At 45.6% G+C, this 144,179-nt stretch overlaps 1 protein-coding gene across 8 annotated transcripts; it reads right to left on the bottom strand.

Moving 5' to 3' along the window:
- Nucleotides 1-375: 375 nt before the first annotated feature.
- Nucleotides 376-84,463, bottom strand: TRAF3 (TNF receptor associated factor 3). Of its 8 annotated transcripts, XM_053368688.1 has the most exons (14): nt 84,075-84,463; nt 83,068-83,284; nt 82,443-82,502; nt 46,413-46,532; nt 39,216-39,474; nt 33,482-33,533; nt 27,936-28,040; nt 26,041-26,208; nt 24,393-24,473; nt 18,781-18,855; nt 12,537-12,629; nt 7,391-7,531; nt 6,840-7,014; nt 376-3,801 (listed from the first exon to the last, which is right to left on the bottom strand). In XM_053368688.1, exons 5-14 carry the CDS (start codon nt 39,452-39,454, stop codon nt 3,230-3,232), a joined length of 1,701 nt encoding a protein of 566 aa, XP_053224663.1. In that variant the 5' UTR covers nt 39,455-39,474; nt 46,413-46,532; nt 82,443-82,502; nt 83,068-83,284; nt 84,075-84,463; the 3' UTR covers nt 376-3,229. The 8 variants fall into 8 exon arrangements, with proteins under 8 accessions (XP_053224663.1, XP_053224829.1, XP_053224580.1 ...); XM_053368854.1 differs by lacking the exon at nt 83,068-83,284; XM_053368605.1 differs by lacking the exon at nt 84,075-84,463 and having other exon boundaries at nt 83,068-83,490.
- Nucleotides 84,464-144,179: the final 59,716 nt, after the last annotated feature.

Below are 144,179 nucleotides of genomic sequence, written 5' to 3' on the forward strand. Positions count from 1 at the left end.
CTTTTCTTGCAAGGTTGCGGGAGGGATTGCTTTTTAACAATGGAGAGAATCTGCACTATGAGTTATATGAGGAGCATTTGATATAATGAGGATGGCAGAAAGAAAGTAAAAAATCCATGTCACGATGGAGGGAAAATAATTATAGCAACCAGTGTCATAGCTGGTGCTGTATTTACTCTGATGTTCGGCCTTCTTTAAATGTAGTAACATTTAAATGCCGAGGTCCCAATCAGGATACGGCCCAACGAGATTTAAGCTTTGGGAAGCTGTTGACTTAATTTAAACACCATAAAGCGAAAACATAGAACTGTAAGCACGTCAGAGAGTTGACTTCAGAGAGCGAAAACATAGAACTGTAAGCACGTCAGAGAGTTTACAAGCTGAAAATTAGACTTCTGTGGACTCGGGAAAAAGAGAGACTGCACTGACTTCTACTCTGTTCACATTTTCTAGGGTTTCAAAAAGAAAGAGATGTTTTGAAAGGAATTCTGCACTGCATGGGGTCTGGGTCGTCCTCTAGCAGTATCATATTCAAACAGGACATAAACTGTTCGTAGAAGACCGCGCTCGTAAAATGCCCATGACGTAATAGCAATGAGGAGGGTGAGCCCTTTGGACATTTCCACTAGGGAATCCTGTTTTCAGTAAAATTCTGTAATGCATATACAAAAGCTCAGCTGCCTACATTCATGACTATTAAAATAGTACCACAAGCCAACTTAACACTTTCCTCTAAAGCAGAAGGTTATGGGTTTACACCGGCCTGCGTAAAACTGCGCCAGGTTGTCTCTTCGGCAGGAGAAGTCTTCCTTTTGTGTCAGAGCTAGGATTTTAACGCTTGCCTTTCTCACGTCAGTTTGCACCAGCGGACACAGCTAAGTTAGTACCATAAGAGAAAAATACAGTACTTTGAACCATGGAAGGCAAGAAGAGGAAGACAGGTTGCTACTGAATGCTTTGGCTGCCAGGCAGCAGGCAGTACTTAAGCAGGTGCCTGGGAAAAAATAAAAATAAAAATAAAATAGCCCCACGAGGATCACTCTGCATGCACGGTACGTATATATTTGTTAACAGAACGAAAAGGGGGCGGGGAGCCTTTGGCAGGCACTGAGTGAAAAGGCACAGCCATAAAAGACAATGGCAAGAGCAAGGAACTTAACTACGATGACGTGAGGTTTCAACTGAGCCCTAGACATGGAACTCTGGCTATAACACCCGACCGAAGCGGAAAGGTTGAGTGGGTACAACAATTGACTGGTTAGGAAAACGGGGGTCACAATCCCTCTGCCCACGTGCACGTCAGCTCTGTCCAGGGGGAGCACTCTTAAGTGTTACACAGCCACCCATGCAATTAAAAAGCAGCACCCACATGGTTGGTGTAGTACAGGTCAAGCGATGCCATTAGACTTACTAGTCGCACAAGGGACTATTAAAAACAGAAGTCGGTAAGTTCTGTGGGTTGCAATCAGCATGATTCGAAGGCTGGGAAAGATGTTTCCTAGTAAAGGCTCAGGTAGTAGTTTATAAGAGCAGGGTCCTGTGGGTTTTCCCTGCAGGGATGCATGTTGCACCCGGCAGAAAACCAACCCCCCTGAAGACATCCCCTTGCAAATTCTGAAACCGAGCCAGTTTGAAATGATGTTAGCTCTGCTACCTAGGAGCATGGCATCATTGAACAGCAGCTCTCCTTGGAAACAGGGGCGCTGTCAGAAGTCCTGGCTCCATAGGAGCACCGTGCACCAAATATATATATATAGCACCTGAAGAAGTAGTATTCCACAACACTGAATGGATGGAATATCTGGTTAAGTCAGAAGCGCAGCTGTTGGGCTTCTGTTTCCGTATCTCGCGAAAAATATTGGCGTGGGTTTTTACAGACCAGTCAGCACATTATGCCTAAAGTCCAGTTAAAAAAAAATGACCATTTCAGGAATCTGAACTTAAAATCTGAATACAAAGCTATGAGCTATAAAGCAGCACGTTACAGCTAAGGCACATGAATTGCATGCAAGCCACCGTTTCTCCATTTAAGACACTGCTTTCTCCTAACGGACTGTCCTCTGCACGATGCGGTGAATTCCTAAGCAGAGGACCAATTAGCAGGTTTCCTATATAGGTATTACTCAGCACTATGCCCCCTTCTCAAACACCAAAAATATGTTGCACATATATGCTTTAGCAAAAAAATAGATTATATATAGATATATAGATATATTTTTATAGAGCTTGGTCTGAGCGCATGAGGCAGAACTTTAAAAACATACAGGATTCCGTTTAGAACTCCAAAGTTCAACAAATGCCCTATTTTAGGGTGAAAATTATAAATCTGATAATGATGCACAGCATCCATGAGTGATTATTTTTTCTTAATTTTGAAATAGTGTCATTAACTACGACATATATTGTTAGGTTTACATTTCTAAAGAGAAATAACAGCTGTAGTTGAATAGTTTCTTTTCATATCACAAGTGATAACCTGCATTTGATCTTTTTTTTCTTCCAAGAAATATCAGTCTATCAACAGTTTTAAAATAAAATGCTTTTTTTTCTGTAGCAATTAATAGAACTCTAAACAAAAATATGACTCTGATTTAGACACTTTCGAGAAGATCTGGACATTCTGTCGAGGTCTTCTGGCAAAGTAATTATTTTAAAACAGAGACCAGGAGAGGCCTTAAAAATAAACAATATACTGTATTTCAGACAGGATTGCACTTATCGATTTTCAAAGTAATAATATCTTTTAACTGCAATGTTACTTCATAATTTCTTCTTCTTCTTTTTTAACTTAACATGCTGACAGTTTCTAGCTAACCCACATGTGAACTTTTACTTTTGTTTTCTAGTTAAAAAGGAATAAAAGTTTCATGTCTTTTCCAGCACAGGATATTTTGTCTTTCCCCCCCCTTCCAACCGATTAGAGATTACCAATAAATTACGAAAAGGTTTTCTGACTGTAATCGTTTGTCCTCGTGAGGATTAAGTGACTTGTCAGAACTCGAAGTGTTCCTATTAGTTTTAATTAGAAAATATACCATGGTATGACTTCTTAATGGGTTGCTACGTTTGCCATTGGACCCCTATGCAAATTTATGCCTCCAAACGCTTCCCTCTGATAACACAAGATGGTCCCCTCTGAGCTTTAGGGACCTCTTATTGAAGACAGGTAGATATAAAAAAGAGCCCCAAATGGAGTTGTCTTCTGTTGAATCTGCCTCTCTGCTATACGTCAGGGGTCTGGTAGGTCCGATGTATCCACTATGACTTTAATAAAAATAGTATCATCTTTAATATATGTTCCGTTTTCTAGAACAGTCTGTGCAACAAAGACTGGGCAGCCAGAAGCAATATTCATTTCTCCGGTGGGCTTCTTGAAACTACTGCTGTTGGGGTCTGGTTTGAAAGCATCCCCTAAATGGCGCCTGGAAGGTCCTTGATCCATCAACATAAGGGTGACTTTTTGCTTGAAGGGCCACGGAAGCAATGCGTCGTATTCTCCCCGCATGATGACAAAGAACAAGGACAAGTGCGTCCCTTTCCCCATGCCGTCTCCGTTGAGATAAACTCTGGCACACATCTTATAGCCGAAGTACCCCGTATAAAAAGGTTGACTGTATAAGGACAACGTCTTCCCCATCACTGCCTCTTGCTTCCGACGTTTATAATCTCGGATTTTCCAGATCAATATTCCATTGTAGCTGGCCGTTTCCAAAACTTGAAAGCGGAGATCCATATCAGCCAATCGGATGTCGTGGACGCTCAGCATCTGATCATGCCTAGATAGTTGGGATTCTAGCAGACCTGGAAGGAAAAGAGAGAAAACCCAAACATTGTCAAGGAAAAACGTTTATTCGGGGGGTTTTCAGGTCAGTTTTTAAAAACGGTATTGGGCTTCTTTTCCTTGTGACCTGAAAACACAACGTGAACAATGTAATACGATGGATCTCAGCAGTTAACACACACACACACACACACACACACACACACACACACAGTGGTACCTCAGGTTACATACGCTTCAGGTTACATTCGCTTCAGGTTACAGACTCCGCTAACCCAGAAATAGTGCTTCAGGTTAAGAACTTTGCTTCAGGATGAGAACAGAAATTGTGCTCTGGTGGAGCGGCAGCAGCAGGAGGCCCCATTAGCTAAAGTGGTACCTCAGGTTAAGAACAGTTTCAGGTTAAGAACGGACCTCCGGAACGAATTAAGTACTTAATCCGAGGTACCACTGTGTGTGTGTGTGTATTACTGCTCGTGCAGACAGATGTATTCCAAGTGCAAAAAAGATGTAAAAAGCTCAATATGAAATGTTATCAGCAACAAAAATGCAAAGAAAGAAAGCAATACTTTGACAACATGACCCAAAACACAGCCTTAAGACAAGGCACACCTCACTGCCAGTTTCTAATTAATGCTTAGTCCACAGCACTTTCACTGTGACATTTTGCTCTGTGAAAGTTGCAAAAAAAGAAGAAAAACCTTGCAATTTTGACTAAGTGTTAAAGAAAGGTGCACAGTAGCATTCCACAGCAGGCAAAATTGGGTGTGGTGGGATGACTTACCTGGCTTCCCAACCCAGAGGTGGCTGCTGGGAACCAAGGAAAGAGGGGCAAGGCAGTGGAGAGGTCAGCAAAGTGTGGACACAGCAGCAGCAGTAACGGCTCATCCCCTTCCCTGCTGCACCTGCCCCAACCTCTCCACTGCCTTGCCCGTCTTGGTTACTAGCAGCGACCTGGGCATTAGGAAGCCAGGTAAGCAACATCCCACCCCACTTGCCACTACTAGTACTTGTTAGTAATAATATAATAATTTATTATTTATACCCCACCCATCTGGCTGAGTTTCCCCAGCCACTCTGAGCGGCTCCCAGTCGAGTGTTAAAAATAATACAGCATTAAATATTAAAAACTTCCCTAAACAGGGCTGCCTTCAGATGTCTTTTACAGATAGGATAGCTGCTTATTTCCTTCACATCTGGTGGGAGGGCGTTCCACAGGGCGGGCGCCACTACCGAGAAGGCCCTCTGTCTGGTTCCCTGTAACCTCACTTCTCGCAGCAAGGAACCGTCAGAAGGCCCTCGGCGCTGGATCTCAGTGTCCGGGCAGAATGATGGGGGTGGAGATGCTCCTTCAGGTATACTGGACTGAGGCCATTTAGGGCTTTAAAGGTCAGCACCAACACTTTGAATTGTGCTCGGAAACGTACTGGAAGCCAATGCAGATCTCTCAGGACCGGTGTTATGTGGTCCCGGCAGCCACTCCCAGTCTAGCTGCCGCATTCTGCATTAACTGCAGTTTCCAGGTCACCTTCAAAGGTAGCCCCACGTAGAGCGCATTGCAGTAGTCCAAGCAGGAGATAACTAGAGCATGCACCACTCTGGCAAGACAGTCTGTGTGCAGGTAGGGTCTTAGCCTGCGTACCAGGTGGAGCTGGTAGACAGCTGGTAGACTTGTAGGTATTTTAACAATGTAGGAACATAAAAAGGGGCTTACTGGTTCAGACCGAAGGCTTACATATCATCCTGCTACGACAGCAGCCAACCAGATGCCTATGGGAAGCCCACAAGCAAAAGAGGAGCACAAAAGCACTTCATTGCTCGCAACATACAGCAACTGTGGTTCAAAGGCACACCAGAGGTACTATAGCAATCAACTCAGAGAAGGAGAAGTTATATGCTTAATGCCTGTATATATTCTCTGTGATCTCAACTGAATAACAGGCCTGCTCTATGGGACTCCAGAATCAATTTTCAAAATTCATGGTCTCCAGCAACATAAGTCTAAATGGCTGTGCCCCATTGTGCCCCCCCCCCTTTCAGGTGGCAAGGGGAAAAGCGCCCTGTGCGCTGGTGAAATTCCACCTGTCGCCATCAGGCACAACACCCCAACCTGAGCACTGAGTTACAGATCGATATACTACTGTTCAGCAATGAATGGACTGCATATTTACACAACAGTCCAAGCAAGGTGCATTAACAGATGGCTTATTCTTCATAAAAGTTATTTTTTTTCTTGCTGATTCGCGTTTGAAACAAACCGTATCGGGTAAGCCGCTAAGAAAGGCCTGCGTCATATTGCTAATTTGTGGTTTTTATTACTTTGTTCACAGAATAAGGCAACGGCCTCCTTTGTTTTATCATGGTGATGCTCAGATGAAACATCCCTCTGAACTACACATAAAAGACTGTAAGCCCTACAGTAAAAGCAGCCACAGATTATAAATGGGGAGACTATTAAGGATTGGGGGGGGGGGGGAACGATGACATTTTTGAAAACCGATTATGCTTTTGAATACTGATTATGCTTTTTCCATCAGTGGCTGAAAAAGCATACCAGCAACTTGTTTGAGAGGTACTAATGTCTGCATGAGGAGCATCTAAAAGTTGTTATTTACCATCAAATTCAAGATTAAAGAGAGTTAAAGCGGGTTACAACCACAGGAATAAGGTGGGCCCTGGAAACACAAAATTTCAGGTGTCAAAGGCAAGGTATAAAGAGGACTCATAATGTTCGTTATTAAGGGGTTGGGCCACACAACAAAACTGCATAGCCTGGTTTTCTCTGACAGCCACATGGTTTGGCAAGCGAATCGCATAGGCTAAGGCCCTCAATTGGTGCTGTAGCACAGATACAATGGGGATGAACTTCTGAGATGGCTATTAAGCAGACAGCTCTCAAGAAGCTACAAGGTTTGCAGTTATTGCTTGTCTTCAGAGGGAAACATCCCCAGCAGGAGTTCCACTTCAGAATGCACCTTATTAGTTATTTTGACAGGATCTGCCAGGCAAGTTCCTTGCTGGCTTTGTGCTCAGATTTTTTTTTTTAATTATTTTTTACCTGCATTCCTATTTCCTTGCCCGGCATTCTTATCGACGCTTTCCAGCTCAGTCACTCTGTTCTGGAGAGACTCGACGCTGCTCTTCATGCTGTCCGCTTCCTCCCAGTTCTGTCGGAAGGGACGGATCTCTTTGTCCAATTCTTTCAGCTTCTCAGCTTGGCTGTCTATCACTCGCTTTGAATGAAAAGAATAAATAGTTTTTTTTAAAAAAAATAATATTTAAAAGGAAACCTCCAAAGGAAACAAGAGACGAGGGAATACAGGAAGACTCGCTATTACTGAAGGAGGATGCGGGAACTGCTATGATGCAAGCATTTAAAGTAAATAAACGTGCATGGATTGTATTGAACTCTAGTACAACCCACCCCAATAAGCCTTCGTAGCAGCAAAGTAAATGGCAAGAGACGTGTTCGACTGGACTTTATTCCTAGGAAAGTGTATATAGGAGTATGGCCTGAATTGTCATACTTTGCTCTGCAAACAGGAAGGCAAAGAGGAGAAAAATGCTCACCATGCTCTGCTCAAGCACGGGAAGAAATCAATAACTTACCTGTAAGTGATGTATTTTGGACTCATTACTCCGCAGCATTTCCTTCTGTCTCTCAATTTCTATTTCAAAGCTACAAATCTGATTATGTAAAGTTTGTATACTCTTGTTCTTTTCCAAACTTTCATTTTGGAGCATGGCCACCTGGAGGGGGGGAGAATAATCTACAATTACTCCCACCAGACGTACACAAAAAGAATCAGCCATGTCTCACAAGCAAGGAGGAGCATTCCAAATAAAATATATCTTCACTGTGTTTAGTGTATTTTCTAGCCCTTCCTGAAAGCAGATTTCTTCTTCTTCCTCCTTCCCCTGGATTAAAAGGAGGAGTACAACACTGGTCATAACTCTTAACTTCTAAGCAAGTTTCACTTATTTAGTTGGTCGTTCCCAAGGCTTAGATTTCTGGAGATAAGGAAACTGCATTATTTGAGGGCAATCCATACTGGGCATCCAAGTCCTTTACAATAGACAGGCCAGTAGAAAGACTTACAGAAGAAAACAATGACCGAAAAGGAAAATAGAAAAGAGGATGATTAAAATTGCTTCACCCCACTTGGTGTCTAAAAAGAAATAGGCTGTGGCTGCTTTAAGAATTGTATCTGAATGGTTCTTCAGTAAAGGACACAAGTCAAAACCAGCCTGTAATGATTTCCATGAATGCAAGATACATACTTAGGGAGCAATATGAAAGAAGAGGGGTGTGCACTGATGATATCATCTAAAAGAAATCAGCCTGTGCTTTGTTGTCGGAAAATACTTAGCGCACCTACTGGACTGTGCTGGAACCACAAAGAACAGCTGACTATCATTTTTCAGTCACTGTGAGGATCTTTGCTCTATTCATCAGTGCTTTTCTTCCCTTCAACCATCTCACACCTGGAACCCTGCCCTCTCGTCCTGGCAAAACGTGAAGATTGCATTCAGCATTCATCAGCAAAACAGCCAAAAAAGGAAACAGCTAGAGAGGGTATTTATGTACCTGAAATACCACCACAGACTGCCTAGGACCACCACTTGTGACCCATCTTAAAAAAGTAGGGAAGGTTTATCAAATGTTTCCGACACAATGCTGCCTATCAATAACAGTAAAAGCACACCTGGGCCAGTATTGATAAGGATGAAAGCATCCGGGTTTTCTACTGCAAGAGGGGTCAAACTCTTTATAAAACTGGTTGCCCTTCATTTTGCAATAAAGCCACACTTCCTTGCCAAAAAAAAATAAAATTGCTTCTTTCTCCCTACCCCCAAAATGAAATTGTGTATGAGCAGGAAGCAGGTGCTTTTAAGATGCAGAAATACTAAGGGGGTGGGGGATTTGACAGGCAGACTAGTCGGCCCACTGAGATGGCATAACTCAAGGATAGTTTGTCAACCCTGGGATTTCAGCCCTCAATCTGCTCTTGGCTTTCCTGCTGGTTCCTGGATCTATGAGTAATTTGAGCATTCAGCCCAGATTCCTCTGAGACATCGCAGTTAAGAGCACTCACCATGCCAACACATATACCCAAGCCTAGGGGTTAAAAAACCAAAACCAAAACTAGAGCCAGATTTGTTAAAAGTAGTGGGAGAGTATGAGGGCATAATACATGCTGGTTTTCTTTTGACATCTGAGAGGGGAACAGACCGTTGCCATCCTCAAAGGCATGGGTGGGCAAACTAAGGCCCGGGGGCAGGATCTGGCCCAATCGCCTTCTAAATCTGGCCCACGGATGGTCCGGGAATCAGCGTGTTTTTACATAAGTAGAATGTGTCCTTTTATTTAAAATGCACCTCTGGGTTATGTGTGGGGCATAGGAATTCGTTCATTCCCCCTCCCCAAAAAAATAAGTCTGGCCCCCCACAAGGTCTGAGGGACAGTGGACCGGCCCCCTGCTGAAAAAGTTTGCTGACCCCTGCTCAAAGGGCTGACAAGGGGGTTTTCTTGGTAAACATCTGAAGAAAAACATCGTTTTTCAGGTTCCCCTTCTGCACCAAAACAAAACAAATCAAAAACCCAAACCCAAAAATCTTGTGGCATTTGCCAGTTACATTCCAGCTATTTCGCACTGGACAAGCTGTCTAATACATTAGCGCACTAAATTCCCTGATTATTTCAGAAGGCTATTTTTAGAAACCCAACCACAAATGAGCAAACTTCTCAGCTTGTACCAGATTTGATAAAATGCTTATCGCTATTGCCTCGGGCTAAAAGAATAAAATCTCTTTCATCAGCTAATAGGTTTTATTAGAGAGGGGGCGAGGGGTTCAAAATTTGAATTTGGATTGCTAGTTGCGAGATCCTTTTTGAAAGAAGTTTCCGTCTTGTAAAACTGGGGAGGGGTGGCCATCCTACTTTGGAAAATTTTCTAAGTGAGGATTAATCCAGCAACTCTCCTCCAGCCATGCGAAGACAACTTCAACCAAACAAAATGGTAAAAACAGTGCCAATCTGAAGTACCAACTGTATAACTGCATCTGCAGATTATAGATACTACTCAGAGGTAGTGCTGGGTCTTTTGAGAAAGCCTTTTTGAGTGAAAATGGTGCCCCCCCCCAATCTTTTCTACTGTGCTACTCAGGGTATAGCTATGTAAGATGGCAGTTTGCTATCAGTTTAACAATTGTGGCTTCCTCCGAAAAATCATGGGAATTGTAGTTTAGTAAGGAGAGCTGGACCATAAAGAAGGCTGATCGACGAAGAATTGATGCTTTTGAATTATGGTGCTGGAGGAGACTCTTGAGAGTCCCATGGACTGCAAGAAGATCAAACCTATCCATTCTGAAGGAAATCAGCCCTGAGTGCTCACTGGAAGGACAGATCCTGAAGCTGAGGCTCCAATACTTTGGCCACCTCATGAGAAGAGAAGACTCCCTAGAAAAGACCCTGATGTTGGGAAAGATGGAGGGCACAAGAGAAGGGGACAACAGAGGACGAGATGGGTGGACAGTGTTCTTGAAGCTACCAGCATGAGTTTGACCAAACTGCGGGAGGCAGTGGAAGACAGGTGTGCCTGGCGTGCTCTGGTCCATGGGGTCACAAAGAGTTGGACATGACTAAACAACTAAACAACAACAAGGACATTGAGACCTATTTAAAATATTTTTAGCCATGCTCACAGAACTACAGTTCCCATGGTTCCCCAGGGAAAGGAGATGGCTTCTAAAGTCTGCTGCACAGATTACAGCTCAGTAGAGCAAAAATAAGAGCAAAAAGAAATGATTCTTTGATAAGGGGACTGCTGAGGATGGCTGTTTTCTTTTTTAATCTGTCAAACCTGCCTTTTATGTAGGCAGGATAGAAATCTCACAAATAAACAAACGAGACATGAAACAACCCTACAGAACAATCGTACGTAATTTTATTCCAGTAAGTGTGCGTTTTCTCCTTTGATTGCTAACAATTTATAATTGTTCAACTTACTTTATGCTGATTTGGAAGAAAAAATAAGTTTTAAATTTTAACTTACTAGTCCCGCCAACCAAACCTCTCACATCTTAAACCACATATGGGACTTCCGTTTTCTGAATACCTGATCAGTTTGCATTGAATTAGGTCAGGAGTCCATTTCCCCACCCAACTCCACTCCAGAGCTTTGTTTGTACCATGGACACAGTGACATGCTAAAAGGGAGCAGGCCAATCAGGGGTTGTTGTTTTTTTCCTTTTGCTCTTGGGGGCTTTGGAGATGGCAGCAATAAATGTGAACTATAACTACATATTAGTCCCCAAGTAGAAAAATGAATCAACTTAGAGCAACACCCATGGCTATTTCAAACCTAGATCTAGGCATCCAGGGAATTCTCCATTTTATTATTTAACCAAATTAAGAAAAACCAACACACACAGAGACATGTATATTAAACTATCTAGTGGGGGAGGGAGTTATTAGTTTGTTTTGTTCTTATAAAGGTAAAGGGACCCCTGACCATTAGGTCCAATCGTGGCCGACTCTGGGGTTGCGGTGCTCATCTCGCTTTATTGGCCGAGGGAGCCGGCATACAGCTTCTGGGTCATATGGCCAGCATGACTAAGCTGCTTCTGGCGAAGCAGCACAGTCCATGGAAACGCCGTTTACCTTCCCGCCAGAGCGGTACCAGTTTATCTACTTGCACTTTAATGTGCTTTCGAACTGCTAGGTTGGCAGGAGCAGGGACTGAGCAACGGGAGCTCACCCCGTCGCAGGGATTTGAACCGCTGACCTTCTGATCGGCAAGTCCTAGGCTCAGTGGTTTAACCCACAGCGCCACCTGCGTCCCCTGTTTTGTTCTTATTCTTATTCTTGTTCTTATTATGCATTTTGTGTTTTTATCTTGTCTTTTTATGCTGTGAATCGCCCAGAGATCTACAGATGAAGGGTGGTGAAGAAGAAGAAGAAGAAGAAGAAGAAGAAGAAGAAGAAGAGGAAGAGGAAGAGGAAGAAGAAGAAGAAGAAGAAGAAGAAGAAGAAGAAGACGAAGAAGAAGAAGGGGTTCTTATGCCAAGAAGGGGGAAAAAACATTTTCTGCAATGAAAGAGAGACACGGGTGCACTGATTCAAGTGTAGCCCTTCGTGGTACTCTCCAGATGTTGTGAGACTACAACTCCCATCATCCTTGAAGATTGAGCATGCTGGCTAGGGATGATAGGAGTCGTAGTTCAACAACATCTCGAAGGCACAACATTGGCTACGCCTGCCAAGTCTTCCCAAGCAAGACCCTTTAAAACTGAGACGCCAGAGAATGGAAGTTGACACCTTGTGCCTGTAAAGTACGAGGGGTCTAATCCTGAGTTATGGCCTCTTGCTCTACACCGAGCTGTTGGAAATTCCCACATTAAAAACATCCTTAAAATCAAGCAGCAATGCAGGTTTTAATAGCGTAGGTTTTTCTTACTTGCCTGTCTTTGTAAGGCAGCCCAATTGGGGGGGGGGGGGAATTATAATTAACCAGTTGGGAGTGAAAGACAAGTTTACCTATCTATATTATGCACATTCTACCAGTTAATGAAAACCTCTTTAGAAGACTTCTTGTTTTTCAAACCTTAAGAACAAAAATCTTGCAGCTACACAATTCATTGCTTTTGGAAACAGAGAAGTATTTCAGCGGCCGTTCCAAACTCCCACAATGGTATCCCTGCTAGACGCATAAAACATAAAAAGTAATGCAGATAAGGTGAGGAGGAGATGTACCTTATTTTCTAGACAATTACTCCACTCTTTCAATAAGTCTACATGCTGCACTGCTGAGGTGGCTTCATGTGCTTTAACTTGCTGGTTTGTTCCCTGTGACAAAGAACATGATTTAGCCAACTTCATTTCTTAGCCAACCCTGCATTCAATGTAGCACCAACCCACCCACCATAGGTTTGACCCATGATACATTTCTCAGGCATATTATTGCAACAAACCTGCTTTAATAATAATAAAGACACACAACACAGAGACCGCATTTGCACATCCTGCTAAACCATAGGTTGGTGCAAGGTGCACAAGCAAACAATGTGCCACAGGGAGCCTTGAGCTTGTGTGCTCCAGTCTTCCATTTCCTCCACCTGTGCAGCTGGGAGGAGGAGTTTCATGGCCCAGGTGTTGAAGCTAGATTGTTGTAAGGCAGCCTTCCCCAACCTGATGCCCTCTGGGTGCTCCTGGACTACAACTCCCATCATCCTTGCCCATTGGTCATACTGCCAGGGCTGATGGGTTTTGTAGTCCATCAACGTCTGGAGAGTACCACGGCCATGAGGGGCAGCTACTTTGACCTAACCATAGGGTGTTTTTTTAAATTAATATTTTATGGAGAGAATTTCTTTTATTAAAAAAAAGGGTAAGGAAAAAAGTGAGAATGAAAAAATAAAGACAAATACTGTTACACTACCACACATTAATATACAGATGAGAATATCCTTATCCTAATACACATATAACTGTCAATAACCTAATATATTCTGTGTAAACGCATTCCAAATATCACTATATCTATCCAAAGAAAGTCTGCGTCTATAAGCTGCCTGTCCATATGTTGCCAATCTCACGTTGTCAATCATTGATTAAGGGGAAGAAGAAGAAGAAGAAGAGTTTGGATTTGATATCCCGCCTTTCACTCCCTTTAAGGAGTCTCAAAGCCGCTAACATTCTCCTTTCCCTTCCTCCCCCACAACAAACACTCTGTGAGGTGAGTGGGGCTGAGAGACTTCAAAGAAGTATGACTGGCCCAAGGTCACCCAGCAGCTGCACGTGGAGGAGCGGAGACGTGAACCCGGTTCCCCAGATTACGAGACTACCGCTCTTAACCACTACACCACACTGGCTCTCGAGTGGAATTGTATCTCCACTCTTCCAATTTATCAGTATCAGTCTCTTGGCCATGGTTAATGGTATTTGCAGTTTGCCTGCCATGGCCAACTGCAGAAGCAAAAGCTTCTGAACTCCTCCTGGCATGGGGAGTGCATGACCCCAAGCCTTGCTGCAGCTCATTCCTGCTCATGCGCTTCACTGTAATCTGTGGCTTAGCATGATGTGCAAACACAGCCTGAATTCACCTTACATTCAGGGATGCTGGAGCCCCACCCCAAACCCCTCCTGCGTGGCTATAAAACTACCATGCAAAAAGAGGTTTTTGTTTTAAAATGCATTTCAGAACCATTTGTGTAACCACCAAAACAAACACACACACACACACAACAGCCTTCAAAAAGTAAAGGCTCAATCCACCAAACCTTGCCCGTGGGAAAAAATATCCCTATTTATTTCATTTAAACAGTATGTTGAGGAGATGAACAAAGGGGCAGGAACCCTATTTTTCTACAGTGTATTGTTAAGGTGAGACCTGAATCACTCAACTGCTTCCTCTACTAACCTGCCCTTAATTGCTGGCCATATAAGCAAGAGTTCTTCCACCAAGGGTCCCCGGAGGTAGAGGTGCATCCACACAACCTGCTTATTAAGCATTCAACCAGCTTGCACGGTGGCTGTTACGGCATCTGCCAATTAGGAAGTGTCCAGCCCAATTAGATTTGCACGGAGGTTGTACAACTACCCATCAATTGCTTTTTCTCATAGAATCGTAGAGTTGGAAGGGACCCCAAGAGTCACCTAGTCCAGCCCCCTGGGGCTCAACTAAAGCATCCCTGACATACGGCCATCCAACCTCTGCTTAAAAACCTACAAGGAAGGAGAGTCCACAACCTCCAGAGAGAGACCGTTCCACTGCGGAACAGCTCTTACTGTCAGAAAGTTTTTCCTGAGGTTTAGTTAGAATCCCATTTCTTGTAACTTGAAGCCGTTGGTTGGAATCCTACCCTCCAGAGCGGGAGAAAACACTCGTCCCACAATAGCTAAAGCAAGCATGTCCAACTCCCAAGAGACTGTGATCTACTCCCAGTATAAAAAAACTGGCAGTGATCTACCCATTGTTATTGTAGGGAGGAAGAGCATGCGTGAGGTGGGTGGATTGCCCAGAGTTGTTGAGTTTTTTGGGGGGAGGATTGCACAGAGTTTTTTTAGCTTTTCCCATGAAACCTGTACACGATCTACCAGGATCAGCCAGGGATCTACCAGTAGATCGTGATCTACTGGTTGGACACCCCTGACCTATAGCATGTTTCCCCATCCCTTTCCACTTATCACATTTTTTTTTTTTTTTTGCTGTGCAAGACTGCTTTAACCCATTTAACAATGCACACCTAAATTTGGCAGCCTGCAAATTCAACTGAACCCCTCCCACAAAACAGCGAGCCTGGAAGTGACCTGCAATTCACATCATCCCTGAACGTTGGGCTAAGTTGACTGGAGATAATGGGAAATGTGGTACAGTGACATCTGAGGACCCAAGGGTAAAGAAGCTCTTGTAAAACCTACATCTTCCCTGAAGACTCAGAACCCTAGAGATGTGGGGGCCATTCTCCAAAGGGCACAGACCCTGGGTTGCTGGGCTCTCTCTTCCACCGTTAAGCATGGTGTGGTCTGGAGAGAGTGCTTCTAACACTGGAACCCAAAGTCATCCAGTGCGGGTGAGTGGCAGGAGATCCAGGTCAAAACAGTTTCTTCTCGCATAGCATTCTTGGGATTTGCTGCTGCGAGATGCTTATGATGCTGCTTTTACAAGGGGGATTAGTCAAGTACACAGAAGACGAGGCTGCCAAAGGCTGTGTGATACGTCCTGGATCAGAAACAGCATGTTTCTGTATGGCAGCCCTAGGGAAAAGGCTGCTCCCTTCATGTCCTACTTCCCAGATGTGTCTAGCTAGCCACCATGAAAAACAGGATGCTGAACTGACAGGCCTTTGGCCTGTTCTCTCTTCAAACCTTTAAGGTTGGAAGCGAATCACAGATGTCCACAGAGTCTGGCTTCACTGTGTCTGGGGGGCACAACAACGTAAGAATAGCTTGCCAGGGGGCAATTTTTACTTGCTCCCCAGCAAGTGGTTATTTGCAACCTGTCTTCCCAAGCAGCAGTTTAGCACAATGCCAAATTTAAGCAACAAATTAGCCAACAAATACCTTTCAAATCTACGTGCTCTATTTTATTTTACTTGCTTTTCTACTCTATGGTTATCACGTTCCCAGGAAAAGGAAGGAAGTGTGAGGCAGAGAGAGGGAGAATGGTGGAAAAACTGTGAAAAGCAATATGCCTTCTGCTCTCTCCTGTGGCCAACGGGACACAGGTCTAGTTCTGCTGCTGCAAACCATTGCTCACAACCTGTTCTGAAGCCCCTGAACATCTTCACTCATTGGCCTAAAGGGTTAATTCCACAGGAGCAGAACTTGGTGGATTGTCTACCCAGGAAACTAGAGAAAGTAAACCAACAGGATTTGATGCTTTTATATATGGAAATGCTCATTGGCTGCATTTGGATATAATGCTAAACCATGGTTTAGTGTTACAAGGACAAGCTTCAGTGAGTCCTGCCCTTCCCCTTTCCCTCCTCTAATGCAGGTGCAAGGAGTCTGGAAGCTACCACTTCTGTTCTATATTAACAGCAGCTTTAAAAAGAAAAACTTATCTAGACCACTTTTTTTAAAAAAGAAAAAGAAAAATGTGTGTTGTAGCTTAGTGTTTTTTCAACTCTAAACTTTGGTTAATTTTAACTATGATTAAACCATAGTTAAAACCATAAACTATGGTTTGAAGTTGGTTTGTTTCCACTAACAACAGTTAAGATTAACTGCAAGGTTCAGATGACACACTAAACTATAGTAAAATAGAAAGCAGACACAGAAGCTCCGGGTTCACTGAGGCTTATTCTCATAATGCTTAGCTATGATTTAGCATGACGCCCAAGCCAGTTCACTGAGTGAAAAGAGAACAAGATGTTTGTGGGGTGTGGGTGGGGAGCAGATTGAAAGATTAAAATTTAATTCATCAACCCTAGAAATGGCAGTACTGCTTCAACAGAATGAAATTTCCCATTTTAGACAGTTTCCAAAATGCTCTGCTTAACGCTTTTAGGTGATCAGAAAATATGTGATCCTTACAAACACACACATCAGTATGAATAACTACTACATACAATTACACAGAAAACAAGTAATATGCAGAGTATGTACATCTGCTTGTTTCAGTCCCTTTAGGGGATGAGACACCGTGCAAAAAAGGTTTGTGTAAATTAACCTTTTAAATGTGCGTAAATTAAGATGCAAGTTTAATATTTCTGCGATTTCCAATGTACATGTTCTGTATAATAGGTATTCCAGTAAAATATATATCTACATACGCACAGAAACACGGAACATAAAAATAGTGATTGGTGATAAGGGAACAGAAAGCAGTGCCAACAAGACAAACTATTTCTACCACTGAGAGCAATTGTGTTTGTGTGCAAACTGTTGAATGCTTTGTTTCCCAGGTGTTAAGAACCCCTTGGAGGTTTCTTCACAGTGTAATCCTAATCAAGCCTACTCAGGAGTAAGTCGTATTAAATTCAATGCAGCTTGCTCCCAGGTAAGTAAAGATAAGATTACGGTCCCAGCCCTGTTGCTCCTCACTGCTCTTATGGCCTGTCTGTGCTACAGATATATAAAGGAAAAGGTAAAGGGACCCCTGACCATTAGGTCCAGTTGTGACTGACTCTGGGGTTGCGGCGCTCACCTCGCTTTATTGGCCGAGGGAGCCGGTGTACAGCTTCCGGGTCATGTGGCCAGCATGACTAAGCTGCTTCTGGCGAAGCAGAGCAGCGCACGGAAACACCGTTTGCCTTCCCGCTGGAGCGGTACCTATTTATCTACTTGCACTTTGACGTGCTTTCGAACTGCTAGGTTGGCAGCAGTAGGGACCGAGCAACGGGAGCTCACCCCGTCGCGGGGATTTGAACCGCCGACCTTCTGATCAGCAAGTCCTAGGCTCTGTGGTTTAACCCACAGTGCCACCCGCGTCCCTACTACAGATATATAACCCAGTTTAAAAGAATATTGAGAACTGTAGCTCTATATGGGATTAGAACACAGCTACTCACCACCCAAAAACCACCTGCAAATCTCACTAATTTTGGGATACCTGTGAGTTTTGGGGCTCACATTTGGGCTAAAGAGGGTTTAAAATTTTAAACTAAAAAAGCAATAAACTGCAGGTCTGCAGAATGTCTCTTTATATCCTTGTCCCGACACATTTCCTCAAAAGGAACAAGAAACGGGCAATTTATATTAGACTGAGCACTTCCCACTAATGTCCAACCATTGATGGGTTTCACTGGAGAGCTAAGACAAGAGGCATGGCAGGAAAGGAAGAATTGATCTACCTGGCAAAAAGTCTCATTTTGAAGTTCACCGTCTTCCACACTCATTCTTGATGGCTTCGTTTGCGCATGCCAAGGGTTGGACAACGAACCTACTCGTTGTAGGTATGAAGAACCAGGCTCATCCTTCCCCCAGCCCAGATTCCAGCAGATGTTTGGGGGCCACTGGCCACACTGGGTACCCCGGCCTAGGCTGACACATTTTTAACTCCTTAAAGGACACTCACTAAACCTCCACATATACCCTGTTTAAACGCACAAAGGCAGAAATTGCAGGACAGCAGCTTATAGCAGGTTAAGCCTTCCGTGGATTTTATTGGGCACAAGCAGTATTAAGGGCCAAAAGTTTCATTGCAGAAAAGTAGTAAGTTTTGTGGAAACAACTTAAGTAATTGCAGTCTGCTTTCTTGAGGGGCAAACTGTGCCTTTCGAATTCCAAATGCAATGTATCTATTATGTTAAGCAACAGAGTACTGGAACCCTGACACACTGTGGTTCCTAGAAACACGTTTACACATTTAAATTTCTATGGCAGGTAAACTGATCATCACCCAATACATAACTTCAAAATCACTCAAGCCACTGGGTGCCTTTCTCTTAGCGGATAACGAGAGACGTCAAGCCCAGTCGAGAGAGCTATCAATAAGTATTAAGTTTTCTTATTGTAGACTTTCAATCAAGTATATAAATCATTATATACTGACCTGAAAAATGCAGCCATAACGCTTAAAACTACAGGTGCTTGGGGCATTAATACATTCTGACAAATGTGCATTCAACTGTAACGGGAAAAAAATGTGAGTTTTTTTCTTTCTTTCTTTTTTGAACGGAAAAAAATGTATGCACAATACGGTTCATAAGTATATTGGGCACACAATGCAGGTTTGTGCATTGTGTGGCTTGGTTTTGTTTTTGTTCTCTTGCTTGCTTTAAAAGCATGTGCTCATATATTACCTCCAGTTGTACTTGAGGGGTATACATATACACATGTAATCACAAGAACATTCCAATAAGATATACAAAAGTGACACATTTACAGTGAAACCTCTTCGGGTGGCTACTGCAACCTGATTCAAAAAGGACCTCTGCACGCTTCCCGTGTAATTTTGATTTCTAGTGAGAGACTAATTTCTCAAAGTTATCATGGTCCGCTGAGCAGCCACTCTTGACAGCAGTTTCACTGTATTAATAATGCACACACACCCTCCCTCCTGCCCTCTGCGAAACTGTTTTTAATTCGGAACGGATTTTTTCCTCTTCCCGAAACGTGTCATGGAAAATTCCAGTGATAAGAATAAAGAACAGAGTGACAGAGACTTAGAACAAATATTGCATGAAACGGACATATACATTTTCAATAAAGAAACACGGGTTTTATATTTACAGAAGCAGCAGGTAGAAATAAGAGTTACTTAAAGTAGAGAAAGGATCTTTCACACTCAGCATATATAAGCACCCTGGGATTTCAGCTAGTTTTGGCTGAGAGGGCAGCAGCTAAGATCAAAACAGAAGACAGCAAGGAAATGGATAAATAATAAAGGAAGCAAAGGTCCGTAAGTTTTCACGAAATGTTTTTGGACAGGCGTTGCTAGACTACCACTCCCATAATCCCCAACCACTGACCATGCTGCCTGGGGATGGTGGGAGCTGGAGTCCAAGAACTTCTGGAGAACCATGTTTCCTGTTCCCTACATCTGCTTTAGGACCTTTCGTGGTCCTACTATTGCCTATTCCAGAGCCTAGGGCAGGCTATACCAAACTTGGGTCTCCAGCTGGTTTTGGACTACAACTCCCATCATCCCTAGCTAGCAGGACCAGGGGTCAGGGATGATGGGAACTGGAGTCCAAAAACAGCTGGAGACCCAAGTCTGGCCTATCATGTACAATCTCTCCAGAGCTTCAAACCGCCTCACTCCTCGGCCCATCCTTGCAGCTAATAAGAAGGCCTAAATAGCCAGCTTTTTGTTTGAGGTTTGTAGCACATGGTGTGAGAGAAAAGCAGGAGAAACAGCAGATGATGTGTTCCTATTATCACAGAAATAATCTAGGAATTTACTAAAGGTCTAATCCTGAAAACTCTTTAGGAGATGGAACTGATGGATTCATTCCTCTTACATTTATACCCCACCTTTCTTCCATCATGGAAACCAAGGCATCACAAATATTACTCCCAACAGGCCACTGACCACATCCAGAGCTGGTTAGCTTTGGTTCGTTTTGCCTCTAAAACATCCCTTGGGAGTTGGTGCTGACCACAAATATTGTCTGGCCTCAAAAGTTCAGATCACCTGATCTGGGGCATTACCTCAGGTTGCTTTATTAAATTGCAATTTACCTTTCCAAGTTCACTACATTGTCTGTGCACAGTCTACACAGCCCAAACCAGGACAGCTCGCAGGAAGTTAAATCAGCTCATATAATCTTTGCACCAGACTCGCCTGCGGATGGAAAAGGTGGCTCCACAGCACATTGATAATAATGACCATGCTCCTCACTTTCAGAGATTCCTGTGGGATTGTTCCCCACCATTTTGGGGGGCAGGACTGAAACCTGTCATTTTGTAGTATACTACTCATGAGAGAGCAGGCATTAATTATATGTTCTCTCTCTCTCTCTCTGCTCCCGACCTCTGCTCAGCACACACACTTTGACTTATGACAGGCCTGCTCCCCCAGTCTGACAAATCACCTCTGTCGGTCGTGTTGTTGTGCTAAAATATTGATGTCTATTAGTATGTCCCGATATCAATACTGAGCATTCTTGGGGTGCTCTTGACTCTAGGGTCAGATTCAAATGACTCTGGCACAACAAGACTTCCCTCTCACTTGAAATTTCCCCAAATCAGCTCAGGAGAACCTCAGAACAGCATGCAGGGGAGAAATAGGGGAGATGGTTCCATTTGACAAGTGAAATTCTTGTGTTGACGGAACAATCAGCTTGGCATGAGGCTAAGTTAGCATCTTCTAGGGTCTTAGCTTCAATGCCAGTGGACCATTAGTAAACAGGCTTAAGGATGTTATATCATAAGAAAGTTAACATCATTGATCCATAAAAAGGTAAAGGGACCCCTGACCATTAGGTCCGGTCGTGGCCGACTCTGGGGTTGCGGTGCTCATCTCGCTTTATTGGTCGAGGGAGCCGGTGTATAGCTTCCGGGCCATGTGGCCAGCATGACTAAGCCACTTCTGGCAAACCAGAGCAGCGCATGGAAATGCTGTTTACCTTCCCGCCAGAGTGGTACCTATTTATCTACTTGCACTTTGAGGTGGTTTCGAACTGCTAGGTGGGCAGGAGCAGCGACCGAGCAACGGGAGCTCACCCCATTGTGGGGATTCGAACCACCGACCTTCTGATCGTCAAGTCCTAGGCTCTGTGGTTTAACCCACAGCGCCACCCGTGTCCCTCATTGATCCATACAGACAGCTAAATAGTATGCCTTATTGGACCATCACAAATACTATTTTTCCCCTATTTCATACCAATAAACTAATGTGGAACAATACATGACTCTGGTAGATGTATTTCCATAAATGTGTGTGACAGTTAATGATGTGAGGTGCATTTATGTGCTCGTACGAAAATGTCAAATGAGAACTGAAGGGCTGAATATGGGGTGCTCCCAGAGATTTTCCGCTAGGGCCTTCCTTCCCCGCAGTTTGTTTTCAGTTTTGGACATGGTAGGGCACGGGCAAGGAAAAAATGGCTGGACAGTGTTGCAGGGGAGAAGCAACGGACAACAGGCAATAGCTGCTCTACCTCTTCCACATCTTCCAGTTTTACCCTGCAATCCCATAGGATGTTCATTCTTACTTTCTGCAGCTATAAACGCATGTTTATCCTATGCGTAATGAAGTCACTCTTAACGCTATACTTGAAAATGATGGTTACAGGAGCTGGATCACCTCTTTAAAGTTAAATTACCAGTGCATAAGTTTTGTTCCCAGTGACAAAAAAAATCCACAGGTCAAATTAAGTGTAGCAGGAGATGTCTGTGCATACACAATATCAAATGCAAAGGGTGGTTGTGACGGACGGCCAAGCCAGACCAATCTGGTGGTGCAGTTCCCCTGAAACTCCACCAGAGTACCGGAGCCTCTCTCTGATTGGCTACAGAGTCGGCTAGTCACACAAGGGGGAGGAGCAGCACTTTGAGAGATAGAATAAAAGGAGCGGTTTCGGAGGGAGAGAGTTAGAGAGGGGTAAGGTTCAGGTTATGTGACAGGGCTTGATTTGAGATGTTAGACAGGGTTCAGGTTGAGAGATAGGGCTTGATTTAAGAGGAGAGATAGGGCTGGATTAGAGAAGATGGACAGGGCTTGTTTTGAGATGGGAGTGAGACTGAGGGAGAACTGGTCCTGAGTTCAGTTAGACTATCCATAGCGAGAGGACAGAGACTTGCAGCTTAGATAGGGAGACTGGGTTGAGGGTCTGGGAAAGGTATTCAGACAGGAGTGTCCTGGGAGGGCTGTGACTGAACTGGGAGAGGGAGAACCTGTGGGAATTAAGGCTAGCGGCATCTCTTTCTAGCCAGGAAGGGAGAGTTCTTCTAGCTCCAAAACTCCCAAACCAGTAACAAGGGGTGAGGTGATCCCCTGGGTCTGTTATGCTATTATGAAATACCTCAGGAGTGAGATTGTTAAGTGAGTGAGTAACTGGGGGAAAGTGCCCTTCTCTCATGATCCAGGGTAATAAATCTGTGAAGGAAGCTGTGTTGCAATAAAAGTATTTAATGGAACCGCCTGTCATAGCTAAGTAGCAGAAAGTGATTTAAGCATCTTACCAGCTGATTAATAGCAGCTGAAGTTTAAGAAGAGCTGTGCCTATACTAGTGTATTGAAGCCCGTGACATCTTTTCTGCCCACTTCTAGTAATAAGTTAACTTCTCTTTGTTGAATATACTTTCCTTGTTTGTTTGATCAACTCCTGACTGGGACTCTAAATCATTAAGTTTTCCCTCACACAAGTCCACCCCACCCTCCCGACCCCGTGATAAATTTGCAAAACTCTGTATTAATTGATGTACGGTGAGGTGTGCACGCTATATTTAATAGGGGGCAGTTAGCGGGGTGAGTCCGCCACATTATTAATTGGTAATAAGCGTCTGGATCCGCTACAATGAGGTAGTTCTTGTTGAGGTTCTTTCAATTGCTGTTGAAAATCTGGTGCCCATGTTTCCCTTATCTTGCACCTGCAGGTCTTGTAATTAGTGTTTGAAGGTCAAAGTGACCTGGCAACTGGCCAAGAAGGTCACTGTGACCTGGCAAAAGTGTGGTCGTTCTTGGGTATATTAAGAGGGGGCCATGCATTGCCTTCTTGCTTTGCTGCAAGAAAGATCTGCCAGATTGATACTGAACTCTGTGCTGGATGTATGTGGTGAGTTGCGCTTGCTTTGCATTTGAAGCCTGCACCTTCTACTATGGATCTAGTGGAAGCATATAGAGTATTGAAACTGCCTTAAAGCTTTGGACCTGGTCAGTAAAGGACTGAACTGACTGAAAAGCTGGGAGTCCGACTGAATTTCTTCCAGCACAAACTGGGGAGCTGCACACGTTTGGTACATGCCATACGCCAACAGTCCTACTGGTGCAAAGACTTCTGGTTGCATAAAGGAACTTCCCATCCCCAACCCCCTAAATCCATTTCAGGGTTTCTCCCAACCATCCAGAACAGATATGGGGAGAGCACAGAGGTGCACAGAGAGCGTAGAGAGCAGGGATTTGTACTCACAGAAATCCTTGTGCTAACGGAACTGCTTTGTTGGGTACTACACAAAATATTTTTAAAAACTGGGTCTTTTGTAAAAAAAAACAACCCAAAATCCAGCCTCAACGTTGGAGAAGCAGACTGCAAGACTACATATTATGAACTCTTATTCAAATTATTTTAGGGTGTTTTTTTTTAAAAAAAAAATTAAAGCATTTAAAACTACAACTTAAATTCAGAATACGAACACCACCTAGATGATGCAAAGGTTACACAGTGCCGAGAAATTCTTCTTTGATACCTGCAGTAAGCATTTTGAATTTAGCTCTAACTATGACTGAAGCGATGAGAAAATAGATGGGATCAACGCCAAAAATTTAGGAGAGGGGGAAGCGGAATTTGCATTACAAAATCAGAGAAGTCTATAGAGATTTCTTTATAATAGTACGAAGGTTTGTTTCCTTTTTACAAAAAAAAAAAGGACACTAGAGCTGCTTCTCGCAAATTTCTTGCACGTTATTACTAAGAACAACATTCTAAGCCGAGTAATATATGACAGGCTATTCTTCATTCTTTCATTTTTCATGAATGGCTGTGCAATATGGTCTCTTACCTCTTTTCTCAGGAGCGCTGAAACGCTACATTTATGAGGACACGTGACCATAACGCAAGGGCAGTCTGCATCTTCATGTTTCTAAGCGGAAGAAAGGGAAAATCACACACTTGAAAGTCCATTAATAATTTTCGCAGGAGGACATTAAAGAACCAGCACGTCTCTCCTTCGTAATTTACATCTCAAGACTCTGATCTTCGGAGACATATTGCGGTGTTTATGAAGTCATGCAGCCCTCGTTACTGAAGTCACACTTAGAGCATCAACACACTTATTTCCTTTCTGATATAATTCACAAGGGTGCACATTATTTTAAAATGATTTATTAAAGTAAATAAACTAAAAACCCTTGCTTCCAGCTGTAGCACACTCTTCAACCTCAGGTCCCCAAATGCTATCATCATCACCACCACTATTTATTAGATTTCTTCCCTACAACTTCTCCCCCCGCCAAACTCCATAAAATATTAACTGCATGGATTTCAGACTATATAGCTGCAATTCCGATGTTACAGTTTTAAGCCATTTTAATTTTCATTGCATTGCATTCCTTAGACACAGTTGTGATTAGGTGATATATGAAATCTATAAATAAATAAATATCAGACATGCACAAGGGGGATGGGGGGCTGACACCGTGAATTTACAGTTCTCTGTTTGTGTTGTGAAGTTTATTTATTATTACTATTACTGTTACTATTATTATTATACCCTATACCCTAGGGTCAGTTCACAATATAAAATCACAATATAAAAACACAAAATACATAATGAAAACAAGAACAACAACCCAATAATCCCTAACACATTTTAAAAGGGCACTGGATGTCAAACAACCAAACACCTGGTTAAAGAGGAAACGTATTTTGCCTGGTGCCTAAATGAAGTTAATGTATAATGAAGTTAAACTAACTGATTAATTAGCAGGCTTCTATTACACTGGTCATCAGTGCAGATACCAGGGCATGATACAGAATAAAGCAAAGCATTTGACATATAAGAGACAATAAAACAAGTTGACAAAACGGAAAAATTAGGAACCAGTGCAAAAGTCGCCAGGCTCTGGAAAGCTATGGAAAATCGGTTTGTTAGTTCTTGAGCTACAAAGGGGATTTCCAACTCTGCGAGGCATGCAGAGTCTACGAATCCTTGAGTTCTAGCCAGCAGAACAAAAGATATTTAAAGATCTCGTTTGCATAACTTTGATTCCCTTCCCTCCCCACAAAAAAAAAACCCCTTCCCCCTTCCGAAAGGGCAGAGAGAATTGTTTGCTTTCTTTCATTTTCAGAATGTCACTGGAAGGCTGCCTGATATGATAAAACATGGATGGGTTTATCTTGTGACCAAAAGAGGCGCCTCCAAGGAAGCAGCTGTTAATTAAGAGCAGGTCTTCTTTTGATCAGCTTAAAATGTTTCTCCAGTAAAGAGAAGAGGTGTCTTCCTGCACTGGGCACAGTGTCCCATTTACTGCGGATCACATTAGATTCTAAGCAGAGATCACAGGTTCTATAGTACAGCACCATTTGTGGGTCCAAATGCCTCCCTACTGTTAAAAAAACCAACCTTTTTAAAGTTTCTGCTACATAGAAGTTGAAAAAGCAACGACAACTTTTAGCAACGAACTATTTTAGTGAAAAGCAACACTCACCTGTATCATAATCATTGGGACTTGGTTTTTACAGTATTTACACGTTGTTTCCCGATATTTACAGGTCTTCTCTACGTGGTCTGGCAAGTCTCTTCGCAGTATTTTCTCCTTGCAATCAGCCCGAGGGCATGGAAGCTCTTCAAACAGACAGTCATTTCTCAGGTGGGTCTGAAGCAAACATGTACCAGGCGGTCATGTACACTTTTGGGTTTCACATTTTCTCACTTTAGCCATTAACAGGTGAATCTTACCAAGTTAATTTAAAGAGAGATAGCACCACTCTTTCTCAAAATCAACCCTTTCCCTCGTTTCAGATTAAGTGCAAATATACTGTATTTTTCGCTCTATAAGATGCACCAGACGATAAGACGCACCTAGTTTTTGGAGGAGGAAAACAAGAAAAAAAATATTCTGAATCCCAGAAGCCAGAAGAGCAAGAGAGGTCTGGCTTCTGGGATAGCCTCTTGCTTTTCTGGCTTCTGGGATAGCCGCGCAGCCTGCATTCGCACCATAAGACGCACACACATTTCCCCTTACTTTTTAGGAGGGAAAAAGTGCATCTTATAGAGCGAAAAATACGGTAACTAACCAGCACAAAGCTGGAAAAATCTCAAGACACCTGGCTACCTACACACCTGCGGTTGCCACCCAGAAAAGCTTTAAATATGACTTTTGAAGAAGTGGTGGTTGACACCTTTGAGGCTAACTCCTAAATCTTACCAAAGTAGCACCTAGAAAAGGTAAGGAGGTTTCCCAGCTTTGTTCAAAAAAGCAAAATATTGGTACCTGACATCTTTCGTGACCACACAAATCCTAACGGCACAGTTCCAAACATCTTGCCTCCTCTACCCACCATTCCAAACACTTCCTTTTCACACACATTTAATGAATTAAATGCCCCACCTTTCCTCCCAAGGGAGCTCAGGATGCTAATCATACAAGCGATAAAACAATCAAAAAGTCGAAAAAGCAATTCCAATAGATGCAGATGAAAATGTAGGTTCTGCCAACGATGCTTGGATAACCAGCGCCTTTTCTCACATTGCATTAGGAGCTGGTTTACAACACCCCCTGCCAGATAGTCACTTTATTCTGGTGCTTTGGTTTTGATCTGACAGGTCACAAACAGTGACTGGAGGGTGACCTGACTCAGGGCTGGACCAGGAGAGAAAAAGTAGGGGGAGTAAGTGTTGGGAAAAGCAAGAGAAAGATGCTTGGTCTGTTTTTTTGAGATCTCAAAATCCACCCTTAATGTTTTCAACAGGGAATGATATTCGAGGTTTCGTAGTCTAGAGGTCATTAGCCGCTCTGCTTTCCAACATTCGTTCCCTCGTTTTGGTTAATAGGGTGGACATGTTTGCACATCACAATAAGCCAAGGTTTCTGGCGTGCCGTAGTTTGCTTTGGATGAACGGCACGCTTGCACATGCTGCCCAATCACTCCCTCCCTGTGCATGAGCCAGGAAGCAAAACAAGCAGCTGCAGTTAAAAACTGGCTTCCCGTCGCATCCAAACCCAGGACTGTGGTTGGCTCCTCCCTAACAGGCTAGGATCTGCTAAGCCTATTGACTAACCATGGCTTAAGTCAATATCAAACCACGGCTTAAGGTTGAGTAGCAACCCTGCCTTATTAAGGAGAAATAAACGAGATGTAATGGGAAGCCATTCTTAGACGCAACTTCCTTTTTCATTTCTCCCACTTGCACCAGGGGAGGGGTGACGCAGGAGCATCTGGGCAGCTCGTGGGTATTAAAGTGCATAACTGAGAAACCTTGGCTTACCTTAATGTGCGAACGCAGCTGCTGGGGAACTTTAGTTAGTTGACCACAGAACACAGACCACACCATTCTGTAAACTGGGGGGGAAAGTAATTGCAAGATATTCCAACTACTTACAAGCAACTGTCCCAAGGTCAATTGTTCTCTGCAACCTTTATTTTCATTCCTGCAGAATATCTGAAGGGCAAGAAGCTCCCTCCGACAGCAATTATCTTTAAATATCTAGAATTAAGAGACATTTAACAGATGGTTATAGCAGTGGTCCAAGTCTTCACACTATTGCAGCTCTGCTGCATGATTGTAAGTGGCTGACTAAAAGGCCAGCTTTTTAACAGCTATATAAAGACACACAGAGATTCGCATGAAATGAGGAAAATTGTATCCAGAGCAATTTCTCGAGAACAATATCGGCTAACACCAGTTTTGAGTGCGGGTGCTGCCGTTGTCACCTCGTGCCGACAGGCTATCAATCAGCACAATGAAAACATCCTGATTTCTGCATGCACAGCAAGACAACAGTGTTGCTGCGATGTCCAATGTAGCCTAGGAAAAAGCTCTTTTTAATTTATATCGTGTTCTTCTGCTGTGCTATGAATACAGGTCTGAAGGTTGTCTACACTTTTAGAACACTTGTTTCTCTGCTCAGATAATTTGCCTTTTTTTATTAGCAGGCGTATGAGTACAAAAAGCTAGGACACAAGCAGGTTTGCTCTTGGGTTTGCAAAGCGACGTGAATGAGGAGCTACAAATTTTTTAGCTGGCATCCCAATGAATCAAATGGCAAGACTGGCCATTCTGAATTAAAACTGAATATCCTCTGTAGGTAACCTTTCAGATTTTCAGCTGCTACAGATTTATCCTTTAAAAAGCCCAGCCATGAAGAAGCCTCTTAGACTGAAGACACTGAACAGCCACAACATCACAAAAACTGGGGAAGAAGGTTCTGAAGTGATCTACGTTATTTGACCGTGTTATTCCTCACCTAACCTTTTGCGGGGATAATGAAGTGGCAGACCACAGACCACATCAGCCCAACCCTTCCAAAGGGACTACAATTCCCATCATCCCTGACCAATGGGCCATTGCTGTTGGGGCTGATGGGAGTTGAACATCTGCAGGGCACCAGATTGGGAAGGCTAGACTACATACACCAGTAAACTTGCTTTTATCTTGTATTTTAATATGTGGACCGCCCTGAGATTTTAGAATGAAGGGTGGTATATAATAAATAAACAAAATTAACTGATTTTGAATCACCCAGACAGTTTTCTAGGCCCCATGGAGCCAAGAGAGCCTGAGTGAAGTCAATGAACATTCATTCCTTCTGACCAATATGATGCCCACAGGTTTATTGTGGTGTATGCACAGACAAAGTGAGATCACAGGTCACTGATATGGTCCCCTCTACATATCCTCCCAACATAGGTTGGAGTTGAGGCTTGGGCTGATGACACCTGGAGAGAACCAGCGTCTACCCCCATCACAGGTGGCAGAACACACTATACTTCTTGTGGCCCAGCAAACACCCAACTCTCTTTTCCGCAGACCACACAGACCCAAGTTTAGAACATCTGAAGATAGGACAGATGGCCCGTGGGAAAGGAAATCGGCTTTATGATGAAACAAAAGCCTACACTGGGTTATAGAAATCTGCCATGAGCGACCTGGGAGGAGAGAAACGCAATAGGACAGTGAAGAGTGTGCACCAAAAACGCTCTGTAGCCAAAATGCAACAAGCTCAGCTGCAGTAGCAGCAAAGGAACAGAGAATGAGAGAAGGGATCAGGTGGCCAAACCCATGATGGAGTGAAGAAATATGAAAACAACCACAAAACAACAGGTAAGATTTGTCTTTACTAGGCACTGGAGAAGAGTCAACACTTCTAAGAAGCCTCCAGCTCAACTAGCTTTGGCATGGTGACGCATTATCAATTCCCACCTCCCTTCCCGCCCTCCACTCCAATAAGGAAGTAGGAGGAGTCTTCCTGGATGATGATGTCGTCAACAACTGCTGACCACTGCTCCATGTGGCAAGCCATCTCTCTACAGCTTCTTGAGGAAGGAAATTCCAGACTGGCCTTTGGCTGCTCCTGGGGATGGCAGAGTACAAGAGGGATAGCTGCCTTAGTGGATATTTGCTTGAGCAACAGGGCCTACCTGAGCTGTTGCTCACCTTGTGTTTCGCCATTTTCCTGCATTATGTTGGGATTCACGTTTATGTGCCTCTATGGGCATTAATTGCCCTTGAGCAGGCACCTTCGATTCTCTGGACCAATGCCCAGTCTGACGTCAATGCTATTGTTATATCCTCCCTAAGTGTCCAACATTTGGCCCAGGTGCTTGTATTAACTTGCTTGGGTATGGTTTTGGAACGTGAGGTGTGCCTTGTGCCACCTACCCCTGATCCCACACTGGTCTTGATCACAGATCATTGACCATAAAGCCTTGATCTTGACACTGATTCATAGACCACCTGGTTTTAAGGATTCAGTCCTGTTGGGTTTTCAAATGACCCAATTCTCACAACAATGCAATGGAGGCATGGGGCTGGTATCGACAGCTGTCCTTTCTCCTACCCTGCATGTTTCAAATACAACTACTGCAGTCTTGGTGCCCAGCTCCAGTCTGGATACCAGGATTATCTTCGTATGAACAGTCTCAGTATTCTGCTAAAGCTGTAGTACCTAGAGCATTTCTTGGCCGGCTCCAGTTCAAGCCTAAACACCTGGCATCCCTTGGATCTGGAAGTCTCAGTTGCCAAGCACATGCCTTGGTACCTAGAGTGTTTCTCTAAACTGGCAGTCTTGATGTTTGACTTGTATTCTGGTCCTACGGTTCCTCAGCACCAACTCATGCCTAGTGCTAGTCCCAATATCTAGCCTCTCTCTCTGTCCTGACAGGTTTGAATCCCAGCTCAAGTCTCAGTTATTGGGGTTTTTTAATGCAAAGTTTCTCTGCTTACATTCCAATTTCAGTACCTAACATTTCTCAGCAATGATGGTTTCAGTGGCAAGTCCCATCCTTTGCCCCTGATATCCAACTCTATCCTCGGCATCGCGTGTTCTCTGTACAAAGGGTGTTCAAGCTTCAGTATCTCCTGTCTTCTCATTACTGGTCGCTCTAGGACCCGGACTCAGCCTTGGAACCTCACATCCTCTACATTTTATGGGCTCAATGTGGGCATCTTCTTTGGTACAGGTGGCCTTGACACCTACGATGGTGTCCCTGGGTGGGCATGAACCACCAACCTACTTCAACACCTAGTGGCCACTGGTGGCCTTGACATCTGGCCTATGACTTGGTGCTCATTACAGAGGCAGTCCCAGCCAAAGCCCCTGTGCCCTACACTTGGCAACCCTTGGCGTAAAGCACATACAGTTGAAATGCACTCAACAACATAGGCGCCACATTTTCTGGGTACATAACTGCTTTTCCCCGAATGATCTGGGTTCCCAACAAGTTCTAGCACAAAGTGTATGCTGTAAGGTGAGAGGAACCTTAAAATGTGGCCCTCCTTGCATCTCCATCTGGTCCTTGGGGGTCTCACCCAGGCCTCACCTGTCACCAGCCCTGCTTAGTGCCTTCCTGGAGTGCTCTTGCCTGACTAAAATGTCAACAAAGTTTTTTGCTTGCCATGATGGGAGGCAGGTATGTGTCTCTACAAAACCTCTGGCTTTTGCACAATTGTCAAGAGTTGCATGCAGCTTTAAGTCTGGCCCCACATGCCACTGGCATCTGGTCCCCAGAAGCCTGCCCATGAGCAAAGGCAGCTCTAGGGGCCAAAATTGCTCCCTACCCCTGCTGTGCAGACTTGCTCCAAAAAACCTGTAGCCTTGTAACCTGGCTTCAATCCTGGAGCGTGAGGCCTTTGCAAGGAGCGTTTGGGTCTGTGATCCATACCACAACATCTAGCCTTCTGCTATGAATGCTTTATTTGCACAGCAGGCTTTCTTCTACTCCTTCTGCGCTGTCTGCATGCTCCTCAGCATCCCTCCGATTTGATTTGCCTTCAAGTGAACTTCATCAGCAGCCCACGTCTCCACAGCCCTTTGTTAGCCTCTATCTGCATGACTGCACCTCTCTGGGACTGCGGAATGCAGCATTGTTCTCAGAGACCGCATGCTGTTGACTACCTGGCTGTATATATCGTTAAGGCTCGAGTTCCTACCTGCCTGTCATTCATTAGCCTCATCCCAGTAGCAGCAGAGGAGCTGTCCTTACGAATCAAAGCAGATTACACCACGGCTATGTGTCTCCTGATCAGGGACAATGCGCACCAGCACACTTTCTGCATAGGGCGCATCTAACCTTCTAGGGCTTCTGGGACATGCCCTGCGTGTTTTCCTTCAGCAGATGCACCTGCCTAGCTGTCTTCCAAGCACCTGCCCAGCTTGAGTGTCAACGCAGAGCCACTAACTGGTGCAGCAGGACCAGAAGCAGGGTTTTCATGACAGCCTCAACCATCCCGCCAACTTTTGCCTAGTGACAAATCTCCATCAGATGATCGCTGCCAAGCATCACCTGCTGGCTTTGCTACAAGACGAGTCAATACTTGTACTTGAGAGGAATACCTGCTCTTTCATCGCTGGATGCAACTTCATCTACTTTCCCCCATGGGGACTGGACAAACTCCACACTAGTAAAATGTGAAGAGACAAGTCATTCTAGTTTTTAACCACACTGATGCTGCCATGAGGCAACTATCTGCTTCTCTGGTGAATTGACCATGACTCTATAAACCTTCTACAGCGTCCCTTTCTTGCATAGATCCACATCCATGAGGCTCTATTCAACTGCACAAGCAGAACGATTTCCACTTGTGCCAAGGGACTTCCTCCTCTCCCCCCTCCTCTTTCCCCTACAACACCCAAATCTGCTCCAGAGTGTTGTGGGAACCTCCACAATAGGTTTAGGGAGTGAATGGGGTGAAGAACATTCTGATGCATGAAGAGAAATCATTGCACTGATGAAACATTCCCCATAGCACTCTTGTAAATACAACCCACGATCCTCAGCACTACCAGCTCCTACATTCTTTGGGTGAACTGCAGGGGTAGCCAATGTGGTGAGGTTCTCCAGAAGTTGTGGGACTATAACTGCCATCATCCTTGGCCATCGTCTCCACTGGCTGGGGCTGATGGTAGTTGCAGTCTAACAGCATCTGGAGGGCACCGCGTTAGCTACCCGTGGTGTATTGTTTGCAAACTCCCTACTGCAGAACTATCTTGTCATGCTTGCCTTGTTATAATAGAACTTGTGCAAGATAACTACATCTCTATCCGCCTGTTATGGATGGTTGGCTACACGCACCTCGGCTGATTCCTCAGGGAAGAACTGCTGTTATGTGTGAATGGCGAGCAAGTAAGGAGACAGTTCATCATTAGCTGTCTACTATCAGGAGTTAGAAGATCAGCTATAAGAATCCCGCTCTACCTGCTTTCCTGGGGGTCAGGTGGGCCCTGTTTTTGAAAAGGACAACCCATACAAGAACTGCACTCATGAAAAATTCTGGAGCAAGAGAAAAAGAGCTAGAAATGCATTTACACTGCAGAAAGTAAAGGCCAATTTCTTGTCTGAGATTAGCAAAGCAACCTAGTTTAAGATGCACAATAAGGTGGTTCATTTTTGGTTTTTGGGGGAGGGGGTGGGGAGATGGAACTATACCTTATCTTTCACTATTGTTTCTTGACATGCTGTACATTTTGGAATTGCAGAGCTAGAAAAGAAAAACAACAACAACAACTGATCTTACACCAAAACTTTGCTTGCATACATGTAGCATTTCATATATGTTGACAATAAATTTAAACAGAGGTCAGTACGTTTAAAAGGGAAAAAAAAGAAAACTAGGCAAAGTTTGGGACCGCACTGGTCACAGAGGTTAAATGACACACATACACACAAAAAGCAGGCAGAATACAAACAATCAAATCAAAATGCACCTTATAAGTTGAATCCAAAACTTTCTCCTGTATGAAAGGGCAAAGGAAACATTGATCCAACAGAGGCTCCCCGCTAGTGAAAGGGAGCAGGGTGGCAATTTCTATTGGTTGTCCCTTTCCACTGCAACCCCCAGCACAAGCACCTATCCTGTTCCAGAAAATAGTCTCCCACAAGAGGTGGTGGACTCTCCTTCCTTGGAGGTTTTTAACCAGAGGTTGGATGGCTGTCCATCATGGATGCTTTAGCTGAGATTCCTGCATTGCAGGGGGTTGGACTAGATGACTCTCGGGGTCCCTTCCAACTCCACAGTTCCATGATTCTACGACCCCCTCAACCCTCTGGGCTGAGCATCTCAGGGGGCTACAAGGAAGAAAAGGACTCAGCCTCACATCCCATCCTTCCAGGACAAGCAGAGCTCTGCTCAGCGCAAGTCTGGGCCCAGACCTGTGATGTTCAGAGCACCTTTCCTTCAAGCAGAATTTTATTATTTCCCCTTCCTTTTTTATTGTTTGTTTTGTTTAATCTGCATGAATCTCCTGGTATAAATCTCCTGGTATTAATCTCCTGGTATGCCCCGCAGAGGACCTTAAGGTCCACAAATGACAACATTTTGGAGGTCGCAGGTTGCAAGGTGGTTAGATTGGACTCAACTAGGGCCAGGGCCTTTTCAGTACTGGCCCCGACTTAGTGGAAAGCTCTGTCACAAGAGACTAGGGACCTGCAGGACTTGATATTTTTCCCCAGGGCCTGCAAGACAGAGCTGTTCCACCCAGCCTTTGGTTTGGACTCAGTCTGACCCTTATGTTTCCCTCCCCTTATGGTCTTGATTTATTGGCTACTTTTAAAATGACGCTGCATTTTAAATTGCATTTTAACCTGTATTTTAAATTGGTTTTCTTGTTCCCCCTATTATGTTTTTACTGTGATTTTATTGGTGTTAGCCGCCCTGAGCCCGGCTCTGGCCGGGGAGGGCGGGGTATAAATAATTTTATTATTATTATTATTATTATTATTATTATTATTATTATTATTACTACTACTACTACTACTACTACTACTATTAACAGCTCAGCGAAGACTCCCAAGAGAGGTTGTGCCAGCTTCCCTTAACCAGGTGCTTCTTGGTCAGGGATGATGGGAGTTGCCGTCCTAAACAACTGGAGGACACCAGGTCGGAGGAGGCTGGGTTACACTATTTACGGCTATTATGAAAGTTTATGACATTAAATGCCTGGACAGCTCAGTTGATTAGAGTGTGGTGCCGATAGCGCCAAGGCTGCAGGTTCAATCCAGCTGCATATTCCTGCATTGCAAGGGGTCCCTTCCATCTCTAAAATTCTATATTTTAAAAATGGGAAACCATAACTTTATTAATGATGTAGCAAGCTTACTGTTCTGGGTCAACTTTTAAAAGCATGGCTATAAACAGTTTTTTTAAAAAAAAAAAACCTACTTGCGCCGTAAGACTGTCTACCTGCAACACTGAGCCAAAGCTCTTGCAAAAGCATCATAATGCTATTGCAATGCTCCATTCACAATCACTTGTCGGCTTTGATGCAACAAGAAGATTACCTTAAGAGCATAACAGAGTGAAAGCTTCCTTTCTTACTGACAGCAACAATGCTGGGAGATAAGGTTGCTTCGCAGCTGATGCCTTCATGCACACTGTGTGCACACACCGTTCTTCGTGCATGGAGGGGGGTCCACTCCCGTAGAGCTCACTATGCCCCCCTGACAGCTGGACATGCACAGTGCTAGCACAGCGATAAAGTTGGGGGGTAAACCTTCCTAAGGGTACCTGCTGGCATCTCCCAAAGAGGTCCAACATCTCTGCTCTTCTCCAAAGCTCCAGTGCATAATCTGTATGTGTGCTAAAGTTTCAGCCCAGATTGTCTGCCGCTCAATGGATGAGTAGGATGCTAGCAATTCAGTTGTGCAAAATGCAGTGGCAATTGCTGTTCTTGACGGTGCCCTTGCATCACCTATATTAGCTACTTCAATTGTAGCCCTTGATTAGTCAATTTAATCCTCATCTTTTAAATGCTGCCATGCTAACAGCAACACACTTCCTAACGTCTTAGTAGGCCCACAAGCTTAACATGAGTTAACAGAGTGATGCAGCAGCAAAAACAAAAGAAAGCTAATGCTATTCTAAACGTAAAGGGTCCATTAGGTCCAGTCCAACTCTGACCAACTCTGGGGTTGCGGTGCTCATCTCACTTTATTGGCCGAGGGAGTTGGCGTACAGCTTCCAGGTCATGTGGCCAGCATGACTAAGCCACTTCTGGCGAACCAGAGCAGCACACGGAAACGCCGTTTACCTTTCCGCCGGAGCGGTACCTATTTATCTACTTGCACTTTGACATGCTTTCAAACTGCTAGGTTGGCAGGAGAAGGGACCGAGCAACGGGAGCTCACCCCGTCGCGGGGATTCGAACTGCCGACCTTCTGATCGGCAAGTCCTAGGCTCTGTGGTTTAACCCACAGCGCCACCCGCTATTCTAGGCTACATCAACAGAAGTACAGAGTGGAATAGTCCCACTCTGTTCTGACCTGGTCAGACCACACCTGGTGTCCAGTTCTGGGCACCACAATTTAAGAAGGATGTTGACAAGTTGGAGCGTGTGCAGAGGAGGGCTACCAAGATGATCAAGGGTCTGGAAACCAAGCCTTTATGAGGAACGGTTGAAGGAGGTGGGTATGTTTAACCTGGGTAAGAGGAGACTTAAGATGAGATGAGATAGCCATTTTCAAATAGCTAAAGGGCTGTCAAATGGAAGATGGAGCAAACTTCTTTTCTCCTGCTCTGGAGGATGGGACCTGAACCAATGAACCAAGTTACAAGAAAGCAAATTCCAACTAAACATCTGGAAGCGCTTTCAGATGGTAAGAGCTCTTAAGACAGCAGAATGGACTCCCTTGGAAGGTGGTGGACTCTCCTTCCTTGGAGGTTTCTAAGCAGAGGTTGGATGGCCATCTTTCATGGATGCTTTCGTTGAGATTCCTGTGTTGCAGGGGGTTGGACTAGATGACCCTCAGGGTCCCTTCTACGGTTCTATGATCTCCACTGACTCTCTTCATTTCTTTCATCTCTAATTTCCCGTCCCTTTGAGATGAGGATAATGCAGGAAACTTATGTTCTGCATTAGAACAAATACCATTCATCTGATACTGTGCTATTGTCTCCTAGTCCTTATTGAATGCACTCAAGCATCCTGTTTGCTCTTTTAAACTACTGCTGCATACTGAGCAGTAATCTTCACTGGGCTGTCTTCAGTGGTTCTTGTCTCTCTATCCTCAGATGACCCAGAGAGAGAGAGAGTGCTAAAGGCTCCACGGCATAATCGTTATATTCTAACAAGTACACGAGAACCGAGAATGGAATTGCTTTCCACCCACAGCTCCAAGCCCAATGCGGTGGCACGCTCTCCATTCATTTTAACAGTCGGGAGTTGGAAATGGAAGTGGAGCCCACACAATCACTGCAAACAATGATTCTAGAAGAATTATCTAGAAAGGGGTAATGGTATGCAAACAACAATGCACAAGCAGCAAAACACCACAAAGCCATTTACTCTTTGCAGCTTTCAGGTTATTTGAAATTCATATTATTATTTCATTCACACACACACACACACACACACACACACACTTTCAGAAGGCCATTTGCTTGGTACAACACAGAAAACACAATTAACATTCAATCACATATCTAAACATCTTAGGGAAGTAGACGCCCACCAACTTAGCATCTTGGATTACAAGTCTCATTCTTCCCAAATTGATTTCATCATAACAGGAACATTTCCCCCCCCCCACATCTTTCACTTTACCTCATCTAATTATTATTAATTTTTTTGCCTCCCTCTTATCAGCTGTTAACAGCGTGAGATGACAGCATTCTACTACGGAAATTGTGTGTGTGTGTGTGTGTGTGTGTGTGTGTGTGTAAAGGGACCCCTGACCGTTAAGTCCAGTCGCGAACGACTCTCGGGTTGCGGCACTCATCTCGCTTTACTGGCCAAGGGAGCCGGCGTACAGCTTCCGGGTCATGTGGCCAGCATGACTAAGCCGCTTCTGGTGAACCAGAGTAGCGAACGGAAATGCTGTTTACCTTCCCGCCGGAGCGGTACCTATTTATCCACTTGCACTTTTGATGTGCTTTCGAACTGCTAGGTTGGCAGGAGCAGGGACTGAACAGCGGGAGCTCACCCCGTTGCGGGGATTCGAACCACTGACCTTCTGATCGGCAAGCCCCAGGCTCTGTGGTTTAGACCACAGTGCCACACACCCAATATACACAAACAACTTTCATCTCTAATATATCCTGCATTGCAGGGGGTTGGACTGGATGGGCCTTTGAGTTCCCTTCCAGCCCTATGATTCCATTATACATATATCCAGGAATAACTAGACTTTATCCTTTATTTGCAATAAAACAGCACTTTTGTAGGACTCAGTAAGATTTGTTTCTGATGCCTGCATATTTACAGTGATGGATCAAGAAGGACAAGAAACCTAGGTGCTGCACAATGAGCTTAACAGCAGTAGCGAGCAATTAACAACTGCCTAGAACAATATTGCAGCCCATCATTCCAAAAGCTCAGAGCCACTAGGAAGGCCCTAGGGCTTGCTGTCTTCTTCACTTCCCTGTTTTCTTCTACAGCTATATAATTGTTGACGTGGATGTTTCATATCTATCCGGCAAAATACGAAAATGTCAACTCCTTCGTTTCTCTGGACTATTTCTAAACCAGCAAATAATTTATGGTAATGTTATCAGCATCAACTTACAAGAGATGCAGTTTAAAATTAGCTACTCTCTCAGGTGTTTCAAAACTCTTTCTTTGGTCTTTGGGGAAAATATAATCCCATTCTTTCCAACTATCTGTCTGTCATAAAACCACAGAATTGTAGTGTTGGAAGGGACTGTGGGAGTCATCTAGTCCAACCCCTTGCAATGCAGGATTTTTTTGCCTAATGTGAGACTTGAACCCACAGCCCTGTAATTAAGAGTCTCATGGTCTACCAACTGACCTATCCAGTCTGTCTTCTCTCTCAGTGACATGTATCAAGCACTAACTAAGGAGCAAAGGAGTTTTGGTTGGCCTTCCATGGTCAACCAAAATGTATGGTTCCCCTAAGTGAGGTCTGGGGCAGAATCTCATACCTGGTGTCACATAGAGCACTATCTTCTGGAAGGCCTCTGAAGTCCAGAGTGAGCTCACAGGGGAGCCCACTTTGACCCAATTAAAAAATGACTGGTGAGCTCATTTGTGGATTGCTAGATATGAAACTAGTCCAGGTGTTTGCTCTTTACTTTATGCATACATATTCAACATGCAAAGTTACTTCATGCCTAGAACTTGACCACGAAAGGATTTAGGTTAGAAAAGCCAGCACCTTGCCTTCAGTACCGTTTTACCCCATTGAAACAATACCAAGAAACACTAACCTTAGCAAAGCATTCATACAGGTCTCGCAATACCGATGCCCACATTCTGTCTGCTTTGGATTGCACAAAATGAGGTGGCACTTTTCGCATTTGTATTTGTCCTCCACCGCATTCACAAATTTCTCTTTGTAGCCACCTTGTTCGGGCACATAAATGGATGCCACTGGGCTGCGGTCGGGATTTGCCTTTTGGACCAGTTCCACTGACACCGGGGGATCTGCTTTCTTGCTTGCGTCCATGTTGCAGTTGATAAATATTACTAAAAGAAAACACATATCCACACTTGCATGAAGAGAGTCTTGTACCCACACAATTCAGATGAGAAACAGATGCGTATTTCATGCAAACATTTGTCTGAGGTTCCTCCAACATCATGAGCGTTGGAACATATTGAGTACACAGAAATATGCAAAAGCACTTCCCTCTCCTTCCTTTGAAGAGAAAGTGCACACATGCAGATTCACTACTCAAGAGCTGCAGCAGCAAGTGGTGATTTGCATGCATGGAAAAACAGCTTCAGATAAAATTCCCATATCATCTATCGCCTCAAACACAATGCTTCTCCAATGAGGTTGTTCCAGCATTCAGTTGCAAACGACCAAATGAAAAGTCACCAACTTGTGTCTTTGGTGGGGATCCTGCAGCCCTGACCAGGTCCATCAGAACGCTTACCTGAAGCCACAGTCACCTGCCCTACACCTGACATCAGGTATTATGTTAGGTGTGGTGCAGATAAAGACGCAGTTCCCTGCCGAAAGGAAGGTTTGAAGGCAACTGCAAAGTCATTCCTTTTATTCCAAACTACACTGGCAAAAGAAACGCATCACCTGACTCAAGGTGATGCAAAGGTATTGACAGGTGGGTGGCCAGGATGCAGCCCACCAACCAGATCCAGTGACCCCACCCCAATTTACACTGAAGATGTTGGAATTTGATATAGGTGCCTAGTCTGAAAGTACTAAGAACCGATTAAGCCTGAAATATACTTATTTTATCTAAAATATTTATACGCCACCCTTAGAAGCACACTCGTTCAAGGTGGCTTCCCAAAAAAATGCCAATTAACAATACAGGCCCAATAAAATTAAAATAAAATTAACAGGCCAGCAACTGATATGACTTAGGCCTCAAATATCTGAACAGACAGTTCCTTCCCTACAAACCCTCCTGGGTTGTAAGGTCAACAGAGGGGGTCTTCTGAGTAGTCCCACATCCCTCAGAAGTTTGGGAAGGGTGGCTGTGAAGAGGGAATTCCCTGTGACAGCCCCTGAGTTGTAGAATTCTCTGTGTCTTCAGAGCCCATCCTATTCCTGTGTCTGTACTGCGTTTCAACCGTATTTATAATTCTGAATTTTAAACTCCTGTCATATGCCCCAGGACCTGCTGGCGAAGGGCAGGTAATAATCATCAGCATCATCCCAAAACTACTAAAATATGACCAAAAAACCCCCCAACGATAGCCGAAACCCTAAACTAAAAACACCTTCTGTGGAAAGCCAGCGAGGAAAGATGGATTCTCCGACATTTTCAAAAGGCCTAGAGTGCTGGGTCTGCTGGGGCCCAATTGGCAAGATCCTCAATGAAGCTGGCAACACCAAAAACCACAAGGAGTAGCCAATATTCTCCCTTAAGCTCATTCACAGCCCCAAAGAGTTAGGGTCATTACGAAGACAGCGAAGAACAATAGAAGCAGTAGGCTATCTACTCTGTAGCTTCCATTGCCTCTAGCTTAGCACATTCTGTCCGAGAATACGGTGTTAGGGGACTGAAATATAGTAGCTGTCAACGTACTACTGGAGAAACATCTGACCTGGTTACCTCTTGTTTATCTCTCTCCCTGGCCTTCCCCTTCTGTCCCAGTTCCACACTTCAATCAACTCAGAATGCCTTGCTCTTAGATCAAGGTCGGGCAGTTCCTCAAAGGCAATGTAACAAGATCTTCTTACAACTGACAGCTAGAGGGCATAAATTAAATTTCCTGCCATCGCAGCCTTCCCAACAGTCTGCGCTGTCACCAGAATGCCTTCCCTCCTGACTCCGGCCTACTAAGCATTCCCGGAGGGCGAAGAAAAATCACATTTCGAGCCGAGAAGGGTAAAAGAACCAATGTACATCTCCACTGCACCTCAATGGCTACAACCTTCTTGGAGCCATTTCTATTCCCTCTGTTTAAATTATTGTGAGCCACTCTTGACGCTGGTCCCTAGACATAACTTAGCACGCCCTTGGGGTTAAGCAATGAACAGTAGCAAACAGTTACACACTGCAATAGATCAAAGCTTATATTAAAAGCTGTTATAGAATTCCCTTCCCCTCATGCCAAATCCGAGGGTGCACGGCCATTTTGTTTCCCAAGACGTTTAATGGATGCTAACTTATTTTAATCAGGGCTTTGGCTATGTTAACTGCTTCCCAAAGAGGTTGCTGCTGCTGACTTGAATAGCTACGTTTTCTTTTCTTTGCTTCTTTTCCTTTTTAAAAAATTAATATTATCGCTTCTTTTTAATTCGTTTGCAAATTCAAAGGAAAAAGAAGAGGGAAGAGAACTTTTTAAAGAAAATTTTAAAATAGTATTGTTATTACTTTTGTGTATTTTCATTTGAAAAAAATTATTAAAAAATCAGTATTTGTGGTTTTTAAAGAAATTACAAAGACTTCACAGAATGTAAAATGTTATGGGAACTTTGAACGGAAGGGCAGGATAGAAACTATGCAAAATAAATAAATATAGCTGATAGATTATGGAAACAAACAGCAAACTCTTCATTAGAGGAGCAGGCTTTCTACACCAAAATGAAGTACTCACTATCTATCCAGATATACTCTCTTCAAATCCCCTGCTCTCTCCTTCTTAAAGGTAAAGGTAAAGGTAAAGGACGCCTGACAGTTAAGTCCAGTCGCAAAAGACTCTGGGGTTACGGCGCTCATCTCGCTTTACTGGCCGAGGGAGCCGGCGTTTGTCCACAGACAGTTTTTCCAGGTCATGTGGCCAGCATGACTAAGCCACTTCTGGTGAAACCAGAGCAGCGCACAGAAACGCCGTTTACCTTCTCGCCGGAGAGGTACCTATTTATCTACTTGCACTTTGATGTGCTTTCGAACTGTTAGGTGGGCAGGAGCTGGGACTGAGCAATGTGAGCTCACCCTGTGACGGGGATTCAAACCACCAACCTTCTGATCGGCAAGCCCTAGGCTCAGTGGTTTAGACCACAGCGCCACATTTTGCAAATGCTTGTCAGCCAATATACACCCAAACCCATTTCTGGTAATATAAGAATTCATCAATATGCCATTCATACACAAACTTCCCATGCTTTGCTTGGGTTGCCTTTCAATGGCTAACCTTGTTTAAGATTAATTTTTTTCATCGAATGTGTTTAAGTCAGGACTACTCTGCCGGAGAATAAAAAGCTGGGTTGTTACACAGTGCTTGGATCAAATACTGCATCTGGCTCATGCAGAATCTCATGCAGAATTCATGTGGCGTTTGAAGTGTGGGTATTTCTGCAGGAAACTGGAGAAAACCCAAGCGCTGGTCACTGAGATGGCACCTGTGGTCCGCCGCACGTTCAGCTTATGCCACTCTTTGCCTCTGAGGCTCCCGATTCAGCGCTACCTGTTTTATGGCGGGGCAATTTCATTTTAACATTCTAACACAAGTGCACCCCCCAGAAAACTGCTCATTTGAGTTGAATCCAATTAATAGTCGTATGTTGCCTTAGAGCCAGAGTGGAGAAACAGATCCGATCACAGGGCCGGATCCTTATTTCCTCAAACTCCAACTCTGACAATCCCCTGACTGACACCTGTCAAAAGTTCAGAGGAGGGGGGGTTACAGCAACCTCCTTCCGAGATGCTCCCTGCAATTGCCCACTGGCTGATCAAAACTTGGACTAGAGACAGGGAAAAGCTTATTGAAAACGGAATATTTTCTCCTCTGCTGAGAAAGCGGTTTGTATTTAATGGACTTCCTCCAGTGCCTGGAATACAAACTCCTTCCTCTGGGAAGAAAGAAAAAGATGCTCTGTTTTCCTTTTCCTTCCAAAGGTTGCAGTTTGTATTCAAAGCTCTGAAGGAAGCACCGTGAATGCAAGTCACTTCCTCCAGCCCCCACCCCCGCTATGCTAGGGAGTTTCCAGAGGATTAGAGCAGTTTATCCCAGCTGATTTGGGCAGCTTTGGCTGTGCAGGTCTCTCTTAAAGCTCTGACAGTCAGCAAGGCTCTTCAAGGAGCCTTACAAAGGGGCGTGCAGACTTTCTGGCCCAGCCACGATTTTACCTGCATAGGGCATCAGGTGTAAGGCTTGTGGCCATGTCTACCTGTTGGGCCAAATGGGCAGGGCAGGCCAGCAAGCCAAAAGTACCGCACTCCTCTCTTACAAGTTAACAGGCAGTGTTAACTTACATTTCAAAGAAAATAAAATTATTTATTTCTAGTCCCTTTTTATGGAAGAAGTATTATTATTTATTAAATTTGTATACCGCCCAATGCACGCAGGTCTCAGGGCGGTTCACAGCATACAACTGCAATATAGAAGCATAAAATACGTGATAAGAAATAGCAACCCAATACCTCATGTTACATTTGCTTCATGTTACGTTCTTTCAGGTTACGTCCCACGGTGACCCGGAAGTACCAGAAAGGGTTACTTCTGGGTTCCGCCGCTCGCACGCGCAAATCGCCGAATCACAACCCGCGCTTGCGCAGATGCGCCGCTGCGGGTTGTGCTCTTTTCATGTTGTGAACAGGCCTCTGGAATGGATCCCGTTCGCAACCAGAGGTACCACTGTAATTCCTCCATCCCCAGCACATTTTAAAAGGGCATCAGATGTCAATCAGCCAGAGGCCTGGTTCAAGAGGAAAGTTTTTTGCCAGGCGCCTAAAGTATAATGAAGGTGCCAGGTATGCCTTCCTGGGGAGAGCATTCCACAAATGGGGAGCCACTGCAGAAAAGGCCCCTTCTCATGCTGCCACTCTCCAGACCTCTCATGCTTAAACAGCTGTGCTTAATTGAAGCTGCCTCATAACCTGCCCTCTCAATCACCTATCCCATATATAGCAGGATATTAGCAGACATGAGGCACTTTTACAAGAGCATTTGGTAAAACCAAACCAAAGCAAGAATTTCCATGAAAACTGGAGAAAGCATATATATTCAGTTTCCTCTACTACTGCTGCCACCCCTTGGCTTTGCAACAACTAAAAGGGTAAAGGTAAAAGGACCCCTGACCATTAGGTCCAGTCGTGACCGACTAGGGTTGCGGCGCTCATCTCGCTTTATTGGCCGAGGGAGCCGGCGTACAGCTTCCGGGTCATGTGGCCAGCATGACTAAGCCACTTATGGCGAACCAGAGCAGTGCACAGAAACGCCATTTACCTTCCCGCCGTTTACCTTCCCTATTTCTCTACTTGCACTTTGACGTGCTTTCGAACTGCTAGGTTGGCAGGAGCTGAGACAGAGCAATGGGAGCTCACCCCGTAATGGGGATTCGAACCACCGACCTTCTGATCGGCAAGTCCTAGGCTCTGTGGTTTAACCCACAGTGCCACCCGAGTCCCTTTTGCAACATCTACTTGTCTTTAAAAAATAATAATACCCAAAATTTCAAGAAGAACGGTAGATGGGACAAAAGTTCTCCCACTCCTTCCCATTTTCCACTCCTAACTGCAATCCTTCAAGCTTGCCTTTCATTTAAAAAATAAAATAAAGGAAATTGAGATCAGGAGGAAAGAGATCAGGAACTGTGCATCATGTATGGTTTGGCCCTGAGAAGAGGTGGGCAGGTCAGCGGCTGATTTAGGGACTCATCAGAAAAGGTTGTTAAGAATTCACCTGAGCAGATGAGATCACCAAGAGAAATAAGCGTGGGCTTAACAAGTTTCTCCACTCCTGAATAAAGCATAAATTGGGGAAGAGAAGGTGACTAGAGAAGGCGATGAAGAAATGGTTTTACAATTTGAGGAGAATTACAGAGAGCGCAGGATGTCAGGGGCAGAAAGAGGACAGCCATTCAATGTTTAATAGACATGCAGCAATCAAAAGAAGAAAAAGGAAAATAGCACAGACCCCCCCCCAAAAAAAACCTCCCAAATAGCAGTATTTTGTCATATGGAACTGAACGACTTGATACAAAAAGGAAAGTGGTAAAACACTGCTATTTGGAAGAGTTTTTTTGCTGCCATATTTTTTTTATAAGTGCCTATTCACAGAGGCTCAGAACCAAATTCAGAAAGAGCAGCCTATGAGGGCTTTCTGTAAGCTTTAGGCAGCTTGATTGTCAGCTGGCAAATCATGTTTCCTATCAACTCAAGACATGGCTCCTCAGGGTTCCATTTTATGAAACAGCATATATTGGCTATCGATTTCCAGAAAACAGCCAGAAAAAAATGCACCAGTAAGCTATATCTCAGCAGGAAGTAGTGCTGACACACTAAAGACTTTGACAGGAGGCAGAAAAGTACTGCAAGGTGCCCAGGAGGAAGAGATCTTCACCCAGGTGGCACCCTGGATTCTTGGCTGCGATGGGAAAAGGGTGAGATTGTCCACAAAATTCGGAACCGACTAAAAATATGAATAAACAATTCAGTATAATTTGAACACTACACTTACAAAAAAATTAATCCAGAAAATGAAAATTTTGCACTCATATAAAGCTATGGTTTCCCCAGTAGTGATGTATGGAAGTGAGAGCTAGACCATAAAGAAGGCTGATCACCAAAAAACTGATGCTTTTGAATTATGGTGCTGGAGGAGACTCTGGAGAGTCCCATGGACTGCAAGAAGATCAAACCTCTCCATTCTGAAGGAAATCAGCCCTGAGCGCTCACTGGAAGGACAGGTCCTGAAGCTGAGGCTCCAATACTTTGGCCACCTCATGAGAAGAAAAGGCTCCCTGGAAAAGACCCTATTGTTGGGAAAGATTGAGGGCACAAGGAGAAGGGGACGACAGAGGACGAGATGGTTGGACAATGTTCTCGAAGCTACTAACGTGCGTTTGACCAAACTGCGGGAGGCAGTGGAAGACAGAAGGGCCTGGCATGCTCTGGTCCAGGGGGTCACAAAGAGTCGGACACGACTAAACGACTAAACAACAACAGTATGCCACTATACCACCAATATTCTTGTTTCCCTAGACAAAATTTATTCATTAAATTTGTATACCACCATTTCTCCCAAAAAGGAGCCCAACAGCTTACCTGTATAATGGCAGACGAAAGGGGCAAGGACATCTACGTTCGAACAGAGAAGAAAAGGCAACAAAAAATGAACTGTGAATCCGTTTCCCAGTTGATACCGTCAAATGTTGACTCCTGTAACTTAAGAGACAGAAGAAAACGCAATTTAAGTCCACGTGCAAAATTGAGATTGCATTTAAAATCACAAAAACCTCTGGAGAGTAGTGATAGAAGGACTTTGTGAAATTTGGTTCTCTTAATTTCTCGTTTTTCCACGCTTAAAAATCCAGTTTCCCACATTTCCAAGGCAATCAGCATTTTATTTTTTTAAATCCCCATGAAAACTGCATACACATTTTTAACTAAGGCACGCGTTTTTGCAAGCAATTTCCCCAGAGCTTTGCAGGGCAGGCAAGGCAGCGGGGAGCAAAATGTGCCCCCTAACAAATGCGCCTGGGGCCACCAACCCTCTGGCCCTCCCCACACAATGTCATTGCATAGATTTATTGATGACAAACATCCTAGCAGAACATAAAAGGACAATGTCTTGCAAAAACGAAACAAAACAAAAAAAACCTGATACTTTTCAATCAGATGCCCAAGCGTACTTTGCACTTGGCAAGCAGGAGAACAGATTTTTATTGATCACTAGCAGTGCTACTTCCAGCACAGTTACAGATCTCGATCAAGACTGATAGGTTTAGGTGTGTGCTTTATGAATGTCATTTAGGAAAGCAGGTCACAGGACCAATGAATCATGTAGCCTTGCAGCTTTGCATATCTGGCTCACATTATCCTTCGTGGAGCCCCATGACGAAGACATGCCCGGGCATCCTGAAACACAACGGCAAAATCGACACCTCCTAGTTATAAAACAGAAGAAGCAGCTACACCTTACATAGGAAGAACCAAGGGTTCAAAAGGTCTCACTTGTGAATAACATATTCACAATCTCACCTCCCTTCCCCCCCCCCCACGTTCTGTCAGAGTTGCTTTTCTGCGAGGGGAAGAATTTGAATTGTCACAAGAAATTCATCTTCCCTGCTCCACTCTAATGTATGTGAGTAAATCAGGATAGCATCAGTGCCAGATTTACATATAAACTAAACAAGCTATAACTTAGGGCCCCACTCTCTTGGGGGCCCCAAAAAACTTAAAGGGAAAAAACCCTGGATGTACATTTCCAAAATATAAGATAAAAAAAAAAAAAAAGCCTACGTACAGCAACAGTGTTTTGTGTTGCGTAGGCTCCTATGATGTAAGTCATGGGCCCCGCCTGCTAGCCTGCTCCCTAAAATATCACTGGTTTGCTCATTTCTATATATAGGGTGCCTACACTCTGCATGTGCAAATGGCTTTAGATACCTATTAGTTCCATAAATTACCATATAGCATATATTCAACACAAAAAACAGCAGCAATTTGTTATTGACAAAGGACAGCTGGACATATAAAGGGCCCCATTACCTTCAGTAGCTTAGGGCCTCATCAAACCTAAATCCGGCCCTGGCTAGCATGCAATGTTGCAAGCCTAATCGAAAGGACACTGTTATGTTTGCGGGTGCACGGACACACCTCTGCTTGCCCAGGTAAGGATCAAGCCTTTGCCAGCTTTCAACTGAAATGCAGGTTTAAAAGCCTAAGCTTTCTCAACAAGTCTTGTTTGAATGCTTTCAAAACAGCTTGGAGGGTGCGAGCAAACCACTCTCCACTTTCCCATCTCTTCCTGCTACGAGGTCCCAGAAAACTATATTTGGGGCAGAGAAGAGATGGGTAGGGCAGGTTAGATAGCAGCAGTGAGCACTCCTCAAAACCCTAGCTACCGTACTTTTCTCTCTATAGCACGCAGATTTTTTCTCCTAAAAAGTAAGGGGAAATGTCTGTGCGTGTTATCGAGCGAATGTGTGGTCCCTGGAGCCGACTGGCCTGAGCGCAGGGGCAAAAATCAGGCAAAAATCCAATCGCGCGAGAGAGGAAGCTGTTGTTTCCTGCATTCTGCCTCAGGGTCTTACTGCCCACCCTTTTCTGTTTCGGTTGCTGTTTGCTCAAACGGAACAAAGGGCAGGCAAATCCCCTCCCCTCCAGGCAACCCCTCCCCTCCAGGCAAGCAGAGGGGAAAGGAAAGGATCGCGTCCTTCCTTCTAATTCCACTCCGTGCTCCGGTGCTGCTGCGTCCAGGGAAGCATTTTAGGGACTCGCAGGCAGCCGGAAAACATGCAGGTGGGAGGGGGGGGAGGGCTGGCTTGGTGGGGGAAAACTTTTGCCTTCCTTTCCTCCCTCCCGTTAAACCCCTCTCCTGCATTCTTAGCCAGCTGCTTCTCTACACACCCCTCTTGTGCTCCTTGTCCCTTCTGTGTTTTTCCTTCCCTCCCCACTTAAAACGTGGTTACAAAGCACGGATCCACATGGATCCTCAGGATCTTTGCATTGGGTCACCCCAAATTCACCATCAGATCACATTACATGTCCATGGCTACAGCCTGCACCAAAAAAATCACGCACCCACTGTTGCCTGGGGCTGCAATGGTGCAAAAACGTGGTTACAAAGCATGGATCCACATGGATCCTCAGGATCTTTGCATTGGGTCACCCCAAATTCACCATCAGATCACATAGCATGTCCATGGCTACAGCCTGCACCAAAAAAATCACGCACCCACTGTTGCCTGGGGCTGCAATGGTGCAAAAACATGGTTACAAAGCACAGGTCCACAGGGATTCTCAGGATTTTTGCATTGGGTCACCCCAAATTCACCATCAAATCACATGTCTGTGGCCACAGCATGAGGCACAAAAATGATACATCCACTGTTTCTTCATAATTTCCCCCCCCCCCTTGTTTTCCTCTAAAAACAATGTGCGTGTTATGGTCAGGTGCATGTTATAGAGCGAAAAATACGGTAAGTGGCATTTCCTGCAAGGAATGGGGCCCCCGGTCCCACAAACCCCAACAGAAATGACATAATAGCATAGGCTTTGCAACAGGGATTCTAAATGACCTTTGGAGGATACTTCGAACAAAAAATTGTAGTAGCCGACAGTGCCAAGAGCAAAACAATACTGTAGGTTTCTGTGTGTGTTTAATGGCTACTTCTGAAAGACGCTTAAATCGTGTTACGGGGAGAAGCTAGGCTGCCTCCTTGTACTTAGTCCTGCAATAAGTTTCTCTAGTGCTGCAGATACAGTGGCGACTTTCTAGTAAGTGTAAATTGCCCAGCTTGACATCCTTGCCTTCAACATTTTAGGTTATACTTCATTCCAAGGGATGCAGTAATCTTTCTACCCACCCATCCCAGCAAGATGCCTTTCAATATTTTGGCTGCAACGAACAAAGCTTTTCGGCTGAAAAGAGTGCGTTCTAGTGGGCAAAACATCTGAAATGTTTCAAAGAGAACCTTGATCCCTTCCACTGGTTTAGACTAAACTTGCAGTACTACTATTGAAAAGTGTACTTTAAAACAAATATATATCAGTGACAGCAGCACAGAGGAGATAGCACACGTATATTTCCACTTGCTCTGACAAGAAGAGGTATTTATTTCACTTAACTTAGACCTGGAACGTCTTTACCATAGTTTGCCTAAATGTGGCCTAGAAGCAGTAAGAGTGCCTGGTGATTGATTGGGTCTCGGTAAACCCTAGACAGAATCATAGAAGGATCAGCTACTCCAACCCCCTGCAATGCAGGAGTATATGATCAGCTGCTTCTGCTGCTGAATGGAAAACTACATTCCCATTCACTGAATATTTCCTTTTTTTAAAAAAAAGGGGGGGTTCAGGGAGCATATATATCAACGGCTATTTCTACCTGAAGGAGCACCTCCACCCCCATTGTTCTGCCCGGACACTGAGGTCCAGTGCCGAGGGCCTTCTGGCGGTTCCCTCACTGCGAGAAGCCAAGTTACAGGGAACCAGGCAGAGGACCTTCTCGGTAGTGGCACCCACCCTGTGGAACGTCCCCCCACCAGATGTCAAAGAGATAAACAACTACCAGACTTTTAGAAGACATCTGAAGGCAGCCCTGTTTAGGGAAGCTTTTAATGTTTAATAGACTATTGTCTTTTAATATTCTGTTGGAAGCCGCCCAGAGTGGCTGGTGAAACCCAGCCAGATGGGCGGGGTATTTGTTGTTGTTGTTGTTGTTGTTGTTGTTGTTGTTGTTGTTATACCCAGGAAAGTGTGAAGGAAGGCAACCAAGATGACCAAGGGTCTGGAAACCATGCCTTATGAGGAATGGTTGAAGGGTATGTTTAGCCTGGAGAGGAGGTGACTGAGAAGAGATATGATGGCCATCTTCAAATACCTCTATGGAAGATGGAGCAGGCTTGTTTTCTCTTGCTCTTGAGGGTAGGACTTGAGGCAATGGCTTCGCTACAAGAAAGAAGATTCCCACAAAACATTTGGGAGGAAATTACAGACAGTAAGAGCAGTTCGGAAGCGGAACAGACTGCCGATGAGATGTGGTGGACCCCTGGAGGTTTTAAAGCAGAGGCTGGGTGGTCATTTGTCATGGATGCTTTAGCTGAGATTTGTGCATTGCAGGGGGTTGGACAAGATGCCTTGGGCACCTTCCAACACTATAATTCTATGAAGCCCAACTGAGAAGTATTGTTGCTCTACGAATGCTTCTGCAGAAACGTAAGAACAGACTGCTGGATCAGGCCAATGGCCCATCTAGTCCAACATTCTGTTCTCACAGTGGTCAACCAGATGCCTGCAGGAAACAAGCGAGCAGAACATGAGCACAAGAGAATTCTCCCCTCCTGTGGTTTCCAGCAACGGGTATTCAGAAGCATTGCTGCCTCCAACTGGGGTGGTAGAGTATAACCATTGATAGCCCACTCCTCCTCCATGAATTTGTCCAATCCTCTTTTAATGTCATCCCAAGTTGGTGGCCATCAGTGTCTCCTGAGAGCACATTCCATAGTATGACTATGACTATGAGGAGGTACTTTCTTTCAACTCCCCTTAATCTTCTGATGTTCACCTTCATTGGATGTCCACAAGTTCTACTGCTATGAGGGAGAAAAACCTTTCTCTATTAAATTTTCTTCATGTCATTGTAAGTTTTTATAAACTCTTATCATGTTGCCTCTTACTTGCTTTTTCTTTAAACTAAATAGTCCCAAATGCTGCAACCTTTCTTCATCCTCTTGATTATTCCTGAAGGCACTTTTCTAAACCTTTTCCAGCTCTACAATATCCTGGCTGAGGTGAGGTGGCCAGAACCTACAGCTTGTGTGCTCCACTCTCCTCTTTCATGAATCAGAGAGAGATTGAAAGGTTCTATTTTCAATTTCAAACAGACCACAGTTCCCGGTGACCTCCAAGCTCTGTGAACTGTGGTTTGCTTAAACTAGGATTTAGTGAGAACAAGGCAAGATCTAAATCCAATTTTTACTGACTACACAATAAACACAGTTTGAACAAATGGTGGTTCCCCGACTTCCAAACTCTGTGAACTGTGGTTTGTTTAAACTAGGGTTTATTGAGAACAAGGCAAGATCTAAATCCCTTTTTACTGACTTTTCAATATACATAGTTTAAACAAATGATGGTTCCCAGAGCTCAGACACCACAGGCAACTGTGGTTAGTTCAGAGGTAAAGTGGAACATTTCAATCTTATCAATGAACTCAATGGGACTTACTACTGAGAAGAGGTATACAGGATTGTGCTGTAAGAGTTGTCAGTCTGAATTTAGAACACCTTTGCACTGTAGCACACATAAACCTATGTGTCATGGGGATCAACAAGGGCCATGTATTGTAGAACGAACCCATCCATTACAGAAAATAATTTAAATGTCAAGGAACAAATCTAATTGACCTTATGAAATTTGCAAAACCCCTGTTCCAGAAAAGAAGAACGTCTTGTCTAGGGACACAGAGTGACAAATGTAGAAGCCTTTCAAAGGCAGATACAAGAGGAGATTGTCCCCTATTGCAGCATTCTCCAAACATGTGCCCTCAAGAACCACAGCTCTCATCAGCTCCATCCACCATGGCCAAAGCATCTGAAAGGCACCTTGGAAGGCTGCTCTAATACAGCTTTTCTGCCATAACTTCAAAAACTATCTTTCTATACATTAGATGATTCTTTATTTCAAACCAACATCGAGGTTATTATAAAAGAGAAGTTTCACATCGTAGGGGTGGGGTGGGGGAAAGAGACCTAATTTGCACCTATGAATGAATTATATAGTTGAATTAATTCATCAATCTATCTTGAAATCTGCATTTCACAGTATATTTCACACTTATCAACTAGCAAAATATTAATCAAAAAGGGAATTTCGTATGGAGTTGTTGTCCCGGCTATTGCTCCTCTCTGTAAGTCCCTGTTCATTCTTGGCTCTCAACTTCCATCCCTTCCAAACAATCAAGTATGGCGGTTTCTGCACCTCTTCTTAACATGAAGCGAGTTGGTTGCTAGACATGCAAACAGATTTGAGGTGATGCTGCAGAGCAGCAGCACCCCAGCTATGCAATGCCCTCCCCTCAAAGATATAGGTGGCAACAGCATTAGCTGACACTGGAATGTAAGCAAAGAGCTCAAGTCTTTGCAGGGGGTTAATGCAATGCAGCCAGTTGTAAACCAATAGACTGCCTGTAGTATTACTCATGGTGTTTACAAAATCTGATGTTTTAACTTTTACATTGCAATGCTCTTTGTGGCTGCAATCCTTTGTCTAGGTTCCATGATGCAACCCACTGTAGGATTAACAGTGGACTAGAAATTGAATTATTAAAATTATTTGTTTTTTTGTTTTTTGTTTTTTATAAATTTTTATTGATTTTCCAACATAAATTATAACACATTACAACTTACAATACAAAGACAAACAAAGATATAAACATGTATAATTTCATAACCTTTTTTTCTTAAACCCAATTTCGACGACTTCCCCATGCCTCCCTTTTCTGCATCCCTGTTTTAAACTTTTTCAGCAACCCCTAATCTCAATTACTTATAATTCACTTTCTTTAATCCTTTTTCTCTTACCCAATCATTTACCGCTGCAAATCTGTTTTACCTTACCCATGACATTTTAGCACTCAATAATTTTACAACAGTTCTTAAGGTAAAGTTTAAATTTCTTCCAGTCTTCTTCCACCGTCTCTTTTCCTTGGTCACGGATTCTGCCCGTCATCTCAGCCAGTCCCATATAGTCAATCACCTTCGTCTGCCACTCTTCCAGCGTGGGTAGTTCTTGTGTCTTCCAATACTTTGCTAAAAGGACTCTTGCTGCTGTTGTAGCGTACATAAAAAACGTCCTGTCTTTCCTTGACACCAATTGGCCTACCATGCCCAGGAGAAAAGCCTCTGGTTTCTTATGAAAGGTACACTTAAGAACCTTCTTAATTTCATTATAGATCATCTCCCAGAAGACCTTAATTTAATAATTTTGAATTATTAAAATTATTTGCTCCTGATGGCACCAAGGCATCTATGGCTCCTTTAAGAAGGAGACCACCACGTTCCTCTATGTAGTTTGGGGGGTGTGACCTTTTAGAGGCTCTCTGCCAGATGGAAGAATATGATCTATTATCACCCACCTCTCAGTTATGGTACCTCTTCACACATCCCCCCCAAAAAAGAGAAATAGCAGATTTCGTGAAGTCTTTTGTCTGCTGACTATGCATTGGTCACCTTTTAAGTTGTTGTACCCAAATTTTGCAGAACTGCTCCTGAGATCAAGGAGCAGGTTTTCATTTATGAACACCACTGGGCACCATTTTGAACCAAGATGGCAGACTTTTCATAACTGCCCTGGTTTTTCGGTGTCTCAGAATTCCTGAGCAATGCCAGGTACAAGGCTGCTAGTATAGAATCATAGAGTTGGAATAGACTACAAGGGCCATCGAGTCCAAGCCCCTGCCAAGCAGGAAACACCATCAGAGCACTCCTGACATATGGTTGTCAAGCCTCTGCTTAAAGACCTCCAAAGAAGGAGACTCCACCACACTCCTTGGCAGCAAATTCCACTGTCGAACAGCTCTTACTGTCAGGAAGTTCTTCCTAATGTTTAGGTGGAATCTTCTTTCTTGTAGTTTGGAACCATTGCTCCGTGTCCGCTTCTCTGGAGCAGCAGAAAACAACCTTTTCCCCTCCACTGGCACTGGAGAGCCAGTGTGGTGTAGTGGTTAAGAGCAGTAGACTCGTAATCTGGTGAACCAGGTTCGATTCCCCGCTCCTCCACATGCAGCTGCTGGGTGACCTTGGGCCAGTCACACTTCTTTGAAGTCTCTCAGCCCCACTCACCTCACAGAGTGTTTGTTGTGGGGGAGGAAGGGAAAGGAGAATGTTAGCCGCTTTGAGACTCCTTCGGGTAGTGATAAAGCGGGATATCAAATCCAAATTATTCTTCTTCTTCCTCTATATGACATCCTTTTATATATTTGAACATGGGTATCATATCACCCCTTAACCTCCTCTTCTCCAGGCTAAACATGCCCAGCTCCCTTAGCCGTTCCTCATAAGGCATCGTTTCCAGGCCTTTGACCATTTTGGTTGCGCTCCTCTGGACACGTTCCAGTTTGTCAGTGTCCTTCTTGAACTGTGGTGCCCAGAACTGGTCACAGGACTCCAGGTGAGGTCTGACCAGAGCAGAATACAGTGGCACTATTACTTCCCCATGCTGTAGTTCATGCGAAGAACAGCAAGGAGTGGACAGGTAGGATATTCCAAGAAAACCCAATGGAATTGGGTGGCAAATCCACTGACACACACCCTTCCCTTTCCTGCCCTCAACCTACACGAGCTGTGCCAGGGAACAAGGCTCTAGACATGACAGTAGCTCCACAACAAATCTCCCCTACTCAGGAATTGCTCTGACCATGTCATGAAGTCAGAAAACTTAAGTTTTATTTATAGAAATCCTTTGCCGTCTTCAGATCCAGAAGTCGCTGCTGGCAAACACTAATGGGATAATGGAATCCGTTGCCAACTGGTTTTTGAAGCCAAGGAACTTTAAAATAAAATGCATTAATAGCCGTTTGGCATTTAATAAGTTTTTTTAAAAAAAAGAAAAGAAAGAAATTAAGACATGAAGCCCTACGTAAGCTGCTCTTGCAATATAGTTCGCATCACTGGAGGGTCCACAGGGATTTCTACTGACAGCAATTTGTCTGGTGGTATTACAAGAAGCTGTACAAGGACGCTAAAGATATTTGGGATGCATATAAGTAGCAGCTTCTAACTGGGAAGCTGCCAGATCAAAAGGTACCCAGAGGACACCCGCCATTTTTTATCCTGCAAGTCATTACAGCATAGCAGAGGCTATGGAAATAGATGGTAATAAATGCACTGCCTCAGCAGCTACGTCTATTTTAGCTGGTGGTAATCAGGATTTCTTCAAATAACCAAGATTAATTTTTTTGTATAAGCGAATAAGCAAGGAGGCTGCGTTGGAGATCCAGAACTGGTTAGCCCCAGTTCCATTGCTTGAGAAGTAATCAGTCTTCACCCCATTGCCTAATGATCCAACGTTATCAGGTAACCTCCTCCTCCTTTCCCTGAACCTGCTCTTCAAATCTTAAGAAACGTGTGTGAAGCAATTATTCCCTCGGTAAAACGTTAACAGGCTGAATCTCGCAGAAAATCTGCAGGGCTATTTCACCCATACAAATCAGCAATTTCTGTTAACGTTTCCATAATTACTAAATGAGACAGTGTTAAAAGACAAGCTAATTGGCAAAGGATATGTAGCTGTCGTGAAATAAATTATATTAATATACTTCCTATGTGGATTTCCCTGATACCGTCATGGAGCAAGGGTGGGTAAGCTGTGGCCTTCGGCCTAATTTCTCGCACGTGTGGGTGACTAGAGGAAGAGACGCGGGACAAGAGGAGGACAAAATGTGGGAGAGGGAGGAACAAAACGTGCAATGGAAGGGGAGAACTCCTTGGTAAGAAATCAGAGGGCAAACCTCTGCAAGAGAGACTTGTATGTCCCTTGGCAGCCCACTCAGTGAGGAGATAAGGAGAGAAAAGTGTCTGGTACGCAGAGAGAGATAAATGGGTGGTAGTAAGTTGCTTCCCAACAGATTATCCTAAATTAATTTATTATTACAGTGGTACCTCGGGTTAAGGGACGCGGATGGCGCTGTGGGTTAAAACCACAAAGCCTAGGGCTTGCCGATCAGAAGGTCGGCGGTTCGAATCCCCACGACGGGGTGAGCTCCCGTTGCTCGGTCCCAGCCCCTGCCAACCTAGCAGTTCGAAAGCACGTCAAAAGTGCAAGTAGATAAATAAGTACCGCTCTGGCGGGAAGGTAAACGGCGTTTCCGTGCGCTGCTCTGGTTCGCCTGAAGCGGCTTAGTCATGCTGGCCACATGACCCGGAAGCTGTACGCCGGCTCCCTCGGCCAGTAAAGCGAGATGAGCTCCGCAACCCCAGAGTCGGCCACACCTGGACCTAATGGTCAGGGGTCCCTTTACCTTTACCTTTACCTTACCTCGGGTTAAGAACTTAGTTCGTTCTGGAGGTCCGTTCTTAACCTGAAACTGTTCTTAACCTGAGATACCACTTTAGCTAATGGGACCTCCCGCTGCTGCCATGCTGCTGCTGCATGATTTCTGTTCTCATCCTGAGGTAAAGTTTTTACCCCGAGGTACTATTTCTGGGTTAGCGGAGTCTGTAACCTGAAGCGTCTGTAATCTGAAGCGTCTGTAACCTGAAGCGTCTGTAACCCAAGGCACCACTATACTATTAATTAAATTTGTATGCCACCCTATGCCCATAGATCCCAGGGCAGTGGACAACACAGAATGTAGCTCTCAACAGAGAGGGGAAAAACATTTCCCAACCCTGACATAAAGAGGTTGCTGTTTTCCCCAAAGGTTTTTGAGGGAGGAATCAGATTTCTAAATCCAATATAAATAAAACATGCTATGCTTTCGAAAACATTTCAATATGCCCCCTGTACAAATCCTGCTAGAGGCACAGTCTCCACCAGAAGCTGTTGCAGTCAGAGAAGGATAACACAATGGAGAACCCTCCTTCGGTACACTTTGACATTGCCTCCATTTAGACTCAAGATTAAAGAGTGATCTCAGCACCACCACCCAAAATATGAGCTCCAGAGAGTTGGGGGACCCTCCAGAACCAGGTGTGGAGGGTTGTAGCAGAAAGGCGAGTCAGTAAAACTCACTTTTTCCCTTCCTCTTCCTGAGCACAAGGCTGCATACTGTCCAATGAAGTACAAGCATCCCCCCACATATGGACGTGTGAACGGCCGTATAAATGCAGTGCCAGGAAATAAATAATTCAATTCAAACTTGGAAATGCTGGGAGAGGGAGAGTCCTCGTGGCTTGCAAGGAGAACCTCCCCGGAACCCAAAGAGGGTGTTGATGAGGGCAGAGGGATCCCCAAAGAGACCAGAGACGCAGCGGCACTTTGTTGAGGCTGCTCAGCCTCCCCGGCGAACAGCTGGTGTGTGGGGTTGCGCAGCAGCCGCTTCTCACACATGCTCCAGCTAGACCCAGAGCTTCAATGCCAACTGTGGGTATTTTAGATACGGTGCTTTTGTTTGGGATTGGCGAGAGAGCACCAGGGAGGGCATTTGAAGGGTGCTCCCCACTTTACGCGATTTCACTTACACGCGAAGGGGCCCGGGACATAACCCCCGCATAAGTGGGGGGAAGGGGACACGTTTATATAATGCAAAGGCACACACAAAATCAAAGGCAGAGACCCCAGGCATTGGAAACATCTTTATTAATATGCCTAAACACAATCTTCCCAAGGTACTGTTTGCAAGTCATAGCTTCACATTTCCTAGCACAATTAACATAAACTGCACCCAAGTATTTTAAGTTCCGTTTGCACCATTCACATCCATGTGGCCAATTCAGTTTAAATTCAGAATTCTGACCAACTCAAGTTGTGAAACAGGTGTTTGAAAGGTAAGTGATGGGGAAAACAAGCAACAGGTAAAATATGGATCCGCAGTTGCTATATCCCTCCATTTTATAGCTATAGTTCAGAGGTCAGCAAACTTTTTCAGCAGGGGGCCGGTCCACTGTCCCTCAGGCCTTGTGGGGGGCCGGACTATATGGGGGGGGGGTGAAATGAATGAATTCCTATGCCCCACAAATAACCCAGAGATGCATTTTAAATAAAAGGGCACATTCTACTCATGTAAAAACACGCTGATTCCCGGACCGTCCATGGGCCAGATTTAGAAGGCGATTGGGCCGGATCCGGCCCCCGGGCCTTAGTTTGCCTACCCATGCTATAGTTCCTAGCAATAATATCCCAAATCCCAAATCAAGAGGAGCAACACTATCTATAGCGTGAAAATGGTTTGCATTAGTTGGAATCATCTGCAGCTAAGAGAACAAATCTTACCTTAATCCAATAAATGGCCTGAAAAGAAAGCATTACTGTTTAACAGTACCGTTCTGGTACAAAATATGGTGAAGGCCCATACGCTGAACTTAAGTCCAGTGCACTGAAATAGACCCAGAGAGATACACATGTGCAGCCCCTGATATGCAGTAGCAAAACTTCACAGAAAAAAGCATATTTCTAGTTTCTTGCCTAACAGTCAAGCCTCAAAAATTCCCCTGCACATAACACAAGACGCTACCTTTCTGACTCATGAACTGCACACCTGCCTGCCCCTCCTTTGCAAGTGGGAAGGGGCAGGCAGAGGAGTAGAGAAATGTTACCATAGACTTGCACTTTTCACTGTCTAATACTAGCTCACACCAATTACTGCATTGCAGTCTTCCTTGATGGCTATACAATCAAGTCAGCATGGGAAAGAGCTTTAGGAACACAAGTATACAGTAAACTGCTTTTGCAGGAGCCATATAATTAAGCAGATTACCTTCAAGGCATTGCAAATTGAGTCAGGACAGAGGTTACCAAAGTAGGGTGGAATCTTCATGGCCTGGCCTCTCTATATTCCTTCCTCCCAGCCCCTTTTTGCTGCTCCAGGAAGTGTTTCATCACTGAATTGTTCATGGAATACCTATTTCGCATGACCAAAGCAGAATTTGTGAAGAGGAAAAACCAGATTTTTATCGCTACTTAGCTCCAAGCAGATTTTCTTTCTTTCTTTTCACTCTAACACGTTTCTCTCTCTCTCGCACAAAATAGTGCTATATAAGACATTCGTCAGCAAGCAAAGAATTTGACCCGGCATTCCATGTTGCTGCAAAGCAAAAGGTCCATTATCTGGTATTGGCCAATACTTTTAAAACAGGGGTAGTTATGATAATATTCAGCTTTGCGAACGCAGTGACACCCACCACTGTGTTAATGAAATATGGAACACAGCAAAATGTGGGCGTAACCACCTTGAGATCAGCCCGGGCTGAATGGATTTTTAAGACGATTCCACTGAACACAGCAGAACCACCCATTCTGAATTCCATTACACTGCTTTTCCATTACTGGCACGTTCATTTTGCCATAGGAAACATGGGAAGGTACCTTATTCCAAATCCAACGACTAGCTCAGTAAAGCCTGAGAGCCAGTGTGGTGTAGTGGTTAAGAGCGGTAGACTCGTAATCTAGTGAACCACTCACCTCACATAGTGTTTGTTGTGGGGGAGGAAGGGAAAGGAGATTTTTAGCAGCTTGGAGACTCCTTAAAGGTAAAGGGACCCCTGACCATTAGGTCTAGTCGTGACCGACTCTGGGGTTGCGGCGCTCATCTCGCTTTATTGGCCGAGGGAGCCGGCGTACAGCTTCCAGGTCATGTGGCCAGCATGACTAAGCCGCTTCTGGCGAACCAGAGCAGCGCACGGAAACGCCATTTACCTTCCCGCCGGAGAGGTACCTATTTATCTACTTGCACTTTGATGTGCTTTTGAACTGCTAGGTTGGCAGGAGCAGGGACCAAGCAATGGGAGCTCACCCCGTCGCGGGGATTCGAACCGCCGACCTTCTGATCAGCAAGTCCTAGGCTCTGTGGTTTAACCCACAGCGCCACCCGCGTCCCTTTTCGGAGACTCCTTACGGTAGTGATAAAGCGGGATATCAAATCCAAGCTCCTCTTCTTCTTCTTCTATAGCACACTGACTGGCAACAGGATTTCAGGCAGGGGATATTCCCAGCCCTACCTGGAAGATGCCAGGGATTGAACCCGGACCTTCTGCATGCAAAGCAAATGTCCTACACCAAGCGGTGGCGCTTCCCTTCCATATTACGTCCACATCTGTGTAACAGGAACTTCGTGCACATGCTTCTTGAACCCAGAAGCGTTTTGAGAGCACTGTTCACGTGCCACAATCCGAGGTGGATGATCCCTACCACAGTGTGCCCGAAAATCATTTGCAAAGCAGATCATCTGAATTGCTATTGCTTTGCCAAGAGGTAGGGAGGATTTCACCACATTGAAGGCAGGCGTCCATCAGAATTCCCAGGCGTATAACTGTAGAAGCACAAAGCTCATTACCATTTACTTCCAGCAGAGCATGTACTATGCTGCCAACTAGTGCCCAGATCAACACAACACACTACAGTGTAGACACTAATATATCAGTTTCAGTTTCTCATTTTCCCAGCCTTAAATGCGGTTTGCCACAATTCCACACCACTCTGAAGGTCCTCATGAAAATTCGCTTGCATTTTATTGCATGTTCCTCCTATGCATTTTTGCAAGCATTCGAAGTAATGTTTTTGTTATTTGTTATTTTCTTTTCTTTTTTTTAACTTCTTTTTATTCATTTTCTATAATCAGACAACAACAAAACGAAAAGGAGAAAAAAAACAGTAAATAACTCACACATACCAAAGAAAGTTATTTTCACTTACACATGTGCTAATACATGCATACTTTCCCCTAATATGTGCATTCTTTGTATGTCCATTTCGGTTAGAGGCATCACAAAATTTGTACCTGTTTTATACGCTGAACACATGCCCAATTTTAGCAGGGGCAGGAGATTCTGTGGTCAACCAGGGGAGACGGCTGCAAGTACATAGGTGCCTGCTAGCACCATGTTGGCGCTCCTGAACTATAAGGGCAATGAAGAGAAATCCAGCAAACAACTCCCATTATCCAGAACCACCCTAGACAATGGTTATGCATTATGGAAATCGTAGTCCAAAAATATTTGGGAGCCCAAGACTGAGAAAGACTGCTCTTGGCAAATGCTGAATGCCACCTTAAAGGTTTAACCCAGAGCTTTCCAAACTGTGTGTCACAACATGTTAGTGTGTCACCTGCAGTGTGTAGGTGTGTCGTGCGTGCGCTCCTCCCGGGGTGGGAGAGAGGTTTGTGTTTAACCTCTGGTTTACTAGTAAAAGTGAATTACTGTGTCGCGAAATGATGCATGTCTAAAAAGTGTGTCACCAACATGAAAAGCTCTGGTTTAACCTGTTGAAAAACTACACCGACACTTGGTTTTTACAGCCAAATAAATCTCTTTGTATTAGCAGGCAAAATAAAAATAAAAACAGAAATAAATGTTCTGTCTGTGGCAAGCAAACAAAGTATATATTATCAAAATGTCCAAACAAGAGCCTTTGGGCACCTCCTGGCGCAACCAGATGAAACGTGATGCATTTGCTGAATACTTGAAGCCATATAGTGCCTACAGTGAAAATGGGGGATGAGATTGACAGCCTGGGGCAACTATGATTCCAAATGAGAAACCCTCAGCAAGCTTCATTCACCGGGACATAATCAACCTCGTAGGAACATTTTTAATTAGCAGCCAGATGGAATAGTTTACACTACAGTTCTCTCACCAATCACATATTCCACAAAGTTGCTTGGCGAAAAAGAAAAAAGGTGGTTGTTTAAATATATATACATATATATGTGTATCTTTTATTCAAGTATTTACTTGCCAACTTCTCACATGGGACCATGCACAACAGAATAAGATGAATTTTATACTTTAAAATACTTTAAAATGATCCGATCTTAGCACAGCCCGAAGTTTAAGAGAGCAGTTTTTAAGACAGGGCTAGGCTCTCCAACAGGGGTGGCTAATCTCCACACAAACACCCCACCTCCCAGCCAATAGCAAACCTTGGTAACATCTGGTTTGCTGAGTTAGACGACTCGGTAGAGCATGAGATTCTTTATCTCAGGATCGAGGGTTTGAGCCCCATGATGGACAAATATTCCTGCACTGCATGGGCTTGGACTGGATAACGCTACCTCTCTTTTAAATCAGAACCAGTGAACGTCCTGTGTGAGTGTCTGGAGGCGGTTGGAGGATGGATGGTGGCTAACAGATTGGAGATGAATCCTGACAAGACAGAAGTACTGTTTTGGGGGGAACAGGGGGCGGGCGGGTGTAGGGGACTCCCTGGTCCTGAAGGGGGCAACTGTGCCCCTGAAGGACCAGGTGCACAGCCTGGGAGTCATTTTGGACTCACAGCTGTCCATGGAGGCGCAGGTCAATTCTGTGCCCAGGGCAGCTGTCTACCAGCTCCATCTGGTATGCAGGCTGAGACCCTATCTGCCCGCGGCTGTCTCGCCAGAGTGGTGCATGCTCTGGTTATCTCCCGCTTGGGCTACTGCAATGCGCTCTATGTGGGGCTACCTTTGAAGGTGACCCAGAAACTACATCTAATCCAGAATACGGCAGCTAGACTGTTGACTGGGAGCGGTTGCTGAGACCACATAACATCAGTCTTGAAAGACTCCTAGTACATTTCCAAGCACAATTCAAAGTGTTGGTGCTGACCTTTAAAGCCCTAAACGGCCTCGGACCAGTATACCTGAAGGAGCATCTCCACCCCCATCGTTCAGCACACACACTGAGGTCCAGCTCCGAGGGCCTTCTGGCAGTTCCCTCACTGTGAGAAGTGAAGTTACAGGGAACCAGGCAGAGGACCTTCTTGGCAGTGGTGCCCGCCCTGTGGAACGCTGTCCCACCAGATGTCAAGGATGTTATGTACTGAAGTTCTCACCCTGGGCCAGCAGGGGGATACTGTAGATAGTTTTCACTCAGGTCCACGTCAGTTATTTTAGGCGGGAAACCCTGGGTTGTTGTTGCTCCAATGTTGACAGCTGGCTGCCTATAAAAGCAGGCCGGTTGAGCTGTTTGCTGTTCAGTTTTCTGTTCCAGCTTCCAAAATAAAGAGCTGCTTTGGAGAAATCGCTGTGTCGTCTGCCATGTCTACCCACTATTCAACAAAGGATATAAACAACTATCTGACTTTTAGAAGACATCTGAAGGCAGACCTGTTTAGGGGAGTTTTTAATGTCTGATGTTTTATTGTATTTTAATATTTTGTTGGAAGCCGCCCAGAGTGGCTGGGGAAACCCAGCCAGATGGGCCGTTTATTAGTAGTAGTAGTAGTAGTAGTAGTAGTTGTTGTAGTGGTAGTACAAGCCCGGGTTCCAATGTAAACACTAGGCCAAATGACGGCTTAGCTCCCATCTCAAGTTAAGAGTGGGTTAGACCCCCTGTCTGATTCCTTGGAGGGCTGCTGCCAGTCAGAAGCACTGAGCTATACAAATACCTTGGGTTACAGACTCCGCTAACCCGGAAGTAGCACCTCGGGTTAAGAACTTTACCTCAGGATGAGAACAGAAATCGTGCCGCGGCAGCAGCGGGAGGCCCCATTATCTAAAGTGGTACCTCAGGTTAAGAACAGTTTCAGGTTAAGAACGGACCTCATCATCATCATCATTTTTTAATTTGTATAACGTCTTTCTATCTTACAATACTCAAGGTGGTTTACAAGCTGAAGAAACAAAAAATGTACATCCTATAACAATCTAATGCAATACAAAAATGTGATAATAAAACTTTAAAATAGGCAACCTACATCAAAAAAGCAACATTCAACCATCATTAGAATAGTATTAAATAATAACAACATATAAAAGTTAAACAGAAATCCACTCAACAGTTACAATAAATAATTTCTAAACTATTATCAATAAAACAACAGCAAGCCACAGTACATAAAATAATACAATTCAAATTGAGAAGCAGAGACTAGAGGGTGGGGCAAGGCAGGTGGACCTCCGGAACGAATTAAGTTTGTAACCAGAGTTACCACTGTATAGGCCATTCAGCTCCACAAATATAGTAAACTGGGCTTCTTGTTAAATACACATCATTCTCTTTTCATAAGACTGCACCACTGGAAGAGTAAAGTAGCGCTCAGCTGCTACAAAAGGAAGGTAGTTTGCCCGCGCTGAGGTTCCCCGATTGCCATGACATAAACAAACAACGGGCTTGAAAAGGTACTAGGACCTTCCACCCGCACTAGAAGAGGCTATCCATTACTGCAGAGTAGCAAAGCATGATGCAAGGCCCCGCTCCACGTTTCCAAGTGATAAATATATTATGTACTACTGCTGGAGAACTTGGTCCTGTTTCTATTGGAAATTTAAACACCCAGGGGTTTCCTGCTGGGAGACGAACCCGCAAAGCTCGCTTTAACTGCCTGCTATTAATATGCACAAGCTATAAAGCAAGCCTCAAAGGCAGACAATAAATAGAAATTTGGGCATACGCCGCATCTTTCCAAAGTGTGTACACAAATATTGAGACTACATTCCCTATAAACATTTCTCTCTTCTGACTGCTACTACCTACATGGGTCGAATCCAATGAAACGTAGGGGGAAATATCTCACTCCAATACCGAAGCATCTACAGACAATTGACAGCATAGTTTTGAGCTACACATCTGATTTATCACAGAACCATAGAATTGTAGTGTTGGAAAGGGTGCTTAGGGTCATCTAGTCCAACCCCCTGCAATGCAGTAATCTCAACTAAAGCATCCATGGCAGACGGCCATCCAACCTTTGCTTAAAAATCTCCATGAAGGAGAGTCCATTCCACTGTCAAGTATAGGGGGCTTACGCAAATATTACGTTTAGACATAGATATCCAGGAAGCCCAAAAGTGGTGTCAACAGATGGATCTAGTAGGCAAGCAGATACAATTCTACTTTGCCTCCTGATCATTGCCTGTGGTTAGCCTGTGGTCATCCAAACTGAGCGAAAGAAGCTCTTGCAGGAACGTTGAACAATCTGGGCTCTACATTTTGCCAGGACTCTAAATCCGATAAAAATTCAGACCGTCACTTTTTTTTCTCCTTGGCAATCATTAAGTATTTTCATTTTAATAATAGGATAAACTTTACACAGAATTTTTTAAAATAATAAAAATAAAAATTTATTTATATCCCACCCTCTCCAGCCGAAGCCAGGCTCAGAGTTATAAAAACATTGCAGCAATTAGTCATTCTGAAATATTCATTATAACACATTCTGGCCTCCTGGTAGAGAATGCAAACTGATTTTTTTATTAAAAAAAATATAAACTTATAAATGAAATTCTGGCTCCACCACGACCATGTAAGCTGGCATACACAGGTACGGATGGGTCCCCAGTGCCTGAAACCCTGGAGAGCCACTGCCAAAAAGTGTGGACAATATTGAGCCAGACGTGCTAATGGGTCCAATTCAATGTACCTAAGAGACTCCCATTATTTTCTTCCCTTGCAGCTATAAAAACTGAGTGTCAGTCACTTAGCAGCAGCCAGCTACAGTTATTCAATATTATTTTGATATCCTTTGCTTGATCGTAGTGGAGACCTACCAAGAATGTGCATCCTTACTTGCTTCAAGGCCCTCCATCAAACTTCGACAATTGAGATATGGAGCCAACACTGAAAAGGCTCTACCTGTGGGGCTCGTCCAATGGATGGGTGGAGTTGGGCTCCGTCTTTATTAGTTTTATACAAACCTTAAAAGCTTATTTCAATATTTTTTTATTATGAACTCTTTTTTATTATGAACTTATTTATGTGAGCAGGATGCATAGTTTTTTAAGTGCTGCTGTTTTCAGCTTTATCTCTGGATTGTGGAAAAATTAAACAACTGTTTCTTTAAAACATAAATTGCTTATTTTAATTGTTTTAAGTAAGGAAGGGCTTGGTGCCATATAGATATTGGATGGAAGTATTTCATAGGGAGAGAAATCAACTGTCCCACATAATCACCACCACCATCTAGACCTCCATAAACAGAAAAGGCCCAAGATTTCCCTACAATAGTTGTTTAACTTACGCACTTGAGTATCTATTGAAACAATGTGATTGCTGGTGGGGTTTCAGCATTCCTTTAGAGGAATTATATTCTGGATTGCCAATTTGCGTTGTTAATTGCATTATCGTAAAAGATACTATCTTATTCCCAATTTTTTGCAAGGAAACTCAAGGCAGCCAAACTAATCATTAACACACTCTGTGTGCGTGTGTGTGTGTGTGTGTGTGTGTGTGTTTTAATCCCCAAACTGGAGCCAAGTACATAATCAAAAATAATGATAACAAACTCAGAACAAATAGAACAATTCCAGGACAGCCATCAAATCATCACAAAATGTAAGCTGGGACAGGTATAACTATCCATCTGCAAGTGTTTTTGCTTGGCAGGCGATTCCACAGAGTGGACTCCACAGCAGAGAAAGACCCAAAAATGGCTGATACCAACCTAATCTTAAACGACATCAGAGAAAGCAGGCAGGGGCATATCGCTCGCCTCTTGCTGAATTGCACATCCTCTTCCGTTCCTTTTAATAGATTAAAATGGAAACCTACCAGCAAACTATTCAGTCACTTGCCCGATCTGAAGGGTCTGGAGCATCTGTGCGTCGCACAGATGGAGCTTACAAAACGTTTCAAGGGGGCTTCTTCCCAGCTCTGTATTTAGTTCATGCATTCAAGTGACTTAGCTCTTCAAAGGCTTGCCTGTGTTAAGTGTTACAGCGATTCTATCCCGTTGGGATATTGGTACCTCTTGTTTCTAGATTTCCATAAACTGGTGCTTTCCTTTCTTCTTACATGTATCTGTGTCAACCTTGAGGGACCGTAAATGCTAATCGTATCTGAAAACTTCCTGCTTGATTTCCACCCCCCATCCCAACCACCAGAAACACTAATTCCTCATTAGGCATTAATTCCTAATTAGGCGCTGTTATATATTTAGGAAGGTGATGAATGTCAAGGTATAAACTCCTTCAGCTCGTGCTTCAGAACACATATTTGTCCTCAGGTGCAAGCTAAGTGAATCGTCAAGAGGTTCTTCAGAACGAACAAGAAGATTTCAGTTCAGAGACTACAGTGCTTGCTGGTACTCCAGGCTTGAAAAACACCTTCATTATCTTCTCCACGCTGTGGATCTCTCAGCAGCAAGGAATCAGGGATCAAGCTTCAAGAACGGTGCAGACTGTAATGGAGTCAGTTTGCTCTTGTAGCAAAAAGCATTAACACAAAGAATTTCTTCACCCACCACTCTGGTGTTAAAGCAACAACTGATGCAGAACACACCACCTCTGGGACGGTGCCTTTAGGACACAGGTGGAGGGAAAATGTGGTTCTTCATGTCTTGTGGACAATTCTCATTATCCTTGGCCACTGGCCATGTCACCTTGGGCTGATGGGTAGTGTTCGAAATTAGCAAGGCGCCAGGAGTATTTTGCACCTGGCTTTTGACCACTTGCGACCACTTGAAGATGCCTGGACGCCAGGATGGCTCCTGACATCTCCACCATCTGGAGGTGCATGCCTGGGAATCCTTGGACCTGAACTGTTTTCACGGAATTCTACCTGTTATATTTCATCTGCACAATTGGAATCAATTTCTGGAACCAAAATGATTTTTTCTGAGCAGGGGCAATCACACTTAAGAAAAAGAAGTCAGAATAAGCCAAAATATACGTGGACCGTCCCTGGATCAAGGGACTTTTCTTATTTAAGTTCTCAAAGCTCTTAACTTAGCTGAAGGTGGTCATCTGAACTAGTCAGATGTTTATTTGGGGGGGGGGGAATAAGACTTAAGAACCATCTTGCCCCAAAATGGCAACTAGACATTCCATTTTCGCATCTCTAACCTTGGTTTAAGTACACCCCAGGTAGTGTGGTTGCTGACCTTGAGCCAGACATCCTGGAGAGTGAAGTCAAATGGGCCTTAGAAAACACTGCTAATAACAAGGCCAGTGGAAGTGATGACATCCCAGCTGAACTATTTAAAATTTTAAAAGATGATGCTGTTAAGGTGCTACACTCAATATGCCAGCAAGTTGTGAAGAAGCTGGTAAAATGCGGTCTTGACTATGCTACCACTCAGTGGATTTGTAACTGGCTGACTGACCGAACCCAAAGGGTGCTCATCAATGGTTCCTCTTCATCCTGGAGAAGAGTGACTAGTGGGGTGCCAAAGGGCTCTGTCTTGGGCCTGGTCTTATTCAACATCTTTATCAATGACTTGGATGATGGACTCAAGGGCATCCTGATCAAATTTGCAGATGACACCAAACTGGGAGGGGTGGCTAACCCCAGAGGACAGGATCACACTTCAAAACGACCTTGACAGATTAGAGAACTGGGCCAAAACAAACAAGATGAATTTTAACAGGGAGAAATGTAAAGTATTGCACTTGGGCAAAAAAAATGAGAGGCACAAATACAAGATGGGTGACACCTGGCTTGAGAGCAGTACATGTGAAAAGGATCTAGGAGTCTTGGTTGACCACAAACTTGACATGAGCCAACAGTGTGACGCGGCAGCTAAAAAAGCCAATGCAATTCTGGGCTGCATCAATAGGAGTATAGCATCTAGATCAAGGGAAGTAATAGTGCCACTGTATTCTGCTCTGGTCAGACCTCACCTGGAGTACTGTGTCCAGTTCTGGGCACCACAGTTCAAGAAGGACACTGACAAACTGGAACGCGTCCAGAGGAACGCTCTGGTCCATGGGGTCACGAAGAGTCGGACACGACTAAACAACGAAACAAAAACCTTGGTTTAAGGTGCCATTTTGGTACCTAGCTTATATATCTGAGTTTCTAACGCTACTTATGGGAGTTGGAGTCAATCTGCATCTGGAGAGCCACCAGTTCCTCACCCCTGAAGCTAGTTGTTCAGAAACACACACACACCTGCAATTTACATTGGGGTGGCGGAACTCCAATTAAAGCAAATGGGAGCTTTTTTCCTCATACAAGTTGCAGGTGCCGGAGCTTGATTTGGACCAAGGCTCTGGCATGAGCAGGGGAGGGTGGATTAAAGCCACTCTACCTCCACCCACCATGGTTCCAATCCAGATCAGGGACTCGCTGTGTCTGCAGTTTTCAGGTCTGTTTGTTCCTCTTCTGCAATGTGATGAACAATCCGGGGCGGAAAAAGCGGGTGGGATCAAGGAAGAGAGGCCATATGGGCTGAACAAGAACTCTCTAAAAGCACCACCTTAAAGATATAACGTATTTATTGAGAAATGCTCTTCTTGGTTCCTGCAGAAGCCAGTTCTGCAAAGTTAAGGGTTATTTTCCAAGAATTTTGTTGTTGTTGTTGCAAAGTTCAATGGTGGAAACGTATGTTTGAGGAACGCGCTCCCTCCCTCCCAACACCGAATTGTCACTGAGAGTAGAAGCAAGAGAAGCAACTGAACCACTTAATCAAAATCACAGTATGTAAGAGTTTAAGAGGCCGATAGGAAGAAGCACCCTCTGGACTGGTCATTGATCTGGTTCAATTTCAGGGCATTTAAGCACCACCACACCCTTAACTTTCCTTTAAAAAAGGGGGGGAAGAAAAACTTTCGTGGTACCTGCTCATTTGCTTACAAAACCACAGCCTCTCTAGACTGCAGGAAAGGGTGTCTTCTTAAAAGAACCAGCTGAAGATGCTTGGCTGATCAGCTGCCCCCCCAATGATGTCAAGGAAACATCATTCACAAGCACATAAGCTTTGGAAAGCTATGCCCAAGTTAGGCAAATGGAAATATCTTGGGGACCAACAAGTGGCTGAACAACAGGAAGCAAACAGTAGGAAGAAGTACAAAGGGCAAACAAGCAACGAAATCCCCTCAAGGACCTGTGTTAGGAGACTGTGGAAAAACTCCAGGAAGTGTCAGCATCGCCCTTGAGCCAGTGCCACCAACTGGACTCACACACTTCAGCCCGACTGGGCTAGGCAAGCTGGGTAGCACTTCCAGAGACCACCTTCTGCACAGGAACAGGTCAAAGTGCTGTGGACTCACAGCTTAGAGTTGTGAGCACCGGATTCACTCCAACAAGAAGACAGTCGTCGCACAGCAGAGTATAGCAGAGCATAAACGACTCGGAGAGCAGCTCTGTAGAATATCTTCTTTATTCTATCTACAACTATAATACACAAGTATGTACAGAGCTAAATGAGGTCTAAACGAAAATGCTGAACTGCACTGAGTGTCTGCAGCTGCTCTTAGCAGCAACCTTATCTATACACACGATCTCTCTCTAACACTCAGTCTCCCTCTCTCTCTTTGATGTGAGGCTGGAGTGGAGTAAGTAGAGAGCAGAAACTGCCCCCTCCTCTCTCGAGAATCAGCAGAGAACATCAGCAGATTCTTGGATATGGGAGGGGTGAAATCTCCTCAGGAAGACCTATCTAAACTGAGAAAACAGGCAATGAACACATAAATAACAGCCAAAATGAATAATGCGCACTAATACCCAAGCACCCGAGTCTGATACAATCCGAACTGGCCATAATTGCTGAGGAAAAGAATGTGGATTCGTGGTGTAACTGTATGTTACACATAGTTGTATGTTGCATATAGTAGCACTAGTGCAATGGGGCTGTCCTCCCTGCCCCGTATCTGCTCTTAGGGATCAGGAAAGCCCCCCAGAACAGCATACAGGGGAAGGAGAGGTTTCATTCCATCTGACAATCAGAAATGCTTGACCTGACTGAATGGTCTTAATTGTGTAATGTTTAATTCAACACTAGGTTGGGAATTACTAGAAGAGGCAATGTTCAAAATTAGCCAGGTGCCAGGCGCGTTTTGCACCTAGTTTTCAACCACTTGCGACCAAGTGAAGATGCCTGGTCGCCAGGTTAGCACCTGACATCTCCACCATCTGGGGATCATTGGATCTCTAAAACCCCATCCTGCAGAATTCTATCTCTTTTTTATCTGTACAATTGGAATGAATTTCTGGAACCAAACTGATTTTTCTGTGCAGCCCGAGAAGGAATAGTCACCATTAAGAAAAAGAGGTCAGAACAGGCCAATATATATGGATCAAGGGACTTTTCTTCTTTAAGTTCTCAAAGCTCTTAACCTAGCTTCAAGGTGGTCATCTGAACTAGCCAGATGTTTAACTGAGAATCAATCAGTCTGTCCGTTATTTGAAAAATAAGACTTTAGAGCTATCTTGCCCAAAAATTGCAACTAGACATTCTGTTTTGGCAACTGTAACCGTGGTTGTAGGAGCCATTTGCCAGCCAGTTTATACATCTGAGTTTCTAACATTGAGAAAGAGGGATTGGATTGAAGGCACATGACGCCTTCATCCAATCTTGTTGAATCTAAGCAGGCCTAGAAAGAGGTCAGGGCTCCTTTCAGGGACTTTTAAGTTTAGGAAAAATATACACTATAATTTTTATTTTAAAATAAACAGATTCCACCACCCCAGCCAAAAAAAAGCCATAAAGGGGTGTAAAGTAACAGTCACCAACTCAAATGACTTAAAATGGGGTTCAGGCATATTCTTGAAGGGTAAAGCTATTGATGGTCACTAGGTGCATACTATCTAAAGTATTGGGAGGTGTTATGGCTCTGTATACCAGTTTCTGGCAACCACAAGTGGGGAGAGTGTTGTTGTGTTTGTGTCCTGTGGGGGGAGTGTCCCATAGTCATCTGGTTGGCCATGGTGAGAATGGGATGTTGGACTATTCAAGCTTTTGGCCTGATCTAGCAGAGTTATTCTTATGTACACCACTGAAGAACAATGGGTAAACCAAGGTTCAATGAACCCTAAACACTCTATTATATTTATATATTTTTTTAAAAAACAACCTCTGTTGAGCTGGTGCCTATTAAAAGGAATAAGGGAGGAACAAGACTGCATGAGGAGCAAGTTCAATGGCCTTGGTACCAATACTGAGAAGGATTCACCCCGTGTCTCACGACCCTCCACTCTTTCAACAGAGGGGGGCCCATCCACCTATCTTCATTAGAATCTTTGTGATTTTTCTAAATTAAGAATGGTGTACAAATGAGCCTGATAAAGCAAGTACATTCCTCCAGTCCAAATTAAATTTAAAAATATAGTCTTTTATCCCAATCTAGGTCATTAATAACCTTCATGCCATTAGGCTGGTCACATGAACAAACACAAATTTCAAAAAAGGAAATTCCCACCAACACAGCAGAGTCCAAAATCCTGACATAATTTAGACTGACATCTGAACCATCCACCAAGTATAGTTTGTTTGCTTGTTTCTTTCTTACCGTCCTTCCCAAATCATTTTCATTGGTGGCTGGTGTCACACATTTCAGGAGGCACACATTTCAGAGTCCTCCTCTGGCTGCACTGAATAGGCCCCAAGGAGCATTTTGGGCTCCATTATCACAGGTTATTGCCACCCACGTCTGCCTCTGCAGAATTACTTTCAGGGGGGGAAACAAAACCTGAAATTGCTTTTATCTCCTTTGCCAAACGCAAAACTCAGAAGGAAGGTCACATGAGTTGAAGAGAGCATACACTTTTTATACAGAGGTTCCCAAGTTCAGGCACCTCCTGGTTAAAAGGACCAGGTAACAGGTGATGGGGACGAATATCTGCCCAAAATCCTGGAAAAACCACTGCCAGCCAGACAACAACAGGCTAAACTGACAAAAGTCTGATGTGGCACAAAGCAGCTTCTTAAATGCCAAATTTTTTATTAAATTTATATGATCGTCTATCGGTTAAAAAAATCTCTAGGCACGTTACAAAATCAAAACCATTGTATACACAAATTACAATAATGAAAACAACAGAAGTCTCACACCACCACAAGGCTTTCCCTAGTGTGGATGGAATAAAAGAGCTTACAGCTCACCTTAAAGCCACACCAACAGATCTTTTTTTATAATTTTTATTATTACTTATTTCTAGACCACTTCATATTCTAAAGAAATGAATCTCAAAGCGGTTTACAATATAGACATAAGATTTATTTAAAACCATGTTAAAATAACGAAGACCAAGGTTTGTTTTAAAATGAGATGGGGGGGATGTACAGTGGTACCTCGGGTTACATATGCTTCAGCTTACATACGCTTCAGGTTACAGACTCCGCTAACCCAGAAATAGTACCTCAGGTTAAGAACTTTGCTTCAGGATGAGAACAGAAATCGTGCTCCGGCGGCGCAGCAGCAGCTGGAGGTCCCATTAGCTAATGTCGTGCTTCAGGTTAAGAACAGTTTCAGGTTAAGAACGGACCTCCGGAACGAATTAAGTACTTAACCCGAGGTACCACGGTACAGTAAATTCCCCATCAGCAGTTACAAGAAACACAGCCCAAAGATTTACAGACTGCAAGAGAATTAAGCCCCAGTAAATAATAATGATTTATAGGATTAAGTCTTCATGAGAAACGCATGGGTAGCAAGGACAGTGCCAGAACCACAGCTAGCGATTTCTCGTCTTAAGACATGGGTAAGCCCTTCAAGCTGTTGCTGGACTCCAGATCCCATCAGCCCCAGCCAGCATGGGCAACAGTCAGGGATGATGGGAGTTGTGGTCCTACTACATGTGGAAGATAACAGAGTCCTCATCCCAGACCTGGGAAACAATAGAGCTTGGTAGGCATGATGGCCATGTCGAAAACACATAGAAAATTCCAAATCTCACACAGCTTTGGGCTTCATTCACAATACACACTTAAGGCACATAGCTTTTCACTATGTGCCCTGGGAACTGCAGTTTTGGAAGCGTGCTGGGAATTGTAGCTCCCTGAGAGGTTAAGCTACGATGCTTTAGGGGAAGCTGTCGCTGTTAAAGTAGCACAGATATGCTCTAAATGTATTGCGCTCATGTGGTGTTGGTTGAGACTCAAATTTTGGTGGCTCGTGCTAACCAAGTTCTAGGTAGGCTGCTAAGTTAAATAAAGGTGGAGTTTTCACCCGAAATAACTCACATTACTCAAAAAGATTGGACATACGTACGGCAAATACTTGAACTATACTATGCCCCACTTCTACATGGACCCAAGAGAAATTCTGCCACTCTATATCGAAAGTAAATAGCCTTTCAACCCCTATTCTGAGTGCAATGAATCATTCTGAGAAGGTAGAAAGCCCTCATGCAGTAAGCTAACCAAAGTTTTTCACGGCCAGACGTGATCCATCAGGAAAAAAGAAGTGAGAGAAAAGTGGCTGAATTGCTTTCAACGTACTTAAGCCTCTCAACAACTGCTTCCATCGTTTTAAGCAGCACCATGAAAACGGCATTGCAACTACTACCCACGTATAACCAAAGAAAGCAAGAAATCTACTAGTGAATCTCTGGCTGATCTGCAGCGCCCTCCTCTCTCTCCTTTTCTATCATGTCTATTGGGGAGATGTGCAATAAATCAACAAGGGTTTTCATTTATCAGTTGTTGAATAACAGCAACACTGAAAAGGTGTTGTCGTCCCCGACCCCACAAAAAAAATAAAAATAGGCTGCTGACACAAAGAAAGCTTTTGGGGAAAACCTGGAGTGGATTTTTGTATGAAAGGATTGGAAGCTGTGATCTAGTTGGAATGGAACTGAATGGAATCCAATTGGTGCCACTGTGCTCATGCAAGCACTTTAGACCCAGCTCTGCTAATGAGAATGAAGGGGTTTTGGGTGGAGGTTTTTGTTTTTTTTTTTGTTTTTTTTTGCCTATTTTCTGTTCCCTTGCAGCACCCCAGCACCACATTCCACTGTGTTCTGTAGGGTTCCCTGGCAGTCAAGACCTTTCTTGGGTGCAAAAACCGCTTCTTCCTCTTTGATTCTCAAATGTGTCTGCTAGATCAAAAGCCCTTCCATTAAGGGCCCTTAACAAAACCAAAGGCTCAGACACCAGGAAGCTTCAAAACTATTTAAAAATACCACTTTTACATTATTTTTTAAAGAAGACTCTATAGATAGCAATGCATGTCTTCAGCAAGCCTTACATGAGGCACGCCCCAAGGGAGATTATATTTTAATGTCTCCTGGATTTTATGGCAGAACTCTGAAATGTGCAACTCTATTAAATTCATGAAGCCAGAAAGTTTCAGCTGTTGCTCCACAAAGGATGTATTGCCACACAACGGAAGCCTCCTCTTTCGCCTTCAGCATCTGTCAAACTCTTCCCTTCATCTAATTTCTCTCTCCCCTCACCAAGATAGTCTCTGTCCTTTGAATACATCTCTACATTGGCTCCCTCTTCCCTCCTGGATTAAGTTTAAAGCTTCTTTTATTTTGCTTTAGTGCCTTTGTAGTATCAGCTGTTAGAGTTTTCTTCTTCCTCATTTCGGCATTATTCTCACTTCATCATATGATAAAGATGCCTTAAGAGCAGAGGTGTGTGGAGTTTGTAGCCCTACAGATCAGCCTTTCTCAACCCTGGGTCTCCAAGCTGTTGTTGGGACTACAACTCCCATCATCCCTAGCTAGGACCAGTGGTCAGGGATGACAGGTGTTGTAGTCCAACTGTTGTTGGACTGGGCTGACCTAGATGTTGCTCAATGCCTGCTCCCATCAGCACAAGTCAGGGTTCATAGAATCATAGAGCCACGAGGGTCATCTAGCCAAACTCCTTGCAATGCAGGAATCTTTTGCCCAACATGGGGCTTGAACTTGCAACCCTGAAATTAATGGTCTCATGGTGGGAGGGGGGGGATAACATCTGGAAGACTTCAGGATTCCTATTCCCGCCTTATATCATTGCTATACCCAGCTCAGTGTTTCCATCTCCGACAACATTTCCCCAGGGTCTTGAGAATGGATCCTTCCCACTCTCACTGCCTGACCTTTAACTTCTTTCCACTCCAGCACCACAGGAACTAATAAACCATGGTCCATGAAAACAAGACCAGACCAAGGAAGCACCCAGTATCACTAGCATTCAGTGTGACTTGAGGTCACACAATATAGGTCTGCAATGCAGGCAAGCAGGCAATTGTGTGCAAAATTCCAGGGGTTCCAGGCACTTAACCTGGGGTTCACATTTCCATTTGGAAACGAGGCACAGCAGAGACTGGGGTGGTTTATTTACACATACAGTGGTACCTCAGGTTAAGAACTTAATTTGTTCCGGAGGTCCGTTCTTAACCTGAAACTGTTCTTAACCTGAAGCACCACTTTAGCTAATGGGGCCTCCTGCTGCCACACGATTTCTGTTCTCATCCTGAAGCAAAGTTTTTAACCTGAGGTACTATTTCTGGGTTAGCGGAGTCTGTAACCTGAAGCGTATGTAACCCAAGGTACCACTGTATATACAACCTGAGCCTACGGCGGAGCGGTTCACAGCATGAACACCCCAAGGGGGTCTTGTTTCTTCCATAGCATCTGCCTTGGATTCAAACATTAATCAACCATCGTGCTCTGAACCTCACTGCAGCTTGCCGCCTTTACCAGTGTGCAACCTTTTTTGTCCTCTAGAGTACATCACAGCCAACTCTAAAATTCTACTCCAAATTCTGCCTTTGTCTTCTAAGAGCTGGAGGAGGTGCCCTCTGTCACAGAGCCCCCTCACCTTGGCTTTCCTAATGGCTCGTCACCTTTATTTTGTTCTTCTGATGGCCCATCACCACCTCAGGAAAAGGGCCAAGCTTACATTTTAACATTTGTTGAATCCAGGAGTGTGTGCCACCCAGAAACTCTTAACATGGGGGAGTCTGAAACACATAGCACAGGGGAGTCGGGCACCCACAAACTCACAATATATATCTGCCTGTGTCTGCGGAGAGGAAACTATCTCCTTTATGGTACTCACAATAGCACACAATCAATGGTGCTCCAGGATCAACATATAATAACTAACAATCCTTGATTGCCCAGATTTTATCCCAAGCTACCACTGAGCAGGCACATCAGAACCTGTCTCGTATCGCCTAGTATAGGAACCCTGACTTGGTCTCTTTCTGAAAGCAAGTGTTTTTGGGTAGGTCTAATGACACAACACTGGAAACTTCAATGCTTCCTTTGCCACTACATATTCAGAGTTACACCATGGATTCAAGTAAGGCAGGAAACGTGGAGTTTTTTGGGGGAGGGATAGTATTCAAATATGGGTTTTCTCAATTTTGTGTGGTATTAACATTTTACTGGTTAATGCCATTGTTAGCCACAGAACGAAGACTTATAACTGGTGGGTGATTTGAGTCTCTTGTTATTCCTGGCTGAAGGTCTGGTTTTCAAAGTGATAATAAGTTAATGTATTGGAATGGAGGTGTCCTTCTGAAGATCTTGAAGGAAAGGGTTCCTTATGTGTAAGGTAAAATAACCATGACACTAGAATGATGGATGACTACCTCTCACCATCTTCAGAATTGGGTATAAACCATATTTAACAGAGTAACACAGAAAAATAGTTTCAACAAGATCAATGTCTGCTGGTATTTTGAAAGTTATTAATCCAGACACATTAATTTCAGAAGCTGGCTCCTTTCATCAAATCTTATTCAGAGAAGAACTGGTGCATCTATGCAGCCTGTATGATGACGACAGCAGTCAGCAGGAGTTCCAAGTGACAGAACCAGGATCAGGAGCCTGTAACCCTGCAGTTCTTGTGGGACCACAGCTCCCCAATCCCTAACCACTAGTCATGCTGGCTGGAGCTGATGAGAGTTAGAGACCCAAAACACCTGGAGAACCACAGGTTTCTCACTGCTGTCAGCACTGGGAATCTAGAAAAGCAGGCAAGCTTTACTTCGCAATGTATTTATTAATTGCATTTGAAGCAGCTGTTTCAAGTATAGCATCAAAACTAGTGTGGTACAACGGCTAGAGTTTTGAGCTTGAAAATAGGAAACCCGTGTTGAAATTCCTGCTCCATGAAACCTTGAACAAGTTGCTGTCTCTGTCTCTCTTTTTCCCTCCAACCACAGTGGTGAGTTGCTGATCCAAGTTTCCTGGAGGAACAGCTGATACAAAAATCAAAATAAATAAATCAAAATAAATGTCACCCGGAGTTACCAGTGGCTTCCAGCAGCAGCAGCGCCAAATCAATGGACCTGTGTTCATTCACAACCCCAGTCTTAAGGGTTGATCTCCCAGCCAAAATTCCACTTCCTCCAAGAAGGCTCTGGGATGAGTAGTTAACTCTGCAGTATGGAGATAAATCAGCTGACTGCAAGCATCTGCAAAGAGTAAGGAGCTAGTTCTGCTTCTTCTTAGAGGGGAAGCCCCCTGGAAGATATTGCTGGTCATCTTCAATAACTTCCTGGTGGGACCTGCAGGCTTTCTTCCTCCACCACAGTGCATGAAAGGACACAGGGCGAGGTTTGGGGACAGAAAGCAAGGCCATCTCAATAGTGGTTTGTAGGCTGGGTAGTTCCTTCCTAAGCGAGATTCAGAGCACTTCCTCACTAGTGTGTTGTATGGGCAACATTAAAAAAACCCCCAAAACTTGTACCTTTGTAGAGGGTTTGGAACAAATTGTGGATAACCGATTGTTCCAACTTTTTTTTAAGCCTAGCTTCAAATACACTGGGATGAGGGAGTTTAAAATTAATACAAATTAACTCTCCGTTTTTAAAAGGCTGTACGGGGATCTAAAATTATGCTCTTGAATAAATGGTAGGTACCTGCGTTTCAGGGTTTGCTTTCAAAAACGAATCCACAAGGACCCAATGAAAGTTTCATGTTGGCAATTCTCTCGTGCCTGCCATGCGGCATTTACACAAAGTCTCTTTGAATACGTGCAATACTTTCCGCTAGTGGGGTGGAGCTATAAACTCACGGTACAGTCCTGGTTGTACCCTAAACATTGATTGTTTTTGCTGCAGCAACATTTTAAGTTTCGTTTGAGGAAAGACAGCAACACTTCTGTGCTTTCCTACCAAGTCCAGCCATATGGAGAAGAGTCTGCAGTAAGATCCAGAATTAGCTCTGAGCATCCTTAAGAGATTCTTTTGATAGCAGGAAGGACCACTCCAGAATTCTACACACAATATAAATTGTTAGCTAGAACAATTTGTCAAACAAGGCTGACACTATTACTACCTTCTACAATCCCAAGAGGCATAAAATAGTAAATCCCAGAAGAAAAGACACTGGCATGAAATTATTGCTGAAACAATAATACCATATATGTGCATGCAGAAAAAACCACACACCTTAAAAGGCTACCAATGAATTTACCATGATGGGAGTAAAATCAGATATAACTATTCTAATGTTGGGGGGGGGGGATTTGGAACCCCCAAACTAAAGTACTTTAGGGTTTTCCATAATGAAGAAATCATTTTTTTTAAATAAACCACTTGGCTACAGAAGAAAACTTTGTACCCATTTTATAGGTGCATTTCAGAGATCCAAAGCTCCCATTGACCGCTGCTACCCAATGGGCTAGCTCAAGCTTATTTCACCACCGCTGGAGAAGGGGAAGCAAGGTCACACTCTGGCACTTGCTAAATGCTCACATCCGTAAAATTCCAGCTGATTGCACAGATCAGGACCGCATGCATTCTATTTTGTACATTACCCTTTTTATTTTATACATGCACAGGTCCTGTGCCTATTTTATGCCCACATGTGGGTGTCTACTGCGCCTGGAGGTGGAACAGGTGTGCGCGCTGGGAAAGGCAGAAAGCCACAGCCTTGCTTGCATGCCACAGAGGGCTTCTGCTAAGTCCATGGGGACCGGCCCAATGGCTACAGCCATGGGCAGTGAGGACAACAATCTCACTTTCCACTGGCTAAGAAATCGACTAAGCTAAAAGAAGCCTGTTGAAAAGAGCATGGAGAGTGCCACTGAGTCAAGACACTGAGTCACGAAAGGTCATGTCAAAACATTTCAGAAGGCAATTTGCTAGCAGACGGCTTTGCAACTCTAGTTTTGTTGCTGTTGTCTGCTGCTGCTTATGTAGACTTGCGTTGATTTTAAGAATAGCTGGGATCCAAGCCTATATTATATTATTATTATTATTATTATTTAAAGAAACCCGTAAAGGGAAAACAAAACTTAAGAGCACATTGTGCTATTTAATTCCAGCATGAATATTTCAGCCGCTCCACTGCATCATCCCCTTTCCTTTAACCTACAGCCTCTTTTCCATCTCGCCTCGTCTGTATGCATTGCAATGTAAAAGTCACTTGAGGGCACGGAAATAATTCGCATGCATTCAGGCATTCTGAAATGCATCCTCGGCACAGAACCCCTGTTTCCTTTAACAAATCCCTGCCGGTTCGGAAATTTTCATTGATGCTGTTCTCTACAAATTCATCCCTGGTCATTGAAGGATACAGCTCTCAATGGCTACTACTCATAATGGGTATATACTTCCTCCAGATCAGAGGAAGCATGCATCTGAATGCCCGTTGCTGGGAAACAACAGCGGAAGAGAATTAACGTCTCCATGTCCTGCTTGCGAAGCTTTTCAGAAGCATCTGCTTGTCTTGACCACTTGTGTAAAAAAGGGATGCTGCGCTGGATAGGCCTTTGGCTGGATCCAGCCCAGTTCTTAGGTGTCTTACTACATGCTGACAATTACTACAGAATTCCTTGCTTTTAACCCCGTGATGTGTTTCATACCCACTGATGACTAGATGGCAATAACATACACATTAATTCAACTGAAATGTCTCGTGTATGGCAATCCCAAATTCGTCTGCCTATTTCACTTCCAGAATGTCTGTGTCCAGCTGTCACAAAAGATCAGCCTTCCTTACTGCTGTATTCCAGGAAAGCTATGGATGTCAGTATCCTTCTTCACCCACATGCTGGATTGGCTCCTTTGCCACCATACGCAGAACATGTTAAGTGTTTGGTGCTACTGAACCAAAAAGCATTTCGCTAACATACCATACAACAACAATGAACACAGCTTGCATTTAGAAGCATGTGCAAAATCCTAACTACGAAGATAACTTTAGCTGCCTAACCTCAAGTAAGATCACTGTTTCCATTATTAACCAGTATTCTCAGGGGCTTCCCAACAAGACCAAGAAACCACACGTTCAGACACGAAAGTGATTTTGCCTCATACGCTTAATGTCTTTCCTATAAGCACTTTAAACTAAATGTACGCATGCTATATTCACAAGCGTCTTAATCCAGAAAATGTAACTTTGAAAAACTGCCTTCTCTTATTTTAAAGAGCAAAATATATGCCAATTCAAAACCATAAGCTGGACCTCAGTGATTCAACGAGATTGTGGGGTGGGGAGGGGGGAAGACATCTGTAGATGAAAATGTATTCATAGGTTGCAATTCAGCTATCGTACACCCCCAGTAACTATTTGAAATAAGCATTTTGCACTAAGCAGCCAGGGTCAGAATCCATGTTGAAAGCCATTCATAGTACTGCAATTCAACAGCATATGCTAGAATAGAAGCTACACCCCTTTACGGACCGTACTTTAGGATTACAATACCACTGGTGCAATCCTAGCCTCAAAGACGTCAATAGAAATTCAGTCACCTAGGTCAGTAACAGGCAAAATAGAGCCCAAATGCATCCCTTAAAAGTAGTATAACACGTAATGCTTTTCTGTAAACTCATTGATCTCAATGCACAACGTTCAGCCATCGCCAAGAGACTGACAACTCTTCTTCCCTCCTCACCCTTACACACACACAAATACGCAAGCATTCAATATCCTTAAAAAACCCTAAAAAACCCCGATGATGCGTTGCGGATCCTTCCCATTCTGCTACTGGGAAATGTTAAGACCAAAGAGGCTTTAACTACAGCTGGAAGCAAGGCTCCTGCAGCTGGAAGACCATACAAATCCTCTATCAGCAATACCCTGGTACAACACTATGGAGACATGACCAGAATGCTAAGCGATCTACGATTTTCCAAGTTTAATCATACCTCCAAGCATTATCTAAATATACATCTCTGTGACTGATCAGTTACTGGCTTTTCCTTCCTGCCTTACGGGGGGGGGCACAAAAACATAGCAGTTACTGCTTTTAACAAAAGATTTCGTCTGCGGAGGAATGACTCAGGATAAAACTTTTAAAAACCCCATTCCCTTTCGTTACACTACGACATGACGTAATCATACACAAGTTAGCATTCCCCACATGTTAAAACCATGCACATCTAAAAAGCACCGTGGGTTACAAACGGCAAACCAATTCATAATGTGTAAAGGCCATAATAGATACCTTTATTTCTGTGTCCTTTACAGAAGAGCTCCTTCTTCCGCACTGGCTACAAGGCTATTCCTATGAAAGAGCACACAGACACACACACAAGGGGTTGTTGTTTTTCCAACAGGAGAGGATGCACGCACCCATACTACAGATAATTTATCCTGTATCTTGTCCTAGAGCTCTCCCTCCACTTGCAACTGCAATGTTCCCTTATCCTGCATGGCTGCTACCACTGATTGAAATTCAACATGCAACCTACTGCAAGCATCAGTGCAGTCACCGTGAAGCAACCAAGCCAAGAAATAAAAAGGTTTAGCCTGTGGGAACATGCAAAGTGGATACAACAGGAGTTTGCCACAAGTGAATTAAAACAACCCCCCACCCCAATAAAAGGTTTGCAAGGCAAGACACTTCCCCTTTAAATACCTACGGCCCGCCCACACGGACTGCATATGGAGGGAGTCAGAAATTAAGAGAGCATTCTGCATTCAAACAGCACATCAAATGCATGCAGAGACACCTTTAAGGCACAGCAATGGGAGAGGGAGGGGGGGTCGAAGCATGCTTCCTTCACCAGCAACCCACATATACACATAAACCATTCTGAAATTATTTATTTATTAAAAAAAAGACTTACTGGTCTGATCCACTTTCCAACACCGAGACGTTAAGGTGTTTTTTTTCCCCGGCCTTCCAAAGTAGTCTCTCTCAAAGAGCAATAATGCACACCCAGGCGCGCGCGCCCCCGTCTCCAAAGCAAGCACCGGGGCAGACTGAAGCAGCGGGGGTGGGCTGGGGGGCGAGCAGCGATAGCAGCAAACAGCTGGAAGGATGAACTTGGGAGATCGGGAGATCTGAGCAAAGCCAGTGGCTCAGAAGCAAGCATTTGCTCCTGGCGTCGAGAGCAAGAGCAGCAGCAGCAGCGAGCGAATGGAATCTACCTCTGAGCCCCAGAAGCCTTTTCCCCGGCAGTCAAAGCATGGAGACCGAATGGGACTGAGCAACAGAAGCAAGCGGGTCCCTGCATAGTCCCCGGGCGCAGACCCCCTTGGCGGGCAGCTGCCTCGAGTGGAATGAGGGGGTGGGTTGGGGGGGGCGCCAGAGAGGGAGAGCGAAGCAACAGCCGCGAAGCGGGAGAGGGGGGCGGGCAAGCGGGCGTCCCCTCGCGCACCCTCAGGCAGCCCCGACGGCTCCTCGCGCGCTCCTGCCCGCCGCGGCGCAGCCCAGCCCGCCGACCTTCCTCGGCTCTCGCCCTGCCAGCCCCTCGCAGCAGCAGCTCCAGCCCAGGAGCCGAGGCGGCGCCACCATGAAGGCTGCCCGGCCACCCAGCCGCCCCTCTCCTCCTCCTCCTCCCTCACGCCCCCTTCCCTTTTCCCCGCGGAGGCTCCGGAAAGGACCTCCGGCATCCACCTCCTTCCCCTCACAGCCTGCGCGCAAATGCAGCAGCAGCGGCGGGAGCAGCCAGCAGACCAGAGGCGCCCCCCGCCCGCCCGCCCGCCTCACACACACAACACACACAGGCACCCCTGCGCGCGCGCGCGCACACACACACACACCGCCTCCTCAGCCGGAGGGGACCCCACTCGCCTCCTCTCCCCGGATTCCGCCTGCGCCTCGAGGGGCGCAACAGCCCGGCTGCCCTACCTGCTTCCTTCTCTCCTCTCCCTGCGCGAGGAAGGGAAGGGAAGGGGAGACGGAGGAGAAAAGAGCCGTCGCTACCAGCGCCGCCGCCGCCGCCTTCTCCTCCTGCTGCTGCACCAGCAGCAGCCCCGCCAAACGCAGCAGCAGCAGCAGCAGCCGCCGCCTCGCTCCGGCTGCCTGGAAAGTCCCTGGTGCGCTGCCCCGGCTCTCTTTCTCTCCCTCACCCCGCCCCGCACTTCCTCTCCCGCCCTCCCGAAGCCCAGGCTGGAAATCCCCGGCACGCCGCGTTCCCTTCCTCTCTCTCTCTCTCTCTCTCTCTCTCTCGCCCTGCCCGGCTTCTCGCTACGGCGCAAGCACAAGCGCCAGACAGCAGGCGCGGCAAGCAGCTCCGCTGTCGCAAGCCGGGCGGGGAGGGACTCCGGCAGGCGCGCGCCAGCCCCTTTTCTGGGCGGCCGGCGCAGCGGACTGGCTGCCTGCCCTGCCAGGCAAAGAGAGAAGCAGCGGGGGGTGGGAGGGGCGAGCCGCTCTTCCCGGAGGGATTTCATTCAATCCGTCTCGCACGATCCGGCCCGCCTTTCTCTTGCAGCAAGCGCGCGGGGAGGCATCGGGAGAGGGTGGCCCCCGCCCAGCCAGCAGTAGGCCAGGAATGGCTTCAGGGGCTGCGCTTTTTCCTCTCTTGCGCGCGTACACACACACACACCGCTGGGATTTATAAGCCTGCTGCTGTGAAAAGCCGATGGCGAGAGTGGCACCTCTGAGCATGTGCTGAGCGCTCCGCCCTTCTTGCACTGGGGACCCGGTTCCTTGCAGGCCTGGTGGTTTCCAGCGTTACCCAGTCGTTGCTCTTCCACTGTGTTGCTCTTGCACGTTGGTCTTCCGGTCCTTAAAGTAAACGGGGAACTGCTTTCCGCAGTTTGGGAGGGGGGTGGGTGGGTGTGTGTGTGTGTGCATCCTGCTGCATTCCATTCGCACTAGTGGGTGTGACCCACTAGGCAAGGAGGCGAAGAAGGGACAATTCTGAGCATGCTCCTTTAAAACAACAACAACAACAACACACGTACACGTACAAAACCACAATTCTTCAATTTGGACTAAAGTGCTTTTTAATTTACTAAGCCCCACTGCACATTGTGGAACCTGTTCTGAACAAGCAGACATAGGTGTGTGCTGTAAACGATTAAATAGGCATAAACGTGCCTGCGCGTTCGAGTTGTTCAGTTGTTCCAAAGTAAAAAGGCATGATTAGTTTTGGGGTGATGCGCGCATGATTCATAAGAGGCACCCACTTAGATGTCCCTTCATTCTCACCCTGAAAGGGCATGCCTCTTCTATGACAACACTTGCCATTTGCAGTTTGTATCGAAAATAGTTTTCCACCAGTTACTAATCTCGCCCAACCTTCGCCAACCGGGTGCCCTCCAGATGTTTAAGACCACCACAGCCATGGTGATGGAAGTTGTGGTCCAAAACATCTGGCAGAGATACCAAGTTGGCAAAGGCTGGGCTAGCCAGTGTTCCATCACTACTTATTTTCCAGTCGAGTTATGTGGAAGCAGGGCAGTCATTACTCAATGGCACACAATATGTTTCAGAACTGAGCACTGAAATTTGGGTTCTGGGTCTCAGGTGGTGTAGTCAGCCTAAGCAACAACCCAAAATGTCACACTTATGGCTGGGCTGAAATCACACTCACACAATATCCCCACCCCCAAATATTGTCCTCTTGCAAAAACTGGGCCAATCTGTTTTTTTTTTAAGATATTTATTGAGTTTTTCCACCTTTATACATTAAAAAATCAAAAAGAAAAAACAAAAAAGTTAAAAACACATAAAGTTTACAATCCTTATTTTCAATAACATATTTCCCTGACTTCCCCACACCTCCCCTTCTTATATTCCAATTCAAATTGTTAATTCAACAAGTTCTTGTCCCCAATTTTTGACCTTTTTATATTTAATTCATTTAAAAAAATTTTTTTTAACTTATAAACATCAGTATTTAAACATCAGTGCTCATTCTTAAAACTTTTTTCTAAAGTCGACCCAAATTCCCTTGCACGAATTCCCCAATTTTCATACTAATAACAAAACAAAATAAAAAAAAACAGATTATAATTCTGCACCCTTTGGATTCCCAAACCCCACCCCACCCTTTCCCGGTTTCAATCCCCAACAAATGTCCATCAGTCTTAGTCTACTATCAGCCTGGAGACCTCACGTCCGAGGCTCTTAATTCTCTCTCAATTCCTCTCTGCCGGTTTTTTTGGTAGTCCTTAATATTAAACACCAGATCTCGGAGAAGCTCTGTCCCGATAGGGTCCATATTTCTTCCAGCCAGACCTCCATACTTAAAAGTGGAGCCTGAATCTTGTTTCTTACTCCTTTTAAGTCCAAATGTCCCAAAAGCTCCAACTTTCACCTTAATCAAATTTGTAATCCATAGGTCTTCAGATCTCCACATAAGGAGATCTCTCCATTCTTCAATCTTCAATTCAAAACAGATTTTCATCATCCAGTACTTATTTTCCTTTGAAGCCATCATGTCAGGCCTCTGGCTCTCCTTTGTCATCTGCAACATTACATCTCCTCCTTCCTTTTCCTCAGAAACAACATATATCTCTTTCTCCACACTCTCAAATCTCTCAAGTTTCTCTTCTTGTCCAGCTGCATGGACTTCATGAGTCAAGTCCTTATCAAATTCAATGGATTTGTTTACTGTTAAGTCCAGAGTTGCAACATTTGTAGCCAAAACATCAATTTGGCCTTGTAACTTTCCCAAGAGAAGAAACACTCTGTCCAATTTAGCTTGAATTTTTCCTCCTTCAGCCATTCTTGTAATGTCCCAAAATCCCCTCTAGAGGGATTTTGGTTACTTTATCTTCCTTCCAGTTCAAATCCAAAAATCAAGTTAGTTTGTATCAGTTCTTCCTTGTTTTCAACAAAATATAACCAAATTGTAGCAAATATATCCAGCAGAGATAGCAGAAACAAAGTTCTCTTTTTCCTTCTTGACAGCTAATTTGACAGCTGTCAAACTCTTCTATATCTCCTCAACAGGCTCTCTCGCGGATCACTCCCGGGTCCGGGGGGGTGGCACTTCAGCTCTCAAAATTAGCTCTTATCCTCCAGTGAAATTACTTATACTGCCAAATCGTGAAATTAATGTCTTTTACCCAATAAAGAAGAAGAAATTCTCTCGACCTTAGTTAGCTAGTCCTTGCTTCAGATTATTTATAAGACAGGGAGACGGACTTCCTGTTTGCACCTTCCCCGATCGTGCCTAATTCAAAAAAAATTTTTTATTTACAAATCCAATTTCCGTATTACTCACGGGTTGTTGCTTTTAGAGTCCAATTGTTCACAAGAAGAAGTCAGTGCTCTCCGACCATGGCATGTGGCTTCACTCCGCAGGAGAAGCAGTCGACTCTCAGCACCATGCCGCTCACCCCGTCCCCTGTTCCGAAGCCTTTAAAAAGGCTCCTTCGCAGGTCGGGGGGCGCAAATGGTGCCCGCCGAGTCACCAAGTTCACAGGCTTCAGCGCCGGTGATTTCTGAGGGTCCCCGCGTTGCCGCAGTGGCAAGACCCGGATCCTGCGGAGCCGATTCCCTCCGGAGCTCGGAGGGAATCCGCCATTAGCCGATGGCGCTAACCCGGAAGTCTCAAAAACTGGGCCAATCTGCTGCTGCTTTCAGGACAATGGCAGAATATCTCTTGATTTTTTTTAGGAGGGAACCTGCTTTACCGGGTCTCAGCAGGAACTGTGGCTTGCAGGAAGTAGCAGAGAGGGTCTTGCACCACTTCCTCCTGGCGACACTTCCCAGAATGCCTTGGCCAGCGTTGGTCCAAGACATATTGGCACCCGAGGTGAACCACAAAATGGTGCCCTCTCCCCGCCAGAGAAGAAAGGGTGAGTTAAGATCTACATCAGGGACAAGGGAGGAATAACTATCTGATTGGGATCTGCGAATCCGCCCCTCAACCTGAGGCGGTCACTTCACCTTGCCTCATGGATGCCGGTCCCAACTTTGGGAACAACAGCATTCTGGAAACATTGGCCAATCAAGCTGAACCAAGAGCCTTGTGCCCTCTGCAATGAACTTTTTTTTAAAAGGGTTAAAGTGAAGGGGCACAGAAAACCCTTGGCCACCATGTGATATTAAGTTCAGTAAGCAACAGTCCCCTTCTGAACACTTTGAAGAAATTCCTTTCTCTACTCCCAACCTCTTTTCTGTAGAGAGTTTTGTTTAGTTCCCCACCCACCCAACAAATGGTTGAAAAATGTATTTTTGCCGCAGTTCACTACATGACAGTGACGGCAGGGACTACTGATTAAATACACATTCGTTCACAATGTCTCTCTAATATTTTTCTTACGACATGTAACTTTGTGATTGGTTGGGTTGCAAAAGTACAACAAGCTTATGCGCATTGTTGGGCTTGCATCCCACACATTGTTGTGTTGTGTAGGATGCTCTGCCAGTAGTGTGTGCTACCCTCCAGAGATGCAGGTGAAAGGTAAGGAAGGAGGCAGAGACCAAGCCTGTGAATACGTTGTTGTTGTTGTTGTTGTTATTGTTATTATTATTATTAGCATTTATTTATCAGCTGTCTTCTAAACCACCCTCTCAAAGCGATTAACACACAAGGTGGTTAGAAACGGTGAAAAACACAGGAGCAACAGATGCATTTAAAATATGACTAACGAGTGGACCCACATAAAGACCCGTTCATCCAACGGGGGAGGCTGTCAGAACAAAAATGTTCTGAATTGTTTCCAGAAAACGCTGCTGGTGGTTGCCTGTCAAATCTTGACAGGAATGCTGTTCCACAAAACGGGGGTCGCCACATTAAAAGCCCTCCACGGAATTACTGCAGAACGCACTTCTGAGATCTTTGGATCTTGCAGGGGAATCTCTCCCTCAGACCACAGCAATCTACTGGATTATATAAGGAGGAAAGGCGGTCTCTCAAGAAACCTGTCTCTGAGCTGTACAGGGCATTATATTATAGGGCCAACAACTTGAACCTGGCTTGGTTTCAGATTGGTAGCTGGTGCAAATCCTGAAAGCAAGGTGTCATCTGCTGGTGGTAGTTTTCCCCCAGAGGCAGCCAAGCCGCCATGTTCTGCACCAGAGGTATCCTATAGGGTTTTTTTGGTGAAATACGTGGTTTGATGCGTTCCCCACACACACACCAGCTAGCTTCAGTAGCCTTATTCAATCCAAATTTGGACTGAATAATTTGCAAATTTGTGCAAATTTGCAACACCAACTTTCTCTTCCATGGCAGGAGGCGCACGTCCTACGTGTCCTCTGTGCACATGCACAGATCTTAGAATCTTAGCATTGTAGAGTTGGAAGGGGGGCATCTAGTCCAACCCCCTGCGATGCAGGAATCTCAACTACAGCATCCATGACAGATCAGCATCCAACCTCTGCTTAAAAACCTCCAAGGAAGGAGAGTCCACAACCTCCCGAGGGATGAAAGCGATGCTTAAATTTAAATACTTTCCAACAGCTTGGGTAGTGAAAGTAAAGGTGGCATCACGGAGGACAAGGCTATCAATGCCTAGCGTTAACATTCGGAGGCTGCAGTGCTTTTGAATACCAGTTGCTGGAAAAACCACAGGACCCAAGAAGAGTGCTCTTTCACTCGGGTCCTGCTTGCAGCTTTCCTGCAGGCAATCTGGTCAGCCACACTTGCCAGAGTGGTGCATGCTCTAGTTATCTCCCACTTGGACTACTGCAATGCGCTCTATGTGGGGCTACCTTTGAAGGTGACTCGGAAACTGCAATTAATCCAGAATGCGGCAGCTAGACTGGTGACTGGGAGCGGCCGCCGAGACCACATAACACCAGCCTTCTCGGTAGTGGCACCTGCCCTGCGAAACGCCCTCCCAGCAGATATCAAGGCAATAAACAACTATTTTACTTTTTAAAGACAACTCTGAAAGTGGCCCTGTTTAGGGAAGTTTTTAATGTCTGACGCTGTATTGTTTTTAATATTCGGTTGGAAGCTGCCCAGAGTGGCTAGGGAAGCCCAGCCAGATGGGCAGGGTATAAATAATAATAATAATAATAATATATTATTATTATTATTATTATTATTATTATTATTATTATTGGCTGCAGGAGCTTCCTTAGGTTGCTAACCCCTGTTCTAGCCCATAATACGAAGCTCTGGCTTCCTAGCTCCAAGTACCTCTAGGCTTAGCTTTTCACAAGTTTGCTCAAGAAAGGAGAAACTGCAGCGGACAAATATATCTCCACCCACTAGGCAAGGGGCAACATGGAAACATGGCCAGGTGCACAGCAACACACAAAACTGAACTGAAACACAGTGAGGGGGGCAGCATGCTAGTCCTACTGCAGAACAGGACTTTTGCACCTGAGAACATAGGCAGGTTCCACTGCTGGTCAGTGTAGGAAATATGGAACTAGGTAGACCAATGGTCTGACTTCAGACCAGCTTCCTAGGTACCTATAATGGTAGTTTGATTTGGTTTGGTGCTTGGCTTAGCGTCCCCATTTGAGTGGCTGTTGCCTTGAGGCCAATTCTGAGCTCCCATCTCTGGTTCGCATGCCACCCCCTGCCACCTCATGCCACCCCCTGCCATGAAAACCAATACATGCACGATCACTATGGGACTGTTAAATTGTGAGCTCAGCTGGACTTGATGGCTAGCAAATTCGCTGGTGACCGTAAGCTTAATATGTAGAATTATTGTGCATATGAAAAATAAATGAAGTGCATGCTTCTATTTAGAAATAAATGAATCGAGGGAGACCTCGGCCTTGTTCTCTTTCGTTTTGGTTCATGCTATTTCAGCCTACAGGAGAGGTCTCATGTACGCCTTCTACCATATGAAGAAACTCCAAAGCCATACAGTTCTTTGCATGCAGAAATACAGAAGTCAAGAGCGAATATTCTGGCCAAACCTTCTTCCCAATATACTCGTATGCAGGACCACTCAGTCATAAGAGTCTCCATCTGCAATTTGAAAAGTATAGTCCAAAAACAGGATCGTCATCACTTTGCTGTTTTTAAGGACTCCAGTATCTCTGTAAAAAGAGGAACATGGGGTAATAATAATAATAATAATAATAATAATAATAATAATAATAATAATAATAATTTATTACTTATACCCTGCCCATCTGGCTGGGTTTCCCCAGCCACTCTGGGTGGCTTCCAAAAAAATATTAAAATACTGTAATACATCAAACATTAAAAGCTTCCCTAAACAGGGCTGCCTTCAGATGTCTTCTAAAAGTCTGGTAGTTGTTCTCTTTGACATCTGGTGGGAGGGCGTTCCACTGGGAGAGTGCCACTACCGAGAAGGCCCTCTGCCTGGTTCCCTGTAACTTGACTTCTCACAGTGAGGGAACCGCCAGAAGGCCCTCGGTGCTAGACCTCAGTGCTCGGGCAGAATGATGGGGGTGGAGACGCTCCTTCAGATATACTGGGCCGAGACCATTTAGGGCTTTAAAGGTCAGCACCAACACCTTGAATTGTGCTCGGAAACGTACTGGGAGCCAATGTAGGTCTTTCAAGACCGGTGTTATGTGGTCTCTGCGGCCGCTCCCAGTCACCAGTCTAGCTGCCGCATTCTGGATTAGTTGTAGTTTCCGGATCATCTTCAAAGGTAGCCCCACGTAGAGCGCATTGCGGTAGTCCAAGAGGGAGATAACCGGAGCATGCACCACTCTGGCGAGGCAGTCCACAGGCAGATAGGGCCTCAAGCCTGTGTACCAGATGGAGCTGGTAAACAGCTGCCCTGGATACAGAATTGACCTGCGCCTCCATGGACAGCTGTGAGTCCAAAATGGCTCCCAGGCTGCACACCTGCTCCTTCAGGGGCACAGTTACCCCATTCGTAAGGTTTTAATTGGGTAAGGTAAAGGGTAAGGTAAAGATAAAGAAGGCTAAGAAGGAACAGCATTCTCCAATGTGGCCCCTCTAGATGTTTATGATGCCTGGGGCTGATGGGAGTTGGAGTCCGAAACATCTGAATGGCACCAGGTTGGGGAATGATGAGAGAAAATGTTCAGCATGGCTGGTTCTGTGCAGAATGAGGCAGAGGCATGCATCGCTTTGCAGCATGCGTGGGGCGTCATCAGAAGGTGGCAAATGTATTCCGCAAGGCAAGAGGCCCTTTTGGGATTTTCCACCTCATGTGCCGAGTTGTACGCAATCGCCTGAGATGCAGACAAGAAGAGGAAGAAGGAGCATCGCAAATGAAAGCTAAAATGAAAACTAGAGTCATTACTACACTGAAAAAAGTTAGCCTTTAGCCAGTGCTGGGAAGTGTTTGATACCATGATCTAATCAGGGTTCAAAGTTACTCATTAGCAACCCAGGGGACATTTGTGTGTGTAACTGAAACGAATCAAGTACAGTGTTACCTCGGGTTACAGATGCTTCAGGTTACAGACGCTTCAGGTTACAGACTCCGCTAACCCAGAAATAATACCTCGGGTTAAGAACTTTGCCCCAGGATGAGAACAGAAATTGTGCAGTGGCGGCACAGCGGCAGCAGGTGCTTCAGGTTAAGAACAGTTTCAGGTTAAGAACGGACCTCTAGAACGAATTAAGTTCTTAACCCGAGGTACCACTGTATATGAAGAGAAAGAATTATTTCCAGTGTTAGAAGACCAATCAAAACAAATTGATTTGACGAACAGGTCCACTGGTTTTAATAAGCTTACTCTGAGTAGTTACAAAGTTGGACACAGTGCCATAACTAACCACAGTTGCTCCTGATGTGCACCATAGAGTGTGTCCTCTCCCCATATCACTATTTCTAGAAATCAGTGCTATTTTTGTGCAAAAAGAGGTGCCAGAACTCACCATGAACACCGCCCAGGTTCTCTTAGAATGGCAACAGCGCCCAACTGAGAGGTGCCGGAAACAAGTTCGTCAAGTTCCGGCTGAAGAAAAGCCCTGTTACAAACTATAATCAAACCCAAATTGTGATTTTTTTTCCTCGGCAGCAGACAGCCACTTTGTTAACATATTCAGTTATTTTCTTTCCACAAGTGATAGGTTGATGGCTCAATTGCTAGAGGATGATGGGACTCTTGATGAGACACAGGTTTCCGGGTGGGAGTTGATCACGGAGAGGTTTTGCCAAACGTGCCTTCCTCTTAGCTCATTTCTCCTTTTCACCCTGAGTTTGTGCTTCTTCAAAGTCCACAACACCTTTGGTAAAGGCTGTTTTCCAGTTGGAGCGCTCGCAGGCCAGTGTTTGCCAGTTACCAGTGCTTATTTTTAGGTTTGCCTTGAGAGCGACTTTAAACTTCTTTTGTTGTCCACCAGCATTTCGCTTTCAATTCTTAAGTTGGGAATAGAGTAGTTGCTTTGGAAGACGATAATCAGGGATCCGAACAGCATGAATCCAAACCCTGATTAGATCACTAAATTAAGAAGTGAAACAATCTCACCCTAGAGTCGAAGGTCAAAAAGCTGTTGAAGAAAAGACACTTGGTGGCTGCTGAACCCAAATCCTATACAGTGGTACCTCTGGTTACATATGCTTCAGGTTACAGACTCCGCTAACCCAGAAATAGTGCTTCAGGTTAAGAACTTTGCTTCAGGATGAGAACAGAAATCGGGTTCCGGCAGCGCGGCGGCAGCAGGAGGCCCCATTGGCTAAAGTGGTGCTTCAGGTTAAGAACAGTTTCAGGTTAAGAATGGACTTCCAGAACGAATTAAGTACTTAACCTGAGGTACCACTGTATAGGCTTTCATAACTCCACCAATAAGCGAATACCTTTTGTCTCAAATGCTAGATACATAACTTTCTTTTGCCTAATAAATATTATCCACTGGCCATGCCATATTTGTGTGTGTGTGCTATTGAGGGCTATTCGTTTGTTTTCTTAGCAGTGTGGCGATAAACCCATAACAAAGGAAATGCCCTTTGCCCATTGCTGGAAACTGCAGGAAAGAAGAATGCATTAATGCCTGAATCTGCCTTGTGCGTTTTCTACGAGCATCTGGTCAGCCACTGTGAGAACAGGATGCTGAACTTGATGGGTTATTGGCATGATCCAGAAGGCTCTTCTTTATGTCCTTATAGAGCAGTTCTGTTGATGATAATGAATTTGGCTGCTGGGCTATGGCAGAGAGAAGACAGAAGATAGCTCAGATCGCTGGTGAACATTGGGGAGCAGAGTTAAGAGCCATTAACCCCCAGCAGAGCAAGGACACTTCCTGTAGGGAAAACATTGGGTTGCAGGGGACTTTTTAAAGTTATTTCATGACAGACAAATAGAGCAGAGCTGAGGATAAGCTTGCTTGGCTCAGCTAAAGGGCAGGGATAGGTCAATTGCAAGCTAGAGTTCTCTGCATAGAAACTAGCATAATACTGGACTACTTCAGCCAAGAGGAATGTGCAAAATTATATAAGGCTTTGTTGCCTACACTAATTTTTTTATTTTATAAAAAAATGCGCCAACCCTTGCTAAACGAAACTCACTGAGAAGAGAGAGATGTCTAGGTGGACAAGGTGCCAGTTTCTAATATAAAGGGGACCCCTGATCGTTAGGTCCAGTCGCAGACGATTTTAGGATTGCGGCACTCATTTTGCTTTACTGGCCAAGGGAGCCAGCGTACAGCTTCCGGGTCATGTGGCCAGCCTGACAGCCACTTCTGGTGAACCAGAGCAGCGCACGGAAACGCCATTTACCTTCCCGCCAGAGCAGTACCTGTTTATCTACTTGCACTGCGTGCTTTCGAACTGCTAGGTTGGTAGCAGCAGGGACCGAGCAACGGAAGCTCACCCCATCGCGGGGATTCGAACTTCCGACCTCCTGATCGGCAAGCCCTAGGGCTCTGTGGTTTAACCCACAGCACCACCAGTTTCTAATACAGTGGTACCTCGGGTTAAGTACTTAATTCGTTCCGGAGGTCCGTTCTTAACCTGAAACTGTTCTTAATGTGAAGCACCACTTTAGCTAATGGGGCCTCCCCGCGCCACTGGAGCACGATTTCTGTTCTCATCCTGAAGCAAAGTTCTTAACCCGAGGTACTATTTCTGGGTTAGCGGAGTCTGTAACCTGAAGCGTCTGTAAACCGAGGTACTACTGTATAGTGATATGCAAAAGTGAAATGGCATAATGGCAGATAAAGAGGAAGTGACATTGCTTGTATAATATTGTATTGTTAGCAGGACAGTATCAAGCAAAGATGGGCTCTCCCAAGCCCACATTTCCCCAGCAATTTCGCATTCCTGTCTCAGTGACATTTATGCTGGCTTGGACATGTCCACAGAATGGAGGATGGCAGGATTCCCAAGGACGTGCTCCGTGGGAAGCTGGCATCAGGCGCCAAAGGTGTCTGCAAACATGAAGGTTGGCAACAACCAGAGAGCCAGTGTGGTGTAGTGGTTAAGAGCGGGAGACTCGTAATCTGGTGAACCGGGTTCGCGTCTCCGCTCCTCCACATGCAGCTGCTGGGTGACCTTGGGCCAGTCACACTTCTCTGAAGTCTCTCAGCCCCACTCACCTCACAGAGTGTTTGTTGTGGGGGAGGAAGGGAAAGGAGAATGTTAGCCGCTTTGAGACTCCTTTGGGTAGTGATAAAGCGGGATATCAAATCCAAAACCAACATGAAGCCAGCTATGTGGGAATCCCTTGCAGACGACCACAGTGCCTGGAGACAGACAGACAGATTGTGTATCCACAGCAGGTGACCAGAGGAGGAATGAGCACTGGGAGGAGCCCAGAGAGAAGAAACACCATGTTGCATCTGCAGCAGCACAACCGGACGCCTTCATCTGCCCCAGCTGCAACAAAACATGTCTCTGCTGTAACAGTCTCTACAGCCACAGCAGACACTGTAACTCTCCAACAATTTGACTTAACTCCCAAAGGTGTACTCTTCCATCATCTCCGAAGAAAGATAGCTGCTGACAATAGTGAACAAATGAGAGATTCCCCTATAGATATTTTTTTAGGTACTATCTACAGTATATTGTGCTTGTGGCAGTAAAACCTCTAACAGTGATTGTCTGAGTGAAGCGGAGTATTCTTCGGAGAACACATTTGCAGACCAGCTTCTGTGAGGGAAGAGGAAATTGTCGGTTTGGCTGGGATTGAAAACTCACGTTTAGACAAGCTAAGAATCGGAAAGAGGTCCTGAATGTCCAGAGGCTAAGGACAGGAATCCTAGAGGCAGTTAAGCTTAATGGACTGTGCAGACTAAGCTAATGGATTGAGAGAGAACCTGATAGAAGGACAAGCAACTTGGGGTGGGGGGGAAGAAACATCATAGCAATGAAGGTCAGGGGAGAGAGACAAGAATGCTAGGAAGTCTGACAAGTAGTTAAAGGAAGCAGTTACTAGACCTATCGTCTAGACCCTAACAGGGGAATTCTGGCTTCTATTGTTGAAGAAGTATTATGACATAATAAGGCAAAGGGAAGCAGCTGGGGGCTGAAAAGCTGTGGAAGAGAGCCTGAGTTGCAAATGCTTATTTAAGAACAGGAGAAGAGTCCAGCTGGATGAGGCCAGTGGCCCATGCGGTCCAGCACCCTGTTCTCACTGTGGCCAACCAGATACTTAAGGGGGAACCCACAAGCAAGAGATGACCACAAGAACCCTCTTCCACCTGTCATCCCCAGCAGCTGATGTTTGGACGCCCTAGTGCAGGGGTGTCCAGTGGGTCGATCTACCTGTCAATTGCGGGATGTACCTGGTCGATCTTCTCTTCTCCCCCCCCCCAAAAAAAGCTCAACAACTTCTTTGGCTGATCCCCCCCCAAAACCCTGGTCAATCCAATGAGTAGATCACTGCCAGTTTATTTATAGTGGGAGTAGATCACAGTCTCTTGGAAGTTGGACACCCCTGCTCTAGTGCATTGAAGGCTGAAGGTAGAACGTGGCCATGAGAATTAGTACCCATTGATGATATTATCCTCTGTGAATTTGTCCCAAGTTGATGGCCATCGCTTCATCTTGGGGGAACAGATTCCATAATTTGAATAATATCTTCTGAGTAAACAAACGGGCTGGTTCCTTGGCTATGGGCTTCTCGTTCTGCAGTAATCTAGTCCTTGTCCCTTGACTTCTGGGTTGTGGAACTGCTCTGAAAAAAGTCAATATATTCATGTACCGTATATTAATTCCGCCCGCCCCCCGAAAGTTTCTCCCTATCACCACCACGACGATCAGAGATTTGATTTCAGCAAGGAGCATGATGTGTCTGTGAAACCTACCTGTGGCGATACATGGTGCCTCCCTCCATTTTTTTATTTCATAAAATATATATACACCACTTGAGCATGAAGCTCATGCTGTTATAATGATTTTAAGCCATTGGCAGTGGCCACTACTTGATCGAGAACCCAGTACTGGGACACTAGTTGTAGCAGACAGGTAACTGGGTGGGATGGAAATGGGGGGGGGGGGAGGCAGAGAAGATGGGTAGGTGGAGAAGGAGGACTGGACCCCATCATGGCCTTCGTTGCGAATGTGGCAGGAAACAAAATGTTCTCTGCAGCATCTATAGCTAGAAAACAACTTCATGCCTTATGTTTTTGAATGGCTTTTCCTAGCTTCAGTCACTCTCAGTGCCAATTGTGGGGCACCCACAGTGGGCGTGTTTGAGTACCCAGCACAGCTCCATCATTTCCAAAGCCAGCCAGACATTTGGTGGAAAGATGCCCAATTTCTGGCCACCCCCAGCGAGAACCTTTAAAAACAAATTACGGTGTTTCAATATCCTATAGCAACTTTCAGAACCACACTTTTAGTATGAGACATCGTCCTCATCGAGCCTTTCGGAAGTGGCAGAAGAAGAAAATGGTTCTTATCAGATCAGAAATGTGTTACAATAATGTTTTGCCTGTCGTTTGTTTTTATCTCTTTCGACGTTAAGCTGGCCTGCAACCTAAGCTGTATTTACACTCCACAATTTGTTGTGCTCTCACTGAGTTTCCATTGCCGGTTTTTATTCCGTGTTCACATGCTGGATGAACTACATTATCCTGTAGTTTGTTTTAAGATACAACTGTTGGATGTATTGCTTCTCAAAACAGCCTCACTCAAATGGAGTCCTTAAGCCACCTGTCTCTGGCCAAGTGTGAACACCTTTGCCTAGGGGCAACCCAGTCAGATGGATGACATATAAATAAATAAATTTATTATTATTATTATTATTGAATTTTTATACCACTCTATACAGATGCAGGTCTTAGGGCAGTTCTCAACATAAAATCACAATATGAAAACACAAAATAAGTACAGTGGTACCTCGGGTTAAGTACTTAATTCGTTCCGGAGGTCCGTTCTTAACCTGAAACTGTTCTTAACCTGATGCACCACTTTAGCCAATGGGGCTTCCCGCTGCCGGAGCACGATTTCTGTTCTCATCCTGAATCAAATTTCTTAACCCGAGGTACTATTTCTGGGTTAGCGGAGTCTGTAACCTGAAGCATATGTAACCTGAAGTGTATGTAACCCGAGGTACCACTGTAATAAAAACAAAAACAACCCAATTGTCCCTGCCCCCTTCCCCAACACATTTTAAAAGGGCATTGGGTTTAAACAAAGGCCTGGTTAAAGAGGAACGTTTTTGCCTGGTGCCTAAAAATATATAAGGAGAACCTCCCTGGGGAGATCATTCCAAAGATGGGCAGCCTTCAGAAAAGGCCCATTCTCATGTTGCCACTCTCCAGACCTCTCGTCGAGGAGGCAAACGAAGGAGGGCCTCAGAAGATGATTTCAGGCAGGTTCATATGGAGAGAGGCAGTCCTTGAGGTACAGTGGTACCTCAGGTTAAGAACTTTGCTTCAGGATGAGAACAGAAATTGGGTGGCAGCAGCAGGAGGCCCCATTAGCTAAAGTGGTGCTTCAGGTTAAGAACAGTTTCAGGTTAAGAACAGACCTCTGGAATGAATTAAGTACTTAACCCGAGGTACCACTGTATTACGGTCCTGAGCCATTTAAGGCTTTATGTCAAAAACAGCACTTTAAATTGGGCCCTATATTATTATAGGGTAAAGACATCCCTATAGGAAACAACTTCACTGTACGGCGGTAATGGGAACACAGTCCTACAGTGAAAAGCAGGATATAAATACCACCCCTCTAAAATACATGCATGAACAAGACATAATATGAACTATGAAACAGCCCTGGTGCTTTCCAAAGGATAGGGGTGGGTGTGTAAATAATCTGAGCCAACGTGGTCCAAGTTTGGATGGGGAACAATATGAATTACAAGATGAGCTCTCATTATTCAAACTCACACCCAGCTGTATTTTAGGCCTTCTAAATCAGCAAAAGCTAAATTATTGCACTGACATCTCTGGGCCGGCAGCCAAAGGAAACTTTCAAAAACGAAAGTTCAGCTGATGCCCAGACAAATAATAATCTGGTTAGGGTTAAATCCATTCTGTTTCAAGCAAGAAAACAAACAGGGGGGGAAATGTGGGAAATGTTCCATGCAGACATGCCTGAAGTCAGGCATTCAAGCAGACACAGCATCAAAAAATATACACTTAAGGTGGCAACAGAACCATCACACATCACCATGCAAACCAACAAGTAAATAGAGTGCAGTGACTGTGACAGAGGAAAGAGAGAGAGAGAGAGATGTGCTGCTGTTTCTTTCCTATACCTGCATCCAGAAAACAAGGAAGTCTGTTGAGTTTGTTGTCTTCGGCTATCACCAGTGACACAAGTTTTCCAATTAAATACAGTGGTACCTCGAGTTACAAATGCCTCAGGTTACAAACTCTGCTAACCTGGAAGTGTTACCTTGAGTTGAGAACTTTGCCCCAGGATGAGAGCGAAAATCGTGTGCCAGCGGCAGCAAGAGGCCCCATTAGCAAAAGCATGCTTCTAGTTAAGAACAGTTTCAGGTTAAGAACGGACCACCAGAATGAATTAAGATTGTAACTAGCGGCACCACTCTAGTTCAAAAGAACTTCATCTTTCCCCACACTCCATCCCAAGGTGTGTGGGGGAACCCTGTAGGAAAGGAAATGTGTTGTTGTTGTTGTTTTACTACTATTATCATTACAGTGGTACCTCAGGTTAAGAACTTAATTCGTTCTGGAGGTCTGTTTAATTAGTAAATTAAAGTAATTTGGTTTGATTTGTAATAATTTGAACAGTCCAAAAAAAGAAATTCACAAGTTAAAATGTTGAAATCCAATCTTTTAAAAACGATTTTCTGAGCTCTAGTTTAAGTTGCCTTTGCTTTATTCTGTTTACAAAAGAACGGAAGAGTGACTTCCTGTTTAGCTCTTCCCGTTCCGTACCAAATTCAAATAAAAAAATTTTAAAAGTCCGATTCTGTCCCGCTCTCAAATCTTTGTTCAATATCCAGTAGTCCAATTTCTTAGTACTCACGGGTGCTTATTTTAGAGTCCAAATTGTCCCAGGATAAAGGCAGCACTCTCCGGCAACAAATAATGAATTTGTTTTTAAATGTCTTCTTTTTTTGTCTTTTTTGTCTTTTTTTAAGGGTTTGGGATTGTTGTATTATTGTCATTTTTGTGTCTCTTTTTATTTTGAATTTTTTCTTTTTTCTTCTTTTTTACACAGTGGGAAGGGGTTTGTTCTTTTATTATTATTTTCTTTAATGGTTTGCTTTTTTCATTCTGTAATATTTTGAAAATCTTAATAAATATCTTATTTTAAAAAAATGATTTGTAATAATTTGTAAAAATAATGGGGGGGGGGGAGAATTGATCCTCCATGAATTGGACCAATCCTCTTCTAAAGCCATCCAAGTTGCTGGCCCTCACTGCCTCCTGAGGGAGCAGGTTGCACAGTTCAACAATACGCTTGGTGAAGTGGTACTTTCTTTGATCCGTCTGTCATCTTGCAACATCCACTAGATCACAAGTTCTAGTGTTATGAGAAAGGAAGAGAGCTTCTCCATCCCATTTATCGTTGTGGTTGGGTAGTAAATTAAAATAACAGTAACGGTAGTAATAAAGGATGGGGAAAGGTTTCTAAGTGGTTTGTGATGTAATAACCAATTGTTATGAAAGAGCTCTCCCACCGGTTATCTTGACTGACATCGCAAGTCCTGGCGTCAATCAAACACACACGACAGTACCGGATTTCCCTCATTCAAGAACCCCAAACAGTGTTGCCTTCTTTTACAATTGGCAAAAACCGTCGGCATGGGGTACCATGGGGAGAAGTAGATAGGCCACCACTAAGCTAAATAGATTATCTTTCCTCCGGGATTAGGCTTTGGCGTGTTAGAAAACTGCCAACAAGTGCGCCGAAAACCAAACAAAGCATGCTGTGCAGCCTTGTTCTGCCTTAAAACACCATCTGCCATTTTCTAAGTGCACGGCAGAAACGTATCATTATGACACTCAGCTTCCACAACAAATCTAGAAAGCCAAGAACACAACAACAAACAAAAAGAATGGTGCGTTATTTTGTTTGTTTGTTTTTCTCACTAGAAGGGATCTGCATCCATTTAAATCCTCTGGACTTGGTGGTACCTACTCAAAGGACCTAGCAGGAAAAATCTCATTCTATTTGAGAAGAAAGGGACAGTGGCATTGCTTCTGCTCCACACAATTCTACACTATGGTCGTAAGGCTACTGGCATAGCATGGGTTGCCAGTGCCCTGGGCTGCGCAGAGGGAGGGAAGGAAACGGAGTACGCATGCACATTCAACTGCCTAATGCCATCCATGTCACCCAGGAGATCCCAGCTGCAAAGATAAGAAAAGAGTTGTTCCGCTGTCTGGAGAAGTCACTTCCTGGTTCACGTGGAGAAGCCGTTTTCAATGGAGCCCAGCAACGGAAGCCACAGCTGTATTGAGGCAGCACTAGGTGTTGAAATTTTGCAGCCCCTAACAATTTTGCACCCGGGGCAACTGCCCCTGTGGCCCCCTCTCACACTACACAACTGCATAAGGCCCATCAGCATACAAGTGCCCTCTCCGGACTAAAGACTGTGTACCAGTACACACTCAAGCGTTTCCTCCTGAGGAATTTCAATGGGGCCAAAATGTATAGCACGCATGATGCCCTCCAATATGTACTGATGTTCCACAGTCGTTTACCCCCCTCCCCATTCCACCTCTAACTAATCGCAAACCCAGCAGCCCAATCCTAGGTTTGGTTACATGGAGGTAATGTTCCACTGCGTTCAATGTAGCTGCTTACCAAATAAGTCTGCACAGAATATGCATACATACTCTGAAGTAAGTCCACCCTGTTCAGTGGGGTTGACTCCCTAGTAAGTGTGTTTTGGGTTGCAGCCTTAATGCATCCAGTCTTATAATATGCAAGGCATATTGAAGCAGCGCTGCACAGTGTTCGAAGCATATCTCCCCTTCCCCCACAGCCATATGAACACTCGATAGCCTTTTGAATTTGAACTCAAGCATCAGCTAGCATTTCTAGGTGAGAAGTAATTACATGCAATTATGTAAGCAGCAAACCCCGCGTAAGAAGTCTTGCTCTCAAAAACACACAGTGTTGGTTTACTAAACCCTCATTCAACAGCCAGAGGCAGAAGCTGACAACCAGGGCTGGCCCAAGACATTTTGCTGCATGAGGCAAAACAGAAGATGCTGCCATCCCACTGCCTCCTTCTCCTTCTCCGCCACCTCCCCCCTCCCACTGTCTGAGGCAACTACAGGCAGCCCAGGGCAGAGAGGAGCAGGCAGGTGGGGGACAGAGGCAACGGCAGCGGAGGATGAGGCAAGCAGCACTGAAGTATACTCGGAGTCGAGAGTGGATTTCATGTTCTTTATTCAGTTCATAGTGGTGAGGAGGAATGGAAGTTCCCCCAGAATGTCTGCCTTATATACATTATTTACACAATGGGCCCCACGTAATTGGCTAATTCCGGGATTCTCCTGTAGGCCAATCAGGTTGCGGATTCCCTTCCACCTGGAGCTGGATTGGGTAGCTCCTGTGGACCAATCAGACTGCTGCATTCTGGATCCTATTGTTCTAGGACCAATCAGACTGCTGCATTCTGAATCCTATTCAACTCAGTACATAACAAGCACACTCCTGCTCTTCCCAGCTGCCGCCCGAGGCAACTGCCTCACCAAGCCTGATGGGTGGGCTGGCTCTGTTGACAACAGTAAGTTGTTGTGAGCCACGGTGAGAGACATATCAGGGCAGATTTCACATGCATTTTTATCAGGCTGATTGTGACTGATTTGCATGTGTGAAGGATGCTCCAATTATTTATTGCAAATAGAACTTTCACCTCACCTGATTCCAGATCCTCCAAGTGTCCCTATTTCCAGGGACATCCCTGATTTACAGAAGCCGTCCCAGTTTTTTATTTGATTCCAGAATGTCCCACGTTTCCTTAGGATGTCCCTATTTTCATTGGAGAAATGTTGGAGGGTATGGAGTTATCCGACACACACACCCCTCCCCCAGAGCCTCCTGAAGGCAATCCTGTATAGGGAAGTTTTTTTTAAAAAACTGTTTAATGTTATATTATGTTTCTATATATGTTGAAAGCTGCCCAGATTGTCTGGGCCAACCCAGTAAGATGTGTGGGGTATAAATAGTAAAATTATCATTATGGAATGGGACGTCCCTATTTTCATCAGAGAAATGTTGGAGGGTATGTGATTCCATTATACCACAGGGGAAGAAATGGAGGCAGTGAGAGATTTTACTTTCTTGGGCTCCATGCAGATGATGACAGCAGCCACGAAATTAAAAGACGCCTGCTTCTTGGGAGAAAAGCAATGACAAACCTAGACAGCATCTTAAAAAGCAGAGACATCACCTTGCCGACAAAGGTCCGTATAGTAAAAGCTATGGTTTTCCCAGTAGTGATGTATGGAAGTGAGAGCTGGACCATAAAGAAGGCTGATGGCCGAAGAATGGATGCTTTTGAATTATGGTGCTGGAGGAGACTCTGGAGAGTCCCATGGACTGCAAGGAGATCAAACCTCTCCATTCTGAAGGAAATCAGTCCTGAGTGCTCACTGGAAGGGCAGATCCTGAAGCTGAGGCTCCAATACTTTGGCCACCTCATGAAAAGAGAAGGAAAAGACCCTGATGTTGGGAAAGATGGAGGGCACAAGGAGAAGGGGACGACAGAGGACGAGATGGTTAGATAGTGTTCTCGAAGCTACCAGGATGAGTTTGACCAGGCTGCGGGAGGCAGGGGAAGACAGGAGTGCCTGGCGTGCTCTGGTCCATGGGGTCACGAAGAGTCAGACACGACTAAACGACTAAACAACAACAATGTGATTCCATGGTTAAAGCTTTCACGTCTGACCAAAACTCATTAAGGTTGCATATACACTCTACATTTAAAGTGCATTACTTCCCCCAAAGAATCATGGGAACTGTAGTTTTCACCTCACAAAACTACAGTTCCCAGAACCCTTAACAAACCACCATTCCAAGGATTCTACAAGGCAAGTGCTTCAAACGCATGATGTGTAGGCAGCTATAGTGGAAAGAGACCGAGCAAAACTTGCACATGCATGAACAAGCTGAGAGTGAATCTAGGAAACTGAATCTAGTGGATCTAGGAAATTGTCCAGACTGCCTTGAAACTACCCTTTACCTTGGAAATGTCTAGGGTGCTCAGTTACCCAATGCCATAAAAAGAGGAAATGTGTCATTTAAAAGCAGGAGGGCAAAAGAGGACACAGATTTGCATAACATTTGCATGTTACAATGCATAGATACAAATTTAGAAATGATGACTATAATTGAAACAGAAATGGAATACGTCTCAATCAGGCCTGTTTGTGAGCTTCCTGCAGACATCTGGTTGGCCACTGTCAGAACAGGTTGCTGGCCTGGATAGGCCATTGGCCTGATCCTGCAGGGCATTTCTTATGTGAGATAACCCTGATCTGGTGATCTGCATGTCTCCCCATTCCACTGCCCGGGTGCTAATTGTTGATGGTCAACTTCAGGGCCCCTGTTTTTCCTTCTTCAAGTCCTTTATCTTTAAATAAAGGACTTGGAGGGGGCAGGCCTTCAAATAAAGGACTTTCAGGTTTCACCAGTTCAAATGGTGGGTTGTCCTTTGTGAAGTACGACACCCTACAGATGCCATTAATGCTCAATTACTCCTGTTCCTGTGTTCCTGTGGCCTGTTGAGGAACCTCGATGGACTTTTGGCCATAACCTTGGAGACTCAACTAGTGAAACGCACTGGCTCAATCCTGGTCTCACAGTGACTTGGCAAAGCCAAAAAAGCGTTTACACTCACAGGAGAAGGAGGTCAGAAAGGGGTGGATGGGGCGGGATTGCAAACTGCAAGATATTGCAAACGCCAATGACATTAAACAAATGCAAAGAGAAAGATTATTAAAAGGCATGCATAAGGGAAATCCCGAACTAATTCATCTGTTTGCTCAGTGCAATTTTATTTGGGTATAAAAATGAAACAGGGTATAAATATTGTGTGCTCTCTTTACTTAACTTGTGAGAGATGGTTTGATATGGAGGATGGTTAGGGTTATGCGAAATTATAGGGTTGCTATATGTCAGGAACTTCCCGGACATAGCCAGAATACTGCAGTTGGAAGCAGTGTCCGGGCGGAAATCGTTTTTGGCTATTTTCCTTAAAAATAGCTGCAAAACTTCTTTTTTTGCGATTTAGCCATAAAAGCTCATTACTTTGCGCTAAAAACACACACAACCCCCCCCCCCAAAAAAAACCCTCAACAACTTTGGCCCAAAAAAAGGTCAACAACTTTTGCATCCAGATTTTCACTTTTTGGAAATATGACAACTCTACTATATTAGCATTCATAAAGTGAGAGTAACTCAGCCATGAAATGTTTTTAAAAGATCAACATGTATTTACAGCAGGAATTCATCCATGCAAATACAGCTAGGAAAGACATTAGGTACCTCCTCTGTAGGATCTGCACTTTATTTTGTTGTTGTTGTTGTTGTATACCGCCCTTCATCCACATATCTCAGGGCAGTTCACAACATTAAAATACAATATAATGCAACACTGGGGAACCTTTGGACTACAATTCCCATCATATATGATCATTTGGCTAGAGTCCTGGAGGGCTAAAGGTTCCCTAGCCCTGAATTAAAGTGATAATTACATCTAAAGAGAAGTGATTGATTTTCTCCACAAAGCACCTCACAAACATACCACAGCCAGCCACTGAGGATTAGATTTGATCATAATTTAAGTTGTTGTTATTTTGTTGTTGTTCTATTTATCTATATTCCAATTTTCCCCCTGACAGGACTCTAGGAGGCTGCACTACTGCTCTGCTAGGCAGGGTTTCACAAATGCAATGACAGAAAAATAAGTTGCGTTTGATGCCATTCCTGTCACAGAGCAGGACTTCAAATGGGCTCTCACCATATCCTCCAAACACCTTGATGGCAAAATTCAGGACACAGTCTTCCAGGATGCCGTCTTCCCGTTTGTTCTTGTGAGAGAATGGTGGCCATTTTGGATGCTGTGATCTTGTGCAATTTGGGGGCATAATTTCCCCCTGGAAAAAGTACTTTTTCAGACACAGCGCCCTAAAGCATGCATTTTGGGGTGCCACATGAGATCACAGGACCCCTCCCCAAAAAGTGCTTTTTGGGGAAGAAATCACTGCATAAATTTGTGTGAGATCACAGCACCCACTGCTCTCTCATGAGAAAAAACAGGACATCCCAGTTTTACAGGACACTTGGTGCTCAGTTAGATTATAGCTTAAATTCTTGTCCTGCTTTGTCTGGAATATCAAGAAGGATCATAGCCTCCAGAAAGGGGTCCCCTGAAGTCATTATGCCTGCCATCTGAGGTAACTCTCTGTACCAATGATTCATTAGGGTAGGAGTAGCCAACCTGGCGACTTTCAGATATTTTAGACAACAACCCCCATTATCACCGGTCAGCCTGCCAATGGACAGGGATGATTGGAACTATAGTCTATAACATTGGCTACCCTGCACTAGGGATTCAACTGGATGATTGTTGGTGGCCGGCCAGTAACAACAACAAAAAGCAATTTGGAAATGGACCAGGCACATCCACTTCTCAGGAAGGGTCCTTGTCAGGGCTGAACCAAAGGCATCGGTCTAAAATAAGCCAGGAATCTTCAGTCAGACCGAAGAAACCAAACAGGCATTGGAGATGAGGGTAAAACAGGAATCATGGCCAGGAAGCAATCCAGACCAAGGTCAGATGTCGGGACCAAAGGACAAACCCAGAATACACACAAGATCACACCAAAAGCTCAGGAAACTGGAAGCCTTCACAATCCTTTCTGTCCACAAAGGTCCACTGGATGGCTGAGGGCAGGCTAGGTTACCAGTGTACTTCAATGCCTAGACCAGAGCTAAGGAAGCTGTGGCCCTCCAGCTATTGCGGGACTCCAGCTTCCATCAGCCCCAACCGTCATGACCAATGCTCAGGGTATGATGGGAGTTGTAGTCCAACAGCAGCTGGGGACTGCAACGAAGGCTAGGTCCATTCTTAAGGATATGTACGTAACTGAAACAATTGCAACAAGCTCTTTGGGGCAGGGCCTGCCCTCTTGTATTCTGTGACGATTCAAGCATGATTTGATGGTATTAGTGTGGTTTTTTTGTGTGTGTGTGTGTGTACACACACACACATAAGATGTTAATCATGTAGGGTGAAAGGAAGAAAGTTCTTTGACAGGCCTCATAATACACACCAGACTCTGCAAAATTATAATAAATAAATAAGCGGGCGTGCATTGCAGTGTGCGAGGAAGGAGATGATTAGCAACCGCAAAGATGGTAAACAACACCCTGCCAGCTTAAGATGCGTTACGTTAAGCTGCAGCCCAGGGATGTACTCTTATTTTTATTCTTAGCATTTATACACCGTTCTATGAGCAGGGAGCTGCTTAGTGAACCTCCAGAGAGGTTGCAAAATAGAGAAATTACGGGAGAACTCGTGCAATAGATTGATACTCTTTATTCTTAATTAATAAAATAGAAGAAACAGGAAACATTCAAAGCTTTGACTGGAGAAATGTGTTTTATTGGCCGGATAACTGATCTAGTGCTTGCCTTGGGTGGGGGATGCTCCCCTTGAAAGAAGTCCCTTCATAGTCTGGGAGTGGATCCTGGAATCCACCTCTGTTGCTTTGGCCCAGGTGACCTCAGGGGTTAGCAGTGCCTTTTACCGGCTTCAGCTGGTTTGGCAGCTACAGCTGTTTCTGGAGTGGGAGAGCCAGACCACCCTCGCTCATCCTCTGGCAAACTCCAGGTTGAATCGTTGCCATGGACTTAAGGGTACCCAAGAAACTGCAGCTGGTGCTCCTACAAAATCGCCTTACCCCACAATTCGATTGGCAGAATTGGCATTAATGCAATTAGTGCCCCATAATACCCGCTTGGCATTTGTAAGAATGCAATCATTTAGTGTGGCATTTTGGAACTCGCTGCCTGTTGAGATCAAGCAGGTGCCTACACAGTCCTCTTTTTAGCACCTGTGTAGACAAGCCTAACCAGATGCTTAGAAAGTGGAAGAGATTTTAATCTGCTTTAGGATTTTAACCTATGTATGTTTTAAAGTAGGGTTGTGATTTTCTCTCTCACTGTTTTACCTTTTGTAAACCGCTTTGAAGGGATATTTTTTCTTTCTTTCTTTTACAATCAAGGAGTGTATAATTTTTTATTACATTCAGACATACATACATACATACATACATACATACATACATTGTTGTTGTTGTTTAGTCATGTCCGACTCTTCGTGAGCCCATGGACCAGAGCACGCCAGGCACTCCTGTCTTCCACTGCCTCTCGCAGTTTGGTCAAACTCATGCTGGTAGCTTCGAGAACACTGTCCAACCATCTCGTCCTCTGTCGTCCCCCTCTCCTTGTGCCCTCCATCTTTCCCAACATCAGGGTCTTTTCCAGGGAGTCTTCTCTTCTCATGAGGTGGCCAAAGTATTGAAGCCTCAGCTTCAGGATCTGTCCTTCCTGTGAGCACTCAGGGCTGATTTCCTTAAGAATGGATAGGTTTGATCTTCTTGACATACATACATACTATTGGGAGGACCATTCCACATGATGTCAGAATAAAGGCTATAGTGTGGCAGTGGACTGGGAATGGCCACATCGGTCCTAAAGGATCTTCACTGGGTCCCAGTACATTTCCAAGCACAAATTCAAAGTGTTGGTGCTGACCTTTAAAGCCCCCAATGGCCCAGTATACCTGAAGGAGCGCATCTATCCCCATCATTTAGCCCAGACACTGAGGTCCAGCTCTGAGGGCCTTCTGGTGGTTCCTTCTCTGCGAGAAGCGAGGTTACAGGGAACCAGACAGAGGGCCTTCTCGGTAGTGGTGCCCACCCTGTGGAACGGCCTCCCAGCAGATGTCAAGGAAATAAGCAGCTATCCTATCTGTAAAAGACATCTGAAGGCAGCCCTGTTTAGGGAAGTTTTTAATATTTCATGTTTTATTCCGTTTTTATATTCTGCTGGAAGCCGCTAGAGTGGCTGGGGAAACCCAGCCAAATGGGCGGGGTGTAAATATTATTATTATTACTGCACTTTGTAACTCCTGTTATATATCATGCAGGCATATTCTCTATTGGCCTTTCGGCACCTGCTGAAAACATTCTTCTTTCAACAAGGTTTCTAAGTGGAGACTTTTATCCCATCTGATATCTGCATGATTTGAATTGATTCGTCATACATGTGTTCATGTTTGTCCTTCCACCGGCAGGTTCAAAGCCTCTTATTCCAACAGGCTGTTGGGAGCTGACTGCTTTTAATGAAAGGGCTGGTGCCATGCTGTTTTTACTGTAAGTATCTTTATGCAGTGGTACCTCGCAAGACGAAATTAATTCGTTCTGCGAGTTTTTTCTTCTTGCGAGTTTTTTGTCTTGCGAAGCACGGTTTCCCATAGGAATGCATTGAAAATCAATGCGTTCCTATGGAAACCGCTTGCCGGGCTGGCGGTGCGGAGAAGGGCTTTTCTCCCCACCGCAAGCCTTCAGGACAGGTCCGGGAACAGAGGGGAAGGCGTGCAGCGCTTCTCCTCTGTTCCCGGGGCTTGCGGGGCTTGCAGTGAGGAGAAGGGCTTTCCTCCCCACCGCCAACATTCAGAACAGCATTCTGAATGTTGGCGGTGGGAAGGAAAACCCTCCTCCCACCGCAAGTCTTCAGGACAGGTCCGGGAACAGAGGGGAAGGCGTGCAGTGCTTCTCCTCTGTTCCTGGGGCTTGCGGTGGGAGGAGGGTTTTTCCTCCCCACCGCCAACATTAAGAACAGCATTCTGAATGTTGGCGGTGGGAAGGAAAACCCTCCTCCCACCGCAAGTCTTCAGGACAGGTCCGGGAACAGAGGGGAAGGCGCGTTGCGTGGACCGCCAGCCTTCAGAACAGCCATCCGAAGGCTAGCGCGGGGAGAAGGGCTCTCCGCCCCACCGCCAGCCTTCGGAGGAGCCTTCCGAAGCCTGGCGGGGGGAGGAGGTCTCTCCGCCCCACCACCAGCCTTCGGAGGAGGTCCGAGGACAGTGGGGAAGACGCGCTGCGCTTCCCCGCTGTCCCCGGAGATTTCCCTATGGGCTTTCGTCTTGCGAAGGAAGCCCATAGGGAAATTCGTTTGGCGAAGCACCTCGAAAAACAGGAGAGAGCAGCAGGAGAGAGAATACTAACAGCATTGTTGCAGGGATGTTGCTGGAACTAAGATGAAACTGTCCAACTCCCTTGTTATTTTTTTGCTATTGCCAGGAAGTGCCATGTTGCTTAATGTTGTTGTTATATTTATGGTACTGAAATATTGGGGGTTTTTCTTGCATGTCGCTATATGTATTTGCTATTACAGTGGTACCTCAGGTTTCAAACGTCTCCGTTGTCGAACATTTCAGTTTTCGAACACCATTAAACCCGGAAATAAATGCTTCAGTTTTCAAACACACCTCGGAAGTCGAACACGCCACGCAGCTTCCGTATTGAGTTTTCCGTACTGAGTTTTCCGTTTTCAGTTTTTGAATGTTTCGGAACTCGAACGGTCTTCTGGAACGGATTACGTCCATGAAATATACTCGGAGTCGAGTGTGGATTTCATGCTCTTTATTCAGCTCATAGTAGTGGGGAATGAAAGTTTCCCCAAAATATCTGCTTTATATACATTATTTACACAATGGGCCGCACGTGATTAGCTAATTCCGGGATTCTCCCGTGGGCCAATCAGGTTGCGGATTCACTTCCACCTGGAGCTGGATTGGGTGGCTCCTGCAGACCAATCATACTGCTGCATTGTTCTAGAACCAATCAGACTGCTGCATTTTGGATCCTAATGTTCTAGGACCAATCAGACTGCTGCATTTTGGATCCTATTGTTCTAGGACCAATCAGACTGCTGCCTTTTGGATCCTATTCAACTCAGTACATAACAGTCCGAAAACCGAGGTACCACCATACGTCGTTTCATTTCGTTATCATGCAGCTGCTCTTGTGATGGTTGGTATCAAGATATATTCCTTTATCCTTCGTTGCAAGCAGCCTTCAGCAAAATTCTTTTTTTTTTGTGGAAAGGCAGCAGAGAAATAAAATGATGGTTGAAATTGTACTGAAAGTTAAACAAGCAAACAAAATACCTAAAGACAACTGGAAGCTTTTTAGGGTGCCTTTAAAAGCTGCAGAATCGCCTTTGCATTAAAAGCGATAAATATTTGAATGATCAAATCACCTAGGGCATTTTCTGGCTAAATTGTCTCGCACAGAATTAAAACAGCATTGCAAAGGTGGGAGCCAACACCCTGACAGCTTCAGATATGTCACTCTCAGCTGCAGTGCAGTCATGTGCCCCCATTTTATTCCAAGTGTAGTATTTATACACTGTTCCATGAATAGGAAGCCGGCCTGGCCAAAAGATGAAATTAATTGGATAAGTGGCACCAGACTGGGCAGTCCAAAAATAATGATTTACATCTATTTCAGGAAAGGCATATCCACTATACTAAGGGAGCGGAATTTATCTTGGTGCGACACATCATCTACAATAACCCAGACACTTCTAGCAGATACTGCTCTCAAAACGGGTCCTTCAAATTGTTGCTGAATTTCACTGCTCTTTTTTAAAAAAATAATTATTGGTCAGCATTTATTCTTGATTTTATAGGCATTGTTTTCAATGGTGGAGGCTGACATGATTTCAAGAACACACACACAAGGATGTATGTGTGTTTATGAGATGTATAGAAACCACAAGCCACTGCGCCTGGGTGCCTCAGAGTCTGCTTAAAAATAAACAAATATCCATGGCCTCCACTGTTTGATGGGAAAAAATAGATGTGCTTGTTTGGCATAATGTGACCAAGGGATTCAGAAGAGGGTAATAGCCAAGACTCCTCAGTTAGGTGTATGGTGACCAAGGGCGTTAGAAAACAGTGGGGGTTTTTTGTGAACATTTCTCCAGATATGCTCATTTTTGAGTGCCATTTTGCCTCACATTCACATATTTGCAGGAAACCTTCCCAATATATATATAGATGTATTTATCCATTAGTGAGTTCATAGATAGATAGATAGATAGATGATAGATAGATAGATAGATAGATAGATAGATGATAGATAGATAGATAGATAGATGATAGATAGATAGATAGATAGATAGATAGATAGATATTGTTTTAAAATAGATACATTTATGCCAGGAAAGCAAACCAACAAACCAATAATCATACAATCAAATAAATAAACAAACAAACTATAAATTGACAATCAGACAATAGCAATACATGAAACAACACAGTTATTATAACTAACATCATTTGTACTCCCAATGATGTGAACGATTGTAAAACTTGTAAAACAAGAAATTAAAAATGACTTCCAATTAGTCTTGCTGTACTTTATCTGTTGATTATCTTATACCGCACAGTTTCATACCATTAGAGAGTTACTGCCCTTTGAGGGGGATGGTCATAGGGCAGTTTATCCCCCAAAAATGGTACTGTAAAAAGATAAACTCATCATAAGCAAAACGATTGCGATAATTCTCATGAGTAACATAATTCGAACACAGTAAAAACGACTGAGGAACAGTTCCCAGGATCCTTTGCTGCAAGTCATGTGCTTCAGAGTTCCTTTAAATGGATGTTGTGTACACAGCCATGGTCAGAGCCAAAAGCGACATTCAGGATCCGATTGAAGCCCTTCATTCCACAGGAACAGCAAAACTCAACCTCTGGCAAAGGACGCAGGAGGAAGGCTTGGGAATAAGGCTGCTGGAGTGATGAATGCAGTCGTGTGTAAGTTCATACATCTCAGTTAGATCAAAGTGCATACATCTCAGATTCATGCATCTCCGTTAGATCAAAGGAACTAGCAATTAATTCACTTTAACTCTGGTCCCAGCCTACTTTCTGGGCTCATTACGGCACGTGTACATCTTTCAGCTCCTTCCCCAAACTGCAGAGCAGCCACCAGTTTTTCACCTGGACAGTACAGGCATTAGGGGTCTGTGTTTAATGCCTGGGGAAACTTTTGTGCTGCGCATCCAGAATCCACAGACTGCTGAGGGGGAAGATTTAGGGTTCCCAGAGTGGTTTTGAGGCATCTGATCAAGGCCTGTATTTTAAAATGAGCTTAAAGATATATTTGCAAATGTTTGTATGTTTCATGCCAGGCAGAAACCAGCTGGCTAAGTACTTTGGCAGTTGTTTATCTTCCTGCTCTCCTGATTTATAGCAGTAGCAGGAGACAAATTTCTCAAAGTTGTAAAAGGGAATTACAGGCTGGGAGCAAATGTTACACTGACCCTACATATTCACAATCAAGCTGCAAAAACACTAATTAAGAGTTGGTAAATAGTAAGATTTATTGTTTAACAAAAAATAAGACCATGTGCCTCTCATTAGATTCTAGCCATATTTTCCTAAGGAAAATATGAGAGAGTTAAAGAGAGCCAGTGTGGTGTAATGGTTAAGAGCGGTAGTCACGTAATCTGGGGAACCGGGTTCGTGTCTCCACTCCCCCACATGCAGCTGCTGGGTGACCTTGGGCCAGTCACACTTCTCTGAAGTCTCTCAGCCCCACTCACCTCACAGAGTGTTTGTTGTGGGGGAGGAAGGGAAAGGAGAATGTTAGCCGCTTTGAGACTCCTGAAGGGGAGTGAAAGGCGGGATATCAAATCCAAACTCTTCTTCTTCTTCTTCTTCAATAAATTTTACTGAGAGAGTTAAAGGGCAATAAATTTTGGGAAGAGCTAATAGGAAAAGCCCCTTCATGGATCACTGCCTTGCCGTGGCGAAGGGGCTTGAAGAACTCAGAGAAGCTATGAACTATCCCGAGCAGGGCACCCAAGATGAACAGGTCATAGTGGAGAGTTTTGACCAAATGTGATCCACCTGGAGAAGGAACCGGCAAGCCACTCCAGTATCCCTGCCAAGAAAACTCCATGGACAAAGACAACAGGCATATAAAAGTTATGACACTGGAAGATGAGCCCCTCAGGTCGGAAGGCGTCCAACATGCTACTGGGGAAGAGCGGAGGACAAGTACAAGTAGATCCAGAGCTGATGAAGCAGCTGGGCTAAAGCCGAAAGGACGTTCAGTTGCGGATATGCCTGGAAGCGAAAGGAAAGTCCAATGCTGTAAAGAAAAATATTGCATAGGAACCTGGAATGTAAGAACCATGAACCTGGGTATGTTGGATGTGGTCAAAAATGAGATGGCAAGAATAAATATTGACATCCTGGGCATCAGTGAACTAAAATGGACAGGAATGGGCGAATTCAGTTCGGATGACCATCATATCTACTACTGTGGGCAAGAAACCCGGAAAAGAAATGGAGTGGCCCTCATAGTCAACAAAAGAGTGACGAAAGCAGTACTGGGATGCAATCTCAAAAATGATAGAATGATCTCGATACAAATCCAAGGCAGACCTTTTAACATCACAGTAATCCAAGTTTATGCACCAACTACTGGTGCTGAAGAAACTGAAATTGACCAATTCTATGAAGACTTACAACACCTTATAGAAGTGACACCAAAGAAGGATGTTCTTCTCATTATAGGGGATTGGAATGCTAAAGTAGGGAATAAAGAGATAAAAGGAACAACGGGCAAGTTTGGCCTTGGAGAGCAAAATGAAGCAGGGCAAAGGCTAATAGAGTTCTGTCAAGAGAACAAGCTGGTCATCACAAACACGCTTTTCCAACAACACAAGAGACGACTCTACACGTGGACATCACCAGATGGGCAGCATCGAAATCAGATTGATTATATTCTCTGCAGCCAAAGATGGAGAAGCTCAATACAGTCAGCAAAAACAAGACCTGGAGCTGGCTGTGGCTCAGATCATCAGCTTCTTATAGCAAAATTCAAGCTTAAACTGAAGAAAGTAGGAAAAACCACTGGGCCGGTAAGATACAATCTAAATCAAATCCCTTATGAATACACAGTGGAAGTGAGGAACAGGTTTAAGGATTTAGATTTGCTAGACAGAGTGCCTGAAGAACTATGGATGGAGGCTCGCAACATTATACAGGAGGCAGCAACGAAAACCATCCCAATGAAAAGGAAATGCAAGAAAGCAAAGTGGCTGTCCAATGAGGCCTTACAAATAGCGGGGGAGAGAAGCCAAGCAAAATGCGAGGGAGATAGAGAAAGATACAGGAAATTGAATGCAGATTTCCAAAAAATAGCAAGGAGAGATAAGAAGGCCTTCTTAAACGAGCAATGCAAAGAAATAGAGGAAAACAACAGAATGGGAAGAACCAGAGATCTGTTCAAGAAAATTGGAGATATGAAAGGAACATTTCGTTCAAAGATTGCCATAATAAAGGACAAAAGTGGTAAGGACCTAACAGAAGCAGAAGACATCAAGAAGAGGTGGCAAGAATACACAGAGGAATTATACCAGAAAGAAATGGATGCCTCGTACACCCCAGGTAGTGGGGTTGCTGACCTTGAGCCAGACATCCTGGAGAGTGAAGTCAAATGGGCCTTAGAAAGCACTGCAAATAACAAGGCCAGTGGAAGTGATGGTATTCCAGCTGAACTATTTAAAATTTTAAAAGATGATGCTGTTAAGGTGCTACACTCAATATGCCAGCAAGTTTGGAAAACTCAGCAGTGGACAGAGGATTGGAGAAGATCAGTCTACATCCCAATCCCAAAGAAGGGCAGTGCTAAAGAATGCTCCAACTACCGCACAATTGCACTAATTTCACACGCTAGCAAGGTTATGCTTAAAATTCTACAAGGAAGGCTCAAGCAGTATGTGGACCGAGAACTCCCAGAAGTGCAAGCTGGATTTAGAAGAGGCAGAGGAACCAGAGACAAAATTGCAAACACACGCTGGATTATGGAGAAAGCTAGAGAGTTCCAGAAAGACATCTACTTCTGCTTCATTGACTATACAAAAGCCTTTGACTGTGTCGATCACAGCAAACTATGGCAAGTTCTTAAAGACATGGGAGTGCCTGATCACCTCATCTGTCTCCTGAGAAATCTCTATGTGGAACAAGAAGCTACAGTTAGAACTGGATATGGAACAACTGATTGGTTCAAAATTGGGAAAGGAGTACGACAAGGCTGTATATTGTCTCCCTGGTTATTTAACTTATATGCAGAATTCATCATGCGAAAGGCTGGGCTGGATGAATCCCTAGCCTGAATTAAGATTGCTGGAAGAAATATCAACAACCTCAGATATGCAGATGACACAACCTTGATGGCAGAAAGTGAGGAGGAATTAAAGAACCTTTTATCGAGGGTAAAAGAGGAGAGCGCAAAATATGGTCTGAAGCTCAACATCAAAAAAACGAAGATCATGGCCACTGGTCCCATCACCTCCTGGCAAATAGAAGGAGAAGAAATGGAGGCAGTGAGAGATTTTACTTTCTTGGGCTCCATGATCACTGCAGATGGTGACAGCAGCCACGAAATTAAGAGACGCCTGCTTCTTGGGAGGAAAGCAATGACCAACCTAGACAGCATCTTAAAAAGTAGAGACATCACCTTGCCAACAAAGGTCCGTATAGTAAAAGCTATGGTTTTCCCAGTAGTGATGTATGGAAGTGAGAGCTGGACTATAAAGAAGGCTGATCGTTGAAGAATTGATGCTTTTGAATTATGGTGCTGGAGGAGACTCTTGAGAGTCCCATGGACTGCAAGAAGATCAAACCTATCCATTCTTAAGGAAATCAGCCCTGAGTGCTCACTGGAAGGACAGATCGTGAAGCTGAGGCTCCAATACTTTGGCCACCTCATGAGAAGAGAAGACTCCATGGAAAAGACCCTGATGTTGGGAAAGATGGAGGGCACAAGGAGAAGGGGACGACAGAGGACGAGATGGTTGGATAGTGTCTTCGAAGCTACAAACATGAGTCTGACCAAACTGCGGGAGGCAGTGGAAGACAGAAGTGCCTGGCGTGCTCTGGTCCATGGGGTCACGAAGAGTCGGACACGACTAAACGACTAAACAACAACAAATGGGAAAAGCAGCTGGCTGGGGAAAGGGGGGTGTAAACTGAAGAGGCTTCTTTTGAAGCTGTTTTTTACTGAGTTCATTTTTACTTTGCAAAGGCCTTTTCTTCTAAAAAGCTATCTATGTTATGTATGAGATTTGTTGGCTTAATGTAATTAGGCAAAGGATTTAGAAAGTAAGAAATGTTAGATTCTTATGTTAGATTCTTATTTCATTGATGGTGTGTGAGAATGTGAACCCAAGATCTCTGTTTAGATAGAATTTAATACCACGAGCCATTTGTTTTAGCCATTTGTTTTGGAATGCAGGGGCAACAGGGGCAAAAGGTGATCTGGTAATTAAGGTGCCTTGTCGAGGCAAATGTAAGATATATGGCTACTTGTCTGGCATTTATGGATAGAAGGAAATATAGCTCTTTGTCTCCCATAAAAGGTAATAGGAAATGGGTGTATCTTTTATGATTGGTTCTAGCAAACAGCCAATAGGAATTTCAACCAGGCTGATTGGACAGAGGCAGCCAAAGGAGGAGCAAGGGGGCTGGGCTGAGGAAATATAAGTGCTGGCCATCAGGGCTGGAAGGGGCAGAGCTTTGGTAACCATATACCACTGTGCCTATCATTTATTTGTCTGACAAATAAATTATTATTTTAATTTCTCTATTGCTGCGTTGAATATTTCTTTCCAGCTAAGCGTTAACCACAAGCAGGGTGCTACAGTTTAACATTCAATCTCTCTTCACACAGAATTGCAGGTCTGTGAGGGAATAGGGGTCTCCTAACGCGGGTGGCGCTGTGGGTAAAAGCATCAGTGCCTAGGGCTTGCCGATCGAAAGGTCAGCGGTTCGAATCCCCGCGGCGGGGTGCGCTCCCGTTGTTCGGTCCCAGCGCCTGCCAACCTAGCAGTTTGAAAGCACTCCCGGGTGCAAATAGATAAATAGGGACTGCTTACTATCGGGAAGGTAAACAGCGTTTCCGTGTGTGGCTCTGGCTCGCCAGAGCAGCGATGTCACGCTGGCCACGTGACCCGGAAGTGTCTCCAGACAGCGCTGGCCCCCGGCCACTTGAGTGAGATGGGCGCACAACCCTAGAGTCTGTCAAGACTGGCCCGTACGGGCAGGGGTACCTTTACCTTTACCTTTAACAATTCTACAGCTCCTGCCCAGTCCTCTTTGGGAGAAGCCATGATCATTTAATGTGGTATCATAGTGCTTTAAATGTATGGCCTGTGACTTTCTTGCTCCAGCAGGTATTTAAAGGTAGAGTTTGACCTTATGATATCTTTTTTATTGTTTTGCTGTCTCATATTCTGTCAGTTATTTTTATGTACACCCCTTAGAAATGTGAATAATTAAGCAGTATGAAAATGCCTCAAATACCTTAAAAAGTTTTTCTTTTTCTTTTGTAAGACTGGGCAAAGCTGGATCCAAAATGTGGCAACCTTATCCCAAATTGCTGATCTAAGGGACATGGGTTGCAAGATTAATAAAATACAATGAAAGGGGGCTTTGAAAATGCGGTTCTCTGTAATTTGAGCAAGTCTTGTTTTTGCAAAGTCCTTTTAAATGCATCAGATTATGTTTTATTAACATTTTCAGCCCCTGCCTTCCTCCACCTCTGATAAAAGGGATATTCACAGTGCACTAGCACAACAGTGGTGCTCCTTTCAATAAAGCTGTTCAGGGGAACCAGTCCACAGTGAAAATACGATAGCAAAAAGAAGAAGAAGAACGAAGCCCAAGCTTTAATGAGCTGGGAGGCAGGCAGATTCATTTGGGAGCATTCAATCAATAACATTATCAAACAAAGGCAATTTGCATTCTCTTCTTTAAAAACAACAACCATCAAAGCTAAATGCCAAACCATATTAAAACAACAGCGAGGTAGCGAGTTAAATAAACACAAATTGCATAAAAGAGCACCAAATGCAGATACTACACAATAATGCTAAAGACATTGCCTTATTCTGAGGGGATCCGCAAGCCCAGCATTATTGTGAAGGAGAGATGGGGTGGCCCTCCAGATATTCTTGGACTTCAACTCCCATCAACCCCCGCCAGCATAGTCCATGGTCAGGGATGGTGGGAATTGGAGTGCCACAATGACTGGTGGGGCACAGTCTCTTCATCTCTCCTCTAAAGCAATGGGAAGCAGCTGGTTCAGGCAGAAGATTCCAGAAGGAGAACCATTCTTCTGTTTTCAGTTTCCATCTCTGTGTGTCATTTAAAAAAGAAGAAGAAGAAGAAGAAGAAGAAGAAGAAGAAGAAGAGTCCAGAGGAGAAAGTATCCGCCATTTTGACTTCTTTGTTTTTCTCAGGTTTTAAAATATCTAAGGAGGACATGTGCAGTTTTTAAAAAACATTTTCATTCTCTAAGGCAGTGCTAGGAGTAGGTGTCAGGAGAGCCGGTCAGCAATCAACCACACAGCATCTTTATTTAAGGTCTGCTCAGGAGGCCAGGCCTAGTGAGCACAACACCCTGGTAGATATTGCCTCTTTAAGGTAGTTGTAGGGACTGAAGGTCGCCACCTTCCCACAGTCACCTAAGTCTCCTCCTCTCCCAGGCCCTTCCCAAGCAATCTGAGACTCCATCGGCATGTATGTCTCTGCTCCACACTTTTCATACCTTTTCTGGTTCTGGGAAACCAGGGGGAGAGGAGCTGGTCGCAGCAGGAGGGGGAGACACCGTGGCTTCTTCACCAGCCTGACTCATCTCTGCCTTTTGGGCTCCCTCCTCCCCAACCTCTGATTCTGCCTCTGATTCTGGGCTTCTCTCCTTGCCTTCCTCCTCTTCTCCCCATGACTACTCATTGTGACCCCACCACCAGTCCCCTGGCTCTGAACCTTCTCCCCTTGGTGGTTCCCCAGTTGGTTCCTCCCGCCATTCCTCTGCGTCCAACCAGTCCATGACAGTAAATGAAACCATATATCCTAAAAACACCAGTCTCCGCTGACCTTCATTCCAAGGAAGCCGAACCCCTGGAGGCTCTCAGGGACTGGGGTTGCGAACAAGGATGTGTGTCCTGTAGCTTCTTGAGAAATACAGTGTGCTGGTCCCGTGGGTTACCCGAGAGGCAAGGTCCAAGTCTGGTCCGTGGTCAAAGGTGCAACATGGAGGCAGTCCATAGAAGCTGAAGCTGGGTGCAGGGCTGGGAGTCGGGTGAAGTCAAGTACAGGCATGCAAGCAAGGCCAGGGCAGGTGAGGAGCTCAGGTAAGCAGGACAGGGTCCAGGCAGGAACTAGCAACCAACAATGTTGCTCCCACAATTTGGGACTGGGGCTGGCCAGCTTTTATCTGCCCCGAGGCATAGGGCGGCCCCGATCCTCTGGTGACTCGCCTCTCCTGGCCTGGAGGCGAGCACTCCTCCTGGGGGAACTTAGTTCCCTCCACCTCTCTGTCCTGAGCCTCTGTAGCTCAGGAGAGGCTGGAGGGTTACCGGACCCAGAGGCAACCTCAGCTTCCTCTGACAGGGCTGAGAGTGGAGCACCTGCAGGCAATGGGTCCTCCATCATCTCAGGAGCCAGAGCAGACTCAGCTGACGCCTGCATCTGAGGATCCAGCACAGGTGAGGACCCTTCAGGCTCAGGCCCCAGCCCCGGCTCAGCTGGTTCTGGAGGCGGGGACTCCTGTGCAGGCTGGGATTCCTCAGGTTCCGCATCCGAGTCCGAATCCCAGTCCATCACATACTGTTCTGTGATGCGTTTCCCATTCAACCAACTTCTATCCAACTCAAAAATGTAAGTTGCTTCATGGGGAAAGAAATTGGGGGGAGGCATCCCCACCCCACTCTCTGGTGTGTACAGCAACACACAAAAAGAACTCAAAACGCAGCAGAAAGAAATGACCTCGCTGCATTTTAAGCCACTGATGTGTGATGTGTGAAGCTTTTGAGATGAACCAGCCTGTCATTCAGTTAACAGCACCGTCGGACTGAAGGGCAAGCTAGCAAGGCAACCATGGACCATCCGCTTGTAGGAGAAGCCAGAAAAGGGAATCAGCATAAGATGCCTAACTGCTATTGAAATGTAATCAATTAATCGATGGACTAAGCAGTAGGGATAGTCGTGAAAGCCTCCCATCTGAATTAATCCCTAGATGCTGAGCTACTTAATTACCTGATTATGTTCCCAGAGCAACACTGATAAACTCGGAATCCTTCGTTCTTATTTCCAGAAACTGCATGGAGTCAGAACGTTCCTTTTCTGTAACTCAGAGATGGGGAACCTTTTTCGTCCTACGGGGTGTGTTTTCTTCTGAGCAGCCTTCAGGAGGGCAACTTGCAAGCAGTAGGGCCAGACGCAACATGAAGGGGGCAAGAAATATATATATATATATATATATATATATATATATATATATATATATATATATATCTTTGTATAGCATGTATTCGTGCATTGCTGTGGGTGCCAGCAGTGGTCCATTCTGCTGAGTACCATAATAAAGGCCTGCCCCCTCTAGCCAACAAAGTAGGGTTATAATAACTAATTAAAAGAATAAATAACTAAAATCAGTTAAAAACACCAAGACAACAAATACATTATTCATTCATTCATTAAATTTGTATTCCACCCTTCCTCCGTAGACCTCAGAGTGGTGGCTCCTGGAAGCTGTCTCCATGTCACAGCAGCCACATTCCAGGAAATGGCTTCAACTGGCCAGCTAAACAAGGCGAGCCAGTGGGTCTCAAACCCTCAGGGAGTTAGGGACCTCCACTGCATGCAAAGGCAGACTCTGGCAGGTTCAGCAGAAGAGACCAATTGTGATGCCAACAATGGTCAAGAAGGTGGTTTCTGCACCTGCTGTAGAGGGAAGTGAGGGGCCAGTGGGACAAAATATACACCAGGAAGCTTAGTTGGGTCAGTCTCAAGTATACCCTTCCAGAGTTAACACTAAATACATTACCTCTGGTAAATGAGCCCCAAGAGCTGCTAGAGGGCTGTGACAATTTGTGTCCCGGGCTTCTTAGACTCATCTAAAGGTAAAGGTAAAGGTACCCCTGCCCGTATGGGCCAGTCTTGACAGACTCTAGGGTTGTGCGCTCATCTCACTCTAGAGGCCGGGAGCCGGCGCTGTCCGCAGACACTTCCGGGTCACGTGGCCAGCGTGATGAAGCTACTCTGGCGAGCCAGAGCTGCACACGGAAACGCCGTTTACCTTCCCGAAAGTAAGCGGTCCCTATTTATCTACTTGCACCCGGGGGTGCTTTCGAACTGCTAGGTTGGCAGGCGCTGGGGCCGAGCAACGGGAGCGCACCCCGCCGCGGGGATTCGAACCGCTGACCATGCTATCGGCAAGTCCTAGGCGCTGAGGTTTTACCCACAGCGCCACCCGCGTCCCTCATCTACCCATGTACTATTGTGTAGATGCAATCCCCCGCCCCCAAGTTTTCCTACCCCACTATGTTAAGCAGGTATGGTAGCACATCTAGGAGAAGGAAAACACTGATCCTAAACTCCACTGCCTACACAAATCTGGAGTGGAGTCCCCAGGGTGGTTGAATGGTGCGTCGTACGCCTCCTTCTGGCAACTCCTGCAGCCAAGATGGTGCCAAATGTATTGCTCTGCTTTCTTTTGAACCACCTCAGTGAGACTGAGAGTCTTGTCATCTGGGAAGCCCAGAACCTCCCTATACACTACCCAGGCTTGTGCCCGGTGTGATGGCCTGGGACTCGGGCTCGGACTCTGCACAGGTTCCCCTGCAACAAGCACCAGCTGGGCCAAGTCAGGGGGCTGAGCCTGCCTTGGCTCCAGATGCGGGGATTACCTCCAGCTGGGCAATCACTTACAGCTGCTCCACTACCAGTTTGGTCGGGAGAGGCTGAGGCGGCCTCTGGGTCTAGTAACCCACCGACATCTCCTGAGCTGCAGAGACTGAGGTCTGAGAGAAGGAGAGACCTGAGTACTTGCAGGAGGAGTGCTTGCCTTCAGACGAGACAGGGAGGTGAGTCACTGGGGGATCAGGACCGACCGTTACCCTGACAGAGAGAAAAGGCTGTCGGACCCCGCCCCAGGTTGTGGAAGCAACGTTGCTGTTTGCCAGAACCTGCCTGTGATCCTGTGCCTGACCTTGCCTGGTTCCCTGCCTCGTGTCCTGCCTTGGCCCTGTCGGACTCACTCCTCGCTAAGCCTTGGATTCGGGACCGGACATGGACCACGTTGCTCGGGTTACCCCCGGGCCCAGCACACCCTGGGGAGGCCACTTTGGTGCTGCTCATGCAGCAGTTTGGCTTCGCCCCCGGAGGTGCACTCCACTGTCTCTTGAGACAGACGGATGCCAACAACAGCAATGAAGTCCTTTTCAGGGATGAACATGGATGCAGCCCCAAGGTGGTACAATGCCCATGTTGATTCCTGAAAGGGGCTTCCTATCATGAGTTGAAGGCATCTTCCCAGAACTAACTCGGTTAGCTACACAATTGGGAAGGGCAATAGGTAAGGGTTAAGGGACCCCTGACCATTAGGTCCAGTCTTGGCCGACTCTGGGGTTGCGACGCCCATCTAGCTTTATTAGCCGAGGGAGCTGGCGTACAGCTTCCAGGTCATGTGGCCAGCATGACTAAGCTGCTTCTGGCAAACCAGAGCAGCGCATGGAAACACCGTTTACCTTCCTGCTGGAGTGGTACCTATTTATCTACTTGCACTTTGACGTGCTTTCGAACTGCTAGGTTGGCAGGAGCAGGGACCAAGCAACGGGAGCTCACCCCTTCACAGGGATTCGAACCGCCAACCTTCTGATCGGCAAGTCCTACGCTCTGTGGTTTAACCCACAGCGCCACCCGCGTCCCTCGGGAAGGGCGATAGCTCGTGTTAAAAGCATCTGCTTGTCATGCAGAAGGTCCCAGTCTTGATCCCTGGCATCTCCAGCTAAAGCTAGGAATCTCCCCTTCCTGGATCCTGGAGAACAGCTGTCAATCGGTGGAGGCAATACAGAGCCAGCTGTGACAGTGATGTGACTCAGTAGAAGGAAACTTCCCTACATTTCCAGCTTGGATGAGTAGTAGCACCATGGACGTTTTCAGCATGATGGGGAGAAGATGCAGTATATGCCAGCAATATATAATTAACTGCTACAGTACTTCCAGCACAAACATGCACGAGTTGGTTTGAGTACTGTTAGCTGCACTTCCCTTCATTCCGGAGGATTAGATGTTGACTTTTCGTTTCTGCATGCAACACTTGCTACTGTAGGGCGAAACAGAAGGTTGCACTGTGGTTATCCTTGTGTGCAAACAATATAAATAGATGTCAAATAGAGAACGCCACGGAGCCATCTTTCTCCCGACAATATGGTAAGCCTCAAAGACAGAAATGGATTTCCTGCTCGCTGCTCGCTACCTCTGCCTCAGTTGCTATAGCATTAGCCGGAGCCTAGCTTTCCAGAATGAGGGAAATGAAATAAAAACAAGCATCTACGATAAGTAGCAAACAACAACAACATATGCACTGCTCCCAGGAGGTGCTGCTAATATTGAAAGGCTTTCGGGAAGCCGCTCGTCATTCTTAGCATGGCTTCGAAGGCTGAGAACAAGCGTAGCGTGGAACAATATTGTGCATCAATTTTGTTCAACAGCAGCTTTAAAGGGAGAGGAAATCACTCCAAGCGGTGACTTTTTGTGTGTGTGAAAGCAGCTCTGTATATTCTAATCACACCTCATTGCTGCCAAGTCCAGATCTATAAGAGGGGAAAGAGCTGAATCAGAACAGCACAAGAACGCATGCAGAAGGCAACCTCTGCTGCAAGGTTGAGGGAGTTCTGCAGCACATTTTACTAATTCACCTCCAGCCCCGCAGCGATAACGTGGCGGTTTGCAATCTCCAAGTACTCTTGGGAGGGGGGAGTGAAGTGGATTGGGGAAGCATTTGTAGGAATCCTTGGTGCAATACTGAGCTCCACAACCGAGAGAGACAGATTTCCAACCAACTCATTAAGCAATTCAACTTAAATCCATAAATGGTACTTCTTGCGCTACCTTTAACTCAGGTTGTGCTCTTCGCAAATAAATGCCTCCTGAGAAAATAACAGATGCCGGTTGCGGAGGCAGATTGCACAGGCGAAAGATCGCGTTGCCTTCTTTGGCATTTAAAACAAATATTTTGTTCCAGAGTACAGGGTGATGCATTATACCAGGGCACGCTGCTTGCCCAGCTAATCTAAGTACTATTGAAATATACTCAGAGTCGCGAAGTGATTTCATGCTCTTTATTCAGCTCATAGTGGTGAGGAGGAATGAATAAAAGTCCCCTCAAAGTATCTGCTTTATATACATTATTTACACAATGGGCTGCACATGATTGGCTAATTCCGGAATTCTACTGTAAGCCAATCAGGTTGTGGATTCACTTCTATCTGGAGCATGATTGGGTAGTTCCTGCCAACCAATCATACTGCTGCATTGTTCTAGGACCAATCAGACTGCTGCATTCTGAATCCTATTGTTCTAGGACCAATCAGACTGCTGCCTTTTGGATCCTATTGTTCTAGGACCAATCAGACTGCTGCAGTTTGGATCCTATTCAACTCAGTACATAACACCCCTCCCCTCTAAGTTCCAGTCCTGCCCGGGAGGTCGCATTCATAGTCCTCGAGGTACGCTGGCGGCCTACGTGTGCGTTGCGGCCTGGGGTGTTCCCTGGTCCGGGGTTCAGGTTCTGGCTCGTGTTCCAAGGATGCTGGCTGTGATGGGGCTATTTGGTCTGGCACAACCGGCTCGCTCAGTCGTGGTTCTGGTTCCGGTGTCCTTTCGGCCTCGCAGGTCCTCTCTGTATTTACTGATTCTGCCTCTCCTGCTGACCCCTCGTGCTCTATGGGCCTCACTGCCCCTCTGTTCCCTTGGGACTCCTCTGACCTTTCCTCCTCCTGGTTTTCTCCCGGGAATCGTTGCCGTATCTGGTCGCAGTGGCGGCGCCAGCATTGCCCCCCATCTGTTAGCACCTCGTACGACACGGGGCCAGTGACCCTGGTGACTGTGGCGGGTACCCATGCTGGGCCTGCCCCAAAATTCTTTGCGAACACTGGGTCCTGGGCCTCGAAGGTCCGGGGGTTCCTGCCTTCCCCCACCACTACCTCATCCTGAGCTCTATCGGGGTGAATGCGGTCCAATCTGATTGCAAGGCGCCGACCCATTAGTAGTTCAGCGGGGCTCCGGCCAGTTGTTGAGCTGGGGGTGCTGTGCTGTGCTAGAAGGAATGTGGCAAGGCGGTACTCCCAATCCCCTTGCGTCATGCGGCGAAGGGTGTCCTTGGTGGTCCGCACCATGCGTTCTGCTTGGCCATTGGTGGCAGGATGGAATGGCGCCGAACGGATGTGGCGGATGGCGTTCTGCGCTGTGAAGGTTTGGAATTCTCCTGACGTAAATGCAGTCCCATTGTCTGAGACGAGAGTGTCAGGGAGCCCGTGGGTTGCAAACAGCCTGCGTAGTACCCAGATGGCTGCGGACGTAGAAGTGGACGGTACCAGTGCGACTTCCAGCCATTTGGTGTAGGAGTCCACCACTATGAAGAATGTTTTCCCCTGAAAGGGGCCAGCGAAGTCCACATGCAGGCGTGACCATGGTGCTCGGGCGGACTCCCAGGACTGGACTGGGGCCCTTGGGGGATCTGGGCGGGATTCTTGGCAGGCCTGGCAGTGTTTGACCCAGGCCTCTATCTCTCCGTCGATCCCCGGCCACCACACATAACTCCTGGCAAGGGCCTTCATTCTTACTACCCCTGGGTGTGTCTCGTGTAGGGCTGTGAGGACCCTTTTGCGGAGGGGCTGGGGAACAACGACCCTGCTTCCCCATAACAGGCACCCCTTGTGGGCCGACAGTTCATGTTTGCGGGTTGTGTAGCCGGCGAATTCTGGCCCGGGGCTGCTGCTGGGCCATCCCCTCCACACCCAGTCCAGGACCCGGGAGATGACCCTATCTTTCTTGGAATGGTGTGCAACTTCTTGTGCCTGAATGGGGCGGTCGGGAAGCAGCTCCAGGCTCATAACCTCTTGTGCAGGTGCTGGGTCGGGGCCTGTTTCCGGTAGTGGTAGCCTGCTGAGGGCATCCGCATGGCCCATCGCCTTCCCCGGACGGTGAATCAGTGCATACTGGTAGCTGGCAAGGAAAATTGACCACCTGAGGACGCGAGGAGACAGCACTTGGGGGGTCTGCTTTTCAGGGGCAAATAAGCCAAGCAACGGCTTGTGGTCAGTCACCACGGTGAAGGGCCGCCCGTACAAGAAATCATGGAATTTTTTTACTCCCTTCACGATTGCCAGACCCTCCTTGTCGATTTGCGAGTAGTTCCGCTCGGTTGCGTTGAGTGTCTGGGAAAAGTATGCCACCGGTACCTCTTTTCCATCCGGGAGTTGGTGTCCCAGGACAGCACCAATTCCATAGGGCGAGGCATCGCATGCTAGCACCACCGGCAGCCTCTCGTCGAAGTGTGCCAAGACCGAGTTTGAGACAAGCAAGTCCTTGACTGCCTGGAATGCGGCCTCCTGGCGCTGGCCCCACACCCAAGGGGCCCGCTTGTCCAGGAGTCTGTGTAGGGGCTCTGCTACCGCCACCTTGTGGGGAAGGAAGGAATGGTAAAAGTTCAATAGTCCCAAGAAGGCCTGAAGTTCAGTCTTGTTCTTGGGCGCTGGGGCATCACAAATGGCCCGTACCTTGTCCCCAGTCGGGTGGACCCCTTCTGCGTCCACCATAAATCCCAGAAAGTCCACCTGCGGCACTCCTAGTAGACATTTTTCCCGCTTCACCTTGAGACCCGCCGTCTGGAAACGGTGCAGAACGGTGCGGAGGCGGTCCTCAAACTCCTCTGGTGTGGGCCCGGCAATCAACACATCATCGAAGAAGGGGGTGACGCCAGGAATCCCTTTAAGTAGAGAGTCCATTAGATTCTGGAATATGCCTGGTGCCACGCTGACCCCGAATTGCAGCCGCTTTACCCTGAATGCTCCTCTGTGCGTCACAATCGTCTGTGCCTCTGCTGTGGCCTCATCTACTGGCAGCTGTTGATATGCTTGGGCCAAGTCCAGCTTGCCAAAAATTTTCGACCCAGCCAGGGTGGCAAGAACATGGCTGACAACTGGCACTGGGTATGCATGGGCCGTGAGGGCCTTGTTTATGGTACATTTGTAGTCTGCGCAGATGCGGACTGAACCATTAGGCTTGACGGGCGTGACGATTGGGGTTTCCCAGGGGGCATTAGGCACCGGCTCCAGCACTCCTTGCTCCACGAGCCGGTCCAATTCCTCGTCTATACGGGGTTTCAGGGCGAACGGGACCCGGCGGGCCTTGAGCCTGACCGGTCGTACTGCGGGGTCAAGCTGTAGAGCAATGGGGGGGCCCGTATACTGTCCCAATTTCCCATCGAAAACCCCCGGAAATTCCTTGCATATGGCGTCCATGTCCACTTGTAAGCTAGTGTGGTTCACCCCGGTGACGGCTAGCCCCAGTGGTCCAAACCATGCCAATCCCAGTAAGCTAATGTAGGGGCCCTTGACCACAAGCAAGTCCAGTTGCCGCGTCCGCCCTCGGTATTGCACCCTGAAGGTCCCCACCCCCATTGTGGGGACCTTACGTTTTTGGAAGTCCCGGAGGGTGAATGGGGCCGGCCTGAGTTTGGGACCCCCAGTAGGACACAGTTTCCTTAAGGTCCTTGCCGAGATTATGGATAGAGTTGAACCCGTGTCAAGCTCCATGCGGCATGGGGCCCCCTCTATCTGTACGTCAACATAAATTTTCTCTACGTTGGGGTGGGGCAACTGGTATACCTGGAAGTCCGTGAGCTCTGTCGAGTTGCCTTGGTGCGTTGGGCCCCGGGACCTGGGGCTCTTGGATTGGTCATCTGATGCCTGGCATCGGGTGGGCCGAGCCCGACACACCCGGGCGATGTGTCCCAATTTTCTGCACTGCCTGCACTCTGCGTTGCGGAAACGGCAGGTCCTCCTCTCGTGACTTTCTCCACAGCTTGCGCAGTTCCCTCCTTCTCGTCGAGGCAGCTGTGGTATGTGGGCTGCTTGAGTGCGCTGCTGTACTCGGTGCACCTCCTCCCTGTCGGATCCTGAGTCGTCGGTGAGGTCTTCGTGGTGGACCCTCGGTTGGGACAGCTGGCTCGGCCGTGCCTCTTGCGTCGACCTCTCGGCAGCTTCCGTTGCTAGGGCCTCCTCCAGAGCAACCTGGAACGTTAGGTCCTTCTTAGCGTAGAGGCGTCGTTGCAGCTTCTCATCCTTCAGGCCACCGACGAGGCGGTCACGAAGCATGTTCTCCAGCTCTGAGAAGTTGCAGAACCGGGCGGCTTGGCGGAGAGAGGTCACAAACCCAGTTATGGTTTCCCCAGGGGCTTGCCGCTTTGCGTAGAAGGCATTTCGATGAGCCACCACTGAGGGCTGCGGCGAAAAGTGCCCCTTCAGCTGTTCCATTATTGTTTTGTATGGAACAGTAGCGACGTCTTCAGGCGCAAGGAGAGCCCGGGCGATTTCAAACGTCTCCTCTCCGCAGACGCTGAAGAATATCGCCCTCTTCTTGGCGTCTTCTTCGTCGGTGACCCCTTTGGCTTCTAGGAGGAAGGTGAAATGGGAGGCGTACGCTTCCCAGTCTCCAGATGCTGGGTTGAATGGCGAGAAGCTGTTGTCGGTTGCCATTCTGAGTTCCTTGTGTCCCGGAGCTGAAACCTGGATACACGGTGCGAGGCAGCGGTGCGGCAGGTGGCGGTGCTGCGGTGCTGTGTGTGGCAGTCAGCTCAGCGGGATCTCATCCTCGTCGCCAGTGAAATATACTCAGAGTCGCGAAGTGATTTCATGCTCTTTATTCAGCTCATAGTGGTGAGGAGGAATGAATAAAAGTCCCCTCAAAGTATCTGCTTTATATACATTATTTACACAATGGGCTGCACATGATTGGCTAATTCCGGAATTCTACTGTAAGCCAATCAGGTTGTGGATTCACTTCTATCTGGAGCATGATTGGGTAGTTCCTGCCAACCAATCATACTGCTGCATTGTTCTAGGACCAATCAGACTGCTGCATTCTGAATCCTATTGTTCTAGGACCAATCAGACTGCTGCCTTTTGGATCCTATTGTTCTAGGACCAATCAGACTGCTGCAGTTTGGATCCTATTCAACTCAGTACATAACAACTATCTACCTCAAGGGTGGGGAACTTTTTGCAGGCCGGGGGCCACCTTCTCTTCTGGACGATCATCCAGGGGCCACATGGGCAGAACGCACATTTTAACTTTCCGTAGCAGCCTAGGCTCTTCTTGTACACACAGGGACTTCCACCCAGGCAGGTGAAAAGCCATTATTAGAGTTCAAGGACACTTTACACATAGGAAAAAACACCCAAGGAGGTTGCAAAAGGAGGGATGGTGAGTAGAGCTGTCATATTTCAAAATGTAAAAAACAGGACAGCAAGTGAGAGCCAGGCTGGTGAGAGTCCTGAGGGCCAATGAGAGACACCTAGGGAGCCTTATCTGGCCCCTGAGCCTTGAAAATCTCCATCCCTAGTCCAGCAACTCTCCAGGGGCCCAAATAAAGGTTTTCGTGCACAATGGGGGACGGAACTTCCAAGTGCTGGAGCACACAAGCTGGGGAGTCACAGACACTACCAGAACTAGCAAATTATAATCTTATAAATCCCTAGCACAAGTGTTGCATTTGGGGGAAGGGCCCTGCTTTCTAGATTATGTCAACCTGTATGGTATACTCCCGGTGTTTTAGACTACAGCATCCATTATCCCTGATCATGGGCTGGGCTGGCTGAGTGAAGCTGATGGAAGCTGTAGTTCAAAACATCTGAAGGGCAACACATATCAGCTACCCCTGATCTGTAGTGATTGGTGGGGCAGCACAGGCAGGGCAGCGTTGCTCATCTGCCTTCCAAGCACCAAGTGCTGCTGCTGGTTCCTGAGAGAAGGGGGTGCGAGGTGCAGGAAGCTGCCGTGCTCGGTGAAGGCACGGCAGTGGAACCATGCTTCCTGCCACCATGCTTGCACCGTGCTGAGCTCTCTGTGCCTTGCCCGTCTCCCTGGTCCCTCTCCCTCTCAGGAAACAGCAGCAATGCTCAGTGAGCAATACTGCTCTGCCCCGCCCCAACCTGCTGGCTGCTACGGCCTCTGATGTCAACAGTTCAGGAGTTAAAATGAGGGATGGTGTACTCTCGTCCCCTCTCAACAATGCTCTCACAAGAGGAGCTTTGCGGAACTGGCATTGTTACTGGTGCCAACATAATGCCTGTTCTGCATTGGTACCACCAAACTTTGAAACTCCCTGCCTGTTGACATCAGGCAAGTGACTTTACTGTACTCTTTTCGGTGCCTCTAAAAACATTTTTGTTAAGACAAGCCTACAAGGCTTGGCAGAATGTTGATGTATGTTTTAAGCTTATTGCTAATTTTAATATTTTTTTATTTTTTAAAATAATTTAATTGCTTTGTTCTCTTTGTAAATTGGAGGTAATGCATAGCCACCACATCTATGAGTTCCTTTTAGTGAGAACCAGTGCTCCATCTAAAACAAGCTTAATAGCTGCCAACCTTAGGTATTGGATTGTCTGAACAAGCACAAGATTCACATGCAATGGCATGCATGGATCACAGGAGGAGCGGGTGACAATTTCTGGAAAATGCATGGCACCTCCCTTCGCATTTGTTAACAGCCCAGCCTGAACAACAATTGGTCTCTCTCAGTTCCTGGCCAGTAGAGATTAGGGGTATTATTATGAATGGTGACATTTTCGGCGCACAGGGAGAAGAGGAGTTTTTTCACCGTAGCTGTTTCTTCTGGATAACAGAGATGTGTGAACTGCATATTTAATGTTCATAAGAGGCTTTGAAAATGTAAAGGGCAGTTTATTTATTCTTGCTTAAAATGATTAATCGTGGTCCTGAGGCACAAAAAGAAAGCATCGGAAGCTTTTCCAAGCACAAACTTTCACGTTTCAGGTCTCAATCTCCAGCTCATCGTGGGCAAGGCTCGATGCAAGCAGTTTGCCTTAAGTATAATAAACATGTAAGGGTGTTGTCATGCTGCAGTTCACTGAGCCACTGACAGGGGGTGCTGTAGAGTAAACCCATCCAAAAGGCAGTGGATGAATGGCCCAGGAGCACCCAAAACAAACTCCAGGAGATCCCTAGCAGCTGCCCTACTCTACTAGCTCCTCCAGCTGCCAGTCCTAGAATTTCTGTCCCCAGGATCCAAAGCCCCAGGTTGCCTGGTGCTGCTACGAGCCACCTTACTCCTCCCTGGTCAACTTGAGGAGCTTGAGTTTCTGCTTCTACTTCTATGGCTGAGTAGGAGCATGAGTTCCCGTAGGAGCACAGGAAGGTGGCGATGAGCAGTGGCAGGCCAGCCTGGTAATCCATTTCTACAACAGAAGATTCCCCAACTGGTCGGCGCTTCTGGCCTCCTTCCTGCTCTCCTCCTGCTGCCAGGCCAACCTTTCATCTCCCTTGGCTGTGGTGGACAGCAAAAAGACATAGAAGCATGTTTTGGTCAAGGAAGGGGATGCAATTTCTGGAAACGGCTTCTCCCTCCCAGCAGAGCTCTTTGGAGCTGCCCTGCGTGGCTTCTTGCACCTCCGAGCTTGGAGCCACCTAGGAGCCACATGGAGAGGCTTTGAAAGCCCTTCCAGTCCTTCCCCATTTTCCTTTGCACCTCTGACATTGGAGTTGCAAAGGAGAAGGGGGGGAGAAGGATCATAAAGGACTAGAGGAGGGGTGGGGGATCTTTGGCCCACCAGATGTTCATAGAATCATAGAACTATAGGACAGCAGAGTTAGAAGACACCTGAGGGTCATCTAGTGCCTGCAATGCAGGAATCTCAGCTAAAGCATCCATGACAAATGACCATCCATCTAAAAAATCTCTAAGGAAGGAGAGTCCAAAACCTTCCGAGGGAGCCTGTTCCACCGCCAATCAGTTTTTACCACCAGAAGGTTACTCCTGATGTTAGTCAGAATCTCCTTTCTTGTAACTTGAATCCATTGGTGCACAACCTCTCCTCCAGAGCAGGAGAAAACAAACTTGCTCCACTCTCCTTGTGACAGTCCTTTAGATATCTGAAGATGGCTGTCGTATCTCCTCTCGGTCTCCTCATTACCAGGCTGGACATACCCAGCTCCCTCCATAACTGTTCCTCATAAGTCTTGTTTTCCAGACCCTTGATCATCTTGGTTTCCCTCCTCTGCACACCTGCCAGCTTATGAATGTCCTTCTTAAATTGTGGCACCCACAACTGAAAACGTGTTGTGCTGCTAACTGGGCAAACCACCTGGCTTCGTCTTTTGCAAGCAAAATCTAGCAACGAAAGCATGCCTACCTACAAGTTAGGTTCCCATCGCTACATGAAAATCCAGACACTGCTGCTGCTGACAGAGAGAAGACTTGGCTGACACTGAAGCTGCTGTGGCCAGAAAGCCGTGCAGAGTTTGTCTGCCACCTTCTCAACGGGGGCCTGAGCTGCTGCGGCTACTGTTTGGGTTGCCTGGATTATGGTTTAGAAAAGGCTGCTCTGGTCAAACACTTGTTGTTGTCATTATTTAGTCATTTAGTCGTGTCCGACTCTTCTTGACCCCATGGACCAGAGCACGCCAGGCACTTCTGTCTTCCACTGCCTCCCGCAGCTTGGTCAGACTCATGTTTGTCGCTTCAAGAACACTGTCCAACCATCTCGTCCTTTTTTCGTCCCCTTCTCCTTGTGCCCTCCATCTTTTCCAACATCAGGGTCTTTTCCAGGGAGTCTTCTTTTCTCATGAGGTGGCCAAAGTATTGGAGCCTCAGCTTCAGGATCTGTCCTTCCAGTGAGCACTCAGGGCTGATTTCCTTAAGAATGGAGAGGTTTGGTCTTCTTGCAGTCCATGGGACTCTAAAGAGTCTCCTCCAGCACCATAATTCAAAAGGTCAAACACTACATAATCCATAATGCTTACCTAGGGGGAAATGTACCAATAGGACCAGTGAAAGAGAAAGGGGTAAACTTTCACACCAGGGCTGGTTGCAAACTGCAACAGGTCTAACTAAATTGCTAAATGCGCATTTCGGGTGTACGTGTGCTGAGTTATAAATGCAATGCCTCTCTGATGGAAAATTGCTTCATCTATCCCCCCTTTTATAGCATTGCATATGCTTGCATCTAATAGTTGGAGAGTTAGTGCAATCCAATTTCTCTGGCTTTAAAAAAACAACAATGCTAAAGCGGAAAACTATAACTTGCAGCCATTAGTCCACATTTGCAATGATCTATTATGTTCTCAGTGCCTAATTCCACCGCCCTGCATGAAAATGAAATTAACAGGATCATTTTCGGGATGAGCCTTGTTTTCAAACACAATGTCTTAAGATGTCAATAAAGCAGCAGCTCATTGGGCAGAGAAGCTTTATATTTTGTCAGTTGTTGGTATATATATATATATATATATATATATATATATATATATATATATACAAGATCTACCGATATGCTGGGATCCTTTCAAGCGTGCTTCACAGAACAGTGGGAAGCAATGATACGATCTATCTTGGAGTAACTTCACACGCGGCATTTTCCAGTTTATAAAACAGTCGTTAAAAAGAAAGCGAGGAAGGTGAATGATTATGGAAAGCGCGCTGTACGTGACAAGTCACGTCTGCGGCAGGATGGCTCGGGAAAAAACGTATTTACAAACTCTTCCGGTTGGGTGCTTATAGATTGGCAAGATTGCAACCCAGAAGATATGCATTTATGGAGGATATAAACTGTCTTTGCAATTTACACACCAAAGGAGGGTACAGCAGAAGCTGCCAACCGTGTGGCTGCCAGCACCTTCTCAGAAACCCACAATGCACGAGAGGCTGTTTGCTCATTCTTCTCGGTTCCTGGCTCAGTCCCTGTTGCGATGGACACACACCCTTAAGCCTGTCCCCGTTTCATTGGCTGCCAGGGTTGGACACCCATCCTCCCATCCGTCCTGAGTATAGGAGAGGTGCAAAGAGCATCTCTCTGCGAGTGAAGGTAGAAAAGTCTGGTGTAGATGCTCCCCACAACCCCCACTGATAGGGTGGCCAATGCAGAGGCATGTCTGTAATGTTTTATAGCCTTGTGCCTTTTGCTGCCATTTTGGATATGGCAGTCATTTTGTGTTCTGCCGCACCCCCGTGGCAGCCATTTTGTGCTATGCCACGCCTCCTGCAGAAGCCATTTTGTGACTGGTGCCCATGGCACTTCTTCCACTGCGAAATGCTCCCACCTGGCCCAAAAGGTTGGCAACCCCTATCATGGTAGCTTGATGGAAGAGTGCGTGCTTTGTTTGCAGAAACTACCAAGTTCAATCCTTGGCAGTGCCAGGATCAGGACCTGAACTCCACACTCTGGCGAGGCCCGCTGCTGAGCCTACATTTATTTTCAGATCTGACAAGCGGGTGAACCAAACCAACCTTGTAAAATCCCCACAGTGCCCCTGGGTCTAGCATCATTCTGGAATGCAGTGGTATAGCGTGGGTTGCCAGTGCCCGGGGCTGTGCGGAGGGAGGGAAACGGATGGAGTAGACATGCACATTTAACTGCCTAACAGCGTTCGTGTCACCCAGAAGATCGCAACCACTGAGATAAGAAAATAGTTGTTCTGTTGTCTGGAGAGGTTGCTTCCTGGTTCGCAACAAGAAGCTGTTTTCAACAAAGCCCAGCAACAGAAGTGTGCAGCTGTGTTGACGCAGCACTGGGTGTTGAATTTTGCAGCCCTAACAATTTTGCGCCCGGGGCAACTACCTCTGCACACTATGGCACTGCTGGAATGTTCTAGGGAATTAATAAGGTGACTAGAACCATCAGCCCAGTGGGGTTCATAACCTTGCAACCTGCAGCCGGGTAAGCCCACTAACAGAGGAAGGGACCTGGGGTCACTTCAAAGCTGGAGCTGTGGCCCTGATCCCTGGAATCTCCTCTTCAAACAGTCTGGGAGGACCTTTGCCTAAGATGATGAGACTGTGGAGAGCTGCTGTCAGTCAGAATAAGCAATAGTGAATTAGACAGACTAATGGTTTGATTCAGTATATTATTATTATTAATCATTATTATCATTCTTTTCTTATACCCAACCCATCTGACTGGGTTGCCGCAGCCACTCTGAGCAGCTTCCAACATAAAAAGAGGGAAACTGGAGGAGGGGGTAACCATAAGCATTAAAAACTTCCCAAAACAGTTATATAGTTGTTCAACTCTTTGACATCTGCTGGAAGTGTGTTCCACAGGCTGGGTGCAGATACCAAAAAGGCCTTCTGCCTGCTTCCCTGTGAGGGAACCGCCAAAAGGCCCTTGGAGCAGGACCTCAGGGTCCAGGCTGGACGATGGGTGTGGAGACATTCCTTTAGGTATACAGTGGTACCCCGCAAGACAAATGCCTCGCTAAACGAAAAACGCGCAAGACGAAAGGGTTTTCTGATTTTTTAGCCGCTTCGCAAGACAAATTTTCCTATGGGCCTTTCTCGCAAAACGAATTTTTTTTTTTTGACTTTTTCCCCACAGGCTCCCTCTAAACTTCAGCGGAGCGGGGCGGGCTGGGAGGGAATCCCTTGGACCCCCGCCAGACTTCCCGCAGCTCTTTTGAAGTCCGGTGGGGGGAGAAGGGCTTTTCTTCCCACCGCCAGCCTTCAGAACAGCCTTCTGAAGGCTGGCGATGGGAAGAAAAGCCGTTCTCCCCCCGCCTGCCTACAGAAGAGGTTCGAGGAAAGAGGCGAAGGAGCGCTGCCCCTTCACCTCTGTCCCCAGAGCTTGCCGTTCTCCCCCGGCCTGCCTTCAGAAGAGGTCTGGGGACAGACTGTCCCTGGACCTGGTCTGAAGGCGGTCTCCATAGGAACGCATTAATTGATTTTCAATGCATACCTATGGGAAACCGTGCTTCGCAAGACAAAAAACTCGCAAGAAGAAAAAACTCGTGGAACGAATTAATTTCGTCTTGCGGGGCACCACTGTACACGTGTGTATATATATATACAGTCATACCTTGGGTTACAGACGCTTCAGGTTGCATTTTTTCAGGTTACGGACCCGCCGAAACCCGGAAGTACCGGAATGGGTTACTTCTGGGTTTCGGGGGTCACGCATGCACAGAAGCGCTAAATCGCGCTTTGCGCATGCACAGAAGCACCGAATAGCAACCTGCACATGCGCAGACGCGCCACTGCGGATTGTGAACGTTCATCCCACATGGATCACGTTTGCAACCCAAGCGTCCACTGTGTATACATATATACCATATATACAGATATATAAGGCATGTGGCCTCTTGGTTGTTCATATGCCTTCCTCCCCAATGGAAGGGCCCTACCTTGACTACAGGTTTTGGGATCTGTGGCTGCTGCACCTCCCCTTGATTGCTACACTCAAAGGTAAATTCACACTTCCCGGGTTATATGAAATGACAATCCGCCTTGTGAGTGCCAAAGAACACCGCCCGATTTCTTCCTCACTAAAATTCCTGCTTCTTTTTCAACGGTCCTGATCTGCTGCAGGCCACGGATGGAAAACCCACCATGGATTCAGCTATCCTTGGTCAGTTAGGACAGTATCCAATCCGTTATTCAGTTAGCATAAGGATGTACACTTCCCCACTCGACGCACTGTACCCTGCCCCAAATTTGCTCTGAAGGGTTCAGGGAACCCCCAAAACAGGTTTAGGAGGCACCAGAGAGGCCGAAGAATAAAACCCTTTTCCTCCAGCGCTGTGGAAAGTGCCTCAAACAAGAGAGGCAATGCTCTATAATGGTTGACTTCATGATAACGAACAGCAACCAGAAATAGATAAAGCGTCAATAGCCACAATTAGTGGGTCAATATTCATTAGCGTAATAAAAGAGCTGGCCATAAAAGCACTCAGCTCCAACTCGAGAGGACAGTAGCCGAGTTTCTGTTTACATAGCCAAAACAAAATAGCTGATTTCACGGTGGGGAGACCACTACTAAGGAGTGGTTCTTATCAATTCAGCGCAGTCCTAATTTCATCCCTGCTCTGCAACGATGCTTGCTGGGTGGCCCTTGGGCCAGTCACTGGCAGGGACTGGAAGGAGCTGGAAGGTGAAGGGGCTGGGGAGAGAGGGGACGTGCCAGAGGGCACGACTGGGGATAGGCTGGTGGGGCAGTGGGAGGAAGAGGCAGAGGATCTTGGGGATGACACTAGTGAACTGTGGGGTTCTGTGCCACCAGTGAGAATTTAAAAAACCCTCCACCAGCAGCCTCCCCATAGGCACCGCTAAGTCAGGGGAAGGGGCTCAGGAGCTGGGTGCAAGTCAACAACAGCAAAGGAGAGGAGAGGGAAACCCAGGTGTTGACAGGACAGCCTCTGGAGATCCCTGAACATGCCCGTGCAGAGCTTGTCTGAGGCCTATGGTGGGAATCCCCAGTCAGCTGGGAGGCACGGGCATTCTTGGCATGACGGTATAAGTCCCTGGCAGGGGACTCCAGCCAGCTTAGCCCTCAGGCCTGAGGCAAGTGTGCTCTGTATAGCTCTGTACAGTCATGGCTTGGTTCTCAAATGCCTTGTGACTCAAGTGTTTTGGCTCCTGGACGCCGCAAACCCGGAAGTGACTGTTCCGGTTTGCAAACGTTTTTTGGAAGCCGAATGTCCGATAGGGCTTCTGCGGTTTCCTGCAGCCAATCGGAAGCCGTGCCTTGGTTTCTGAACATTTTCAGAAGTCGAACAGACTTCCGGAACAGAAATCCCTTTGAGAACCAAGGTATGACTGTATAGGGAAGCTTTTCAATGTTTAATGTTTTATTATGTTTTTATATATGTTGGAAGCCGCCCAGAGTGGATGGGGCAACCCAGTTGATGGGTGGGGTACAAATAAATAATGATGATGATGATGACTGTCCTTGCCCTGCGTAGGCCTCTCCCTAAATGCTGAGAGACACCCAAGCCCCCTGAAGAGGCTGGGCCTACGGAGGAGGAGGAGGAGAAGAAGAAGAAGAGGAGGAGGAGGAGGAGGAGGAGGAGTTTGGGTTTGATATCCCGCTTTTCACTACCTGAAGGAGTCTCAAAGCGGCTAACATTCTCCTTTCCCTTCCTCCCCCACAACAAACACACTGTGAGGTGAGTGGGGCTGAGAGACTTCAGAGAAGTGTGACTAGCCCAAGGTCACCCAGCAGCTGCATGTGGAGGAGCAGAGATGCGAACCCGGTTCCCCAGATTAGGAGTCCACCGCTCTTAACCACTACACCACACTGGCTCTCACTGGAGCCCTTTGTGGATCATTCTCCCCACTGAGGTGCACCCAACTACGTCATTTTTTTCTTTCAGGAAACAGGTGGAGACCAACCTTTTCCAGCAGGCTTTGGGATGTGGGAATTGTGACCGCAGTAATTTGTGGATAGTTTGACAATGGTGCTTTTATTATAAGTTGTAGTAAAGCAAGTGTTTTTACCTTGAATGCCTGCTGTGCTGTTTATGCATTGTAAAGCAGCCTGTGGCCTTTTGGCGTAGAGCAACACCCAAAAGAATTTTGATAGCATTTTGCATGCATTTCTCAAAATGCAACTAGTCGTGTTTTGGTTGATGCATTGGTTAAGCCAGGGAAGTACAAATCTGGGTAGTTTCCATTCTCCATGAATGTGTCTCGAAAGGCTTGTTCACATGTTATACCAAGCACAGGTCTTTACACATATACTCACATCTGAGCAACAGAGTGTATCTTTATGGAGTTGTACAGTTCAAATACTTGGGCACACAGGTACACAAATTGTACACCTGCCAATTGTATTGCATGTACACACATACGGCCATCCCCCTTTAAAGCCATCTAAAGGCAGCCAATTCCACAGGTTAACTTTGTGCTGCGTGAAGAAATACTTCTCTATCTCTGGCCTTGAATTTTCTGCCAATCAGTCTTGTTGGATGGCCCTGAAAGGGAGACACAGCGGTGAGGGGTGGAGATTTTTTGCATCTACGTTCTCCACACCAGGCAGAACATTATAAACCTTCTGGAGTGATCCAAGGCCAGTTTAGGCCACGGCAAGGCATCACAATTGATTAAGGTAAAACCGCAATTCATCTTCCTTCTCCCTTTTTAAATAAGTAAAATCCAAACATTATTATTCAGTCGTTACCTTGGAAAGTTCCTTCAATAGTTGGGTTCAGTCCATCACAGTATAACTAATAAGCTGCCCTTGCTTAACTCTGGCTGGAGAAACGCAATGATACCCAGAAAGTGCTGAACTGGCATTCTGGAGGACATTGGACTTAGCAGCTTTTGGAAAGAAGGGGGAAAAACAGCACTATAAATAGAGAGCTGGAAGAATCCAACTATGTTAATTACGGTATAAATAAGGCACGCTTCAGCTGTGTTTACACGTGCACTTCATTCTGGATTTCCTGATTGTTCTTTTTCTTGTTGGCTTCACACACACAACCCCATCCCACAATTGCATCTGAGCCTTTGCAACGGGGTGGGGGTTTGTTTCCCCCCAGTTTGCATTCCCCTGTGGGAAACCTTCCAGAGTCCATATGCAGGTGGGGAGCACACTGGAGAAAAATACAGCCATCCTTTGAAATCCGCACTTCTCTGAATTTTGCTACGAAGTTCTCCAGCCAAGTAATGTGCACGAAAATACATATGCTCCTGTAAGATGTGCAGATGGATGCATCTGTTGGTAAAAATAACATGCAAAATTGCATTGCGTTGCAACTTGCCCTGGGATCTCCAACATTTCTCCAATGAAAATAAGGACATCCTAAGGAAAAGCGGGACATTCCGGGATCAAATCCAGAAACCAGATAGCTTCTCTAAATCAGGGACATCCCTGGAAAATAGGAACACTTGGAGGGTCTGCCATTCGCTTTGGGATCTGGCCCCTCTAACTGGTGACATGCACGCACCCCCCCCAAACAAATTACTCCCAAGACAATGTGATTCCCTGCTCTGCTTTACGAGACATACTTGCAAAGTCTTTCATTCTAGGCTGTTCTGACATTATTCTGCGACATGTATATGAACTTGCATGCATAGGGAAGAAGTGGTGCCATGCCAGCTGACACGTACCAACATCTGCAGATTGGGGAGGGGCTGTAGGAAAGGGGAACCTAACCCTTTGTGGCTTAGGGCCCTCGTATTTATGGGACCGCCTCTCCTGGGATGCCCCGCAGAGGAACTTAAGGTCCATGAATAATCATAGTATAGAGGTCCCAGGCCCTAAGGAAATCTGATTATCCTCCACTAGAGCCAGGGCCTTCTCAGTGATGGCTCCGACCTGGTGGAATGCTCTGTCCCATGAGACTAGGGCCCTTCAGGATCTAACCTCCTTCCGCAGGGCCTGTAAGACAGAGCTATTCCACCTGGCTTTCAACTTGAACTTAGCCTGATCTTTTATTCCCCTTCCTTCCTTCCCCTCCCCTTTTTATGAAGATTACCCGCTCTGGGATCCCACAGCTATTTCTCCCCTGGCCTCCTCGCTGGCCCAAATAGGACCAATTCAGCCAGCTATCCCTGGTGATCATCTAATGTTTATTGGATGGATTTTCCCCTAAATTGATTTTTGAATTTATTGTTTTTCATGCTTTTATACTATATTTTATGCTAATTTTTGTTGTATCACAATTAAGTGTTTTAAATTTGTTGTGAGCCCGGTTTTCTGAACCGGGAAGGGCAGGGTATAAATTAAGAATTATTATTATTATTATTATTATTATTATTATTATTATTATTATTATTATTATTCTGCATGTGTTCGTGCCCCCCAGCTCATGCCCACTCTCCTTTCAGACAATGCACAAAGACTTGGGTGCATGGAAACATTAGTGGGAACAGTGTTGTGCAATGGGTGCTGCTGAACTGACACTGAGAGGTGACAGTGTTGGCACTGGTGTCTGATATCTACGAGCTGCAACACAGCCTGCCTCGATGCCTGCCTCCTCCCAGGTTCAGGAATGCCATAAATGCTCCTCTCCCTCCACGAGGAATCTGACCATATAAAAGGCTTCTCCTGGATCTTCTTACAGGCCTGTGGAAGTTGAGAGCCCAGCAAACTTCTCTCCTGAAGGAAGGGAGGTGTACGAGTTCAGCCCGAGTGAATGAGTGACCATTTGCCCGAGGTTTCTCTGCTACAGCTGCAGGCAGCTTATGGTAATTTTAAAGAGTATTTATAGCCAGCTTTGATGAGTTCCCTGCAGTATTTCAAAGCTCGTTGCAATCATTTGGCATTTCTAATGACTCCTCCATTCCCCCACCTACTCTCTCTGCCTAGCCTAACCAAGTGACACTGCGGTTCCTGCAGGTGTAAAGGTTTCTGAGAAAGCAGAACTGTTCAAAGGTGTGTCCACACCTACACTGTTGTCTCAGCACCATTCTTTCTGATACCAAACTCAGATAGCTATCAGACCATATCTGCATGGCACAAATGCCACTTTAACCATCACTTTAACTATCCCCCCAAAGAATCCTGGGAGCTGTAGTTTGATAAAGGTGCTTAGAGTTCTTTGTTGTTGTTTAGTCGTTTAGTCGTGTCCGACTCTTTGTGACCCCAAGGACCAGGGCACTCCTGTCTTCCACTGCCTCCCGCAGTTTGGTCAGACTCTTGTTTGTAGCTTTGAGAACACTGTCCAACCATCTCGTCCTCTGTCGTCCCCTTCTCCTTGTGCCCTCCATCTTTCCCAACATCGGGGTCTTTTCCAGGGAGTCTTCTCTTCTCATGAGGTGGCCAAAGTATTGGAGCCTCAGCTTCAGGATCTGTCCTTCCAGTGAGCACTCAGGGCTGATTTCCTTCAGAATGGATAGGTTTGATCTTCTTGCAGTCCATGGGACTCTCAAGAGTCTCCTCCAGACCATAATTCAAAAGCATCAATTCTTTGGCGATCAGCCTTCTTTATGGTCCAGCTCTCACTTCCATACATCACTACTGGGAAAACCATAGCTTAGGAGACCTGTATTCCACTCACAGAGCTGCAATTCCCAGAGTTCCCAGAGAAAAAGGAGAGCCAGTGTGGTGTAGTGGTTAAGAGCTGTGGACTCGTAATCTGGGGAACCGGGTTCGCGTCTCCGCTCCTCCACATGCAGCTGCTGGGTGACCTTGGGCCAGTCACACTTCTTTGAAGTCTCTCAGCCCCACTCACCTCACAGAGTGTTTGTTGTGGGGAAGGAAGGGAAAGGAGAATGTTAGCTGCTTTGAGACTCCTGAAGGGGAGTGAAAGGCGGGATATCAAATCCAAACTCTTCTTCTCTTCTTCACTGTTAAACCCCTCTGGGAATTGTAGCTGCAGATGAGTTGCTTAGAGAACCCCATTTCCCTCAAACAGCTGAAATTCTCCCCGTCAATTCCTCTCCCCAAGGAACTCTGGCAATTCCAGCCTCAGTGCTTTCCAGAGGAATGGGCCAGGGGGCTGGGGGCTGAAACAGGCCTCCTCTCCAAATGGTGCTCAGCCTCTCCACACTTAACTGTCTGCCATCATCTTTGCAACTCTGCTACCTGTCCACCCAGACAGATTTTGCTACAGACCCTCCAAGTGACCCAGTTTTCCAGGGACAGTCGCAGACTGTCTCGGTTTCTGATTTGATCCCAGAATGTCCCATTTTTCCTTAGGACGTCTATATTGGAAGAAATGTTGGGTGGTATGGTGTTATCTGACCCCTGATCCATCTGAAGGCAATCCTGTACAGTCGTACCTCGAAAGTCAAATGGAATCCATTCCGGAAGTTCGTTCGACTTCCAAAACGTTCGGAAACCAAAGCGTAGCTTCTGATTGGCTGCAGGAAGCTCCTGCAGCCAACTGGAAGCCACGGAAGCCCCATCG

The sequence above is a fragment of the Podarcis raffonei genome, chromosome 1 (genome assembly GCF_027172205.1).
Source record: "Podarcis raffonei isolate rPodRaf1 chromosome 1, rPodRaf1.pri, whole genome shotgun sequence".
In the NCBI taxonomy this organism is placed as follows: Eukaryota; Metazoa; Chordata; class Lepidosauria; order Squamata; family Lacertidae; genus Podarcis; species Podarcis raffonei.

What these genes read in the sequence shown, in the direction of transcription:
- TRAF3 (XM_053368933.1), bottom strand. Translation starts at nt 39,454, where the DNA reads ATGGACGCAAGCAAGAAAGCAGATCCCCCGGTGTCAGTGGAACTGGTC. An exon ending in GTAATTGTCTAGAAAATAAG is followed by an intron (nt 7,532 to 12,536) that starts GTACATCTCCTC and finishes CCCCCCCTCCAG; the next exon opens with GTGGCCATGCTCCAAAATGA. An exon ending in GCAAGGAAATAGGAATGCAG is followed by an intron (nt 3,802 to 6,839) that starts GTAAAAAATAAT and finishes TTTTCCTTCCAG; the next exon opens with GTCTGCTAGAATCCCAACTA.